The following is a 144,179-nucleotide window of genomic DNA, read 5'->3' as shown; positions in this document are numbered from 1 at the left end:
AAGTTTTTACCACCATTCTCAGTACACCCTGTTCCATTAACTTGTAGAAGACCAATTGGAGTTGGTTCACTCTCTATGAGTTAGGCATTAAGCTTTTGCCAGCTTCAAGTTGTACAACACACAAAAAGGAGGCTATGTTCATGCATCCTTAATTTTTTATATTCCTTTTTACTTGAGGGGTTTTATAATCACCCCAACCCTAGCACTAGGCAGAGAAACTTAGTGACATGTTGAGTGAAATGCTACACTGTGTTAATAGCGGTTTTGAAAGAAATCAGGAAAGTTAATCATGTGTGGACACAGGGTTAAGAAGCAATGTAACAGACTATTAAGCTTAATATAGATATGTGATATAAGCATATGCAGACAGCCATTAGCATAAATTCACGTTACAGAAGAGCAGCACGGCACACCACTTGGTGGATTTATAATGTACGTGAGGGGCAGGATGAAAATCAGTAGGGGAAGGAAGTGGGTCAGAGAATCCATATACAGGTCCTGGATCAGGCTGATGAAACCTCTGCAAATTATAACCACATTAGTTTTGAACAGTGTGTTGCTGGATAGCTTATTACATAGACATGTCAAGTGAAGGGACCTATAGCAGGGAAATTGCCCATAGTTTCCAGTGGGTTCAGCATTAGAAATGTCTACCTCTGTTAGCTGGAACTGACTTCCCTTATTTTTGATGACCATTATGCTAATGACAAATCACTTTCATAGACAGGAATACATAAGCTAAGCTTTTGGGGGGAGATTTTCATACCTCAATAATTCTAGAGACAGTTATATCTTGATATGCTTTCCTTTTCATGAAACATCATAACATCAAAATTACATATGGCCATCAAGCAAACTTATTCCAGACACTTAATATTTATAAATAAGTTCTTCTGAGGTTCTACCTCACAACTAATAAAAACAAATCAATTCTCCTCTCTCAGTTACAATCAAAGCCTCCTTATAAGATTTTCTGAATTACTTTGTAGATGTTTAGATTTTCCAGTGTACATGGCATAACAATTTTCTATTTTTAGGGAGGTTTTCATAGATCTGAAAAATGAAAACACCTTCAGTAGCAGAACAAAACAGTTATCCATTATTGTGGTAAAAAATTTTACTTCAATTATATCTCAGTCTTTTCCATTTCTTCTCATTTCTTCTCATTGGAAAACTTCTGAGAAATTACTTTCATTTGAAACTTTATTAGACTTAATAAGAATACAATGCTTGTAAGGTTTTTAACTAATTGTCTATTTTCCCATTTTCTTCCAGGAGAAAACAAAACTAGCAGTAGATTTAGTTAGTGTCTCCTTTCCCTCTCTTCTTTCTCCCTTTCTCTCTTCTCTCTTTTTTCTTTTTTCTTTCCTTCTTCCTTCATTTCCCTCCCTCCTTCCTTCCTTCTTTCTTTCCTCTCTCTCTCTCTCTTTCTCTCTCTCTCTTTCTCTCTCATCGTGATTGCTTAAGAAAACGATTGCAACAGGAAGAAATAGTACCAATGATACTAATATTCAGGATGATGACCATAGCTAGCAGAACTTTGCAATGGTATATACATGTGTTAAATCACTTAGTCATCATCACAATTCATTATCCCAATTTTATGGATGATAAAGACAAAAAAACAGAGGGTAAGAAACATTCCTCACTAAGACCTTATGCCTTTTCCTTGTTTTCACTTATTTCTAATCATGAGTAATGAAGTCCAAATTGCAATTCTAGACCACATTTAAATGTTTACCTCTCCAGCTGCAAGCAGAGAAGGATGATGGCAAAACAGAGGATAAGGTGTCAGAGAAGATAAAGGGGCAGCTGTACAGAGAAGGCAGGTTGGCTTCAAGGTGAGGGTAAAGTTCACTCATCTGGAGAGAGTTTTTAAGAAGTTTAAATATTCGCCAGGAGTTTTTCACCTGTTATGTGAAATAGCAGGTCTAGATTTTTGGCAAAAGAAGTCATAAAGGTAGCAGTCCTTGCTTAAAGACTTAGAGAGTAAAAAAATTGTCAGCCTTTGATTTGAACCTAAAGGGAAAATAAGCAGCAAAGACTTAAGCTGTGTATAATATGAGCTTTCAGTCCAAATGGCAGTGTGTGTGTGCATGCACTAGCCAGGTAGTTAATTAAAGGCTGAGAATGAGCTGGAATGAGTTTATTATGACTGCTCATGTCTACCTTTGCTAAAATTACAAACTAAATCGATTTAGCAGCCTCAAGATTTTTCCATAATCTTAGCTATTTCTGCAGTACTTTTTTCAAGTCTGAGAAGGGTAGACACAGTTAAAAAAGAGAATGGCTACCTCCATGGAAAATGGTATGGAGGTTCCTCAAACAGTTGCAGATAGAGCTACCACATGACCCAGCTATCCCACTGCTGGGAATATACCCAGAGGAATGGAAATCATCAAGTCGAAGGTATACCTGTTCCCCAATGTTCATTGCAGCACTCTTTACAATAGCCAAGAGTTGGAACCAGCCCAAATGTCCATCATCAGATGAGTGGATACAGAAATGTGGTACATCTACACAATGGAGTACTACTCAGCTATAAAAAAGAATGAAATACTACCATTTGCAACGACATGTATGGACCTAGAGAGAATTATATTAAGTGAAACAAGTCAGGCACAGGAAGAGAAATATCACATGTTGTCACTTATTTGTGGGAGCTAAAAATAAATAAATAAATACACACACACAATAAAAGAAAAAACCGGGGGGCTGGGGAGAAGACATAACAATTACAATTCCTTGAAGTTGATACAACAAGCAAACAGATATGAGGATGCTGGGAGGGAAGGGGGAGAGGGTGGAGGGAGGGAGGGAGGTTTGGGTAATGGGCCACAACAGTCAACCACATTGTGTATTGACAAAATAAAATAAAATTAAAAAAAAATTTTTAAAAAGAGAATGGCTAAGTTTTTATGAGAAATTAAAATTGCTAAAGATTTTGACTATTATGCATCAGTTGCAGCATTAAGATTGCTTAATAGCTTTCTCTCTTATTCAAGCATTTTTAATTTAAGGTTTTCAAATGGGCCTTTTCCTAACTCACAATTGTCAGGGCTGGAAATTGCATGGCTGAGACCCATTGACTTCATGGCGCTGCACCAGTTTCAAGGTAAGGTAGTAAGGAAAGGGTTAATTGAAAGTGGGTTTTCAGTGTTTGGCTGCCGGGCAATAAATGAGAAATAAACCCTGGCTACCTCTATCTGTGTTATTCTTGAAGTTCAGTCTTTCTTTGACTTTTCCAGCATTCTGGATTTTCTTAATGACTTTTACTGCTTCATGATGGTTTTCGTTTCCAAATAGTGCTCATATTTCATATCTACCTCTGGCCACCTCTAAGCAGCAAGAGAAGGAGAAACAATGAACATTTCCTTTAGCTAGTAATTTGAATGTATCTATTATCTTAAATGAGGCCTCCCTCAAGGTAAATTAAAAATGCTATGTAAATCTTAGGAGTCATCAAGAACTCTACAGATATCCTGCTAATCCTGGCAGTGAGAAGCTTTGATGAGAACTATCCGCCTGCCCTGGACCACATGGTGGGCTAGAGGCAAATTTTCAGGCGAGCACAGGAACTCAAAGGACCTCTGCTTCTGACATCCTTTTGCCAGGTTGTTCACCATAGTGATACAGGGCTGTATGGGCAATATAGGAACATCATTTGTGAGGTCTAGAAGAGACTCTGTTCATGCAGGATCACATACCACAATTTTCTATCAGACACCTGGCTACTTTAAATTTTCTTTTAAAAAGATATTCCTTAACTTCCTTGAAGAGGGAAGCCAGGACAGGGCTCATACATTCCTTGGTGGGATCACAGTGAAGAACACCGTCTGAAATCCCGAGGAAGAGCTGGAACGCGAACCTATTGACTACAGGCTGAACTATAGGGAGCAGCAACAAGCTTTCCTGAAGTTCCCAGCACCATGGTGCTGTATCCAATAGTGCATTTGCCCACTTGTTTATATAAGTTGTTCAGTTAGGGTGAAAGAAGAGAAGGAGGAAGAGCAGGAGGAGGAGGGAAGAGAAAGAGAGAAGGAGAAAATCTCCCCCATATCAAAATAGCAATCATCTGCGGAACAAATTGGGATTTTTGAAGCTTTTATTGTGATGTCATACAGCAATACATGTGACTTCCATTGCTTTCGCACACAGGACCAGCGTCCAGGGGACTGTAGGGACAGCCCCATAATGCCAAACAGAATGTAATATGCTGCAGACAGATCACAACCTGGGGATGCTTCTTTTCCAGTAATATGCTGAAATTTTTTGAGGGAGTCAGGGGTATATGAGAAGGGTCAGGTGTTGCTCAAACAAAAGTAGTGCTTTCAGTGACTATCCAATCACTGTACAATAGCTCTTACTACCGGTAACTATGGCCATAGTTAGATGAAAATTAAACAGGCTGCTTTATAGGACATATAGTAATTCCTGAAGAATATTGAACATAATCTACAGCTGTCTTATTGCCATCTCTTTCCCATTTTTTATGGGAATCGCAATTATTTTTTAAAAAGAACAAAAAATTTCCTCTGGTGCTGCTGGAAATTGTTTGCATGATACAATTTAGTCAAGTCCTGCCCTGGTCCTTTGTGGCCAGGCAATCAATGGGTTAAGTTAGATCACTAACGTGTATTTCCTGACCCTGGAATGCTTCATCAAATATACTCATTACTGATTGAGTAAGGGAATGAATAGTTGTGAGTTCCAGCTTAAGCGCTGATGGGGTTGTGTGTAAGCCCTAACGTGGTCGAGGTATTTAAATTTTGATTTTTGTAATGGGCTCTGACATGTTTCATTTCCTCCAAGGGAACACTTGAGACCTCTGAAAGTAAATGTTGCTAAAAAGTCATCAAGGCAGAATATTAAAATGCCATCAAATGAAAATTTCACTAATGCAATCCGGCTAGAGCTCCAGGTACTGGAGCGAAAAGGGGAGTGTCAAAGGTCCCGGTTCTTTTAGCGAAACATGATTTGTTCCTCTTCACTGACTGTTTCTCCAAATAAATTATTTAAAGTCTTATTTCTTCTTTCTCCTGGGCCCCTTAAAGTTCAGCTGTACTGAGAGGTGGTAGGAGAAGCAGTAGAAAGAGAAAGAGATCGTACAGCCAGACACGCAGGAAATAGCTGTATGGTGAAGAGCTCCACTCTGGCAGCCTGTTTCTTTCATTCAGCAAGAGCTGTCCAAGTGCACGATCAAATAAGAGGGCAGGGATTCTCCAGTACCCCCTTAGGGCTGAACCTGCCCTAGTAAGACATACTCAAAATTCTGATAACGTGCAGTGTGAGGAGTGTGTGGCATTATCAAAGAATGTTCATTCAGCAATGTGTAGAGAACATTTGGGTTTTAGAGAAGCCACTATTATTTTGCTCAATGATTTTATTCAAACATCTTTGCCATTTTCCATAATAATTTTTTGTTTTAGGTAACTTTTATACTCATGGATTTGCAAGAGAGAGAAATTGAAATTATACTCTCCTGATCCTTTCTACACAAAAGGTATTAAGTAGGAGATGAGTGGCCTTATGAGATTGGTAATTCTCCATTGGATTTAATCAACAATGTTTTCTTGATGAGCTTTGTGTTAAACAATAATATTTTATATTTATGGTTTATTTTACAATATGTATTTAGTAAATAGCATGTGTATGTAAATAGCATACTGAGATAACCACTTATATTAGCTATTTCCTGAAATGGAGAAATGTGGATTTCCCTCAACTTCATTTATGACAGAGGTTTCCCCAGGTGTAAGGGACTCTAATCATTTATCTTTGGGCTAATAGTCCTGTTGAACTCATAATTTCCTCATTTCTCTTGCTGGCTGGCAGAGTTGTGCCAACCAACATCTGGTCTTCTATTAACTCAGCTTGGCACCTACGATACATTCTGTCTAACCCATAAGGACAAATTACTTTTGTGAACCTGTTGTGTGAAATGGCAGGTCTACCTTTTGGGAATCAAATTTGTTCTCTGTATTGATGAACAGCATAATTTTAAGCTTCCAGAATCAGAATTATTGGCATTCCCAGGGCTAGAATCTTGAGTTGGTTTTCCAGTCCTGTTAGAAAAAAGGACTTTAGCAATGCATGTTTTGCATCAGAAGATGATACATTGTTATGGTTAAGAGTGTGATTACTGGCCTCAGATTCTCTGGGTTCAATTCTACTGAACTGGGTCAGGATTGGCTCAAAGCAACCTCTATACTTGGGTGATAAAATCTGGCCTAAAGTGGCCTTGATATATATCGTGAACTGCAACCAAGCTAGGTGTGCAGGCAAGTTAACCTAACCTAAGAACATACCCTTCGAATCGAGTAACTGAGTCTCAGCTAATCATAATAGCTGAACCCTCACCCAATCCCAGGCTGAAGTTTGCCAAATTATGCCCAAATAAGGCAAATGTGAAACTGCACCAATCAGGTAATCTCTGTAGTGCATTTCCTGTTTCTCTTGCTATAAAAACAGCTCACCACATTATAGGCTAGGGCATTGCAACCTGTCTTTGGTCAGGAGTGCTGCCCAGTTCTAGAACTTTTTCTAGCTCAAATAAACTCTTTAAAACTTAAATTATATTTTTTCTTTAACAATTCCCAGTTCCTCTATTTTTAACTGTGGGACCCTGAACAAGCTGAGGGTCACTAAGTCTCGTGTCCTGTGAAATGAGTAGCAATATCACTTATATTGCTGGTTTGTCGTGAGAATAAAATAAAATACATGTAAAATGCCTAGCTCAGTTGCAGATATGTAGTAAAACACCTAACACATGTTAATTGTTAATAGAATTCATTTCATAATGTCTGAAGACAAAAATACTACAAATAAAGTTTTGCATTTTGGGGAAGTTCTATTTAAAGTTCTAGGTAAAGATCTCAACTAAATATTTGAAATCTCATTGCAATGACTTTCACAGGAGAGAAAGAAGTGACTTCTGGTGAAGTCTTTAAGACATAATGACGTCAGAGGCACCATGGGAAAAAAGAAAAGAATTTACAAGGCACTGTGGTTAATATTTTTGAGATGGCACATTGCCAAGCTTGAGGATTATACCTAAGACAGAGATAATGGATCTCCTGATATGCACTTCTTGCTGTGTTTTCAGATAATAAGACTTTAGCTTTAGGATAATTGCTCAGAAAACTAAGTTATACCAATTATCTGTCTTACAATAGCTAGGTGACATTATCTTTTCACCTAACTTTTGAGAAAACTCTCTCAAAACTTCATTTGAAAGTAATTTGCAGATATCATGTGGTTTTAATAATCTCAGAAAATCTAAGATTATTATCGTGGTATAGAATCCACACATGTGCTGCTACTTTAGAAATGGCAGTTAACATAAAGCTGCCTATCTATCTATTATTCTAAAAGAAAACCAAGCATTTATTTAATTATATGTGGCCAAATAATTGTGTCAATTAGAAATCATTTCAGTGAGTACTTACTGAACACCGACCACATTCAAACAACATTGCATTTTCAAAGCTCAGGAGGATTTCTGCTTTGTGTTTTATTGTATGTGCCTGAGAGTAATTTGTGAAATTTTCTGAAAATGACCCCTAATGTACACACCTCAATAACTCTGACTAGTCATTGTCTGCTAATGAAGATTTGTTACACATATAGATCATTTGAGCATGTTTTAGAGAAATGTATCACTAACTCAATATCTTAACTCCCGGAGAGCAGGGAGTTAAGAATTTCATGGCACCCTTTTTAGCTATATGCCTTCTTATATGGCTTCAAGAGAACATTTTTTTATTTCTCTAATTAGATTCAAAATGGAAGAGAAACAAGAAAAAATTGAAGCAGTGGACATGGATTTTCCAGAACCTTTTGGTACCTGGTCAGAAAATATATAAATTACTAAATGCTGTCTTAGTTATGGGAAGGTTTTGAGGGATAAATGAGGTGCCATATAAGAATAGGTAGTGAGTAGTAAGCTCCAACTTAGTTACATTTAAAGAGTCAAAATATTTCACAAGTCAAGACTTGATGGGAACTTGACTATTGGTATTAACTTATCTAAAGAAAATCTGTCATTGAGGGTGTTCGTAGCCCTGAGAGCCACGGGGAAAGCAAGTTAGAGAAGCGTTCATTGGCTGTGATCTCTAGGCAGTACAGAAGTGAGAGTGCACGGGCTTTTGCACACTAGTGTCAAAACAGAGGCAACAGAATATCAAACTGTACGACACCAACCGTTATGGTCAAACAAATAGCTTCTCTTTTCTAACCTTGTGATTGCTAAGCAATAATCCTCCGATTAAAAGCTTTGTGTGTAAATTTGTCCACTACTTCTATTCGACGGTTATGAGTCTTTTTCGGAAATTAACAGATTGGCATTCTGGTTTTATTCATTAGTTTTTTTATGCATTTGTTTGCCATAGCTTAGTACCCTGGAGTCCAGTCACCCCAGAAGATACTAAGAAAATTGAATTGTCATGACTTCAAAGCTGATAACTAGACTTTGAGCTGGGTAGCCATGTTAAAGTACTGACTGATCGCAAACCAACCACTGTGTCTCCAAACCAAGAAAGAAAGTGAATTACCTGGTAAACTTCATTTGCAGTACACAGTATCAGCATTGCCAAACAGACACCATCTAACGGCAATGGGCACATAAATTATTATATAATGGATAACCTTTGACCTTAATAGTTATATCATTATTATTATTTTTATTGAGCATGGGAAGTTGGGGTAGTAAAATTATACATATGCGTGCATATATATTTATATACACACACACACACATACACACACTTATGTGTGTATATGTATATGAGCATTTATTTATTTAGCAATGAATCAAGTAACTTGAAAATTCATTCTGGTGTACTGACATCCCAACTTCTAAGAACTGAGAGAAACTGTTTGCAGAACAGTATTCTCCAAAGGAATATCTCAGATGGATACAGGACAATTTCTTCTCTACAAGGGTAGTTTTTCTTGCTGGGTTTAGCGGATTATTTTTCTTCAAATTTAATGATAACTGACTCTTCACCTCTAAGATAAAACTCCCAGAAAAAACAGGAATAAATAAAATAATACCTTTAGCTTGTAATAAATCATGTATTTTGTGACATGGAAATTTTACCATGCTCATTGTCTATAGCTATTTAGGATTTCATCAGATTTCTTGGAGCAAAAGGAGGTAAACTGAGTGAAGATACTTTTGTTTGATTAAATATCAAAATGTATAGGCATCTAATAGACTTTTCTTGGTAGAAAGAAGTATAGTCCTGAGTCAGCAATGGTTGAGCAAATGGAATTGCTGAAGAGAAAATTTTTTTCTGAATAGCAGAAAATAGAAACAATGTAGTAGCAGGTGAACTTCAGCAGTTCACAGGTTTGGTTTAGATAATCCCTCCAAAGTTCAAATTCTTATCTGAATTGCTTTAATTAGAAGTCTGGTGTGGGAAATTTTGTAAGGTTTTCTATATTTCCTTATTCTGAGAAAAATATTAAAGCAGCATTTCCTGTTATGTTCTATATTGCCAACCTATCTGAATCCAGGCAAACAAAATTCAATATATCAGCTACATTTTTAACAACATTTGTTTAACATGATTCCTATTTATATTGAACTTAAAATAGGGGCTTAGATTATATCAGACTAATTCTTCTTTCTTCCAAACTAACTTATTCATAAATGCACATTTTCTGTTTTTTTCTAATAGACAACAAATCATTAATCTTATGAAATATTTTAAAATCTTTAACTTTATCAAATATTCTAATGGACTTGGTTAAATTCCATAGCATATGTATTTACTCTTTCAAAATGTATTACTGATAGTTTTTATGAAAACTTGTTTATTGCAATATTTTTTTGCATAATTTACATGTGGTGTTTCCATCATTGTTAGAGTTAAATTACAAACCTGAAGCAAAAAATCTCTGCAAAAATCATGGAAGTCATTAATCAATTTCATAAATGTCAAATGCACTTTAATTATATTCAATATAGAAACATTAATGCTTAGGGATATTAACATTTTTTTACATCACATAACTTTATTAATCGAATGCTGCTTTCTATTCCTGTAATCTTAGTTAGGGGAAATCTGTGACCAGGATGCCATTAGAGTAGAGTGCCATTTTCTAGGTAATTTAAGCCATTGGTTCTTTTTTCTGTTATTCCCCCCTCTCAAACATGCACATATGATCCAAAAGTACAATTTACTTCTTCAGCTCCCAATTTGCCTTCTGGGATAATCTAACTTTATTTAAGTATTTTCAACATCAGTAACAGTTTTGTAAGGTTTTAGCTTCTGCTTTAAAAAAAAATTTCTATAGACAGGTTTAATGAAGTATATTTTATATACAACAAAATTCATCATTATAAAGTGTACAGTTCTGTGAACTCTGAAAAATGTATGCAGCCGTGTAACCACTGGAACAATCAAGACATAGACTATATCCATCATCCTGAGAAGTTCCCTCAGTCAATCCATTTCTAGTCGATCCCTTCCTTCCACCTCTAGCTCCTGGCAATCACTAATCTGATTTCTGTTTCTAAAGAATTTTTTTGTAAGAGAATATCATCTGGATAGACAGTCATGCATGAATCCTTGTGTGCACATGTATTTTCATTGTTCTTGAGTAGATACTTAAAAGTGGGATCATTGGGACCTTTGATAGGTGCATATTTAACTTCAAACAAAACTGCTGAACTGTTTTTCAAAGTGACTGTACCACTTCATATCCCACCTACTAATGTATGAGAGTTTCAGGTTTTTTACATCCCATCACCACTTATTATTGTCAGGTTATTTTTAAAGCCAATCCTATAAGTATCTAGAGGTATCTCATTGTGCTTTTAATTTGCATTTTCCTAATCCCCAGTGATACTGAGAACCTATCTGTGTGCTCATTTGCCATCTGTTTGGTGAAATCTTGATTCTACTCTCTCTCTATGTATGTATATATATACACACACATATGTACACAAAAATAATGTATATTATATAGATATATAATATCCGTGTAGTTTGGGGTATATTTATACACAAAAACATATATATACACACACATGTAAATATATATATACCTTTTATGAAATTTGTGTCTGCAAATATTTCACCTCGTTTTTCTTTCTTTGTTTCTTTGTTTGTTTGTTTGTTTGTTTGTTTGTTTGTTTGTTTCTTTCTTTCTTTCTATTACACTGTATGATTCCATTTATTTGTTTTTTTATTATAATCTATCCATGTACAATGTAGTTGATTTTTATGTTATTTTCTTAACAATGTCTTTCAAAGAGCGAGTTTTTAATTTAGGTGAAGTATATTTTATCAATTTTTACTTTTATGATTCATTTTTTTGGGGGGTGTGTTCTAAGAAATCTTTGCTTAGCCAAATGTCACAAAGATTATTCTATGTGTTCTAAAAGTTTTTAAGACTTTAAATTTTACATTTACTTTTAAGGAGAGTTGTTATCTTAACAAGATCATCAATTCTTATCCATGAACATGGCTCATCTTTTCATTTATTTGTCTTCTATGATTTCTCTCAGTGATTTGTGGTTATTATCAAAATAAATTGTTCACTTCTTTTATATTTATCCATGAATATTTTATAATTTTTGGTACCATTTTAAATGGTATTTTAAAAATTCCAATTTCTAATCGTCTATTGCTAGCATATAGAAATATAACTGATTTTTTTTGTATACTGACTGTGTATCCTGTGGCCTTGCAAAACCTCACACATTAGTTCTAGCAGCTTTTTTGGAGCTCCTTTAGGACTTTCTACATATGCAATAGCATCTGCAAATAAAAAACAATTTTGCTTCTTTCTTTCTGATCTGAATGTTTTTATTTCTTTTTCTTATCTTGTTGCACTGGCTAGGACCTCCAATATAATGCTGAGTAAAAGTGGTAATAGTGAATTTCCTTCTTTGCCTTACGAAAATGTATTTAGTCTTTGACCATTTAGTATAATAATGTATATTTTTTTGCGTGAGCAGGACTGAAACTATGTTGGGACCTAAAGCCACCTGGGCTGCAGGAAAATGTTAGAAGACAAAGTTTTCTTAGCATATGTTTCTCTGAGTTCCCTCCTTTTCCCATGGTTATTTTACATTTTGAACATTATTTATATAAAGTTGTTTTCCAGTCTAACTGAAGTCGCAAACTTGCCATGCGACATGTACTATCCAGACACTGAGAAACCAAGGAAGACATCAATAAAGCTATGCTGATTCCACTTTGAAGCAAATCAAAATCCAGCAGGACCCTAAGATAACATCAAGGATGAGAACAGAAACCAGATAGAGCCATGACAAGACCTTGCACCTGGCTCCTTGCACAGAGCCCCCACAGCTCATGTTCCCCTCCCTCCTGCTTTTCACTTCTGACATTCTATTCCCTCAATCCCCTCTTTAAAAAACTGTCAGTAGATTTGAGTGTTTGAAATGGTTTTAGTGTGGTCATTCTCCTTCATCTTTACCTGAGAGATGAGTTAGCCTAACATCTCTCCTCAGGTCACTGCTATTCCTGAATAAAAGCTGATTTCCATTTTTCACCAACATTTGACTTTTAAGTTGTTTGTTTTTTTGTTTGGGTGCAAGCAGCTGGACTTAGGTTCAGTAACATGATTTTGGTGAGCCAAAGCCAGGGGCTGAATGCCCTGGGGTAACAAGATTTTGGCAAGACTCAGCCAGGAGATATATGCCCTGTGTTCTGTAACAGATTTTGTTGAGCTAAGCCAAGGTTTTTGTTTGGAGCAGGCAGCTGGACTTGGGTTTGGTAATATTTTTATAATATAATAGTAAGTTTTTCATAGATGTTGTCAAAATGAAGAACTTTTCTTCTGCCAGTTTGCTGACAGGTTTTTTTGTTGTTGTTGTTCTTTTTGGCAGCTGGCTGGTGCAGGAATCTGAACCATGGACCTTGGTGTTATAACACCATGCTCTAACCAACTGAGCTAACCAGCCAGCTTGAACAGTTTGTATAATAAATTGTTGTTACATTTTTCAAATGTTTTTTCTACATCTGATGAGATTATTGGATTGTTTTTCTTTCTTACCATGTTAATCTGGTAATTTACAATGATTGATCTTCAAATGTTGAACCATTTGGTATTCCTGTAATAAACTCCATTCGGTCTTGGTGCATTATCATTTTTACATATTGAAGGATTTGATTTGCAAGTATTTTGTTTAGAATTTTTTATATATGTTAACAAAGGACATTGGTTTGTAATTTTCTAGTAATATATGTGTGGTTTTGGTTTTGGAGTAATTCTGGTCTCATACACTGAGTTGAGAAGTATTTCCTCCTCCTAAATTTTCTAGAATATTTTGTGTAGAATTGATGTTATTTCTTTCTTAAATGTTTGCCTGCACAGTCATTTCTTTGTTGGGAGAATTTTAATTGTGGATTCAATTTCTTATTAAATATGGTACTGTATAAGCTATGTCTTTGTTCTTAAGTAATCTTTGACAGTCTGTGTCTTTTTAAAAATTTACATATTTTCTTTGATATCAAATTTATTGCAGAGTTATTTATAATAGGCTATTATTATTATTTAAATATCTGTACATCGCTAATAATGTCTCTGTTTTATTGCTCAAATTGGCATATTGTGTCTTTTGCTTTTCTTGACCATGATGTCTAGAAGTTTATTATTTTATTTAACCTTTTCAGCTAACTTTTGGTTTCATTGATTTTCTCTATTGTTTTTCTACTTTCTACTTCATTAATTTCTGCTCTTATCTTTATTCTTTCCTTCTCATTTCTTTGGGTTTAATTTGCAATTCATTTTCTAGTTTCTTAAGGAGGAATCATTGTTTGAGAGTCATTTCTCATTTTCTAATATAAGCATTTAACACTATGATGTTTCCTCTAAGCACTGCCTTAGATGCCACCCACAAACTTTGATATATTGTGGTTTTATTTCATTTGATGTATAATATTTTCTGAATTTTTTTGGTAACTTCCTTTTTGATCCATAATTTATTTGTATATTTTTTTTACTTTTCAAATATTTGGAATTTGTCTAGATATCTTTCTGATATTAATTTCTAGCTTAATTTCATTGTGGTAATTGAACATATTTTGTTTGATTTCAATTTATTTAGAATTTTTGAGGCTTATTTTATGGCCAAGAATATGGTCTGTCTGTTCTGCTGAATATTTCATTCATACTTAAAAATAATTTTTAATTCTGCAATTGTTGTTCTATCAATGTCGATTAGGTCTAGTTGGAAATAGTGTTCTTCAGGTCTTCTATACACTTAATGATTTTCTGTGTACTGTTATATCAATTATTAAGAAAGACATGCCTATGCTTCCTACTACAATTGTGGATTTTGCCATTTCTCTTCAGTTCCATCCATTCATGCTTTATGTATTTGAAGCTCTTTTGTTAGGAGCATAAGAATTTATAATTGCAATACCTTTTTTATGAGCTGAATACTTTACTATTTTGCAAAGTCTCTATCTCTCTTAATATTCCTTCTTTTCAAAGTCTATATCATTTGGATTAATATAGCTACTCATCTTTCTTTTGATTAGTGTTTGCATGAAATATCTTTTTTTAAATTTTATTACTTTTAACCTATCTATGGTTTTATAATTAGAGTGGGTACTTGTACACTACACATATTTTGGTCTTGCATTTATATGTAATATAACAATCTCTGCTTTTTAATTGGGATGTTAAGGCTATATTTGATGGAATTATTGATATGGTTTGTTTTAATTTACCATCTTGCAAGTTTTTCAGTTATTCCATTTGTTCTTTATTTCTTCTTCTTTTTTCAGAATGCTTTGAAATTGAATTTTTAAAATTGTTATTATTCTATCATGTCTCTTCTATTGTCCTATTTGTTAAATTTGTTTAACAATTCTTTTAGTGGTTGCACTGTGGTTTTCAATAAACCAAACAAAGCATTGTTATTATTTTTGCTTTAAACAGTGAATTATCTTTTAAAGTGATTTAAAATAAGGAAAAAAAAAACTATTACCTTTCTTTTTACCTTTGCCAGAATTCTTCACTTTTTTTTTTTTTAATGTAAATTCAAGTTTTTTTCTGGTATCTTCTTTCTTCTGCCTTAGGAACTCTCTTTAATATTTTCTGCAACATATAAATTGGCAATAAATTCTCCAAGTTTATTTTTCTCTGACAATAGTCTTTATTTCACCTTCATATTAAAAGATATTATCAATGAGTATAGCACACTAAGTTGATAGGGTTTTTTCACTTAGTACTTTATTACTTTCTAGCTTCTGTTTATTAAAAATTACTTCCAATTTCTAATTTTAGCTCCAATATGCAAAGAGGTTGTACTATGAATTTAATTGTGTCCCCCAAAGTTTTATGTATTAGAAGCTTAATACCCACTGTGACAGCATTAAGAGGGTGGAAAATCCTATTATGGTAATTAAAAGGTGGGGCCTTTAAGAGATGATTAGATTGTGAAGACTGTACCCTTGTGAATGGCTTGGTTCACTCACGGAGTAATGGGAGTGGTTGTGATGGGTATATAAGAAGAGGTGGTGAGTAAGTTAGCTCTCTCTTGCTCAGCCATTCCGCCATGTGATATCCTGCCTTGATGCATAGATCCACCACCAAGAGCAAGGCCCTCACCAGATGTGTTCCCTGGACTTTGGACTTACAGTCCTCCAAAATTGTAAGCAATAAATAAGTTTTCTTTATAAATTACCCAGTTTTAGATATTCTTTTATAAGCAACAGAAAAGGACTAGTACAGGTTGGAAGTCATCACTCTCATCCTTATGCTAAAAAATAAAAAATAAAAAAATCTGAGAAAACCAAAACTCAGTGACTTTTCTTGGACCCATTGGTGAACTGAGCTTGCAGGGCAAACCATCATACTAAACTAGAAGGTGCACACACAGAAAGATACAGACAAGCTCTTCTTACCTCTCATAGAAGTCACTGGAGCCATAAACAACTAGGAGCATTTAAATGGTTATTTTGATGAACTGCTGGAGGCTTCTTGTGAACTAAGAGTGAGAAACTCAGGGGGGTTCAGCTTTAAGGGAGTGAGGAACAGGTTTTTCAGAGTGACAATTCAAGAAAAAGCCCCTTAGAGGCCTGGCACGAAGAGGAGAAGAATCTTTACTGTAAAGTATGCTAAAATGCCTTTAGGGGAAAATACATTGCCAGGGCTTTATCCCAGCTTGGGAAAGAAAATACCTCCCACTCCAACCCCTTTCTTATCATGTAGATTAAGAAACTGATGATCAGAGATCTGAACCCAGCTTTGATGCTCATAGTGGTAATTCAAGAAAATATATTTAAGCTGATAGCTATTATTATGATTACTATTGTTACTGCTGTACTTCAAAAATTAAGTTGTTTAGCTGCTAACCTCTGTGTTTTCCTCCAGTTGCTTCCTGGTCATACTGTTGTCCACTTTACCACTAATAATATGTAATTTAATTAAATTTGCAAGGCTGTACATGGAGAATGCATTAGTTAGGGTTCTCCAGAGAAACGGACCAAAGGAATATATATATATATATTACAATAATATCATATGATATATTCAAATAATATATCATATAATACATAATATATATATGTGATATATATCCTATTTATATACAGTAAGGAGTTATAGAGGTTGAGACTTCCAAAATCAGCAGTTGGCAAGCTGGATACTCAGGTGAGGTGACGGTGTACTTATAGACCAAATACATACATCTGGGGAGCAGGAGAGCTAATGGTGGAAATTTCAGTCCAAAATCAACAGGCTTGAGACCCAAGAAGAAGCAATTTTTTAGTTCAAATCTAAAGTCAGAAAAAGATCATTGTCCCAACTCAAAGCAGTCAGTTGGGAGAAGTTTCCTCTTAGACTTTTTGTTCTATTTAGTTCTTCAGTTGATTGAATGAGGCCCACCCACATGAGGGAGGGCAATCTACTTTACTCAATCTGCTGATTCAAATGTCATCTCATCCAGAAACATCCTCAAAGACATATCAAAATAATGCTTGACCAAATGTCTGGGCACCCAGTGGTTCAGTCAGGTTGGTGCATAAAATTACCATTACAGAGAATAACAATTACTGATTAAGTACACAAAAAATAATTATTTCAGAATTCATCTCAGTTCAATAGGGGTGGAAATTAAAATTTCTCTTTGGAATTATTCACTTCTGGATATGATAAAAGCAATAGCAAATGCTTCTCTATCCTGGCTAACAGAAATCTTGCCAGTAATTAGTTCTCCTCTATAATTTTTTATTGGTTTATACCCATTACTGTGACTCTGTACATGTTACATGTTCTTACATATTTTAACAAATTAGCCTTTCACAAAAACAAAAGTTTCATATCTACTGTGATCAATAAATAAAGTTTCAGATTATAAATGTTATTTTTCAATAACCAAGTAGATATAATACTGGGATTGCTCTAGATTGTCTACCTCAATTAAGATTCATTTCTTTTGACTTTGAGTGATTCTCTAGGTAATGTTTATTCAGTTTTTTATTCCCCATTTCATCACTGGAAAAATAGGAATTTAATAACTATATTGCAGGCTATTTTCCTAATTAATTAATTAATTTTAATTGACAAATAAAAATTGTATATATTGTGTACAACATGATGTTTTGAAATATGTATACATTGTGGAATTGCTAAATAGAGCTAATTACTATATGCATTGCTTCACATACTTATTATTTTTTTGTGGTGAGAAAACTTAAAATCTACTCCCTTAGTAATTTTCAAAAATACAATGCATTATTAACTGTAATCACTATATTGTACAATAGAGCTCTTGCACTTATTTCTCCTATCTGAAATTTTATATCTATTGACTAACCATCTTCCCAACTTCTCCCCATCTCTCCCAGCCCCTGGTGGCAACCAGCCTACTTTTATGAGTTTAACTATTGGGGATTCCACACATAAGTGAAATCATGGGGTATTGGTCTTTCTGTGTCTGGCTTATTTCACTTAATGTAGTGGCCTTCATATTCATCCATGTTTTCACAAATGACAGGATTATTTTCTCTTTTAAGGCTTAATAGTATTCCATTGCATACATATACTACATTGTCTCTATCCATTCATCCATTGATGGACACTTAGGTTTATCTTATATCTTGGCTACTGTGAATAATGCTGCAATGAACATGGGAGAACAGGTATCTCCTGAACATATTGATTTCATGTTCTTTGGATATGTAAACAGTAGTGAGATTGCTGATTCAGATGGTAATCCTATTTTTAATGTTCTGAGGAACCTTCATACTGTATTCCTTAATGGCTCTACTAATTTACCAACAGCGTGCAAGAATTCCCTTTTGTCCACACCTGAAGGCTTTTCTCGGTAATTTTAAAATAAAATAATGTGAAGCATCTATCATATTTCCAGCTTCAGTAGACACTCATTATTACCAAATATTTTAACTGCAAAAGTTTTTATTAAAAGGTTTCACATTTTGGCTCTGCTCTCTCTGCTTCTACCATCTTGCAGTGTGAGATCCCTGGGTCACTGTCGCCACCAGCAGATGGACTTTGGACTTCCCAATCTCAGAAACTACACTTTCATCTAATTTTAGCTGTCTAGAAGACCAGTCAAGATGGCAGAGTAGTCAGTTCCAGGTGTCACTCTCTCCCACAGAGCGACCAATTTGCAGATTTTGAGGAGCAGCAACAGAGGATGCTAAAGCTGTGCTGGAATGGACAGGAGCTGCCCGCCGAGGGACCCCAGTTCAGGTTGCTCCCCATTTCATAGAGAGACTTTAGAGCTTCTGGGCTCACATGCCCCGAACCTGCCAGAGAAGGCAGGCAGGGTTGAGATGGGATTTCCTGCACAGGCTGTCCCATCTCTGTGAGCGACCTGAGAGGCTCCGGGCTCCCAAGCCTCAAGCCAGATGAACCGGGGAAGCCATGAAGGTCAGGGCTTCCAGCGCAGGCCATCCATTTCCATGAGTAACCTGAGAGACTCTGGGCTCCCAAGCCCCAAACCAGATAAGCCAGTGAAGGCAGGCAGGGTGGGACTTCCAGCCCAGGCTGTCTGTCTCTGTGAGCAACTTGAGAGGCTCTGGATTCCCATGCCCTCCAACCAGCTGGTGAAGGCAGGTGGGGTGGGACTTCCAGTCCAGGCTAGTTTCTGCTTGTCCTTCAGGATCCAAGCCAGACATTAGGGTGAAATGAGTGAACTGTGATACCCCTGGCCACATGACAAAACACCAAAGGAAAGAAATCAGAAATATGAAAAATCAAGAAAGTACGTTACCACCAAAGGAAATTAATAACTTTCAACCACTAGATCCTATAGAACAGGAAGTATTTGAAATGAGAGACAAGGAATTTAGAATAAGTATTCTTAGGAAACTAAATGAGATACAAGAAAACTCAGTGAAACAACACAGTGAAATGAGAAAAAACATACAGGATCTGAAAGAAGAAATGTACAAAGAAATCAATGCTTTGAAAAAGAATGTAGCTGAGCTTGTGGAGCTGAAGGATTCATTCAATGAAATAAAAAGCACAACAGAGTCTAACCAGCAAATTTGAAGAAACAGAAGAGAGAATATCTGACCTTGAAGACAGGCTGTTTGAATTATCAGAGGCAAACCAGAAAAAAGAATCAAAAAATTTGAAGAAAATTTAAGAGAGACAACTGACAACCTTAAGCACTCAAATTCTGAATCATGGGTATTCCAGAAGGGGAGGAAAAAGGAAATGGCATCAAAAACATATTCAATGACATAATAGCAGAAAACTTCCCAGGAATAGGGAAAGTCACAGATCCCCAGATTCAGGAAGCCCAAAGATCACCATACACATTCAACCCAAAAAGGTCCTCTCCAAGACATGTGATAATCAAACTGACAAAACTCAAAGACAAAGAGAGAATCTTAAAAGCTGCAAGAGAGAAGTGGCAAGTCACCTATAAGGGAGCCCCAATCAGAATAACATCAGGCTTTTCATCAGAAACTCTAAAAACTAGAAAAAAGTGGGATGATATAGTCAAAACACTAAAGGACAAAAATTGCCAGCCAAGAATACTTTACCTAGCAAGGCTATCCTTCAGAAATGAAGGACACATAGTTTATTTCTAACACAAACAAAAACTGTGGGAGTTCACTACCAAATGACCAGCCCTACAAGAAATTCTCAAGGAAGTGCTGGGTTTGATACCAAAAAAACAACCATCACTACCATGAATACACAAGAACAATAACTACCAGCAAAACAAAAATGCTAACAAAAGAGGAAAAAAATAGTTTATCTGTCACCCTAAGAAACCAGCAAATACAGAAGACAAACAGAAAATTTGAAAGAAAGGAACAAAAGATACTTAAGACGTCTAAACAAAAATCAGTATAATGCTAGGAGTAAATCAACACCTTTCAATAATAACTCTGAATGTAGAGGGACTAAATTTCCCATTCAAAAGACACAGACTGACTGACTGACTGGATTAAAAAGATGGGGCCAACAATATGCTGTCTCCAAGAGACTCAATTGGCCTGTAAAGACACACGTATATGAAGAGTAAAATGATGGAAAAATATATATCATGTAAGTAGAAATGAAAAACTAGCTGGAGTAGCTATTCTTATATCAGATAAAATAGACTTTAAAGCAAAAACCATTAAAAGAGATAAAAATGGCCAATATATAATGATAAAAGGATCTATCCATCAAGAAGACATAACAATCATAAATATATACACACCTAATGTCGGAGCAGCCAGATTTACAAAGCAAACATTATTAGATCTTAAGAAAGAAATAGACACTAACACCATAATAGCAGGGGACCTTAACACCCCACTCTCATCATTGGACAGATCATCTAGGCAAAAAATCAACAGAGAAACACAAGATCTAAACAATACTTTAGACCAATTGGATTTGGCAGATATCTACAGAACATTCCACCCAACAACCTCAGAATATTCATTCTTCTCATCAGCACATGGAACATTCTCCAGGATAGACCACATGTTAGGTCACAAGCAAGTCTTAACAAATTCAAAAAATTGAAATTATTCCATGTATTTTTTCTGATCATAATGGATGAAAATTAGAAATCTAATAACGAAACTCTTAAAACTATACAAATTCATGGAAATTAAACAACATTCTATTTAATGACACGTAGGTCCAAGGAGAAATTAAACAGGAAATCAAAAAATTTCTTGAAACTAATGAAAATAATGACACATCATACATACCAAAACCTGTGGGATACTGCAAAAGCAGTTTTAAGTGGGAAATTTATTGCATTAAACGCTTACTTCAGAAGAATGGAAAGATGGCAAATAAATAACCTAACACTTCACCTTAAAGATCTAGAAAAGCAAGAGCAATCCAAACCTAAAGTTAGTCAATGGGAAGAAATAATTAAGATCAGAGCAGAACTAAATGAAATAGAAACACACAAAAAAAATACAAAAGATCAATGAAGCAAAAAGTTCGTTTTTTAAAAGATTAATAAAATCAACAAACCTTTAGCCAGACTAACTAAGAAAAGAAGAGAGAAGACCCAAATAACAAAAATTAGAAATGAAAAAGGTGATATTACAACTGACACCTCAGAAATACAAGGAATCATTAGAGACTACTATAAACATCTATATGCCAACAAATTTGATAATCTGGAGGAAATGGATAAATTTCTGGATGCATACAAGCTACCAAAACTGAGGCAAGACAATATAGAAAATCTGAACAGACCAATAACAATAAAAGAGACTGAAGCTGTTATGAAAAGGCTCCTAACAAAGAAAAAGCCCAGGCCCGGACGGGTTCACTGCAGAGTTCTATCAAATCTTCCAAGAGGAACTGAAACCAATTCTCTAAAAACTGTTCCAAAAGATGGAAACAGAGGTCATTCTCCCAAACTCATTCTATAAGGCAAACATCACCCTGATACCAAAACCAGACAAAGATGCATCAAAATAGAAAACTACAGGACAATATCCTTGATGAATATAGATGCAAAAATCCTCAATAAAATACTAGCTAACAGAATACAACAATACATTCAGAAAATTAAATACCAAGATCAAGTAAGGTTCATCCCAGGGATGCAAAGTTAGTTCAACATATGCAAATCAATCAGTGTCTACACCACATTAATAAAAGCAAAGACAAAAACCACATGATCATCTCTATTGATGATGAAAAAGCATTTGACAAAATTCAACATCCTTTCATGATAAAGACTCTCTATGAGTTAGGCACACATGGAAAGTATCTCAACATAATTAAAGCCATATACTATAAGCCCACTGCCAATATCATCCTGAATGGGAAAAGCTGAGAGCTTTTCCCTTAGAAACAGGAACTAGACAAGGATGCCCACTCTCACCACTCCTATTCAACATACTGTTGGAAGTACTAGCCAGAGCAATCAGAGAAGAGAAGGAAATAAAGGGCATCCAAATTGGAAAGTGTGAAGTCAAGCTGTCCCTTTTTGCAGATGATATGATCCTATATATTGAACAGCCTAAAGCTTCTATAAAAAAACTCCTAGAGTTGATAAATGATTTCAGCAAAGTTGCAGGTTACAAAATCAACACACAAAAATCAGTAGCATTTCTATACTCCACCAGTGAACATGCAGAAAAAGAGTCAAGAAAGCTAGCCCATTTACAATAGCTTCTGAAAAATAAAATATTTAGGAATAAAGCTGACCAAGTATGTGAAAATTCTCTACGAAGAGAGCTACAAACCACTGTCGAAAGAAATTAAAGAGGACACAAGAAGATAGATATCTTTCCAGATATCCCATGCTCTTGGATTGGAAGAATTAACATTGTGAAAATGTCCATATTACCCCAAAGTGATCTACAGATTCAATGCAATGCCCATCAAAATTCCTATGACATTTTTCTCTGAGGTGGAAATAGCTATCCAGACATTTATATGGAACAACAAAAGACCACACATAGACAAAGCAATCCTGAGCAAAAAAATAAAGCTTGAGGCATAACACCACCTATCTTTAAACTATATTGAAAAGCTGTAATAACTAAAACAGCATGGTACTGACATAAAAATTGACACACAGACCAATGGAATAGAACAGAGAACCCAGAAATCAAACTACACACCTACAGCCATCTGATCTTTGGCAAAGGCAGCAAAGCTACATACTGGGGAAGAGACTGCCTTTTCAACAAGTGTTGCTGAGAAAACTGGATGATCATATGTAGGAGAACAAAACTAGACCAATATCTTGGTATCTTTATTTTGGTATCTTTCACCACGTACCAAAATCAACTCAAAATGGATTAAAGAATTAAATATACATCCTGAAACAATAAAACTCCTTAAAGAAAACATAGGGGAAATACTCCAGGAAGTAGGAGTTGGTACGGAATTCATGAATAGAACCCAAAAAGCACAGGCAACGAAAGGCAAAATAAACAAATGGGATTATATCAAACTAAAAAGAAACAACAGAGTAAAAAAACAACCAACAGAGTGGGAGAAAATTTTTGCAAAATATACATCTGACAAAGGATTTATATCCAGAATGTACAAAGAACTCAAACCACTTTACAACAAAAAAACAAATAACCCAATTAAAAAATGGGCAAAGGGCTGAACAGGCATTTCTCAAAGGAAGATATACGAATGGCCAACAGACACATGAAAAAGTGTTCAATATCATTCAACATCTGGGAAATGCAAACCAAACCACACTGAGATACCATCTCACTCCAGTTAGGATAGCTAACATCCAAAAGACTGAGAATGATAAATGCTGGTGAGGTTGCAGAGAAAAAGAAACTCTCATCCACTGTTGGTGGGGCTGCAAAATGGTACAGCCTTTACGGAAAATGATATGGAGGTTCCTCAAACAATTACAGATAGATCTACCATATGACACAGCTATTCCACTGCTGGGAATATACCCAGAAGAATGGAAATCATCATGCCGAAGAGATACCTGTATTCCCATGTTTATTGCAGCACTATTTCCAATAGCCAAGAGTTGGAACCAGCCCAAATGTCCATCATCAGATGAGTGGATACAAAAAATGTGGTATATCTACACAATGGAATTCTACTCTGCTGTATAAAAGAATGAAATGCTACCATTCGCAACAACATGGATGGACTTAGAGAAAATTATATTAAGTGAAACAAGTCGGGCACAGAAAGAGAAATACCACATGTTCTCACTTATTTGTGGGAGCTAAAAATTAATAAATAAATAAACACCCAAACAAATAAAGGGTGGGGGGGAAGAAGACAGAATAACCACAAAAATTCCTTGAACTATTTAAGCCAAGTGCACAGATACGATGTGGTAGGGGGTGGGAGGGGGTGGAGAGGAACAGATAAAGGGGCATGAAAATCAAGTACAATGTATTTTGAGAAGTAAAATAAAATAAAATAAAAATTTTTTAAAGGTTTCACATTTTGTATCCACAAGATTTCATATAAGACTGCTAACAAGAGAGTTTTAATGGAGGCAGCAGTCTTCCACTTGGCACATTAGGGGAGACGTTCAGAGTCAAGAAGTATCTGACCTAACCTTTTTCCAAAAAAATCTAAATGTCGAATTTAACCTTGTTTGGTCCAAAATGATCTGTTTAAGACTATTAGTGTTTCTTTAGTTTGGGTCACAAATAGGACATCAATAAAGTATACTTCAGGCCAGTGAACTGTGTGAACTCCGTACTGAGGTCCATGCCCTTTAATGATTCTTTGAAACCAATAGAATTCACCCACTCATACAGGGTTTATGGTGTCAAGGAAAGTTGTAGGGGAAGGGAATAAAAATATTTTGTAATATTTTGTTACAGGGCTTAGGAATCTAATACAGTTGTTCCTTGACTTATGATGGGGTTCCATCCTGATAAACCCATCATTAAGATGAAAATATCGTTAAGTTGAAAATGCATTTAATACACATAACCTACTGAACATAGATTATTCTAGCCTATCTTAAACATTCTCAGAATACTTACATTAGCCTACAGTTGGGCAAAATTATCTAACAGAAAGCCTATTTTATAATAAAGTGCTGAATATCTCAGGTAGCACATACAGCTAACTTAGGAAAATATCAAAATTTGAAATTCAAAGTACGTCAACATTGTGATAGTTTTGCAGCATGGTAAAGTTGGAAAATTTTATGTCTAACAATCACAATTCGGGGCCATCTGTATTTTACAATAGCACTGACAACTTCAAATCTTTAAAGATAATTAGTCTCGTGTAATGAGGAGAGTTTGGCCATTCAGTGATTTTGATTATTATTTGATTATATTGTGAAGTATTTCATTGATATACAAGAACTTTTATAAGAATATATAAGTGTAATGATTAAAAAAATAAACACCTATTTACTTCCCAACTTACTCAAGAAATAAACCATTTTCAATGCTTTTAATGGCCTTTCACTCTTTTATGCCGCCTCTCCTTTCTCTGCCCTGTCACTCCCTGATTGTATCTCTCTCTCTGTCTCTCCCTCTCTCTTTCTTTTCCAGCTTTCTTACACCTTCAATCCATTGCCAAGAGCCGAGAGTGCTTTTATCAATCTTGTGTTTATCATTCTTTTGCATTTTTTTGAATTTGGATTTGTTTTTATAATAGCTATATTGATATATAAATAAATAAGCTGTACAGATTTAAAGTATGCAATTTAAATTTTGACATATATATAGGTATACACACACACACACACATAAGAAACTATCAACACAATCAATAAAATAAACATATCCATTACATCCCAATTTCCTCTTGTGCCCTTGTGATGATACTTAGCCCTTTTTCCCACCCTCATCCCCTGATAATAATTGACCTGCTTTCTGTAACTTTAGATTAGGCTGCATTTTCTAGAATTTTAAATAAATGAAATGATTCAGTATGTATTCTTGTTTTGTTGTCTCAATCAGTGTAATTATTTTGAAATTCATTCATGTTGTTATGTACGTCTCTTTTTATTGATGAGCAACATTCTATTATATGAATATACCACAATTTTGTTTATCCTTCATGGACTATGAGTCATTTCCCAATTGGGCTGTAATAAGTAAAGGTACTATGAACATTTGGGTAGAAATGTTGGAATGATTTTATACTATGCTGTGTTATCTTTGGGATAAATACCTAGCAGTCAAATTTGTGAGTTGTTTGGTAAATGTGTAGTTAATTTTTAGGAAACTGCTAATCTTTTGAAAAGCGGTTGCACATTTTTACATTCCCACTGGAAGGTTATGAGGATTCCATTTATCCTATAGACTTGACAAAACTACAGATGGTAAGTTTTTTAATTGTAGGCATTCTAACAGGGTGTGGAGGTATCCCATTGTGGCTTTAATTTGCATTTTTTAATGACTGGTGATGTTGAGAATCTGTAATGCACTCATTTGCCATCCAAATATTTTCACTGGTCAAGTGACTGTTCAAATCTTTTGTCTGTTAGGTATTGTGTAGTTTGTTTTCTCTTATTGAATTTTGAGGGATTTAAAAAATATATCTGAATATGAATACTTTTTCAGATATTGGAAATATTTTCTCCCAGTCTGTGACCTGTTTTTTGATTCTTTTAACAGTGCTTTTTAAAGATCAGAGGTTCTTAATTTTCATGAACTTCAAACTATCAATTTTGTTTTTTCTGGATTATGCTTTTTGCATTATGCCTAAGAAATCTCTATGTAATCTAATGTTGCAACAATTTTCTGTATGTTTTTCTCTAAGAGTTTTTATAGTTTTAGGTTTTACATTAGATCAATGATCTATTTTGAGTTAAATTTTTATCAGTTAGTTTTTATGCATATGAATATCTAATTTTTCCAACCTAAGTTTTTGAAACAATTATTTTCACCACCGAATGGTCATTACACTTTTATAAAAAAAATCAATTGACTTTATTTTGTCCCATTTATTTAGTTGTTTATATTTGTGCCAGTACCACACTGTCTTGATTACTGAAACTTCTAATAAATTTTGGACTCTGGATACTATTAATTCCCTGTTGGATGCATAGTTTGCAAAAATTTTCTCCCATTCTGTAGGTTGTTGTTTCACTCTGTTGGTTGTTTCCTTTTCTGTGCAAAAGCTTTGATAGAATCCCATTTATTTATTTTTTCTTTTGTTGCTTGTGCTTTGGGGCTCTTATCCATAAAGTCTTTGCCCAGTCCTACTTCCTGAAATGTTTTCCCTATATTTTCCCTTAGTAGCTTTACAGTTTTAGGTCTTATACATAAGTCTTTAATCCATTTTGAGCTGATTTTCATTTATGGTGAGGTACATGTCTAGTTTCATCCTTCTGCATATGGGTACCCAATCTAACTAACTACACAGTAAAAAAATAACCTAACTAAAAAATGGGCAAAGTTCTGGATAGACATTTGTCAAAGAAAAACATACAAATGGCCAACAGGCACTTTAAAAAATGTTCAATATCATTAATCATCAGGGAAATGCAAATTAAAACCTCATTGAGATATCGTCTAATCCTAGTTAAACTGGCTATAATCAAAAAAAACAGAGAATAACAATGCTGCCAAGGATGTGGAGAGAAGCGAATACTCCTACACTGTTGGTGGGACTGTAAGTTAGTACAGCCACTATGGAAATCAGTATAGAGGTTTCTCAAACAAGTGCAGATAGATCTTCCATATGATCCAGCAATCCCACTACTGGGTATATATATTCAAAGGAATGGAAATCATGTCAGAGGGATACCTGAACTCCCATGTTCATTGCAGCTCTATTTACATGGCTAAGATATGGAAACAACAAACATATCCATTGACAGATGACTAGTTAAGGAAAATGTAGTATATATACACCATGGAATATTACTCTGCCATAAAAATAAATGAAATTCTGTCATTCACAGCAACATGGATGAGTCTGGAGAAAATTATGTTGAGTGAAATAAGCCAGACACAGAGGGAAAAATACTGCATGTTCTCACTCATGAGAAGGAGCTAAGAGAGAAAGAGGGAAGGAAAGAAAGACCACATTCAAGGGTGTTGGACTTGCAGATGGAGAGAACAAACCTAGGGTTGTGGGGGCAGTGGGGGGTGGGGAGGAAAGTCAGGGATTAACTGGGTTGGAGCATGGGGAATAATCATAATTTGGGGTAATGGGCATGCTGATAGTATTGATCTGACCACCACATCTTGGGCACAGGTGGTGACAGTCATCTTTGTACCCCATGAATATGCATGATCGATAAAGAAAAAGAAGTAATGAAAGGAATGAACTTGGGAAATGGTCGTTGGACAGAGAAGAACAGTGGGACATGGAAGATATTTTAGGGTAATGTTGCTTTGTGTCACTTTGCCCCCCAAGGATTTGTCACCCCTCTTCTCCTGGGTGATGGAGACACAAAGGATTACTCAAAGCCCATCTCTTCTGAGCAGTGAGAGACCCCAAAGGGGTTAACTTACCTGGGACCCTCCAGCAAGAGGCAACCCTTCCTCGGGAAATTAACCCTGAATTGTGGTTCTCTTCCTGCATTTATTTTCCAGACCAGGAAGTTACAGGAAGAGTCATAAGTGGGATTATAGTTTAGCAATATAGGCAGGTAACTTTCAGTGAAACAAGCCAGATGACATTCCAGTAAGGCAATTAACAAAAGCTTGATCTTAGCAAACATTCCTTCTTACAGCAATTTTCAGTATCTTTACATAACAATCAGTAACTAGTCTGTCCTTGAGCCAGCAACCTTGCTGTGCCACAAATCTTTATCTTACACCAGAGACTTATAGTCTAAGGAAAATTTCCAGTCCTCTGCAAGGTCAATATTTGAAACTGCAAGACTGTGGAAAACCAGGCCCTATGAAGTACATTTGCTTTTTAGTATATTCCACAGGGTAAAATTAGGGTTGGATTAAGAAGTTTAGAGAACACAAGAACTGATAAGAAAATGGTGTCTCCTTTTTCCTATGCTGTTTAAAATAAAAATAGCACTGAACTGTAATTAATTGTAACAAAATGAAAAAAAGGAAAAAAAAATTTGAACTCAAGATATGTAGGTCCTCTAACTTTGTTCTTTTCCAAAGTTTTGTCTATTTTATATCATTTGCATTTTCATGTGAACTTCAGAATTAGCTCATTAATTTCTCCAAAAAAAAACTTTTAGAATTTTAATTGGGATTGGATTGAATCTGTAGATGAATTTGTGGAAAACAGACATCTTAACAAAATGGAGTCTTCCAATACATGGAATGTGGTATATCTCTTCATGTTTTTACATTTTCTTTAATTTTTCTCAACATTTTCTTGTGGTTTGCATTATATAAGTTTTGTTTATTGTTTGTCAGATGCACACTTGAGTATTTCATATTTTTATGTTACTTTAAAATATATTGTTTTTTTAATTCTATTTTTTGTTACTAACATATAAACATGCAATAGAGTTCTGTTTATTCATCTCTTGAAAACTTGATAATCTAATTTATTAGTGTAGTTGCTTTTCTGTAGGCTCATTGGATTTTCTAAGTAAGCCATCATGTTATCTATGAATAAAGAGAATTTTACTTTTTTCTTTTCAATGCAAATGCCTTTTATTTCTTTTTCTGTGTGACTTTCTGATTAGATTCTCCAGTGTAATGTAGAATGGAAATGATGAGAGAAGATATTCTTGATATTATGAGGAAATGATTCTGTACTTAACATTTAAATTTGATATTGAACTTTATAGATGTGTTTACTAGCTTGAAGAAGATCCCTTATTTTCTAAGTTTGTTGACATTTTTTCTTTTATTTAGAATGAATGTTTGATTTGCCAGTTTTTTAAAATTCTTTTCAGATGGTCATATATTTTTTTCTTTGATCTGTTATTATTTTAAATTACATTGATTGATCTCTAAATGTTAAACCTGACTTTCATTTCTGAGTTAAACACCACTTGGTCATGATGCATTATTCTTGTTGTATATTGTATTTGATTTATAAAAATTTTAGGAACTTTTGTATCTGTGTTCATGAGGAATATTTGTCTATAGTTTTCTTTCCTAGTAGTGTCTCTGTTGTTGGTATCAGATCAATGCCGGCCATGTAGAGTGAGTCAGTATGTAGTTCATCCTCTCCAATTTTTAAAATAGTTTGTCCAGTATTGGTATTATTTTTTTCCTTAAAGAGTTGGTAGAATTCTCAAGTGAAGCCATCTGGGCCTGGAATTTTCTTTGTGGAAATATTTTTACCATAAATAAATACCTATTTACTCATGAACTTTAATAGTTCAAGAAATTTGTCCATTACTTTTAAATTTTCAAATTTATTGGCATAAAGCGAGCCCTAATATTTACTTTTTATTGTTTTATTATTGGTAGAATCTGTAGTAATGTTACCTCTCTTATTCTTAACATGGGTTATTCTATGTTCCCTCTTTTTTTTATGTTTATTTTATCTGTGTTTTTTAAATTTTATTTTATTTTTAATAGACAAATAATAATTATATATATTTATGGGGTTCAATGTGATATTTCAATACATGTATATATGTATATAGGTAGAATAATCAAATCAGGCTAATTAACATATCCATCTCCTCACATACTTATCATTTCTTTGTGATGAGAACATTGCAAATTCACTCTTTTAGCAATGTAGAAACATACCATATATTATTAACAATAGTCACCAGAAGCTGTGTGTGAGGGGTGATGGGTGGGGAAAGGGCAGATGTTGGTCAAAGGGTACAAAGTTTCATTTAGGCAGGAAGAATAAGTTCTAGTGATCTGTCTTCTCTCCTTTTTGTCCTGATTGTTTTAGAAAGAGAATGATCTGTTTTATTGATTTTTCTCAAGGAATCTGTGGAGGATACCAACATTAATAAAGCAAATGTAGTTTTAGCAGGGCCAAAGCCCTGTAGTTTAAGGTATCACCTAACTTTTTAGAATTGCACATAGAAATGCTAAGCTTGGGAAAAACAGAAAACTTTCTCAGGACTAAAGTCTCTGCTACAGATGATAAAAAAATTCTAACACAGCAAAAATGCTGGCTCTAAGGGCAGATATCCTTGGTGCAGCTAAACCTAATGATGGGAAAGTATGTGAGCTAAAGGCTTCAAGGCTGCTGGTTGGGGTATGTTCCACATCTTGTCAGCTGTTTAAGTTTCTTAGGGAGCTGAGTGTTGCCATGACAATTATCTTTGTTCATTATGTAACCACCTGTGTTCCTTTTCTGTAACTTTCCTGACTGGACAATAAAAACAGAGAAAACCTCATTCCAGGTTATTTCCTAGGAATTCTTCTCTCTTGAAGGAATTGCCTGGAATTAACTCCTTCTGGGCCTCTCACTGCTCTGGAGAAATGGGCTTTGAGTAATCCTTTGTGTCTTCATCACCCTGGGAGAGGTGACAGAATCACCTTTGGTTTTGATTTTCTCTATTTTTTTTCCTGCTTTCTCTTTCTTGGACTTCCACTCTTAACTCTATTGTTTCCTTTCTTCTTTTTATACTCATTTAAATTTACTCTTTGTTTTCTATTTCTTTAAGGTAAAAAAAGAGGTCATTGATTTGAGACATTTATTATTTTCTAATATATGCATTTGGTACTATAACTTATACTCAGTACTGCATTAGCTGCATCCCACAATTTTTATATGTTGTGTTTTCATTTTTATGCAGTTTTAAATACTTATTTTCTTTTTGATTTCTTCATTAACCTATGTACTATTTATAAATGTGTTATTTAATTTCCAGATATATGCAGATTTTCCAGATTTCTTTCTGTTCTCAATTTCTAATTTAATTACATTATGATCAGAAAGCATTTTTTTTTTTGCATAATTTGCATCATTTTAGATTGTTGACTTGTTTTATTACCCTCAAAATGGTCTATTTTGGTAAATATTCTTCATGTAAACAAAAGGAGTGTATATTCTGCTTTTTTTGGTTGAAATGTTCTATGAAAGTCTATTAGATCAAATAGTTTGGCATTTTTGTTCAAGTTTTCTGTGTAATTGGTGATTATCTACCTGCTAATTTTATCAATTATTTTAAGAGGGGCAGTAGGATTTATTTATTCCTATTTATCTCTGCAGTTCTATCAGTTTATGCTTCTCGTATTTTGAAGCCATGTTGTTAGTCACATAAACATTTTGGATGTGAAGTCTGCTTAAAGAATTGATCATTTTATTGTTATGAAATAACTCTTTTATACTTGGCAATATTCTTTGCTTATGATCATATTTGATCTGGTATCAGTATAGTCATCCTAGACTTTCTAAATTAGCATTTGCATGATATATACTCATATTTTTAGTTCTTTTATTTTAACCTATTTGTGTCTTTATACTTAGTATAATTATATTAATATATTTAATATATATTTATATATTTTACAGACAGTATGTAATCTTTTATGTCCAATCTGAATATTTCTTCTTTTGAATTAGGTTGTTTTTGTCATATATATTTATTATTAATATGGTTGGGTTCAAATTGACCATATTGGTATTTGCTTTCTATTTTTTCTTCTGTTTCTTGTTTTTCTTTTCTCTTTTCTGCCTTCTTTTGGATTAACTGATTTTTTTTAAGATCCTATTTTATCTTTTTTATTGATTCATTAACTATAACTATATGTTTTGTTATTTAAATTGTTGCCTTAGAGTTTATTTCTTCAAATATTTTTCTGTCATTCTTTTTCTTCTTCAGGGACTCTAAATTGTATATCAGGCCTCTTCAAGGTGTTCTACAACTTAATGGTACTCAAGTTTTTAAAAACTTTTTTACCCTCTTCAATTTTATACAGTTTGTTTTTACATCTTAAAGTTCAATAATCTTTTCTTCCACAATGTATAATCTACCATCAATGTTGTCAGAGTATTCTTTATCTTGGACCTTGTTTTAATTTCTGAAATTTAATTTTAAAAAAAATTTTTCATCTCTACCCAACCTCTGTTTCACTCTAGCTTCTTGTACATTTAGAACACAGTCATAGGAACTATTTCATTCTCCTTTTTTACTAAATCCATTACCTGTGTCATTTTCTGGGGCACTTTCAGTTGATGGATCTTTCCTCTCATCATGGTTTGTATTTCTCTGCTTATTTGTTTGCCTGGTAATTTTAAATTTAATGGAAGACATTATAAATTCTGTTGTGTCTGGGATGGATTTTTAATCCTATAAATGTTGGTAAGCTTTGTTCTGGAAAGAGTTTGATGCTTTTGAGTCTTGCTTTTATCCTTTATTAAGAGGGACTAGAACAGTGGCTCATCTGTGGCTAATTTCTCCCCCCTACTAAAGCAAAACTTTACTGAGTACTCTCCCAAAGCCCTGAGGATTTTGAGTTTCTCTACTCTGGCTGGTGGAAATGGACCAATGTTAACTCCAGGGGTTGTTTCCTTTAATCCCTTTAGGTATTTTTTTTTTTTTTTACCCTGGCCTTGAGACATTTCCTCACATACATGTTCTGATTAGTGTTCAACCGAGGATTCCAGGAAGACTCTCCAGAGATCTCTGAAGTTCTCTCTCTGGACTATATCTCCAATCCAGTACTCTGTCCTGTGAATTACAAAACCCTTCTAAGGTCTCAACAAACTCCCACCTTCATTTCTTCAACTCAGGGGGACTATGTGGCTTTGTCTGTATTCCTCTTACCTGTGCCACAGCATAGACTCACCATAGGCTGCAAGTGGGAACATTTGAACAGCTCACTGTGTTTGGTTCCCTTCTTTTAGAGATACTGCCCTTTATGGCCTGGTGTGCAATGTCTTAAAAACTGTTGGTTCATATATATTTTCCAGTTTTTAGTTGTTTTAGGTAAGAGGGTAAACCAGTTCCTGTTATTCCATCTTGGCCCAGAAGTCCCTTTGTTTGTTGATTTTTTTACATAGATATTTATTGCTAAACAATATAACGTTAAATTATGTATTTTTTGGACTTTATATAAATGGTATCTTTAGTAAGCACTGGCTATATTATTCCAAAATAGCAGATTAACTCCCATATCTCAACTTTAACATTACAAGGGTTTGTGCTATGTGATCAACTAGGAAGGTGACAGAGTTCTCAGATTATCAGAGATTTCATCATTGGGAACATCACTGTCAAGTGGCAGGAAAAGGAGCACATGAAGAACTTCTTCCCATGCTGCTGTGTTTTGGGCCATAAGTGCTACCCATTATTTCTTCTCGTGCTCCTAACCAGAACCACTGCATTTTCTAAATGCAAATACAGGGAAGCAGGTGCAATATTTGGAGGCCATTAATCTCCTGCATGTTGAGATTCATTAATTTTGATGTCAGAAGTTGTATTTCATGAATTCATACTACTGCACATTATTCTCTTTAGTGACTATACCACAGTGTATTTATTCATTCTTCTGTTTATGGGCATTTGGGTTATTTCCAGTATATTGCTATCAAATAATGCTACTAAAACTATGCTCAAATATGGTCCAGAATGTACATGTTTAAGACTTCTTCTGGGATATGTTGAGTTATAAGGTATAATACACATCATCAGCATTATAAAGTAATAATAAATTCTTTACCAGTTCCGATTTTACCAATTCACAACCCCCCAGCAATGTGTAATAGTTCCTACTGTTTTGCATTCTTATCAACATGAGCCAATTATAAAAATTTTTTTATATAAATAATAGCATTAATTTGCATTTCTCTTTCTAGTTGAGCATCAGTTTACATAATTTTTTTCTTTCCATGTGTTATTTATTTTTATTGCCCATGAAAAATTAAGTTGTTGTTCTTTTTCATATTAGATTTTTTGCTACTTGAAATAATTCTTTGTCGTTTGCATATGTTTCAAATATCATCTCCCAGTCTGTGGCTTGTGTCCCCTCTCACCACCACCCCCCTTTTTGGTTTACTTTAGTATTTTGATATTAGAAATGGACATTTTACATTTTAAAATAATGGAATTTGTCAATAGTTTTCTTTATAAATAGTGCTTTTTGTGTGTTGTTTAAAAAAATCTCTCCTTCGAGTTCATGAAGATATTTTCTTATATTATCGCCTAGAATTTTAAGATTTTTCACAGTCAGATTTTGAGTGCATTTGGGATTTATTTATTTATTTTTTAATTTTAACCTAAGAATGGGATCCTATTTTATTTTTTCCCATTATTTATAAATTTATACCAAATCTTGTAATGAACAGTCTTGTAAGTGAAAGTCTCATCTGTTATTTTAGATCACTATTGTTGTTTTTAACCTCCACAATTTCTTTATTGGAATATTGCTTTGTTTTCATACATTTATGCAAATAGTAATGTTTTACGTTTGATTTAATATTTGTTTAAATTCACTCATGCATTTTCCTATTTCTTATTTCATCTCAGGCCTCTGTCTAGAATAATTCTCACTCTTCCTGATGTTCATCTTCCAGAATATTTTTTAGAAAGGGTCGGTTGATGGCCATCCTCTGTTTTATTTTAGTTCCCAAGGACTTTATATTACCCTGTTCTTGAAATACACTTTTGTTGGATCCATAATTCCAGTTTGAGCATCACTGCCTCTGAGTATTTGAAGTACTTTTTCAGCTTTTTCTTATTTTCATTGTTTACTGTTGAAATATCAGCTGTCGGTGTATACATGAAGTGTTTTTCCTTGCTGCCTTCAAGAACTTTCAATGTTATTGTTCTGCATTTTAAAAAGAATTGTTCAGTCCAGGTCTGAATTTCTTTTTCTGTTTCCTTTTTATGTTGTATAAATATATTTTGCTTCCCTTTTTCTCCAATCTGCATTTTTCATCTATTCTGGAAATTTCCTAGCCATTACATTTTCCCAATTCACTCCCCATTGTCCTCTTTTTTAGAAACTGTAATTAAACATATGACACAGTTTCTCTTATATTCTTTGTATTTTAACTAATTTCTTATAACTTTCATATCCTTATTCTATGAGGTACATTTCAGTTTAGTTTTGTCCCTATTTTCCAGTCCACTAGTTTTCTCTTCATCTGTGCCTAATTTTTGTTCATCTCATCTATTTTTTTTGATTTTTAGCAATTAAATTTTTATTTTCAGAAGTTCTATTTTGCTTCTTAAAATCTGTCTGATCATTTTGATATTTTTATTTAGCTCTTTGCTAAGTTTTGAACAAAATTCTATTATTTTAAAATTACAGAATTTTTTTCAATCTGTATCTGATCATTTAAAAGTACAAAGTCTTTTTAGCTATCCTAAATCTGTTGTTTTTCTAAATGTGTAATAAAAAAAAAAAGTTTGCTAATTGTTGCATATGGTGATTTGTTTCATTGTGTAATGGGCAATTTCTTATTATTATAATTTCTTCATATTTTACTGAATTTAATATATGGGTCATTTCAGGGTACTGGCTTGAAGATGTTTTGCTCATTTCTCTATGAAGAATTAGCATCTCTTTCCTGTTAGGTGCCATGTTGACATAAAACAGTCCCACTTTAGTTTCTTGGCCTTGAGATTTAGTAAAGCTTGGCGATGGTGAAAATTAGTGCTGGAACCTTTCTTGTAAAAACCAGCTTTTTTTTTTTTTTTTTTTTTTTCTCCACAGCCCCTTCTCCATTGCCTAACAAAAAAAATTTCCCTCATCTCATTATTAATCAGAATACTTTTCATCCTATCTCTTCTAGGTGACAAGAATGTTACTGCACTTTCTACTGTCTCAGTGATTTGCTTTAGGTTACACATTTTCAGAGGATACAATTTTATTTCCCACCTGAAGCACAGACAAAATTTTTTACTGCTTCACATTTCACTGATGGTTTAACCCTATTAGGTGTCCTTTCTTTAAGAATAGGTCTCTGATTCCAATCTTCCACTTCATGTAGATCCAAGTTATAGACCTTTAGTTTTTGAGCAACGATTAAACACCAAACTTTGTTTCCCAGGTATTGCTCTTCAACAGAGTATCATCCTTTTCTGTGTTACATTTGCCAACATCTGTGCTTTCCGGTTACCCTGCAGTTGTTTAATTTTTCTTATCAGTTCAGAAATGCATTTAAAATCATGTCTGTTAAAATTCATTTGCCATCTTGGAGGTGAAGGTCTAATCATAATGACCACCTTACCATGTTGCAGGAGACACAGGTCCTGTGACTAATTTATTCTCTCAAAAATATTTCTTGGAAACTAACTGTGCCTGTTCCTGTCTGGGGGGCTATCAACACAGTGGATTTAAAGGGAATCTATCTTGCTCGTATGAAGCTTTCTAGTGGGGCCAAAGAGAGCATATTTGTGGGTCTATGTTTAAAGTAGTGCTTAATATTATGAAGGCAAATAAACAGAGTCAAGATACGGTAACGATCAACAATCACAAAAATTCCTTGAACTTGTTAAGATAAGTGAACAGATGTGATGTTGACAGTGGGGAGAGGGAAGGAGGGGGGGAAGGAGGAATTGGTAAAGGGACGCAAAAATCAACTACATTGCATATTGATAAATTAAAATAAAAAATTTTTAAAAAGATTAATCCATTATACATGTATCCCTCCACCCATTTTTTCCTCCCTGTATACACCCAATAGAGTTAAACAAAATTTTAGATAAAATCAGTAGTTTGTGGAGGTCCTATTGTCTCAATATGAAGAAAGCAAGGTTGTCAGCTGTGGGTGAAAAAAGAGGAGGAGATTTTTGAGGTATGAGGAGAGAAGAGAACATGAGAAAGTGTGGTCTAGGAAAGTAGGAGAATAAATCGGGTTATCTTTCATTTCATTGTGTTCTTGAGAAGGTAAGGGAGAGGAGATAAATACAAGGGTACTTCAAAAAGATCATGGAAAAATCGAATTTAAAAAATACAAATCTTTGTATGAATTTTTTGAAGTACTCTCATATATGTGGTCAATCTTTCTTGGATCCTTAAAGAACAGGTAAATTATTTTTAAATGAAAATAAATTATCTACAAAACATACATCTGACTCTATGCTATGAGTTTTTATTTAGCTTGAATGTTATAGTCAATTGTATACCTTAGTTAAAAATAAATATGTAAATACATCTTAAATTTCAAAAAAAAAAGAAAGATATGGTGACGATGATGGTAAGTGGGTATGTGGTAAAGAGGAGATATTTTAGGTGTGATAGTCAACAAAGACCTGTCTGAACAGATAGCATGTAATCAGAGACCCAGATAAAGCTAAGAAAGAGCCATGCGAAAACCTGTGAAAAAGATGTTCTGTTTTTTCTTTTAATATGAACCAGCAGTGCAAAGTCTTAGCCTATGAGAGGACAAGTTGGAATGTTCCAAGGGGAGATAAAAAGCCATGTGACTGAAGCAAAGAGAATAAAAGTGAGAATGATAGCAAATGAGTGTCTGGTTGACCATGATAAGCAGTTTGGCTTTTGTTTTGGTTATGATTGGAATTTTGCACAACTCAGTGACATTATATGAATTTTATCTCATAAAAAATCATTTCTTCTGGTAAATTGAGATTTGTAGGGTACCAGTTAGATAGCTTTTGCAATAATTCAGGCAAGAGATAGTGATGGCTTGCAGCGGGATAGAATAGTGGAGGTGGAGAGTAGAGGCAGGATTTGGGATGTCTTGAAACTGGAGCCTACAGGATTTGTTTATTATTTGGATATGGGTTTGAGAGAAAGAAAGGATTTAGTGATGATTTGTGGGTTTTTGGCTCGAGTAACTTTGTTTATGGTGAAAGCATGGAGCCCTTTTAGGGTGACTGAGAGTACAAGTTTTGCTTCTGACTTAAGTGTGAGGCTCCTATTAGGCCTCCAGCAGGAGGTTGAGAGCAGCAGTAGAATTCCTGAGTTAGAAACTTCAGGGTGCTGGATGCAGCAGATTTTCTGTGTATCTAGTGGTACTGCTGTCGTAGATTATAATGAAGTAATGAAAGCGAAGGTACATTAAAATCTACAAATAATTATGCAAATAGTGATTTTAAAAACTTTAACTATCACTTGACATTTTTTGCCTATTGAGTTTATAAAAGTTAAAAATAATTCAGTATAACTGAGGTTAAGGGATTAAAAAATACTCTTTTACACAACCTGTGGGAGTCTAACTTTCTGAAATATACTTAGATGCTACATATCTAAAGCCTTAAAATATACATTATAAAGACATGATAATTTTATTTATGGACAGTTATCCTAAGAAAATAATTATGGATATGCACAAAGATTTAGTTCCTGGTTAACCACACACACACACACACACACACACACACACACACACACATTACAAAAAAAGTGAAGAGGTCAAAAATTACTATGAAATGGAATACTGTACCACTGTGAAAAATGATTCTAAAGATTTGGCTATTTTCAGCTTTCAAACGCCAGGCATGTAGAAGGATTACAGTTGATAATTGAATGGACCTGTATGACGAGTTCTGTCCAGTGAGGTGTGAGGCACAGTGATATATTTCATTTCCAGAATGGAATATTTAATTGCAAATGTAAGAACCTGAAGAACTCTCTTTTCCATCTGGTACACCCTTGAGTCTTAAAATAGCTACAAAGAGCTTCCTCCCCCATTATGATCATGAAACATGAACCAGAAATAGAGTTTTGTTGTTTTTTTATTTCTAATATTTTAGCATTGGTTGCTGCCACAGATTAATCTAGTTTATCTTGGCTGATACCCATATTGATTGATATGAAAAGATGTTCTTGTCATATTGCTCCACTGAAGAGCAGTTTAGAGAATATGTACAGTATGATTTCATTTCTGTGTTCTTTCTAGACCTCATCTTTCTTATTCAGAAGATAAAAAAAAAAGCAAAACAAAACCTAAATTAAAAATTTGCTTAAGCTGTTAACCTTCCAATTGCACTTGGAAGCAGATTGTTGGCAGCTTTAGAATCCACAGTCCCAATTGAAAGTTAAAGAGAAAATCAACGCTATTATGTATAAAGTCAAAACCACTTTATATATTTCACTATTGACTCCAACTGTCTGGTGATTTCAGGTGGCTGAAGTTTGTTTACTCTACCTGAATATGACTTACTTTTCTCAAGTGTCACAAAGGTATTGTCAGTGTATTTCACTTGGTAAAATGTGAAGGGTAATCGTTCATAGAAGCAAGATCTAAGACCAAATCCTGGAGCATGTGTATTTCCACAGAGTATTTTTCAATTTAGAGGTGAAGCAAAGCTTTCAATTTACCAATTAAAGTCATTTACATCTGGTATTAGAGTGGTAGTCTTCTGCGTCTCTTGGTTATTTATTAAAATCTCCTCTTTTCACCAAAATTTTCTTCTGATATTTTCCTTTCTGATTTCATTCATTTACAAAGTAATGGGGAAAAGTGTCACTCCCTCCCCTTTCTAACACTTTTTAACTCCTCCAGTGTTTTATCTGCTTGTACTAGCAGTAAAGCAGTCAAGCTCCTGTTTATAAAGTTTTATTAACAAATTTATTGAACAAATATTTATTGAGCACCTACTAAGTGCCAGCACACTGCGCCATTGCTGAGGACTTAATGATAATATGGAGAATGACGTGGTCCCCTTCCTCTGCCCCCATGAAATTTACAGTCCAGCCCTCCTAAAGAGCCTGAAAGTGCAGTTCATTTTGTAATTGACATAGCTGAATGATCAGTAGTCAGGAAACGGAAGGAAAGCTGTATGTACCATTTGTCCCCAAAACTGCAGGGGAATTTTAGAGAAATCAAACATAATCACGGATTATATTTGGGGTAGTATTGAGCAGATAATGTTTAAAGTTCTTAACATACCTTGTAGGCATTTTTTCATTGCTGTAACATGACTTTGTAAAAGTACTTAGAATAACTGACAATATTTAATCTTAGCTTTATAGGATTACAAATTGAGTAGAGAAACAAATGTAAGTTGGTATGGTATTTCTCAGCACAGAGTTGCTGAGAATTTTCATTTTATAAAAATGCCATCAAATAAAGGGTTTATTCAGGGTAAAGTTATAATCCAACACTGGTATGATATTCCAGATCAGTTTGAACAAAACTGGACATCTAATAAATATTAATAAAATGTCCAAAGCAAATTCATTCTGTCTACCCTTTACTTACTCCTCTGGACATGGCTGTATTCATGAACCTTATGAAAAATTTTATTTTTGCTTAATTTATTATATCAAATACATCATGGCTTTTGAAAGTAGTGATGGTGAAATGTTATGTTTTAATTATTAAAAGGTATATTATCAGGGGATTATTGACCTCCATTTTATTGTAATAGGCTGAATAAGAATTATTCTAAATCTTAATTTTTCCGCAAAGGACTCCGTCATTCATTTTATTGTTATTATTAAGAAAAGGAAAAGAAAAACACTAAACTTCCCTGAAAATAAATGAAAATAGTTAAGTCTGTTAACACTAAGTAATTAGGCAACTTTAGATTTTCCAGATGAGTAAATGACAATGTACAAATTTAATCATATCTGGGACGAGGCGAGGAGAGGGAGCTGAGCCTTAGGGACTGGATGGTTCATATTTATCGTAGAAGTTTCTGAGGAAGATTGCAGATGTGATCTCTGTTCATCCCAATATTTTATTTTATACCTGAATTTACAATTCGGTCTTAAAATCAAATGAGATATCATTGCATCACCATCTGCTGTTTCAAAAATAAGAAGCACATTCGAATGTGTTGATGGCCACTTTAAACAGATGAATCCTTTTTTAGAGATCCAGAGCTGTTTTTGAAGCATTTTCAGAATATTTTCTACATTAATAGAAAGAAAAATTATAAAGGTAGGTGGAAAAGTTCTCAACAGTCTTGTATCTACTGTTTGGAATAAAGAAACAGCAAGGTGTGTTTAATTTCCTAGTGCTTGTCCTCCCCTACTCACCACCCCCATGGCGATGCTTGCGTGGATTGACTTTAGAAGGCAGAATGGCTACAGTCTTCCATGGTCAGGATTACTGGTCTGGAAGGAGACACTATGGTAGAGAGAGGGTGCCATTTTTCCCAGAGGTGACCCTTTCTAGGTGACATATCAGGCAGCGGACTGGGATGAGAGACTCACATCAGATATGCACCGTGTGGTTGGCAGGATGTCTAGTAAAATTTACACAGTCTCATTTTCCAGATCTGCCAATCTGACAACTGGCTAAAACATGAGAAGAAAGAGGCAAGAATGTTTTTAGCCTTGGTGTGATTTTCTTTAACACAGAGCAATTGATTTTATAGCAATGATTTTATTTTGTCCTCTGAATTGTACTCCAGTAGCTTCTGAGCTGTTTATCAAATTACACATACATATGCGCATATAGGTTTTTTTTTTTTTTTTTTGGTTTATGGCTACATAAAAAATTATGCATGTATATACATACCATGTATTTTTGTATTACGCATGTATACCTATGTGATATATGTATGTGCATGTGCATACATGCAATCTGTTCAATATCATGAGAGCAATAATCCAAAATAAAAATACAGTCTTGAAGTGTGAGTTGTTATTTTTTATTTATTTGTGATCTTTACTCAAATTCGAATTCAGTTTTCTAAAACCAAAAGGCTCAGTACAGGAACCCAGTATATAATGGGCTCGGGTGAGGGTAGGGGAATGTTCTGGCCTTTCTGACCTAGAGGCTGGTTGCACCTGTCAGAAGACCTCAATTTTAACAGAGCTAAAATCCATGGCAAGCATGTAGCTTTCAAATCCCAAAGCCTGTATGTTCCTGAAGTACACCATTAAATTCTGCAGAAAAGATCCCCTTGGATAGACTTCTGCTTCAATAAAGGAAATTTCTGCCTATCAACAAGAAGTTTCAGGGGTAACCATTTTCTCCTTGTTTTCCACCTTTTCTACCTTCTTTTATCCATCTGTCATCCAAGGTTAGGCCATTCTAAGTCTGAATATCTAAACAAAGAACAGAGGAAAAACATTCGAAGAAATAAAAATAAGGGTAATAATTCCAGCAGTTTTTCACCAGAACTTTAATGGTATATCTTTGAAAAAGTAATAAATGAGCTATAGTTCATTAGGTGAGAACAAATTTTCCCCCATAATTTTATCTTTGTTTAATTGAATATTTAATTAGTATAAATATAAAGCTAATTTTCGAATGCGTTCAGTACATTTAGCAGGAAGGCTGGATGCTGGGCTGTCTTGAGAAGTGCTTCTGCAGATGCAGACAGCCCCCGTGCCCTTGTCCTCCTCGCGGCACTGATAGAAGTGAGTGGGTCATTTGGCATTAGCAAAGGAGTAAGTTAGCATTTGCACTGAGCTGGATCTTGCCAGACTGTGCATATTGGAACCCGCAGACAGAGGCTGCTTTCACGTTGATGAATGGGTTTTTTCAAGCGTTCTGCTCCCTAGTTATGAGAAGGGTGACCCGGTCAGGAGACGACTTTATGAAGCTATAAAAAATGTATGTCACTTCGGACTCTCTAATGTCACGGGGAAAGAAAGAAAAAAAAAAAAAAAACCTGTGCACAAATGGCAGGGTAATAAGGCTGTTTTCAATGCTCAAAATAGCTTTCTGTCTATGGTCATATGTAGCCCTGAAATGGTGGCCGAGGAGGGGGCCCACAATACAGTGTTGGGCCGATTGGAAGCAAAAAAATAATAATAATAAAAAAAATTGTTTCGGCTTTGTTTGTCTTTGCTTGCCTTCACAGAAATGCTTATGGTGATGACAATAAGACATTTCAAAATGCTGGTCCGGTAATTCTATGCCAGATCTGGGGAAGGTTCAATGTCTTTAAAAAAGCAGGCAATCTGCTCAAGGTGGTGATGACTTTTACATATGCAGAAGAGCCAGGAAGGGAGTCACTACAAAGCAAACACATCTGAAAGGGATCTTTTCATCTAATATTTTATAACGTCTTTCCTCTGTATTACAAAGAATTTAGGTTTTCCAGGTACACTTGCCCCTATGCTTTCTGTTGAATACTCTGGAGTTTACAGATAGTGACATGTAGATTTTAACAAAGGTGGCCCTCTGTAGACCCATAATTTAGCATTCATTGAGTTTTCTCATGGCTCTCATCAATATGCATATTTCACAGTATCAAGTGCTTTCTTTTTTTTATTGATATGTCACACATTTCATAACTCATGTTCAAATGTTAATTTACACAAGCTGGGAAACCCAGAGGACCAAGGCCAGAGGTTTTTGCCTTTATTAGGGCTTCAGTTAGTCACAGGTGAACTTTGGATTGTCTCAACTGGATTCAAACACTCGCTTTGCGTGGTTTAGTTGTACAGCAGTGGAGCTTTACCTTCCAAACCCAGTTATAATTTGTTATTGTTTGTTCTGGGACTTGTAAACCTCCCCCATCAACACGCCTGAACAGGGGAGAAATTATGTGAAATGCTGTGAGCTCGATACTCCAGTTATAACACATGTGAGGCTCATAGATAGTCCTGAAGAGAAAAGAAGAGAACTGAATTTTTCACCCATGGAACACTAGTAGGACATTTTTTCCCCCTTTTCTCATGAAGATGTCTATACACATCGGGTAGCTTCTTAGCCCCATTCTGAATAAAGTTGGCCATAGCTGATTTTGTTTTCACTGGTCACTATTCTTTGTACCTTGTGTTCCCTCCATCGTGGCCAAAACCGATCACAAGCCCATGGAATGCCTTGACGTAAGAATTTTCCCCAGGGTAGGGGCTATTTTGTGGAGCAAATGAAATGCTCAACAAAGTCTACCTTCTTGAAAAAAATATGAATATTAGACACGTAAAAAGAGCTGACAGTCAGCAGAAGTGGATAGAAAAGGAGAGACAGGAAGATACTGAATCAGAGGGAGGAGAGTCTACCGAGATGTTGCTGTGGGCCAAAGAAGCTATGTCATCAGAGCGCATTGCAGGACTCCCCAAGACCTAATGGACTGCTCATGCTGACCCCCCCGGGAGTTATATAAAACCCTGTCACCTGTGAAGTCCTGAGCTGCCTTCTCTTTGCAGCCTGATGAGCCAACCTAATACAACAGAAATATGAAATACATTCGTATTTCAGAAAGAGGACTGATCATACTAAAGAGCATTTTTAAACAAGTGCTTCTCTTGAAAGCATTTTAAAGAGAACAGTAGTTATATGTATTCTCACTGGAGGCTTCAGATATGTCAATTCTTGAAAATGGTTCTTTCCTTTTATAACCTGGGAACCAAAAATAATTTAAGGGAGTTGGCTTTCCTACTTAAGGTTTTTTGTTTTTCCTTCAGTAAAAGCAGAATCAGTTTTCTTGTTTGGATGAGTAAGTTTGGTTTAAGGTAGCCCCCCCAAATTAAGATAGGAGACCCAAGATATGACGGAAAATAGAAGCAGGTTCTCAAAAATTGTAATGAGCACTGAGTGTAAGAGGGAGAACCCGTGATGGTTGTTGTCCCTGATCTTGCTGCTCATCATATTTGCATCAGGTAATGTCATAGACAGGGTGGCTGAGCACTGGGCAAAATCTGTCCTAGGAACAGGCAGAGGGGGAATGCATTGTCTGTGAAGAATTTTAATAGGACTGAATGAAGTAGATCTTTTATTCTCACTTTCATTCCCTTCCCATCCCCAATCCCTGGAACAACACTGCTTTCTGGTAGACTAATGAATGTGTGTCTTCACAATGCAAAACTGAGAAGCTGGGCCGGCCCGTGGCTCACTCGGGAGAGTGTGGTGCTGATAACACCAAGGCCCCGGGTTCGGATCCCATATAGGGATGGCCGGTTAGCTCATTGGGTGAGTGTGGTGCTGACAAAACTGAGAAGCTTTATTTATTTTTATTTTTTAACATTTATTTGTACCTGTTTGTGGGGTACAGTGTGTAGTCTCAATACACACATATATATACTGCACAGTGATTCACTTGGGGTAGAGAGCAGAGGACCTCTTGAGTAGAAACCGTGGTCCTTTCTGTCCTCAAGTGATCAGAAGGCCTAACTTTGCCAGAACGAGTGCTCCCAAGAGAACTAGCATACAGATATTTAGGGCCACGTTTCATTTTTCTCTGAGTATCCATACTCTCCAAGTATTTAAGTCCAATAGCATAAAATAGATATTTTCTCAAGGAAAATTCCACATCACTTAAGAATTTATTAACAATTTACATAATTGCTTAAGTAATCTGCATAATTGACAGAAAGTTTAATTTGACCTTAGTTCAACTGTAACACTTATGATTTTAAATTGAAATTGGTATAATTCATTTATGAGAGTAATTAAGCCATGGTGTCTAACAAATACATCGTATGCTGCCTGAGGCCTCCAAGGCCGGAACATGCTATTAGAATGTTTTATTTAAATACGTCAAATCTGTTCATCTCCACAGCCACCCATGTTAAACTAGAGCAAATGGCTTATTTGACCTTCAACATTACGCTTTTGAGGAGAGGATTATTTGAAGCACACAATTCAACTATCTCTCTAGAGGAATCCACGAGCTAAAGTATCTAAAGAAAGGCTAAACTTTACTTAGTTATTACTTCCAGAAAGTGTCCATATCTGAAACTGTGATAATCACAAGTTATTAAACATCATTTTTTGTAATAACAATACTGAGAAAAGCCCCAGAATAATAAATTGTTAGGTTATGACAAGATAACTAATATTCACAAGAGTGAGAGAAGTAGAGAATCTGTCCACCTTCCCTGAAATGCATACTTTTTATATTTAAATGTATAATTAATCCATCTAACTGAAGGGTAGTCATCCCAAACAGAAAATAATAATACTGAAAAGGGCCACTGTATATATCTAGGGAAGAGTAGAGGTTAATTTGGTTAAGAGGTAGTGGCATGCAACATTTCTTCACTTGGAAAATATCAAATCTTGTGGCTTTACTTAAGGACCTCAAAATATGGACAAAGGTCAGCTGCAAGTGGCATGGTTGTGTGGACAAAGTCTCTCATGAGAACACTCAAGATCCATTCCTTTGCCACACTTTCAAAAATATGCCAAAGAAACTCCTATAGTGCATCATTATGCATGATACCAGGCTCCAACACTCAAGACATTTACATTCTCTACCACATTCTGCTCTTAGTGGGATATGAGGTGCTCAGTCTCCCCAGGACTGGGTTTCAGGCCACTCCCCTGTAGCTCAAACCATTCCCTTAGGACTCAAGCCCTGCCTCTGGGTCCTAAACTACAGTGGCCTGCAGCACCTATTTTCAGTACCAACATGCAGAGATTGAGACTACAGGAGGCAGATTTGTGTAATCTTGTTGGCTGAGCATGCTCAGTAAAAAGGAGTTTACCCCTTAAATGACCTCCACTGGAGGCACTAAAGAGCACTGAATATATTTGAATATGTTTGATGAATGTGGTGGAATATGACCAATGAGCATGCTCTAAAAGAGACTAACTGAGCATGTGCAAGACTGGATTACATTACTGGGAACTACACCCTTAGTTGAATATTCATTAGATAACATGAATATGTTTAGGTAGTCAAACTATAAAAGTTGAATCCAGGAAAAAGGTGGGGCTGTTGCTCACTCCTAGAGCCAGCCCACACATTGCCTGGGAGAAGTGTATATCTTACCTTCTTTGCTGAACTTGCCTCTAGCAGGCTGCTGTTCACCCTGGGACCAGTCTGCATTTTGTTCGTAAAGTGTGTATTTCTTACTTTTATATTTAACTTGCCAAGGCTGCCACTCATTCTCTGGAGCTAGGCTGCACTTTCCCCGTGAAGTCTGGGTTTCTTATTCTTTACATATTTCATTTCCTACTGTGACTCTGCCCTTGAATTCTTTTCCTGTGGCAGAGTCAAGAACCTGGTAGAGGATAGGGTGAGTTGAGGTCAGCTATCTGACCTCCCCAGACCCTCTCTTCTGGTATTATTAGGATTTACTTTGATGTTCCTTTCTTTTACTGATACTTCACTCTCCTGCTCACTTTGTCTATGGCCCTCAATTCTCATTTTCTCTCATGTTATTGGCTTCTTTCAGAATCCAGAGTCTTGACCCTGCCCTTGAGTTGTGCCAATGAGTTGATAGTAACAGTTACTGTTCAACAACGTCTTCTCCAATGCCAAACACCATGCCAGGTATTGGACATAATTTATCTCATTTAATCATCATTACAGTTCTACAAAGTATCATTATTGTGAAGATGAGGAAATTTAGACTGTAGAGAAGTTAAATGACATGCCCTATGTCCCCAAACATAGCCTGAATTGTACCATAATCATGTGACCATATATACACTTGGAGAGTTCCACTCTATTACAAAACCTCTGAGATTATGAAATAATTCCCCTTTTATTGTAAAATAAAATAACAATGATTATTATTGTTACAATAAGTGTAACAAATACAAAAAATAGGGAGAAACACACACACAAAAAACTTACAGTTTTATAAACTGTGTAAAAATCAATATCATCATTGAATTGTAATTACCATTCTAGTCAACAGATAGAAATTTGGTCAGTTACACCAGACCCCCCTTCTGTGTATCTGATCCCAATCACAGCCTTCTTTCCACACACACCTCCTCATCCCTCTGATGGGCAAAAATTGCTCACTTCCTTGGATTTCTTCCATTTTTTTTAGTCTATGCATTCTCTATCCCTTTCTCATTCTTGTTCTATAACTACTGAAGACTTACACATCTTCCCACAGTCTGGGTTTTGCATATTGCATGCTCACAGTGCAGTTTCTATGCTTCCATGTCCTCTGAATTTCCTGAAAATTGGCAGATGGACAAGGAGGTTAGATGAGACTCAGATATGATCTCTTGTGGCACTCTGTTCTTTTGACAAAAGGAAAATAGTGCCTGCTCGTCTTTCTGTGAAGTTACCAATCATTGATGCTTGATGCCTAGATCCATTCATTCACTGGGAAATTACAACATAGGAACTATTCTAATTCTTTCATTTATTTTTCATGTGCTATTTAGAGTACTTTTAAAGAATGTTTTTCCTCTTTGGGCATGTAGTAGAACCATTCATATAGAAAAACAGGATAAAGACCTGATTCTTTCTCTATCACTTTTTGTGATAATGAATATGTTCTTACCATTCTCTTGAAGCAACCAATTATTTTGTTACCATTCTCTTGAAGCAACTAATTATTTTGTTTTTAATATCAACATAAACTATGTATTCAAAAATATTTGATGAATTTCAAATAGTACTTACTTAATGATACTATGGACTTTGGCAGTGGGAGCTTTTTAAAAATTGGCTCCTAAATCCATTTGACACAATCCTAGTAATATGTAGTATTTTTTGATAACTTCCATGCTATTTGATATAAGAAAATATGTAAGGCTCATATTCTACATGTCCTGTCCCAAATCTGGAATCAGCTGTCTCTCCTTTAGTAGGTGTTATGAACTGAACTGTGTTTACTCAAAATTCATATATTGAAGTCTTAATCCCACTGTGACTTTATTTGGAGATAGGGCTTTTATTGAGGTAATTAAGGTTAAATTAGATCATAAAGGTAGGATCCTGATATGATACTATTAGTGTCCTTACAAGAAAAACGAAGACATGCCAGAAATCTTTCTCTTTCTGAAAGGCCATATAAGGACATGTGAGAAGGTGGCTGTCTGCAAACAAGGAAATGAGCCCTCACCAGAAATCAAATCTGCTGACACTTTGATCTGAGATTTCTATCCTCCACAATTGTAAAAAATATATACTTTGGTTGTTTAAGCCACCCAGTCTGTGGTATTTTGTCATGGCAACCCAAGCAGACAAATATAGTGGGAGAAAATATATCAATATATGCTTCATGTATTAGATATGATTACTGCTACCAAGATCCACTGTTTCTAGACCTTTTCAGTAGACAGAACTAGGCAATCTAGACAGGTAGGTGGGTAGCTGGCTAGCTACATAGATATAGATAAAATATCTCAATTCATGTTTACAACTCTAACTAAAATCCAGCATACAAAGTTTTTACTTACCCTATTATATCTGTGCCGTCTTTCTTCCACACCAAGAAGTCTGGCTCTCAAGGACACAGGGAATGATAAAATTGGAATTTCTCGTATTTACTCATTTATTTTTTCTTATGCAATGCAAATATTTCTCTCAGAATAATAATTCAAATACTACCAACACTCAGATGATTACTGAAAACAGTTAATATTTTTGTTTATGCTCTCCCCATGTTCTCTGTTTTTTACTTTTTATAGTGTCACTACTTTTATAATATCAGAGAATATATTTATTGCATACCACACTTTTTGCTTTTTGACTCTCATTTAGTCATGGTTATCAATTAACTGCATATTTAACCCACACTGCCAGTACTATGTCAGTGTCTCTTGAGACATTTTAGATATTTCAAGCTCATTTTCTAGTATATTCATCAGGAAGGTCTCATGGAAACAACATTTACTGAGTTCTTGAAATAGGTTGTCCATTCATACCCTTTATATGCAAAAGTTAATTTTGCAGGATTAAAAAAAAAAAGAAGTTCCACAACTTTCCTTTCCATCTTTTGAATAATTTGCTTCATTTTCTTTTGCAATAAACATTGATTTAGAAAAAAAGCTAACAAGAATTGAATCATATTTGCCATGTAAATGACTTGCTTTTTTTTTTTTTTCAATCTAGGTGCTCCAGTTTAAGTCCAGTAATTTTATTAACGTATATCTCGGTGTTAGTCATTCCACATAAGTATTCTCAGCTATATGAAATACTCTTTTAATATATAGTTTCAAATATTTTTCTTGTATTCCATAAACATTGTACTTGAATTGTAAGTTACAGTATTTGTTCTGTTCTATTTATTGCTATAGTTTTCTTTTTCAGGAACTCCTATTTCCCATTCTGTTTTATCTTGTTTGCCTGTATGCAACATTTCTCACTTTCTATTGAATTCTTTTAGTCTTTTTTTCATTTTCTTTTTGAAAAAACATCCTGATTCATGTATTTCTATTAAGACATTATTGCTGTGTTCATTCATTTGCTTTTTTGTTCCTTGTGGTTTATGTCTAGTAGACCACAAGGAACAAAATGATTTCAGGTCTGAAATGATTTGTTTTTTGCTTGTGCCCAATATTTTTCTGAATTCTGTCACTACAATTTCTTCCTTTTAAAAAAAATTTGATTTCTCTTTTTCATCTATGTCTCATATTATTCGAAAATAATTTTTTTATATTCTTTTGAAATAGTGGGATATAAACTGAATCTCTTCTGTAAGCTTGTATTTCTGGTAAGCTTTCACTCCTGTGATTCCCTTTCTTGTTATTATTTTTTTTCCTCTAAACTTTGCAAGGTATTCAAACTAGATGTTTTTGTGCTTTTCATTTTTATGTGAAATTGGTTTAACTGAATATTCAGAAAGAGACATGGAACTATATATCTTCTAAGAGTCTAGTACCTAAAATATGTTAACCCTTACAACTTAATGACAAAAAGATAAACAACCCAATTAGAAATGGCAGAAGAATTGAATCAACATTTTTCCAAAGATAATTTAGAAATCAACAGCATTCACATGAAAAGACGTTCAACATCATTGTTCATTAGTGAAATGCGAATCAAAACTACAATGGAATAACACTTCACACAGATTAGAATGGCTATAATAATAATAATAATAAATGGAAAATAATAAGTGTTGAGAAAGTAGAACCCTGATGTTGCAGGTGGGGATGCAGAATGATGCCATTGCTGTGGAAAATAGTTTGGCAGTTCCTCAAAAGTTTTCTCATAAGGGTTCTTCATACAGTTTGCTACCTAGCTGCTTTGTTTTTATGAAGGAATTAGGGGAGTTCAAAAACTATGCCTCTTAAAAGGATAATCTCTCTTCACTCTTTTAATTTAATGGTATCCTTTCTCTCCAAGTTCTTCTCAAGCATTTTCACTGAATTTTCCTCTCCTCTCATCTTAAACGATGATGTTCACCAGTACACAGTAATCATGTATATACATTTAATACATGCATTTTTCTTTATTCTGTATATTCTCACATTTACCTTCCCCTTGTTTCCTCACATACACATAGACATGAAGTTTTCTGAGTATACGATTCTCCTTAATTATACATGAATGGGTTGAGCTATGACCTCAAGTTTAATACTTTATCCCTCAAAACTTTTTAAAAGAGAAGTAAAAACTGACAGCTAATAGAGCAATTGAATTCCACCTCCAATTCCAGTTTTGACACTTCTTTCTGGTTACCTTGATCTAGTTGCTTAAATTTTATTGTCTCTATTTAATATGTAAAATGAGAACAATCATTCTCTATAAGCAAAGTCTATATGAATATTTAATGTGATAAAATAGAATTTTCTCTGTTTTTCCACTGGCTGTTTGTAAGTCCATTGCTTCAAAAACCAGATGTGCCAGATTATATATTGGCAAGTTTACACCATTTTCTGTCTTCTATGCTCTCTCCTGTATTATTGCAACTGAAAACATGCAAATGACACTTCCCAGAATCTTTGAAAGCAGATATGGTTTTAGAGTCTGTCAAAAATAAAATAAAATAAAGTAAAAATGCCTCTTAGAAGAGTGAAGCAGAAACATACAGTTCTTCAGTGGTAGCTGGGATTTAGTAGGATGAATCAGGTCTCAGAAATTGCTTGTGTCTTACAGGAATTCTCTTGATAATCACCCACTTTAGTGAAACAGGGTGCTGAGATCATTGGTGGCTGTCTCCTACAATTTTCACTACCTGCAAAACCTAAAATCAAGCAGTGTTTCCCCTGAGGTTTGTTTCCTTCTAATGGTTTTGTAAGTATCTACTTCTATCTATTTAATCCCTTCCTGCTTGGGCACTTTCTGTTTCTGAAAGAACTCCAACTGTTTCATTGGGCATGCTGTTTTTCTTCTGCTGGTACATTTTTATCAGCCTACATTTTACAAAGCAGCCCAGTCTCATCAACACTGGAAATCAATTGAAGCATGCATCCCTTTCTTTGTTTGAATGCCACAAACTTTATCAGAAATGCTTTAACAGCTACAAGCTATTGCTTCCGCTATTGGTGATTTTATCAATGCATTTTCACATTTAAAAGGGCTTTGAACCTGTCAAACTTTCATAATGATAATCTTCAAGTTTTCAAATAAATTCCCAACTTTCTCCAAAATTTTCTTTATACCAGCAGACATCCAGGGTTGAAAATAATCATCTAGTCATGCCTTTAGAAAATTTTCTTTTTCTCTTTTTGACAATGTTGTTTATTTATTGTTGATTATCATCAATTGCACAGACTAACCTTTCTACTGTTTTACGCTTTGTTTTATGTCCTTTACAATATTTATCACCATTTTTCAATTTCAAATTATGTCCATAAGTGGAGATTCCCACTTAAGGGAAAATGAAATAGATGTATTTTATCTTATTCATCTCACTGGATGAATTAATTAAAGGGCCTGAGCATTATATATAAAATAAATATAAGAAGACCCTGAAATGTAAGAGAAGAAAGAGTAAATAGACTAGGAACCCCAGGACTTAAGGAATAGCACAAGGGTGAGTTCCCTGAGTTTTCTTTTTGCTTCATTAGCACAGAGTAGGAGCTAAAAAGGCCAGCAACACAGAAATGCTAAAGGAATAGAAAAGAAATTCCCCTGAAGGGACTTATTCCTCTCTAAGCAAAGAACCAAATAGGGGGAGCCTAGCAAGAAATAAAAATTGCAGACAATAACCACTCTATTTCAGCAGAACACCACAGAAAAATTGTGGTTTTCTTCCTATCCATGCTAGCAAAGTTCAACTGGGAATCCTAGACTTACACCTTCATGATATTCTAATAAGGTGTCCATCAGCTGGTAACAACACTCCCTCACAAGGTATTAGTGAGACCTCATAGGGAACCTGCAGTTTCACTATCACCTGACAATAATGAGGCACCCTTTCCTCTCCCTGCTAGGGTGGTGTCAGAGGAGGCCTACTGAAGAGTCAAGATTTCCACAAACACCCAGAAATAATGAGTCCACCATCATTCTGCATCAGTGAAGACCATGTGGGGAGCCAGACCTCCTAACTCCACCAAACAGTAACAAGAACTGCTCCCTTAGAATGTCTATGGAAATTGAGGGGTGAACCTTGACTTCTACCTCTTCCTGGCAGTAATGACAGTAGTACATCCCTTTCCTGTGCCAGTGCACTCTCAGAGAAAGTCATCTGAAGCAGATTTTTAAAATAAGATCCAGGCTTTCATAGCATAAAACCAAGTGTCAATGTTTCATGCTGTGACGTAAAGGATTAACCTTGCCCAAAGAAAGCTTTGGCCTTTGCCCCGGACTCCTAGGAGCTAACCTCTAAGCCTTTGGAATGTTCTGCCTGCTAAGAGTATCTTTGCTTATTTGGGGACTTTGGCCCATGCAGGACAGTCTATGATAACAGTGTGATTTATGGTGGACGGTAGGACCACGTGGTCTCATCTATGAGGGGGCTAAACACTAAAGTTAGTAATTTGAGCAGTCAACCATATCTATGTGACCAATATCCAGTGAAAACTCTGAACACCTAAGCTCAGGTGAGATTCCCTGATTGGCAAAACTTAATGTAATGCCACAGATTACTGCTAGAAGAAATAAGCCCAGTATGCACAACACCACTAGGAGAAGACAATTAGAAACTCTGTGACTTGTCTTCTGAGCCCTGCCCCATATATAACTTCTCCTGTTGCTGATATCAACCTGTGTCCTTTCTCTGTAACAAATCATAACTGTGAGTTGCTTAGTCACCATGAAAATGGTCTTTGTTGAGTTCTGAGTTCTGTGAATTCTTCTAGAGAATTATTGACCTGAAAGTGATTTGGGGGACCTCCCAAATCTCTCACCTCTAAAAACCAAGATATCTCGAACTGGATGAAAAAAGACAATCAATAGATGCCAACGTTGAGATCACAGAGACATTAGAATTATCTAAGAAAATTTTTAAACCAGCCATAATAAAAATACTTTAAAAAGCAAATGTCTAAGCATATTTTAAACAAATTTAAAAGTAGATGGCCTCAGCAAAGAATTAGGAAGTATCAGCAAAGAAATAGAAGATATAAACAAGAACAAGTTTCAGAAGTTCTAGATTTTAGAAATTTTAGAACTGAAAAATACAATTAACACAATAAAAAAAGCTCTGTGGATAGGCTCATCTTCAGAATGGAAGGGTCAGAGGAAAGAATCAATGAATTGGAAAACAGAATAATAGAAATCACCATATCCGAACAAAAGATAGAAAATAGACTGAAAAAAATAAACAAACAATGCCTGCGGAATGTGAGACCATAACAAAATATCTAGCATTGATGTCATTGGAGTCCCAGAAGAAGAGGAAAAAGAGAGCAAAACTGAATTAAAAAAAAAAAACTGATATAAATAATGGCTAAAAACTTCCCAAATTTGTTGTCAATTAAAAAAAAAATGAAAACACCATTAAATATTTTTTTTAAAAAACTATCCAAATTTTGTAAGAGCCATAAACCTACAGACTTAAAAAACTGAAGGAACTCAAAATAGCATAAACCCAAAGAAATTTATGCCAAGACTGATCATAATTAAAATTTTGAAAGTAAATAAAGTGAAAAGAAATTGAAAGCAATGACAGAAAAACAATATTTCACCTATATGGGAAAAGAATTCAAATGGTAATGGAATTCTTATCCAAAACCATGGAGATCAGAAGTTAATATAGCACGATATTTTTTAAGTGCCAAAAGCAGAGAACAGCCAATCCAGAATTATATACTGAACAAAAGTATACTCCAGTAATGAAGAGAAAATTAAGACATTCTCAGATAAAAGGGAACTAAGAGAATATGTTGCCAGAAGATCTATCACAAGAAATAGCCATTTTTTTTTTAACAGAAAGGAAAGAATAATGAGGGAACTTTAAATGTCAGAAAGGAAGAAAGGACAATGTGAGCAAAAATATGGTTAAATTCAATATGGTTTTCTTTTCCTTTGGAGTTTTCTAAATTATTTTTACCACACTGATGTGATTCTAAATGTATGCAGAGGAAATATTCAAGATAATTATATTTTAAATGGGGGATGGTAAAGGAATAACAAAGTAGGTAAGATTTCTACACTTCACTCATAAGCTGATAAAATAACTGTACTAGTAACCTGATATGTTATGTATGTATAATGTAATATCTGAAGCAAACACTGAAAAAAAAAAAGCTGTGAAACAGACACACTCAAAACTCTGTAAATAAATTTAAAAGGAATTCTAGTATTTGTCCAAATAACCCCACCAAAAGTTAGGAAAGATAAAACAGAGAAAAAAAATCATAGAGAACAAACAGAATACAAAAAAAAAAAAAAAAGTCTGACTTAATCCCAATATATACATATATATCAATAATTGCATTAAAGGTAAATGGTCTAAGTGCACCCATTAAAATACAGAAATTGGCAAAATGGATTAAAATATATAAACTAATTTTATGCTGCCTCCAAGAAACTCACTATATATAACAGAACTCATAGGTTGAATTAAAAGAAAGAAAAAATATAGATCATGCAAACCTTAACTAAAGTAAAGCAGTAGTGGTAATGTTAATATCAGATGCTGTCAATTTCAGAACGAAACAAAATACCACATACAAAGTCAGACATTATATAACAATAAAAGTGTCACTATGTGAAGACATAACAATACTAAATGTTTATGCACCAAATGGCAAAGCTGCAAAATATGTGATGCAAAAACCAACAGAACTAAAATGACAAATAGACAAACTCACCACTATAGTTGGAAAGTTCAACATCCATCTTTCAACAACTGATGAATACCTAAACAGGACATCAGCAATGATACAGAAGAACTCAACAATATCAAAAACCAACAGGATCCAATGGGTATTTATAGAATACTCCATGAACAACATAATACATATTATTTTTAAGTGTCCACAGAACATATACCAAATACTCCATGAACAACATAATACATATTATTTTTAAGTGTCCACAGAACATATACCAAGATAAACTATATCCTTGACCATGAAACAAGTCTCAACAAATTTAAAAGTATTGAAATCATACACCATGTGATGTCAGAACACAATGAAATTAAACTACAAGTCAATAAAAGAAAGATAACAGGAAATTTTCTAAACACTTGAAAACTAAATAACACACTTCTAAATAATGAGATAAAGAGGAGGTCTCAGGAGAAACAAAAAACTACACTGAACTAAATAAAATGAAAAGCAAAATATCAAAACTAGTGGGATAAAACTAAAATAATGTTGATAGGGAAATCTATAACTTTAAATGAATACATTAGAAAAGAGGAAAAGTCTCAAACTAAAACTGTAATCTTCCACCCAAAGGACTTGAAAAAAGAAGAGCTAAATAAACACAAACAAAGGAAAAAGGAAGAAAATAATGAACATAAAAGCAAAGATCAATAAAAAACTGAAGTCAGAAAAACAATAGAGAAAATCACTAAAACAAAGAAGTGGTTCTTTGAAAAATTAGTAAAATTGCCAAACCTCTTGCATGACTGACAATGATAAAAGAAAGAATATACAAATTACCAATATTAGGAATGAAACAGTAGATATCACTACAGATCCTGCAAACATACAAAGAATAATAAAGAACTATTAGCAACAATTTTACGCACATAAATTGGGCTATTTGGATGAAATGGACCAATTACTGGAAAGACACAAACTATCACAACTTACCCAGTAAATAATAGATAATTTGAATTACCTTATAAATATTAATAAAATCAAATTTATAATTAATAAACTCCAGAAAAGAAATATCCGGGCATGGATAGTTTCTTTAAAAAATTCTACCAAATGTTTAAAGAATTTATATTAATTATATAGTCTCTTCCAGAATACAGAAGAGGATAGGACATTTTCCAATTACTTTTATGAAGTTAGTATTACTCTGATACCAAAACCAGAAAAATAAAGTAAAAAAAGAAAAGAAAACTATAGATAAATGCCCTCATGACTATAGACAAAAATAATCTGAACAAAATATTAGCAAATATAATCCAGCAATACAAAAAATGAATTACACACCATGACCAAGTGAGGTTTATTCCAGAGATGCAGAATAGTTCAATATTTTGATATCAATCAGTGTATTCTACCATTTTAACAATCTAAAGAAGAAAACAATGCATGACCATATCAATCAACACAGAAGAAAGCATTTGACAAAATTCAACACCCTCTTATGATTAAAACAAACAGATAACTCATAGATAAATAGAGAAAAAAATTCTAGACTTAATAAAGATCAGCTACCAAAACATTTGCAGCTAACATTATAGTTCATGATAAAAGACTATATGCTTTCTCCCTAAAGTCAGGAACAAAGTAAATATGTCCACTCTCATCATCCTTATACAGCATATACTGGAAGTTCTAGCCAGTTCTGTAAGGCAAGAAAAAGTTATGAAATGTGTACAGATTGTGAAGTAAAAATAAAATGGTTCCTATTTGCAAATCGCATGTTTCTCTATGTATAAAATTTTGAGGAATCTACCAAAAACAACAACAAAAAACTTCCTACGAATATAAGTATGCTCAGCAAGGTTGCAAGACACAGGACAAACATACAAAAATGCATTGTATTTATACATTCTAGCAATGAACATGTAGACACCAAAATTAAAAGTACAATACCATTTATAATACATCAAAAATGCAATAATTTAGTGCAAATCTAACAAAACATGCACAAGATTTACATGCTGAAAACTACCAATACTGTAGAAAGAAATTTAAAAAGATCTAAACAAATGGGAAGACATAATGCATCCATGGATTAGAAAATTTAGCATAATAAACATGTCAATTCTCCAAAGTTGATATACAGATTTAACAGAATTCATATCAACATCAAGCCAGATTTTTTGTAGACAAAGATAAAATCATTCTAAAATTTATGTGAAAATTAAGGGAACTTACATAGCCAAAATAATTTTGAAAAATATAAATAAAGTGGGAGGAGTCAGTCTGCTCAATTTCAAGGTATATTTTATATCTATAGAAATTGAGACTGTGTGATACTGATGGAGGGTATATAGATCAATGACACAGAACAAAGAACCTAGAAATAGACCCACACAATTATGCCCAATTAATTTTTGTCAAGGGTACAAAGCAATTCAATGGAGAAAAGATAGCCTTTTCAAGAAATGGCAGTGGAACAATTAGCATACAGAGGCAAAAGAAAAATAAAAAATAAAGTTTTATCTAATTCTCACATCTTATACAAAAATTAACACAAATGGATCAAGAATTTAAATGTAAAATGTGAAACTATGAAATTTTAAGGGGAAAAAAAAGAAGGCCTGTGGGATCTAGGGCTAGGTAAAGAGTTCTTAGACTTTACACTAAAAGGATGTTTCATTTAAAAAAAAAAGATAAATTGGACTTTACCAAAATTAAAAACTTTTGTTCTGGAAAACACCTTATTAAGAGAATAAAAAACAAGCTTCAAACTGGGAGAAAATATTTACAAACCGACAAATGACTGATATCTAAAATGTATTAAGTATTCTCAAAACTCAACAGTAAATCATAATGAGAATCCTTTGAGAAAATGGAAAAAACCATGAAAAGACATTCAACTCAAGAGGATATACAGATGGCAAATAAGCATATGAAAAAACGTTCAACATCATTAGTCTTTAGGGAAATGCAAAATAAAATCACAAGATTATCACTACACATATAATGAATGGTTAAAATTATATATATACACATGTGTATATATGATATATATGTACACCTATATACACACACATATACATATATTGTAAATATAGTAATACACACACACACACACACACACACACACACACACACACACACACACAGAGCCAGTATTTATATTTATACATTGCCAGTAATAACTATCAATAATGCAGAGAAACTTGATCACCCATACATTGCTGGTGAAAAGGTTAAGATTATACAGCCACTGTATTAGTCAGGGTTCTACAGAGAGACAGAATCAATAGGATATGTTATAATTATACGAGAGGGATTTATTAGGGGAATTAGCTCACGTGGCTATGAAGACAAGTCCCACGATAGGCCGTGTATAAACTGGATTCTGGTAGCGTGGCTCAGTCCAAGTCCAAAGGCCTCAGAACCAGGGAAGTTGATGGTGTTCTTGGTGTAAGTTCTGGAACCCAAAAGCTGAAGAGTCTTAAGCTCTGATGTCCATGGACAGGAGAGCAGAGTGTATCCCAACTCCTATGGATCAAGAGAGTGAGCTTCACCTCTTTCCTCTGTCTTTTGTTCTCTCCGGACCCCCAGTGGATTGGATGGTTCCCACCCACACTGAGGGTGGGTCTTTCCCACCCAATACTAATCTCTGCTGGAAACACCCTCATAGACACACCTGAAAAGATTGCTTTACCAGGTTTCTCAGTATTCTTTCATCTAACCAAGTTGACATCTAGAATTAACCTTCACAGCCACTCTGGAAAACAGTTTGTCAGTTTCTTAAATAACTAAACATGCTATTAACATGTAATATTCTTAGGCATTTATAACAGAGATAGGAAGAATTATGTTCTCACAAAAACCTGTACACAAATATTTGTGGCAGCTTTATTTGCAATAATCAAAAATTGGAAACAACCCAGATTATTCTTCAATAGGTGAATGGTTAAACTAATGTGGTACATCCATGCAATGGAATATTACTGAGCAACAAAAAGGAATGAATTATTGATATACTCAACAATCCGGATTAATCTCCATTATGTTGAGTTGAAAAAACAAAATCCCAAAAGATTACATATTGCATAATTCCATTTATATAGCATTCTTGAAATGTCAAAATTGTAGAAATGTAGAACAGATCAGTAAATTCCAGGGATTAAGGAGGGGGTCAAGAGGAGGCAACTAAGCATGACTATAAAAGGGCACCATTGGAGACCCTCGTTGTGATGGAAATGTTCCATATTTTGACTATATTAAAGCCATTATCATGGTTGCATTATTGTACTGTAGTTTTACAATGTGTTACCATTGAGGGGAAACTGGATAAAGGGTACGAGAGATCTCTCTATATCACTTCTTACAACTGCATATAGGTCTAGTTTTAGGTTAAAATTTTAAAAATATTTTCATTAAAAAAATTAAAAACTACTCTTTTTGTTTCCGTCATAATAGAATGTGGTTCTTCTTATGAGAAGTTCAATTACTAACAGTGCTTTGGCACTTATCACACACAATAAAGTTAACAATGCTGACTAAATGCTTCAAATCTGAGCACAAATACAATGAATGTGCTGTAAACTAGAAAGCACAATGGTTCCAAATACAATTGCTCATGCTACATGTGAGTGGTAGCCAGAGATGGCAAGCTGTTCCTCTGAGGTAGGGCTTCATGTTTATAACTGAATGATTTCACAGTTTTTAAGTACATGATTTTCTGTATATGCAAAGTGTTATTATGTCTGGTCCAGAGCAAATTTCAAAAATAGGAGTGTTACTACTACTATTCTTATTTGATCATCAGGAGTTTCTTAAAAGAAGCAAAAAAATATACAATATACTTGCAGATCCCATCACCTTGCTTAGGAATACCTCTCTATATGCACATTCAAAAATTAGCTTTACACACACTCCTTTGGGTCTCCCACCTGTCTCTGGTAGAGCCATGTCCCATTTTTCTGGCAGGTCTTTTAAGTCTTAGATGTTCTTTTCAATTCTCTTATCTTTGGTGAACTCCTTTTGGTTCTTATAGTATTGTGCTTCCCTTTAATCTGCTTTGCTTAAAATCACACCCTAGACACCCATCCAATACACACACACTCACGAACACACATTCACATATCACCACCACTCCACACTCACAAACACACATACACATTTCACAACCCTCCTTTAAGTGACTATCCCTGTCTCATATCTCAGGGTTCAGGTGTATGTCTTCAAAATATCCACGTCTTCTCTATTAGACCAAGTGTTCCTTACTCTATTTTAATTATTGGTTTAATTATCGGACTCCTCTGGTAGAGTGTAAGCTCTTGGTGGGTAGGTTTCATGACTGTCTTCTTCATTGCTGTATCCTACATGCCTAGGTCAATGCCTTCCTTGGAAAAGGCGGTCAACCAGAGGGCTCCCAGTGATTTATAATGCAGTGCTGCAGAGGATGAGGATGATATACTGTGGAGGTGCCAGGGGTTGAGACTGGTCCATGGACACTTTAGATGTTTAAAATTTCCCATGTTCATCACAACACTATTCACAATAGTCAAGAGGCAGAGTCAACCTAAATGCTCATCAATGGAGGAATGGATAAAAAAAAATCTGCAGGTTATGTACACAATGGAATACCACTCACTTACAAAAAGAAATGACATCCTATTATTTGCAGCAACATGGATGGAACTGGAAAACATCACTGAAGTGAAGTAAGTCAGGCACAGAAAGACAAATACGGCATGGTGTCAGTCATACGTGGAATCTTTAAAAAAAAAATTAAAAAGTGGTTCACAGAGAAGTAGAGAGTAGAATAATGGTTACCAGAGGCTGGGAGGGGTGGGGACAGGTGGGAGAAGTGGTGGACTAACCAACAGGTACAAAACTATGCTGTCTACCCCAAATTAATCATTGTGCAGTATATGCATGGATTGAAACAACACATTGTACCCCCCCAAAAAGTACAAGTTAATGTTAAAATTTAAAAAATAACAAAATAACTTTGTTAACATATATTTAAAATTTCAAAATGTAAGCTTTATTGTTATTTTTATAAAAATCATGTTGCCTTACTAATAATGGTCAGTTTCTTAAAGATGATCCCATATCAAACAAGGACTGAATTTGTCAGATGGTTTTTACTAATGTTAATTTAAAAGGGTACAGCTCAACCCTCCTCACGTTTTTCAGATCATTTGGGGTTTTATTTTTTATGTTTGATAGTTTTTAATTTTTATCATCACCACTATGTTGCCTTATATATTCAACTCACCAAAACAGATAATTCGCTAATTCATTAAGATGTAAAAAGCAGTGAACTATTACAACCTAGAATGTCATTATAAATGGAAACAATGCCCAGGTCTCTGGTGTGAATACATATTGTGAGCCCATAAGTGGTGTAACAAGTGACTCTGTTGTGGTAACCGAAAAGAAGAAGTATAATTAGAAGTATGACAATGAATACATGAAAATTGAATTTTATTGCACCAATTAGCCCTGATTTGTCCCCAGTGTGTAGACTGGGACCTCAGTTCAATCAAAGAGTGACAAGAAACATACAAGCTTTTTACTCTTGTAAAACATAATCTATCACCTTTCTGATAAGCCAATTTAGGTTTTTTTCTCTCCCGAACAAGCACATAGTAATGTTTTTTAGTATAGCTGGAGAACAGACTGGAATTACTGAGGGGTCTTTCAAAGTTGCACAGCTTTTACCTTAAATAGCTAGTCACACAGGAGGCTTGTAAAATTAGTCCCATGTAAAAAATATTTTTCTTGGAGGAAAAGCACACTACTATCAATTGACAAAACGTTTTTTATCAAATGATATTATGTTCTGTGTTAGGTAATGCCAGTAGCAATGTGGGAACTGCAGGTATATGTCGTGGGTACTCCTGTGGCTTTGGCATATACATGTAATTTACAGGGGCCAATAAAAAAACAACTTTATTCTCTCACACCCTGCCCCAATCACCTGTACAAATCCATTTTGTGGGGCTTTCTATTTCTTGCCTCCTGAATTAAAAGCTAGTTTGAGTCCTAAGATTTTCAGCTTTGAAAAACATCTTCTAATCTTTAAGGTTCAAGTAATCTTTATTCAGGAATGAATGTGCCTAGTCTAGTCAATAAGCAAAAACATTTCTACCAAGCCACTTCTCTCCCTTGGATTGAGCCACCTTTGGTAGGCTGATGTAGAGCTGGTGATGAGTGACCACTACCTTCTTTATTCCCCTGTCTTGAGATTTTACTCCTCTCCTTTTTTGGCCCTCATAGCTGTGGGTCAAAGTTGTGTTTTCCTCTTGACTGGTGCCAATATGACTTGGCTTTGGTTGGCTCAGGCCATGGTGGATATTTTGAGCAAACTCTTTTTGGTCTTTGAGGGTAGTCAAGCCTGACTCTTTGTTGGGGGCCTAGTTAGGCTTGTTCTATTATCCCCCACTAGACATTAGACTCCACATCAAATGACAGGGACAATTTATTTTCACCCAAATAATCACTTAGGTATCTATCAGCTATCCAATTTCATCCCATGTTGGTCTAATATTTCCTCTAGGCAGTTCATCTGGAAAAAACGAAAATGTCTCCAGGCTGGCTTCCTCCGTCTCCCCGACCCCTGTTTAGTCTATGAGAAACCCTCACTCAGCCTTGTACCTTCAAGGGTGTAAGTGCAGCAGACTCCTAACACGGGCCACTGTCCCTCCTTTCTCCTTTGGCCAGTAATTACAGACATTCTCTTTTAAATATTCGCCTTGTTTAATCCTCTACTTAGCCTCATATTTTAAAATCTAGTCCACATGTCCTATCCCAACCCCCAAATGCTAAGAATCATATACCAAACTCTGTAAGTTATCTCTTTGAAGACTATTTCACCAGGCTTAAGATAAAGGATAAACACATTCCATCCTCCTGTCATTTAGAAAGAGGAATGAAAAAACAAGGCAATAGAATATTTAAAAATTTCTCCTAGGAAATTCTCCTATTTACATTTTGGATTTTATATTCTGGGAGTGGATGATGGGAGGGGTGACAAACCAAGTTTTTATACAGGGCCTTTGAAAATCCTGAAAAGATAACCTTTTTTTGGAAGGTAGGTTTTGTCGATGCTATTGTTGGGGTAGGTAGTAGAGGGATCCAGCAAAAACTGAGATGAAAATAACCTTATTTTAATACCCTGTTACATATACATGTATGAAAGAAGAGTGCCTGAAGAAATTGCTTTTATCATTGAAAACGTGTGCTACAGAAGATGTGTGTTTAATTAATTATTGATCATTTTGCAAGAGGTGAAGTAAGACTACAAAAGTCACATTGGAACCAGAAACAGCAGACTAATTGTGCAGCAAGAAAGATCATCACTGTGAGAATAAAGTAGGTTGCAGAAGAACAACAGAGAGCAGTTGGCCAACAATTTTACCCCAATCTGGATTCAGTGTTAAAGGTGCTACAGAAAGTTGTTACTATGATGATATTGAGGCTAATCTCTTCAACATCCAGAAAGAAGAGATTTTTAGTAAGCCCAAGAATCGATTTTCCAAAGGAAAAAATTCTCTATCTGTGCAAATGAAACTTTCACTTGGGTTTATGAATTGAGAAGTTATGTAAAAATACTTTTTCATGACACTTGATGAAGCTAGAATAGACTCTGTATGATTTCAAGTGGTGTGTTCAAGTGACACATCTTAGTTATTCATTATTTTGAATAGCCTAAACCTTATTTTAGGATATTCATATCATGATTATTAATTTTGAAAATAAAAAATAAAATATTAGAATTTCTTAAGGAAACCTGATATTCCTCACTTTTGAGAAAAATGAACTGAGGCATATTACTGGGGATCTGAAAAGAAAATACTTTTGAATTCTGCAGCATACATGAAGAAATATTTTTCAGAGTTGACTCCACAACCAAGAGAGGATTAAGAACCCAGTGTAGCCATCTCCCAGTCAGCTACTGAATGTCAGGTGAGATTGGACATGACATCTGACAATGTGCTAAAAGGAGTCTTCAGTGAGAAAGGTCTTCATATCTCAGGGCATATATGAGATCAAAATATCCATCATCAGCCAACAGATGCCACCAAAACATTGCTGCCATTACCAAGTACCTATAATTGTGACAATGTTTTCTAATTTAGTAAAAAGGAAAAGGAAAACAAAGTGATAAGCAAACAAACGATAACTGAGCCAGCTGTAGTTTATAAACCAAAATCTTTTCCATAGCTGTGAGGCAATTCTCTTTCCCTTTCTTTGTTATATGTAAGAGTAATATATTAAATCTTCTTTTAAATTTTTTTTGCTAGATGGATTATTATATATTTTATTTATTATAGTTGCCTAAAGTATGGTCACTACCAAATACCCATTATATGACATGAGCAGTCAAAAGCCAATGGTATCTTTCTCCATCTGTGTACATCAATCACCTAGCACTGTGTAACTTTTAATTATTACAAAACGTGTCAAATCTGCAAGGATTACAAACAATGACTTGCTCTCCAGCTGCTAAACATAACAATGCTTTTTGCAAAGACCTCCTCAATTATTTTCAGTCAATTGTCAGCTATGAGTGCAGTTATTTCTTTAAAAGTCTATGTGCGTGTATGTGTTTTTCTCTCAACACTGTGTGAGATCACAGTGAGAAGTTGGTTGTCTGCAAGCCAAGAAGAGAGCCTTCACCAGAAATGGAATTGGTCAGTACCTTGATCTTGAACTTCCAGCTTATAGAACTGCGAGAAAATAAATTTCTGTTTGATCCATCCATCCAGTCTTTGGAATTTGTTACGGCAGCCTAATCTGATTGATACAGTGGGAATGTAAAATTGTTCAGTTACTCTGGGAAACAGTACGGCAGTTCCTCGAAAAAATTAAGAAGAGAATTACCATATGACCCAGCAATCCTGCTTCTGGATATATGCCCAAAAGAATTGAATGCAGGATACCAAATAGATATTTTTATAACCGTGTTCATAGCAGTTGTATTCAAAATAACCAAAGATGGGAACAACCCAAGTGTCCATTGACATATGAATGGATAAACAAAATGTGGTATATCCATACAGTCAGAATATTATTCTGCCTTACAAATGAAGGAAATTCTGAAACATGCCACAACATGGATGAAACTTGAGGACATTATGCTAAGTGAAATAAGCAAGTGACAAAAAGACAAATACTATATAATTCCAGTTTTACTGTATGGGATACGTATAGTAGTCAAATTTATAGAAATAGAAGGCAGAATGGTGGTTTCCAGGAACTGGCAGAAGAGGGAAGTTATGTTTAAGAGTGTTATATTAGTTCATTTCTGTTGCTTGTAACAGATTACCCAAAACTGGGTAATTTATAAAGAAATAAAATTTATCTCTTAATGTTTTAGAGGCTGGGAAGTCCAAAGTCCAGGGAACACCTCTGGTGAAGGCCTTCTTCTTAGAAGGAACTCTCTACAGGGTCCTGTAGCAACCAGGGTGTCACATTAAGGCACTCACAGTTATCCAGCTGTGTCCCACCCAGCTGTGTCCCGCCCTGCTGTGGCCATTAGGCATCCATGCTTTAGCCAGGACCCCTGGCTGTATGTCATGCAGCCCCACCTTCTCTCACCCTGTGGTTATCACAGACTTCCTAACACCCCACTGCAGCAGTAGGTCCCCTGGGTTTCATCCTGTGGTTTCACAGACTGTTGTTACTGAATGTCTCAAACTCTCTTTTGTTTTTTTCTTCTGCTTTCTTTTGCCAGTACTTTTCCACTCTAAGATAAAGCATCTCCCTTACCATGCTGTAAAACCCAGAAATGCTATGATATAAAAATAACAGCCCTGCGGCATCAGGCGATCAACTCTTGGACATTAGCCCTCCGGGCCATGGCCAGACGGTCAATAAATTCTGCTTCCTGTAGAAGCCTTGGTGTCTCACCTGTCTGTAAGAGTTCACTGAAATGCTGCAACAACATGGTGAGAATGTGCTGAGCAAAAGAGCTAACCTTCTCACTTTCTCTCCTTATAAAGCCATCAGAACCGTGCCCATTACTCCATGACTGGATCAATCCATTCAGGAGGGCACAATCCTCACAATCTAATCACCTCATAAGGCTCCACTTTTCTGTCACCATAATAGGATTTCCCATCCTCTTAACACTGTTACAAAGATCAAGTTTCCAATACATGAACTTTTGGGGGACACATTTGACCCATAGCAAGTATGAAGATAAAAATACCTTAGAGATTGACTGCACAACAATGTGAACACACTTAACACTCTTGAACTGTACACTAAAAAATGGTTAACATGATAAATTTTACATTGTGTGTATTTTACTAAATTTAATTTTTTTTTTCTTTTAACTTGACCAGATTTACTATAGATACCTGCCATGAGCTTGGCCCTTTATACTGATCATTTTTCTGACAGTCAGAAACATCAGTCCTTAACTATAGTTAGCCATTGTTCAACAGGTCCTATAAGTTTATATATTTATTTGCATTGAAATGGTCTTCAGTAATGGTTTTAGTTCTTTATACATCTCTTGTCTGGGAAAATTGTGTTTATTCTTTATTTTGATGGAACCGGGAATTTGTGAAAGAAAATAATGGAAAACCTTTCTACTAGGAAATTAAATGCAGCCTTCTGCATTATTTGTGGGTCTGAGATTTGGGGTTTATGTTATCCATATGTTTTCAATATGGGTACATCAGCAGACACATAACTTGGTATCCTTTGTGCTGAAGATTTCAAAGCACTTTATGAATAACAATTTCCTGAGATGTAAGTTTCTGGAAGCTAAAACTGTTTTTTCTAAGAAGACAGCTTAAGCTTCATCTTGAAAGGTGTCAGGGAAAGTTGAAAAGAAACCTTATCCATGTGTAGGGTTAGGTGGTGGGGCATGGGGTGTGAGGAAGAGACAAGAGGAAGAGAAGGTATTCTTTGGGGCTCTTGAGGTGAAGTTTATAAAAACAATACAAACAATACCATAATGTGGATAATGCTATTTATAAGGGCATTTACAAATGATAAATTGCTATTACCTTCCTTGAATAAATTAAAGATTTAAAGAGCATATAAACAAGCAAGCCTTGAGTACCTGTTGTGTATTGGGAGTTGTGAATGAGGCTGAGGTACAAAAATGAGAAAAAATGTAGTTTCTGACATTGAAGAGCTTCCCATATGTACTGGTTTTCTACTTCTGTGTAATAAATCACAACAAATATAGCAGCTTAAAACAATGCAAGTTCATTATCTCACAGTTGTGTAGGTCATAATCTCAGAGTCTCACAAAGGTGTTGGCTGGAGTTGTAGTTCTAATCCCAGGCTTGGGGTCCTCTTCTGAGCTCACTGGTTCTTGGCAGAATTCGTCTCCTTGTGGCTGTTGGACAGAAGTCCTGTTTCTTGACCAAGAGGCGTCTCTTAGCTCCTACAGGCTGTTTTCAAGTCTTTGCCATGTGGATTCTCCATTCTCAAAGACAGAAACAAAGGATCTCCATCACTCCTGTGAAATCTCTCTCACTTCAAGAAGGCTCTGGCCCTTTTCAGGGCTCATGGGATTAAGTCAGGCCCAGCAGATACCCCCTCTACTGATTAACTCAAATACAACTGATTAGTGATCTTAATGATATTTGCTACATCCCTTTTGTCATGTAAGATAACATCATCACAGGAGTGATGCCCCATCACATTCAAAGGTTACACCCATGCTTAAAGGGAGGAAATAAGACAAGGCATGAACATGAGGGGGTAGGGATCCTGGGCCTGTCTTAGAATTCTGCCTACCACACCATCTATTCAGGGATAGGGATACCTATGTAGATAAGATATCAATTCAAAAGTGTAAATGCTGGGAGCTGTGTGCTCAGGATGTTAGGAGGCTCAGAGGAGTCTGAGGATATGAGGAATCATGGAGAATATGAGGCCACTGGAGTCTTGGAAGATAAGCAAGGCTAATGTGGGCAAAGAAAGTAGAGGTTGTAGAGAGAAAGAGCAGCAGTGGGCAAAGGCAAGGGACCTGGGAAAAACTACTTGAAAGGCATCAGCAGAGAAGGAGAATAAGGTGAATGATCAGAGAGGCAGGAGGAGAAGAAAGATCCCATAGCAACACATAAGCCAATGAGATCAAGAATGGCAAAGAGGCGTGAGTGATTGTATCAGTTTCCTACGGCTGTTCTAACAAAATTCCATAAGTTGCATGGCTTTGACCAACAAAAACGTCTTCTTCCACAGTTCTGGAGGCTAGAAATCTGAAATCAAAGTGTTGGCTTGGCCAGGCCCTCTGTGAAGGTTCTAGGGGAGGATTCATTCTTGCTGCTGCTTGGCTTCTAGTAGTTGCCTGCAGTCCCCGGCTTCTCTTGGCTTGTAGATACATCACTCCATTCCCTGCCTGTGTTGTCGCCTGGTCTTTCCCCTGTGTGTCTGTCAGAATTTCCCTTTTCTACTGAGGACACCAGTCTTTGGATTTAGGGCCCACCCTAATCCTATATGACCTCACCTTAACTGTTTCCAAATAAGGTCATATTCACAGGTTCTGGGGGCAAGAACTTCAACATATCTTTTTGGGGGTGAGAGGGCACAATTAAACACGTAACAGTTGTCAAAGGGGAATAGAGAGTACAGGAAAGATCAGAATTGGAAGGTGACCCTGGCTTTACCAAATAGGACTCAATGGTAAACTCTGCCTAAGAGATGGGGTCAGAAGGCAGATTTTCATGGTTGGTGGGGGAATGGGTAGTGCAGTAATACAGACATAGAAGGCAAGGAGAGCAAATGGGAGACCTAGAGGCATGGGGGTCAGGGGAAGGTTGGCAATGCTTAGATGAGCAAGGAGCAGAGAAAGATTGATATAGCAATGGTCACACCTTGGAGAATGCCTGGTCATTGCACTAACTCAATGTTCTTGGTGTCAATATTCTTCATCAGTTAGGATGTGAGGCTGAGAAAGAGAACATCAGTGAGGGGTTAGGCTCTTGAAGGGGGTGGTATTGTTTTAAAGTGTTTGCTGAGGGCAATGCAAAAGAGAACTAAGAAATGACACTGAGGCCAGCCGAACTGGAGACTAACACGTGTGAGGCGTTCCTGGCTGACACCAGAAGCCAGAAGGTTCAGAGTAAAGACTGTGAGATTAAACCACACTGGCCCTCTGCTGGAAGGCTGCGGCCAGGGCCAGCTACCTAATTTCTGAGACCCCATGCAAAATGAAAACAAGGGATTCCTTGTTTAAAAAGTAGGAGAAAAAAAGTCTTTTTCCTTTCTTCCATGGTCTCTCTCTTGACCTGTCATGGCATGTTTTTTATTGCTTCTTTAATATTGTCATGCTCCCTCTGGTTCCAGGATACTCATGGGGTTGGTGTAGACACAGCCCCTCAAGTCTCCACCTCATGACTAGGGTGCAGATGCCCAACCTTGACCCTCCCCATGCCCTTGTCCAGCACTCACTGGGGGCTGGAGGGTAGCAGTGGTTGCTGGGCAGAGGTGAAAGAACACACAGGTAAAGAGCTTATCCCAGGGCAGTGAGCAGGTGGTGGCAGGCAAGTCCATGCATTAACAGAGGCTCTGACACATGCTTCATTGACCCACTGGACTTCACCTATAAAACACAAATGCAAAGGTAAAGTTATAAAGAATTTCAAGATGGCAACTGGAGAACAATAAACCCCAGATGAGGGGCAACCTTTTGAGCATGTGGCCCTGGGTGGCTGTCCTGGTCTCACACCCATGAAGCTGGCCCCAACTGAAGGTGGAGGATGTGAGACAGTGGATAATAATGTTGATTTGATGGTGAATATCAGCCGCCTTAGGTTTCTAAGTTGAGCACAGAAGGAAGAAATGCCAGAAAGCCTCTGATAGAAGGAATGCAGGGATGAGGCACTTTACGAGACGTCCTAGCTAAGTGGAATGTGGAGTGTGGAATATGGAGTGACAAAGAGCTGGACAGATAGAAAAGGGTGATCTACGATTGAAATGTGAAAGTCTGACATTTTTGTGGCAGTGGGAAAGGAGGTCAAAGTGGAATAAAAAACCAAATAACTGTGGCAGTGGAGCAGCCATGGGGATGCGGGCCAGTGGAAGTTTCTGTGGACCACGTCCTTGGTCTCCTCCCAGACCACATCCTCCTCCCCCTAGATTGCCGTAGAAAGTCAGGGGCAAAATGGAGTCATGATGTTTTAACTTAATAGCATTGCTTTTTCCAAGCATATCACACAGCTCCCAAAATGTGCATACACAAATCATCAATGTGTGTGAGTTGAACACATGAAAACTTCCCCTGGAGCTAAAACATCAAGGGACTGCTTCATTTTATTCTGAAAAAAAAAAAAAAATCACAAATGTAGTGGAGACACATCAATGCAACAATTTGTGACTTGTGTGACCTTTTTTTTTTTTATCTCTAAAGGCGAAATGGAAATTTAAACATGCATAGTCAATATAGCCTGTGTATTTAAGAAAATAGAAAAATGCTTTTAAAGTATTTAAACTGTGTTATAAATATCATGCATTCGTATAAATACCTTTAGTATGGAAAAGATGAGAGCATAGAGCAATGTTATTTTCTCTGGTTAGGTTTTGTATTAAATTTGTTTTAGGCATAATTGATTAGTGTCACTTATAACAAATGTTTCTAACTAGAGAACAGGCCATCAAGAAGTTGTTCCTAATATGATTCTTTCAGGATGTTTTCTTATTGTCTAAGTCACTAAAATTAACAAAATACTGGGAAGAATTATCTGAGAAAAAGTATTAAATGTAATGCAGAGTGCTCTATTACTCTAAGAAAAAATGAATATTATAAAACTAGAATTTCCCTATAGTTTTACATTTTTAAAAACAATGACTCCTATCAAGCTGCGATAAAAGTTTAAACTTGACAGTACATCTTCATCTGTAGACAAAAACATTTTATTTAAAGAGAAGCCAGAAACCCCACTAAAAATCCAAATATATACAAGCTTAAAGTTGAAAAGCATTTTTCTCAGCCAGAACAGAACCTTTTTGAAGAACAACTAACCGAGAAGGAAGAGCACAGGGTGTTCAGAAAGTACCACTAACAATGTCCTTTTTTATTGCATAATACGTGAGTTGCACCTGGCTGGACTCTCTCCCAGTAGCTTCCTGTGAAACACAGACATTTGACAGGAAGAAGATAGTGGAGGAGAGAAAATTGTGACAGGGGCCCTGGGGCATCTGAACGCCATCTGTATTCCTAAGTGCAATCTTGTCATTAAACTTTTCTGATTATGTAAGAAACCAGTAGGGATCCACTACAATCTCTGGTCTACTCGAGGATTATTTTTACAGCCTCTCCTAATACCCTGGCTGAATTCCTGGTAAGTTCTAAGTATCAAATTGTTTCTGGGATTTCAAAATAGATGTAGTAATGCACAACTCAGATTAAAAAAAAATTTTTTTTTAAAACCTGTTTACATGTTTTATGGGATATTCTCAATGCTAAAGTTTTCTGGGTGTCAGTTCTGCCAAATGATAGGGTAGCTATATAGAGAGGAAAATAAAATCCCATTCAAATTTTTAATCAAAATTCAATTCCTTATACTTGAATGATGTAAAATTTGATTCAGGGAAAATGTGCATTTATATATTTACATCAACAAACCATATTTCAGAAACAGTTTTAAAAAGTGTGTGTCCTAAAGAGTTGGTATGTTCTTAAAAGAAGCACAAGACTTTTTCAAAGTGTAGCCTTTCAGCCTGCAGCAGTATGCTTGCTGTTCGCCTAAGAGGAGTGTAAAAGATCCATCAAATCATCTGACATTAGGGGTTTAAGTGCAAGTGAATCCTTTCCAGCTTGTTCCAGTGGCTCCAACCAGGCAATGAATTTGCATCTCGGCAACATTAGATAGCCTGGAGTTCTTAATTACCAAACAAATGGAAAGTTGCTGCCTGGTGCTGACAGCTCCTTTGTGTATCATTCTTCTCAGAACATGAATGATTAATGGAATTTTCCCAAAGCAGTCAAAGTTGTTTACCGATGGAATTAAAGCTGAAACTGGCAAGGTCCTGGTGGGAAGACTTTTGCTATAATGTCACGGACCTGCCAAGCTCTCCAGATGAAAAATAGAAACAATTAGTGATGTCTCTGAGCAGTTCTGGATATTCTTGGGGTTTGGTCCCAAATGAAAGTCATCTTTAGTTCGATGTTGTATTTGGGAAAGGTACTGGCATTCGGTCTCTCCTTGTGGATTATAAACATCAGTGACAGGTTCTGTGTCCTGATAAAAGCACTGTATATCCAGGAAAGTAGTAGAGGGGCACCATTCCAAATCCTGAGTTAGAGAGAATGATGGAGGTCCAGATCTATCCATTTCAGCTCCATTGCTCTAGAGGTCCCAACACATTCCTGCAGAAGCTCAAGGCTGGTGGGCAGTGTATCAGGGGAGGAAATGGTCCTGGAAGGGGACAATTACTAATGACTTGCTCTATGAAGTGTTGTGGCTCTGGAGACAGAATTTCTTAGTGATTTAGATAAGGAAATTTTAAAAATAGGTTCAGTCTAAAAGCATAAATAGCCTGGCATAATTAAGGAGAATCTTCCATCTAGCCCAAGGTTTTCTTTCAAATTCTGTCTGACACATAGGGTTACATACTTTTAATTCTGTATCTTAGCCATTCCAGAGTACTGCAAAACCAACACTCACTCTGAGTCAGCTCTGTTACACCTCCCCCCACATATCTGTCCCACCTTTCTAATAAAGATCATTGCCAGCTTTCTTTTTCTCTGCCAAGAATAGCTTGCAAACAATCTTCCTTCTTTAATTATTTCCAAAATTGAGAGTGACCTCTGCAGCATGGTGGTAAAGAAGTGATTTTGAGTCCAGTGTTCCTTGGCTGTGACCATGCAGATGGCATTGATGCCTGGACATTAGGAGCAGGAATTCACCTCATTATTAAGAAGTGACTTGTGAATTTGTGGCCATTGTTTTTGTGATGTAAAACTAATCACACTAAATACACCTAGAGCTTTTACTTTGGGGTAATTAATCAAGGCTGCCATTTTGCTATGGAGGAGGCTAGCTTTGGCAGAGCATGCAGACACTTAATCACTGTGCAGATAAACACTGCAGATGCCTCTGTTATCAGTTTTGATTAGATATCATTGGCCTTCTGACTTATAATTTTTGGCTTCCTTTAGCCAAACCATTGTGTAGTGCTACGTACAGAATTTATAGATTGGTATTGATTTTGTTGTATATTCTACCCAGTGATACACAGTTTAAACTGTACTGTTTGAAGGTGAGTTTTCTCACTATCTACCAGAGTGAATTCTGGTTTGTGAATATTACATAAGAGTCATCATGGAAAATGCTGAGTTAGTGTAGATTCAGGCCTCTGGATTAGTTATCCCGCTTAGTTTTCCCAAAGAGTTTCTGAGAAAACAACCGTTGTACATTAGTGTCTTTGCTTGTGAGATAGAATGAGCTTATTTGTGGACATAAATAATACATCACCTTCCACATATTAAACGATCTGGCATTGTTGAGTTGAGCCTTGGATAAGAAAGCAAATAAACTCTCAGAAAATAATGGCTAATTTGTATGTGATAACACCAACCAAGTGCCAGGTAAGATTCGTGCGTGGTGAACATTACTGATGTTGGTGGTGGTGTGAATAACAGGATATAGATACGGTTCTTTAATTTCAATTGGCAATGAACTCTGCCAAGTATACTGGATATCGTTCTGTGCTGTCTTCCTGTTGCCTGTTCAAATCAGCTCCAAGTGAATAAAGCAAAGGGCATGCTTTGAGTTTTTCAAGAGCTCTGTCTGGTAATTCTACTGTCCGTGCTTTGCAGACATTTCTATCTCTGAGCGAGCCGGTGTATTTTCACAGCTTTGCCTATTCCACCAAAAGTGCCAGGTGCCATGCAAGCAGGTAGATGCCAGGGTGATTAGCTAAAAAGCCATGTAGGTTAACCTCCTCTATTAGAAAGTGGTTCCAGTTTGGCAAGGGATGTGTGAGTTTTCTCAGTATATTTCCAACACCATCAGAGACATATAATTTTCTCCATGGAGAGAAAAAGGAACAACAGTTCCCAAGTGTCTGAACTCACAGGGGAAGGAGTTATTTCATAATAACCACATCCTCACGTTGCATTATCCTATTGGTTCATAACAAGAAATGACTTGGGCAAACCAGAGTGTGGAACACAAAACATTTCATAGAGAAAAGATTTTACATTTTTTTTTCTAACTCAAAATTCAATTGTTTTAATATAATTTTTAAAATGTGGCTCCCAGCTGTGTGTAAATGAGGTGTGTATATACAACAAATCAGGCATAAATTGGGGGAGTATGAGAACATGATTTCTTTCCTTTGGATTTGTGGATTCTGGTGAGTAATAGTTTGTAGAGATGAAGGTAAGAATCAGAGAATGTCCAGCAGAAGACAAACAAATGATGATCCAGTGATTCCTAAAGTGAGGTCCTGAGACAATGTTTGCACTTCCTTTGAAGTTCATATTGTCAGAGAACCTTTATATAGCACAGAAGAACTTGGTGTCCGAGAGAACTGAACATAGCTCTACCACTTGGCAAAGTACATTTAACTCTTTGATCTTTGATTGCTTCATTACTTAAATGCAATCATAATACTTGATGCACAATTATGGTAGGAAATAAAGGAGACAGTCTATGTAACTTCAGGACACATCTCCTGGAACGTAGTAAACACTTAGTAAACTGGCAATATGATTACCATTCTGATACCATTACCATGATTAACATGAAAGCTCTGGGTGTTCAGTTAATATTCCATACTGAATGGCCTGGAGGTTTCCTGGTGGAAGTGATGGAGTTGACCTAATATTACCTTTAAAGATGTGTGGGTTTGTGAGTGGGAGTGTGCCAGCTTTGAGACCAGAGTTTTGCACTCTCCGTGGTTCAGCTACTCTTTTGATCATTGAAAGTGGAAGCCTCTAGAATTAAAAGCCAGAGCCACTGCATTCAGTGATTCCGTAAAATGTATGAGTCAGAAGAGAGAGGAACGAGCCATTCCTTGAACTTGTTACTCTCTGAGATACTTGCTGACAATTAACTCTTCTGTTTTACTTTTTTCTTTCTGCCACAACCAAGCTTTTCAGATGTTCTGCAACTGTGAGTTTCTTTTTTGTTTATTATCAAAACTGGAAAACCTGTGAGACTATCTACAATGAGGAATCAAGCCTACACATTAAATGCAAACATTTAGAAACTACCCATCTATCAGGATGAAGGAAGCCTGACAGAAAGTGCCATCTTTTTCCCCGGGCCTAAGTGGAGGAAGTTGACATAAGAAGTTATATTGGCAGATACAACAAGGTGAAGAGAAGGAATTGAGGAATTTTCCTCTGTGTCAAATATTGACAAAACTCTCTTAGAAAATACTATTACTAACGCTGCAAACTTAGGCAGGTTTTGCAACCTGTCTGTGACTTAGCTTCCCATGTCTAAAATAGGGGTAATAATAGTATCTAACTTTTTAAGGTGTTGTGAGGACTATGAGTCAAGTTTTGCAAAATACAAGAGTCAGCGTCCAGCAGCAAGCTAGTTAAGTATTTATAAAACACATAAGTTAATGAATAAAAGAATTGTTTTATATGCTATTGCTTTTCTTCTTACAAGAATATATGCTATGTAATATATATATAGATGTACATGCACACGTACACACACATGCAGCTATATAATACAAGTATTAGAAGCTACTGAAGAAATACACATTAGAGAAGGAGTCAACTGGATTTTTTTAGTCAGAAGTCTAAGGCATAATTTAATTGATTTTGTTTTTTAAATCAGACCTAAATGTTTTAATGTACTAGTAAACATTTCCAAAATTCTCTTTAGAGCCTTGGGAATGTTGTATCTCCTGTCTGACCTAACTTTACTCATCTCTGTATCTCTCTAGGCCTCTTAGAATTCTAAAGGTCCTTGGCGATTACAACCTTTCGTATTACACAGAAGGCAACTCTTACTTTATTTTCAGGTAGTATTATACAGTGATTGGTGACGCCTCCTGTTCAATTAATGAGGGTGAGATTCATCTCTGTTTTAACTCTTTTAGCTTCTTCAGAACTTGGGCTCGTGGAGCTCACCCGTCCAAAATGACATGAGAGCTCTTACGTTATCTCTTATAAAGAAACTAATCAGAAAAAAAAACCCCAGTCAATCAATCAAGGAATCAAAGCTAGTCTCATCTCCTTTCCTTGGCTTCTCTATCTTAGACAATTCCACCATGGGCTTAAAGAGCTGTTTCTTAGGCGTGCTTCTCACAGTCTTATTCTAATAACAGCACCTATGACTCCATCTGCATGAATATCAGAAAGGGAGCCACATAGAACCTCGCTGATTTGAGCCACCAGCCGCTAGGAGCTCACCCTGGTGGGTACAAGTCAGGGCAAGGGCCAGAGTGAGGGAAAGAAGGAAAAGAGGCAGAGAGCACACAACATTACCATCTTTCAGATTGTTCTACAGCCCATCAGAAAATCTCAATCTAAGATCTTTTATAACAGACATGTGATCCCATTCCCAGACATTGTCATACTATTTTAAACATTTAGAAAAATGGATCAACAGACACTATTGAAAAAATAAACCAACGGCACATTCAAACAGGAACCATGGTAAAAGTGCCTAACCCATTGTTTTTTAGTTTTAGTTTTAGTTTTTTGCATAAAAAATTGAGGGAAAAGGGAGACAATTGCTTAGAGGGAAAATGCAAACAAACAAAGCCCTAGTAGAACCCAGACTTTCCATCAGGGCAGGAAAGCCTTCCAAAAGAGAATCTCCTGCTGGGTCGAGAGTCCAGAAGTGAGCCAATGGTTTCATCTCACAATAATGCTTGACCTGCTATTCATTTTTAACTCACAGTGGTAAGAGTATAGTGCAATCTTACAACAGCTGTCAAATCCTCCTTGTTACCCCCCAGTAACTGCTTTGGTACCGTTCTGGAGATGTAAGACACAGTATCACCTGACCCAGACATTGCTACTGCACTATTAACACTCTGCTCTTGGGATGTTGGTGAGTGAGGCTGGTGGTGGAAAATTTCCCCATAGGTACTTAAGAGAAAGACCTACTAATGCACCCACAGACAACACAATGTATGCATTCCACAGTAGTGACAAAATGTGTTTCTTTCCAGATCATTGCAGGCTAGCACTTTAGAGGAATGCTCTTAGGAGTGTATCCCTAGCTTGACTCTATTTTTGAAATGTAGCTGCTAAGTCTCCATTTAGGACTCTGCTGTGCTTTCTAACAACTCAGTGTACTTAAGCTCTTCACATGTGATGAGTACACATTACATGAGGAGAATTCACTGTACTCAACAGAATTCTGTCCAATGGTTACAGTTGAACTAAGAATGGGAGAAAATTGAACTAACATTTTAGATTATTGGATTCGTTACTCAAAGACTTACAACAAAATGTGATGGTGCCCATTTTTTGAGCTACACATTACTGTAGACTTTAGAAATCTGTGCCTTCACACGTATTACCCATCAAAACTTGTACCATAGTGAAAAATAACTTTCGATCAGTGCATAGGAAACCAAAGTTCTAGATGTCACTCTGCCTCTAAGTGTTTGACCTTGGATCAGTCTTTTCACTTCTGTGTTTAGCAGTCTTAACCTCTAAACTGAAAGTATTAAATTAGATGATTTCAAAGGTATCTTCCAGCTCTGACAATCAATGATTATCACTCTAATCTATGTGTTAATGAAATAAAATAATTGAACTACTTTCATGATCTTCTAATAATAATTAGGCAGTATAGATTCAATTCTTCTTAAAAGTCAATGCCAGGAACAGGAGTTTCAAGATGGCGGCGGCTGCGGCGGCTGGCGCGGAGTAGCTGAGGTGGAAAAGGTGGCCACTGGGCCTCAGGCAGCCGGGAAACTTGTGGACCTTCCTCTGGCCATCTCTTAAGGGAGGACTGCTGCTGCTGGCCGGTCGTGAGGGCTCAACGCCACTTTGCCCCGGCAGGAGAGGCTGCCTCATTTACAGGCAACAGCTTTGAAGTGTGGAGCAGGAAAAGAACTGATTCTTAGCTGCAAAAGCGAGTCTTGAAACAGGGAACACGGCGCCAGGGCTGCTGTGGATGCAGCAGGACCCCGGAGGCCAGGGCCGCGCTGAAGGCAGCCAGCTGCCCTATTCAGGATTCGAGGTTTCAGGCCGGCATTAAAGAAGATTCCTGGGAGCGCCCGAGCGGCGCCGCGACTGAACAGCCCGAGGCGGCAGCGCCGAGAACACGGAAGGCAACAAACCAGAGACAGAGCGAGCGCCCGACCTGGCACAGCACTGTGAGTGATCCCTGGCACAGCTCTGTTCGGGGGGTGGATGCCCACGCGGCGCCCGCCTGCACCACCAGGCCACTCACTGCCCCGGTGCTGCCTCCATTTTCCAAGGTGCGGGCAGCTCCGCCCTGCTCGGCCATCACTGAGCCCATTTGCTTGGCCTGGCGCGGGGCTTTCCGGACCCTGCGGGCCGGCCTCCTCTCCCACTCCCTCCGCGGTTCTCTGGCGGGGCTGGGGGTGTGGGGCGTCCCGACCAGTGTTGGGAGGGCTAGGAAGTACGGGCGGGCCGACTGTCAGTCCACCACACCCTGGACTCCGGCCCCGGTAAACTTCCTGTTACTGGGAGGCAGATACCATCTCTGCGACCACCAGTTTGGAAAAAAGCCTAACGAATTTCTGGTTGGGAATAGTGTGGTAGGAGAGTTCCCAGGTCCGCTTGAACCTGCCGGAGAGCAGGCTGCAGGCGGGCACTAGACTCGGTTTATACCGGGGGGATACAAAGGTGAACAAGACCCGAGAAAGATCTACACAGTGCTACAAAGGCACCCAGAGAGACCGGTCGTCTGTGCCTAGCAGAAACCTGGTAGACTTCGTGGGCGAGGCGGTGCTGAGCAGGGTCTTGAAGGCCCAGCTGATAGACGAGGGGTGCAGAAGACACACCCCAGCCCAGCACAGTGTGCACAGAGGGGGGAGACGTGCGGCCAGGGAGGCGGAGACTGGACAGAAACCACACACCCGGTGGGGTCACCACTGCACGATCTAACAGCCTGGGCCAGAGCACACGGAACGGGGAGAAGTCCTGTACAGAAAGTGAAAGCTCAACAGAGATCACACACCCTGTGGTACGTGATCCACCAGCCCAGCAGAGTCCAAGCTGACCAGAAAGGTGTATCCCCGGAGAAGCCCAAGACCCGAGGCAACCACACACACAAGACACTAGAGGCCAACTGAGCAGTCACGGCGGGAGCCATACCAAATTGGCAACCACAGCAACATCCTAGTTAGTCATTAGTCTCAAACCGGTGGACTGTGAAACCCCCTGCCACAATGAATAAACACCAAAAAAAAGACACCAGAAATACAAAAAATCAAGAAAGTACACCACCAAAAGTTAATAAATCTCATACTCTAGATCCTATAGAACAAGAAGCCCTTGAAATAACTGACAAGGAATTTCGAGTGATAATTCTAAGGAAACTGAATGAGATACAAGAAAACTCAGTTAGACATCATGATGAAATGAGGAAAAGTATACAGGATCTGAAAGAGGAAATATACAAGGAAATCAATGTCCTGAAAAAAAATGTAGCAGAACTTGCTGAACTGAAGAAGTTATTCAGCGAAATAAAAAACACAACGGAGAGTTTAACCAGCAGGCTTGTCGAAGTTGAAGAGAGAACCTCTGAACTTGAAGATGGGCTGTTTGAAATAACACAAGCAGACAAAAAGAAAGAAAAAAGAATCAAGGACATGGAAGAAAATCTGAGAGAGATATCAGAAAACCTCAAGCGCTCAAATATCCGAGTCATGGGTATTCCAGAAGGGGAGGAAAATGGAGATTCCATTGAAAACATATTCAACAAAATAGTGGCAGAAAACTTCCCAGGTATAGGAAAAATCACAGATCTTCAGATCCAGGAAGCTCAACGATCTCCAAACGTATTCAACCCAAAAAGGCCTTCTCCAAGACATGTCATAGTCAAATTGACAAAACTCAGAGACAAAGAGAGAATCTTAAAAGCTGCAAGAGAGAAGCGTCAAATCACCTATAAGGGAGCCCCAATCAGGTTAACATCAGACTTTTCATCACAAACCCTAAAAGCTAGAAAGGAATGGGATGATATTTTCAAAATACTAAAAGACAAAGATTGCCAGCCAAGAATACTCTACCCTGCAAGGCTATCCTTCCGAAATGAGGGGCAAATAGTATATTTCTCAGACAAACAAAAACTGCGGGATTTCACTACCACAAGACCACCCTTACAAGAAATCCTCAAGAGAGTACTGGGTTTGGTTCCTGAAAAATAACTACCACTGCCATAAAAACCTAAGAAAAATCTAAACCTGCTAGTACAATAAAAATGGCATTCATGAAGAGAAAACAAGCTAACAAAAACACTATCTACAACCTAAGGAACCAACAAACAAAGAAACCAAACAGTAAATCAGAAAGCAAGGAACAAAAGACACCTATGACAACCAAACAACCAATGAAATGCTAGGAATAAATCAACACCTTTCAATAACAACTCTTAATGTTAAAGGCTTAAATTCCCCAATTAAAAGACACAGACTGGCTGACTGGATCAAAAAGCAGGAACCAACTATATGCTGCCTACAAGAGACCCACCTCACCCATAAAGATTCACACAGACTAAGAGTGAAAGGATGGAAAAAGATTTACCATGCAAACAGAAAAGAAAAACGAGCTGGAGTGGCTATTCTTATATCTGACAAAATAGACTTTAAACTAAAAACCATAAAAAGAGACAATGAGGGACACTACTTAATGATAAAAGGACTGATCCATCAAGAAGACATAACAATCATAAATATGTACGCACCCAATGTTGGAGCAGCCAGATTTATAAAACAAACTCTATTAGACCTAAAGAAGGAAATAGACACTAATACCATAATAGCAGGGGACCTGAACACCCCACTGTCAATATTAGACAGATCATCTAGGCAAAGAATCAGTAGAGAAACACAAGATCTAAACAAGACTCTAGACCAATTGGAATTGGCAGATATCTACAGAACATTCCACCCAACAACCTCAGAATATTCATTCTTCTCATCAGCACATGGATCATTCTCCAGGATAGATCACATATTAGGTCACAAATCAAGTCTCAATAAATTCAAAAAAATTGGAATTATCCCATGTATCTTCTCAGACCACAATGGATTAAAACTAGAAATTAATAACAAACAAAACTCTGGAAACTATACAAACACATGGAAATTAAACAGCATTCTACTTAATGACATATGGGTCCAAGAAGAAATCAAGCAGGAAATCAAAAAGTTTATTGAAACTAATGAAAACAATGATATATCATACCAAAACCTGTGGGATACTGCAAAAGCAGTATTGAGGGGAAAATTTATTGCATTAAATGCTCACTTCAGAAGAATAGAAAGATGGCAAGTGAACAACCTAACACTTCACCTTAAAGAACTAGAAAAACAAGAACAATCCAAACCTAAAGTTAGCAGACGGAAAGAAATCATTAAGATCAGAGCAGAACTGAATGAAATTGAAAACCAAAAAACAATTCAAAAGATCAACGAATCAAAAAGTTGGTTTTTTGAAAAGATAAATAAAATTGACAAACCATTAGCATGGCTAACAAAAAAAAGAAGAGAGAAGACTCAAATAACAAAAATTAGAAATGAAAAAGGCGATATTACAACTGATTCATCTGAAATACAAGGAATCATTCGAGACTACTATAAACAACTATACGCCAACAAATTTGAAAATCTGGAGGAAATGGATAAATTTCTGGACACACACAAGCTCCCAAAACTGAACCGTGAAGACGTAGAAAATTTGAACAGACCAATAACAATAAAGGAGATTGAAGCTGTTATCAGAAGGCTCCCAACAAAGAAAAGCCCAGGACCAGATGGATTCACAGCAGAATTTTACCAAACATTCAAAGAGGAATTGACACCGATTCTTTACAAACTATTCCAAAAGATTGAAACGGACGCAAATCTCCCAAACTCATTCTATGAAGCAAACATCATCCTGATACCAAAACCAGGTAAAGATATAACCAAAAAAGAAAACTACAGGCCGATATCCTTGATGAATATAGATGCAAAAATCCTCACTAAAATACTAGCAAACAGAATACAGCAACACATACGAAAAATTATTCATCATGATCAAGTGGGATTCATCCCAGGGATGCAAGGTTGGTTCAACATACGCAAATCAATAAATGTGATACACCATATTAATAAACTCAAACACAAGGACCATATGATCATCTCTATAGATGCTGAAAAAGCATTTGATAAAGTTCAGCACTCATTCATGACAAAGACCCTCTATAAGTTAGGTATAGAGGGAAAGTATCTCAACATAATTAAAGCCATATATGCCAAACCCACTGCCAATATCATCCTGAATGGGGAAAAGCTGAAAGCTTTTCCTTTAAGAACAGGCACTAGACAAGGATGCCCACTCTCACCACTCCTATTCAACATAGTGTTGGAAGTACTAGCCAGAGCAATCAGAGAAGAGAAGGAAATAAAGGGCATCCAGATTGGAAAAGATGAAGTCAAACTGTCCCTGTTTGCAGATGACATGATCCTATATATCGAACAGCCTAAAACCTCTACAAAAAAACTCTTGGAATTGATAAATGATTTCAGCACAGTAGCAGGATACAAAATCAACACACAAAAATCAGTAGCATTTCTTTTCTCCAATAGTGAACATGCAGAAGGAGAAATCAAGAAAGCCTGCCCATTTACAATAGCCACCAAAAAAATAAAATACTTAGGAATTGAGTTAACCAAGGAGGTGAAAAATCTCTATAATGAGAACTACAAACCACTGCTGAGAGAAATTAGAGAGGATACAAGAAGATGGAAAGATATTCCATGCTCTTGGATTGGAAGAATCAACATAGTGAAAATGTCCATACTACCCAAAGTGATATACAAATTCAATGCAATCCCCATCAAAATTCCAAAGACATTTTTCTCAGAAATGGAAAAAAACTATTCAGACATTTATATGGAACAATAAAAGACCACGAATAGCCAAAGCAATGCTCAGCAAAAAAAATAAAGCTGGAGGCATAACACTACCTGACTTTAAGCTATACTACAAAGCTATAATAACCAAAACAGTATGGTACTGGCATAAAAACAGACACACTGACCAATGGAATAGAATAGAGAATCCAGAAATCAACCCACACACTTACTGCCATCTGATCTTTGACAAAGGCACCAAGCCTATTCACTGGGGAAGGCACTGCCTCTTCAGCAAGTGGTGCTGTGATAACTGGATATCGATATGCAGGAGAATGAAACTAGATCCATACCTCTCACCGTATACTAAAATCAACTCAAAATGGATTAAGGATTTAAATATACACCCTGAGACAATAAAACTTCTTAAAGAAAACATAGGAGAAACACTTCAGGAAATAGGACTGGGCACAGACTTCATGAATACAACCCCAAAAGCACGGGCAACCAAAGGAAAAATAAACAAATGGGATTATATCAAACTAAAAAGCTTCTGCACAGCAAAAGAAACAATTAAAAGAGTTAAAAGACAACCAACAGAGTGGGAGAAAATATTTGCAAAATATACATCTGACAAAGGATTAATATCCAGAATATATAAAGAACTCAAACAACTTTACAAGAAGAAAACAAGCAACCCAATTAAAAAATGGGCAAAAGAGCTAAGTAGGCATTTCTCTAAGGAAGATATACAAATGGCCAACAGACATATGAAAAAATGCTCAACATCACTCAGCATCCGGGAAATGCAAATCAAAACCACATTGAGATACCATCTAACCCCAGTTAGGATGGCTAAAATCCAAAAGACTATGAACGATAAATGCTGGCGAGGCTGCGGAGAAAAAGGAACTCTCATACATTGTTGGTGGGACTGCAAAATGGTGCAGACTCTATGGAAAATGGTATGGAGGTTCCTTAAACAATTGCAAATAGATCTACCATACGACCCAGCTATCCCACTGTTGGGAATATACCCAGACGAATGGAAATCATCAAGTCGAAGGTATACCTGTTCCCCAGTGTTCATCGCAGCACTCTTTACAATAGCCAAGAGTTGGAACCAGCCCAAATGCCCATCATCAGATGAGTGGATACGGAAAATGTGGTACATCTACACAATGGAATACTACTCAGCTATAAAAACGAATGAAATACTGCCATTTGCAACAACATGGATGGACCTCGAGAGAATTATATTAAGTGAAACAAGTCAGGCACAGAAAGAGAAATACCACATGTTCTCACTTATTGGTGGGAGCTAAAAATTAATATATAAATTCACACACACACATACACACACACACACACAAACCGGGGGGGGGGGGGGAAGAAGATATAACAACCACAATTATTTGAAGTTGATACAACAAGCAAACAGAAAGGACATTGTTGGGGGGGAGGGAGGGAGGGAGAAGGGAGGGAGGTTTTGGTGATGGGGAGCAATAATCAGCTACAATGTATATCGACAAAATAAAATTAAAAAAAAAAAAAAAAGTCAATGCCAGAACAATCTGAAAGAAAGACAGAAAGAAAGAGGAATGAAAAGGAAAGAAAAGAGAAGAAAAGGAAAGGAAAGGGGAGAAGAGGAAAGAAAAAAGAAAAAAAAAAAGAAAGCTTGCCAGCATCACTAACATTGCTGCAGGGGAAGATAAAGGAAGTATATATGTGCCTGGAGGTCTGTAGAGTGTGGTTAAAAGAACGGACTCTGAAAGCAGACTACTTAGGTCCACATGCTCTCTGCCTTCAAACTGAATGACTTTCAGCAAGTTACTCATTGCCTATGTGCTTCAGTTCCCTTATCTGCAAAATTCTCATAGTAATAATAAAAATTCTGATGTAATTCCCATATGAATTACATCATCTGTGTCTGTCCAAGACCAAGAAATCCACTCTATGATTTCTAGAATATATTTTTAGATGAGAAAAATCAAAGTATATAACAGTAGTATGCCACTTTTAATATAAGAAATAAAAGAAGATATATGTGTGTACTTATTTTTCTAAAGAGAAGCATTTGAGGGATCATCAGCAACTAAATATAAAGGTTCTCAGTAGGGAGTGTGTGGGGAACAGCACAGAAGTGAAAGAGATGAGGGAGAAATTTGACTGAGGACACCTTTCCTATGGGTTTGACTTTTGAATGATATAAATTTTTCACGTATGCACAAATATAACACTAAATTGAAAAACAGAGACACCCTAAAGTTGAATAAAACAGGAAGAAATAAACCTAACTTTTTATAAAATTGATGAATTAACAATGCAGAGGATATAATTATTTCAAGTAATTTTTGAACACTACATTGACTATAGAGTTTTAGTGGGATGGGTTCTGAGAACAGAAAGAACTTAAATATATCTTAAGATTATATGGAAGTATTATTGTTGATAATAATATTGATTGTAATATCAAATATCTTTCTTTCTGTGTGATTGGATTAGGAATCAAGAATTTCAGTGTCAGGCAAAAGTTAGAAATTTAAGGAAAATTAAGTAAAAGACTGCACTGTTAAATTTGAATTGGAAATATCTATATACACTAAGGACTTATATTGTGACTGTTTTTGACTTTATATGTCATCTATCTATCTATCTGTTTCCTGGCCTTGAAACAATAATACCTATGAGTACAGGGGTAAGGGAGAGTCTCCTTAAAGACAGCTGATTACAGATCTTGTTTGGAGATAGTACAAGTTGAGCCTGGGGTGTGTGGTTGCGACAGAAAACAAAGACATATGTCAATAGGACACATGTCATTAGGATCCAGATTTTAGGGCCTTGCATTGGCCAAATTTGGTACATTAAAAACAAAAATTATGACAATGTATTACAATTTATTACAATACATTTAAAATCCAAGAGCCCGTGATGATATTGAAAATGAATAAACAAATATATGAAGAGGATAATGTAGTTTTTCTTTAGAGAACAATGCTAGCTAACAACTATAGAAAGGATAGTACAATTAGAAGATCACCAATTTGTGTCCCTCAATGTTTGCATTCCCTGATTACTGATACAACCAAGGATTGTCAATGGAGTTTAAAACAATTGAGTGGTATGTTGTTGACAAACAGGTTATTTGCACAGCACCAAAGTATCACTGTTGTAGGTAGAATAATGGCTTTCCAAAAGATGTTCATGTTGTAATCCATGGAACCAGTAAATATGTTAGGTTACATGGCAAAAAGGAGTTCAGTTTGCAGATGGAATTAAGATTGCTAATCATTTTACTTTAAGATAAAGATAGTATACTGGTTCATCTGCATAGGGACCAGTTCAATCTCAAGAGTTCTTAAAGTGGAGGAAGGAGGCAGAGAGATAGTAAGAGTGATGTGATTTGAGAAGGACTTGATCAGGTGCTGCTGCCTATTAAGATGGGGGAAGGGGCCATGAGCCAAGAAATGTGGGTGGCCTCTAGAGGCTGGAAAATGCAAAGAAACAGATTCTACCCTACAGACTAGAGAAAGGCACACAGCCTGCCAACACTTTGATTTTAGCCTAGGAAGATGTATTGGACTTCCAATCTACAGAACTGTAAGATAATAATTTGTGTTGTTTTATGCTTCTATGTTTGTGGTAATTTGTTATAGCAACAATAGAAAACTATCACCCTTCAGAGCAGTTATTAATTCCAAAAGGAAAGATATATTGTTCCAATGGATAGATGCCACAGTTATCACATGAACAAAATTAACAAATCAAACATCTTCACCAATAAAAGGAGAACTTGACATTACATAGTTCCTGGTGTGATGCAGCAGAAAATACACATTACCAATGGGTTAATCTTGCAGAAATGTTGGCCATAAATGTTCTCCATCTAATTTATCATTATAGTTTATAAGAAATATATACACCTGTGTGCCATATGGTTTGTCAGGCCAGTAAGGGGTTCCTAAGACATTTGGGCAAACAGTCCCCAAGAAATAGCAATCAAGATGGTAAAGCAAAGCAATTACACAAGTACATAACAAACAAAAGTAAAATATTTATACAAATTCAGTAGCAATTAAAAACCAAGGACTACTCAATAAGGCACTAATGATGCACTGATAACAAAGCTTACTTCCTGGAAACTGTGGGAATTCCAACAATCTGCTTGCCAATCTAAATGGCCAGAGCTTCACAGTATTGCTAAGCTTTTTGTAGCAGCCAGACTTCCTGGCACCATACTGGATTAAGGTCTACAGTAAACTCCCTCAGCATGCTAATTTTAGCTTATCAATATCATATGCTAGTAACTCTTCATAACTCATTTAATATCTACCAACATCCAGTGGAATTTCATATCATGTACACATAAACAGTGCAAAACAAATTCCAAACTTTGGTGTAAGTTCTTGAACATTCCAGAGGACCTCAACAGCCCATCACTGGACTAAAGAGTTAACTTTGAGAAATATGTCTTTAGACCCAAATATTGCAACGAAATATGTTTTACTCCTAACATGTATTTAACCCACGTTTGAGATCAACTTGTTAAATAGTAAAATATAGCATTACATGTATTTGAGAGATGCAGAGATACCATTGACGTGTTCTCCTTCCTTCTCTTTTCTGAAAGTTTCTTTCAAGGGACTATTCTTCCCCATGAATTATAACTCTAAACAGACTGAACACCATCAGATCAGAGTAAATATAGAAAGCAGCAAAACTGAAGAGTTTGCCTAGAAACAGAAGCCTGCTTATTTTAACCTTCTCCCAAGCAAGAGGCAACTAGATGTAACTGGTATCAACTTCTTTGACCCGTTTTAATAAACACTTTGGGACTGTTTTAATGATCTTAATGAGCTCCCTAAGGGCCTAAGTTTTCCAAGACTGGGAATTCTGCCTTGAAGAAAACAACCTCCCTTTTAAAGTCCAGCATTGCTACACTTGGGTGATTATAACAGACTGGAGGCCTCTGAAACTAGTGGGATCACTCTGGCATCACAGTTCACTGGCTAGTCTCATTTTGGAAAATTCATCTCTCTTAATGTTCCAGTGAGGGGAGGCAGCCCTAGCCCATAAGAAGTGAGTTCTGGTATGTTGCAAAGGAGTGGCATATAGTAACCCAAGAAATGCACGAGCAGGTTTGGGGAAGCAACTGAGCAAAATAATCTAAAATTTCCCACTGGGTTCCAAAGAGTCAGATTTTTCGATTATTTGTCATAGTCACTGAAGACACATAATTCAGACATTCACACCTGCCCACTCTTTTCTTAGAACACTCTTTTCTTTAGACCTGTTTGATTCAGCAACCATTCATTTCACATCTACTATGCAGTAATCCCTGCACCAGATCAAGGAAGGTGTCATGAGCTCTACTCCTGGGTTCATTGATGAGCTGGAAAGGAAGTTCAAGCAAACGTCCAAAAATTGTGATCGAGTGTAGTAGTATCAGGTCAGATTGTGTATGGACTAGGGGTTGGGGAGGAGAAGGGGAAAGAGACATACAAACTCCTAGGGGAGAGGAGATACCAGGTAAACGTTTCTGTGAAGCTGTGATGCTTAAGTGGAGTTTTGAAGGATTGATACCCAGGCAGAGGGAGCAGCCTGAGCAAGGGTGCTGCTGTCAGGCGGCGGTAGGGATAGGGATGTGCTCTAGCCTGGGGAAGGGGCCTTGGAAGCTGGTGCTGAAGCTCCTAAAGAGCTCTGTGTGTGTCTGGGAGGTGGCGCCATGCTGACATGGGCAGACTGGCATTTTAGGTACATAGCTGGGGCATCACTGTGATGGCAAGTGGAAAGGGGGAAGGTGGTAGAGGATGGAATAAGGATTATTTGGCTATTATGATAAACCTCATGAAAGAATGAACTAAAAACAAGAGTTGTGCTAAAGCTCATGGAGAAGAGGATACAGATAGAAGTCAAAAAGTTGGACCACATACTCAAGAGTCTTTTGTCTTGGACTGGATGAAGGGAGTCAGGCATAGAGCTGAGCACTCTGCTGGTATTTAACTGTCTCAAGCAAGAGGGTGCCATTCACACTATAGATGTCTCGAATTTGTATATTTATTAGGACAATATTCTTTCAGGGTGTCTTCTATCAAACACCAGGGTGTGTACAGCAATTTTCTGATAGAATAAGTTGATTCCCAGTAGAGGCACCTTTTTTTATCATTTTTGCAAAGGGCCGTATGGTTTAGGGGTCACATGCTTTGGGGGACCTTAGGTAATTAGTGAGCTACTAAACTTTTAGGTCACTAGTATGGAGGGACATAAGCAATCCACACCCACTTTCGAGATAGTACTGTAGCATTTGTCTATAGGATCTGCTTCTCAGTGTATCCAAATATATGCTATGCGAGGCCAAGCCATAGCTTGCTTCCACTGAATAATTACAATTAAATATTGTGTCTCCATGATACGGATACACTTTTAGCTCCCACTGAAAGTCAAGAGACATTCTGATGGCAATTATCTAGGAAAAGATGACAGATATTTTAAGGTATTGATTCTATCGTCAAAACATCCCGGATAGAGTGCACAAAGGAGAAAAGAGAGAGGACAATTGAGAGATTTTAAAAAGTCCCACCTGCAGGAATCTTTTTTAAAGAAAACATATTTTCACAGATACCTGAACAAAGATATTAATTTTATCATTGATGAAATAGTGTAAAAGTAAAAGCAGGCTAAATACTCATCAAGAGAGGAATGCTTAAATAAAACATGATATATCTGTGTCATGGAATAGCACACAGCTGTTTAAAAGAATGCCATGAAACTACACGATATATTGTTCAGTGAACAGGGCAAGGCACTTACTGAAATGTACAGTATGATAAAATATGGCATTTTTGTAAATGCATGGGAACACATTTGAAGAATCTATACCAAACCTTGACCAGTTTCAAGTTGAGGGTAAAAGTAGATTTTCATTCTAGACCAGCGCTGTCAATCCAATTCTAATAGAAGTGATGGTCACTTGAAAAGTGACTAGTAAAACTGAAGAACTGAGTTTTTAATTTTACTTAATTTTAATTCCTTTAAAAACTAAAATGTATGTCTTTTATAATTACTGTATAAACAATCAAAACAATAAAAAGTAAGTGGGGGCGGGGGAGCAGAAAGACCTGATGTGATTTTTAAATCTCTGGGTTCAGATTCTTGTATTTCTGATCATATAAAACATGTAATATTGCTTGGAAAGTGCATAAACAGATTGAGATATTGAGGATATATATAAATGAATTAGAGGCACTCATAGAAATTCCCATATGGAGAAAAAAATGACTGAAGCCCTGCAATGTGATGCTTTCCTAATGACTATCACTGGGCCACATTGTTTTTCTGATGTGGCAACATAATGTCTAAGACTTTTGCCTGATTTACTAACTAAGGTACCCAATGGATGGAACTTAGAATTGGGATGATCTGATGTTAGACTGTAAGGGAAGGATTTCTCTGGCAACTGATGAGGCCACCTTGGCATCTAGATCCTAGAAACCTGAATCCTTCAGTTTTGAATCTCAAGGAGAAGTTGAATCTTGGGTTTTTCCCTTATCTTTATGTACATTACATTTGGCTCAATAGCATAACCATCCATCTTCAGCTTTCAGTCTCTTTGATGGTGGCACGCTCTTCATTTATTGATATACATTCTAAAAGGCAACAGTGGTTTCTTCGTGATCAGTGTACTGCTCAGAAAGGAAAAGGACAGGGATAGCCGGGATCTTTTTGGCAGAAACTTGCTCTAGGTGATGTCACAGTCCAGGCTGTGCTAAGTGGGTGCCTGTGAAGCCCTGATTCAGAAAAATGGAACTTTTGAAGTTCAGAGATGCTTCATAAAGCCATCAGATGATCCACTACTTGCTAGTAAAATTGCAAAAATGAATGTACATTGCAGGTTATTATAGGAAGGAGCCCCTGAATATTAAAATGTGATAGGATTTAAAAGTTTCATAGTTGAAGTGAGAAATACAAGCTGCATTTTATTCTGGAAAGTGTTGGAGTATGTCAAGCCAGGTTCACTGTTTATAGGAGCAGGATGTGTACATGTTACTTATAAACACAAAAAAGACACAATTGTGACTTTATAGTATAACTGCAAAGATTTTGTTATTTCTAAGCAAAATGATTCAACAAAAAACAAGTTGCTTTGTAAAGAACTAGCTACATGATACATTTTAAGAAACAAATAATCTCACCTAAAAAAGTTTGCTGTGATAATAAATTTTAGAATTGTTTGACATATTGTGCTGCAATATTTGAAATTGCTAATAAGTCTCCAAAGCTGCTTTGTACATGAAAACAAATTAAATCTGCCTATTGTAAAGAAATTGCACCAATACATGAGATGTTAAAACATACAATATTTCTTTTTAAGTACCTTTTTTAAGGCAGTCCTTTAGGGATATATGAAAAAGGATGTGAAGTTCGTTGCTTTTTTTAGCCTTCGCAAAGCCATTTATATTTGCAAATGCCATTCTAAGTAGGCTCTGGAGTAGACATGGCATCTTCATAATGTATTTAAAAAGCAGCTGCATTCATGGATAGGAATGGGTCATAATGCTGAAAACTTCTGATCTAACATAGCAGTTACTGGGGAAAATAAACCTTTTCCCATATTAGGCCTCTGAGAACATGCACATTAAAAATTACATTCAGGGGAAATCACCATTTGTACATTGATCAATTTAGCACATTTGAAATGTCTGTCATATTAAAAAGGAAAATACTTGTAAACCTGGAATTGTAAATGTTTTTTAAAAATCTCATGTTTAATCATTCATTGAAATGATGCATTAAATTTGAATCTCCTTTAATGTGCATGACATCATGGCCCATGCAAGAGAGCTGAAATTAATCAAGGTAAATTCTGTTGTATGACCTACTTTGGCATTTTCATCTGAGGAAGCCAGGAAATGGGCTGGCTAATAGTCCATTTTGGAGTATTCTGAGATCTTAGCAATTCCATATTTAAGGAGGTTAATAGGATACTAATTGGGGCCTAGGTGAAAAGTTCACAAGAAAAATGAACTCACCTGGATATGAGGAATGTGCACAACCCAGTACTCTCCCCTTTACAACTGCTTTTCCAAGTGGCTTCACCTTGTAACTCAGAGGGGAAGAAATCTCGCACCTTGGGAAATGTGCACAGCCAGCATTCTGTCTCCTGGTCCCCGGGTAACAATGGCTGGCCAAATGCCAGGGTCAAAGTCCACTAGCAAGATCAGCATTCTGCTTCTTATGAAACGGAAGTAAAGAAAAATCCCAAAGGAGGAAAATATATATAGAAAATCAAGCCCATTTCAGAACTGTTAGGAACTTTCAGAAGAAGCACATGTTTTGTTAAGACCTAAAAATTTTCAATACAAAAAAGAAATTAACTTCTATTTATCTCCTCTGCAACATATGAATATCCTGGGCTTGGGTCATTATTACTGACCAGCTTGTGGCTCTATTTATCAAGACCAATATGGAAGAGATGATAATATTCTTTCTCAATTTTCTCCATGTAAATATTTGCAGAAACTCCTGAGTGGCTTGGAAAATTTAGCAATATAAAAGGCAGTTCTCCAAAATATTTTAGGATCTCTCTACTCCCTTGTGGCCTCCCTGGTAATGTTAAACTGTCCTAACAATGTCTCAGAATTGTCATTTCTCACCCATTCTCATTACAGTGTATTTGGAGATAGTAAGTTGTCCTTTCCCTAATATTTCTTTAGCCGTTTATGTACAGAAAGAGTTAAGAATTTTTCTACCATAAAGGCTCATGGCATGTCTTTCCATCTCCCTCGTAATGTGCAATTCATCTTCCAAACTTCCAGAAGCAGCTGAGATTTTTAAAAACAGCTGTAATCTGCGGTCATTGATGGTGGAGTAGATTGTTTGCCAAACTATTACCATAACTGTCAACCGAAATCAGAAAAATAATCTCATTGTGCTGGACAGATGCATTTCCTACATTATTGATATAGTCACTCCAGAGTAATAGAGAAATATAAAGCATTGTTCTATTTACAAAAGGAGATTGGCCAAGTCCTTGAAAGTGAGCATGAGGGACAGGCACTTACAGGAAGTGAGATATAGTCAACTCAGTAAAAGTTATGTGTCAGGGTCACGTGACCTCTATACTCAGCAGTAGAATCTCAGCCCTCTCCCTTCCCCCAGTCCCTCACTTTCAAGCCAGTTTTGTGATTTGCTTTCAGTTTGAAGGAGTTCTCAGAATTCTCAGGTAGAGCCATGTGGAATTTGTTACACTTTCTTTATCCCTCACCCCAACATTTTCCCCCAATATGCAAACTGCTCTAATGGGCGCGCTATGCCCCTCTGGGTAGCAAGTGAATCACTCCAGACCTCCACATTACAGAATAATTGCATTTTTTTTATTTCAAGCAGATGATCCCCAACATCCCTCCAGAGCAACGAGTTGAATATACCTTACGATGAGTGGCTTTGCAAGAAGGGTCGGTCGTCTTGTCCGCTCAGCAACTGCTCTGTCATAATTTGAGCTGTGAATAACATTGAATGGCTCTACTTGCTGAGCACACATGCCATGAAATACCAGGCATTTCATATTTATTATCTCTAACCCACAGAACACATGGTCCAAAGTAGGAATCTCTTTAAATCTCCAATTTTACTGCATTTTATTTATCAAGAAATAGATGCTCAAAGAGGTTCCGTAGACTGCCTGAGGTGACAGAGCTCTTAAGTAGTTGATCTGAAATTTGAACCCAGGTCTACGTCTAGAGCCCATTTCTACTAGATCATGCTCCCTTCCATTTTATTGAGATACAGGCAAAAATATATCATGCATTGGAATATTTATCTCTTTCTAATGCACCTTCCTCAAATATTTATAATAGCACAAACAAAAAAAGGCCATTTTCTTTACAGAAACAGAGGGCAGTGCCATTGTTACCCTATGCCTACACTGAAGGGCATTCAATGAGACTGGGGGTCGGTAGCAGAGGCAGGGATAGAATCTCAGCATAAGTTCCTAAATAAATGCATCACAAGCACTCAGCCTCTGTCCTTAGTAAGATGTTTCCAGATATTTCTGGACATAAGTTTGTGAATTCTGAAGGCTCCTTTCTGAGTACAAGGCAGGAAGCCAGAAATTCTCAATTCTAATCCGGGCAAGTCAAAGCCTCTGTGGCTTAGTTTCCTACCTGTTTACGCAGATGCATAATAATCCTGACATAGTTCTTAGAAATAGTGCAGTTAATTTCTAACAACCAGAAATATATTATAAGCAGAAATTCTTGTGAAATGTTGTTTAGTATCCTTAGTGGAAAGATAATCTTAAAATAAAAGGCCATCAAACAAATTAATTCACCCCCAAAGGTCTGCTATTGTTGGTATTTTTCTTTTGTTAATGAGTATTTCCAGGGCAATGGGTCAGCACTGTGAGCTTCTGAGAAACAAGCCACAGTGAGTACTGAAGTGGCTGGAAGGTGCAGCTCTTGCTGGAAGGATTACTGCCTTGTTGCTGTCCTTTTTGTCTGGGGAAGAGGAAGTGGGAGCCAGGAGGTAGCTGAAACTACTGCTGGGGAGGGGGACTGTGGCATAGGAGAAAAACCTTGCAAAACTTCTTTTAGGGTCTAGACTACAATCTATACCACTGGTTCAGGTGTTCTGCACCCCACCTCTCTGCTGCCCCCTTTCTCATAGAGGGAGCACAGCTCAGTGTCCCATGGTGGGGAGGAATGGAGAAATAGGCAAAACCCAGCCCACCTGGGTTCTTAAACAGGATCATCTCTAAACCCACAGTGAAAATTTGAACACATCACTCCCCATTTTATTTTATTTTATTTTATTTATTTTATTTATTTTTATTTTATTTTATTTTATTTTTTAAAATTTTATTTTGGCGATATACATTTTGGCTGATTATTGCTCCCCATCACCAAAACCTCCCTCCCTTCTCCCTCCCCCCCCTCCCAACAATGTCCTTTCTGTTTGCTTGTCGTATCAACTTCAAGTAATTGTGGTTGTTATATCTTCTTCCCCCCCCCCCCGGTTTTTTTTTCTCTCTGTGTGTGTGTGTGTGTGTGTGTGTGTGTGTGTGTGTGAATTTATATATTAATTTTTAGCTCCCACCAATAAGTGAGAACATGTGGTATTTCTCTTTCTGTGCCTGACTTGTTTCACTTAATATAATTCTCTCGAGGTCCATCCATGTTGTTGCAAATGGCAGTATTTCATTCGTTTTTATAGCCGAGTAGTATTCCATTGTGTAGATGTACCACATTTTCCGTATCCACTCATCTGATGATGGACATTTGGGCTGGTTCCAACTCTTGGCTATTGTAAAGAGTGCTGCGATGAACATTGGGGAACAGGTATACCTTCGACTTGATGATTTCCATTCGTCTGGGTATATTCCCAACAGTGGGATAGCTGGGTCGTATGGTAGATCTATCTTCAATTGTTTGAGGAACCTCCATACCATTTTCCATAGAGGCTGCACCATTTTGCAGTCTCACCAACAATGTTTGAGAGTTCCTTTTTCTCCGCAACCTCGCCAGCATTTATCGTTCAGAGTCTTTTGGATTTTAGCCATCCTAACTGATCACTCCCCATTTTGGATTGAAGTTTGTCACCTTTAAAATCTTAGCTCAGCTTAGCTCAGCTCCAAGACCTCCTCTAGACCTGAGATACAGTGCTGCCTCCACTCACTGCTGTATAACTCTTCTTGGATAGGGGTGGATTTCATCTAGACAACAGTCTTGCTTGACTCATACCTTTGTCTTGCCATCAGCAGTCCCCAGGGTATAGGTCACCCTGATTGGTCCTCATGCATGGAGTCTCACACTTGTGGCCAGAAGCAGCTGGGGGAATTAGCCACTGTGATGGAGTAGGACCACAGACACCACTTTGGAATGGACCACCTCCAGAAACAAAAGTGCAGGCATGAGTCTCTGGGGAATGGCGTCAGGTGAAGTTCTGCCTGATCTGACTGCTTTCTTCTTGGCACATCTGTTTCTTCTCAGTATGAAAGTTGGTTATTTTCAGGTAGAAAATAAATCACATCCTACAAATATGAATGGCAGAGCATGAGGACAGAGGAACCATAAGCAGGGAAGACTACAGGAGCAAAAATAAATGTTGCATTAAAAAAATAAAGCTTTTAAAAAGGATGTTCCCGGGCCGAGCCCGTGGTGCACTCTGGAGAGTGCAGCGCTGGGAGCGCGGCGACACTCCCGCCGCAGGCTCGGATCCTATATAGGAATGGCCGGTGCACTCACTGGCTGAGAGCCGGTCAGGAAAAAGACAAAAAAAAAAAAAAAAAAAAAAAAGGATGTTCCCCACATACACACACACTTTTCTCATTTTCACACCATGGTATCTTGCCCCTTTTTTCAAAGCAACTTCTTAAAAGATAACATATATGAGAAGGACCAATTATTTAACATAGCTCATTTCCAAATGGTAAATTTTCCCTTTAAATACACACAAAAAATGAAAAATTATACAACCAGACAATGAAATGATAGTCTGCTCTTTTAAAAATTTCTTCTGTCAATTATGTAGACAGAACTTAATTTAACAACTATGTTAAAATCTCCAAGTCTTTGTCTATTTTTTCTTTAAGATCTGTTTTAATTTTTGTTTCATATGTTTTGAAGCAATTATTATGAGAATATGCATCTGGAACTGTTAGGTTTACTTGATGAATTTATTCTTTCACACTACAAAATATCTCTCTGTATCTCTCTTTTTCTGATATAAATATAGCTGCTTTTACTTTCTTACACTTATTGATTAAATGGAGTATCTTTTACCTGCACTCTTTTGTCTTCAACCTGCCTGTATTTTTATATGTAAAATATATTTCTTGTAAACAGCATATAGTTGAGCCTTGTTTTTTTCTTTTTAGTCCAGCCAATCTTTGCCCTTTAATTGATGTAATTAGTCCATTTTCACTTAATGTAATAACTAATATGGTTTTAAAGTTGTCCTTCTTTTTATTTGTTTGTTTTTTTAAATCCCATTTGGTTTTTATTTCTTGGTTTGTCCTTTTCTTCCTTGTTTGTGTGGATACCATATTTTTTAATATTCCATTTTTTCTTCTGTGTTCACTTTTCAGCTATTTCTCTCTTTCTAGTGTTTGCCCTACAGATCACATTCATCAGCTGCAAGTTGCTGTGGTATACATTCAAATCATATTATGCTTCCTCAGACACAGTGTCAGTGTCTCATAGTATCATTTGGCCTCGCTTTTTTTTTTTTAAATGTATTTTTCTAGGATTTCGTATACAAATCCTATAGAGCAGCAAATCACAAATTTTATTTTGGGTCATGGAAAATTTGAGAAGTGGAAGAAAGCTCTGGATCTCCATCTATACACATGAACACACACAACTTTACACACAACTGCAGAAGGTTTACACCATTTGGAGGCACCAGTTTGCGGGCTCCTTGTATAGGACAAAGTCTACCTTTTCAGCCAGCATTAGGCTGGAATTTGAAGCAGAAGCAGAATGGAAATGTCATCAGAGGATGAGAGTTAAAAGATAGTTTGGGTCAGGGGAAGAGAAGGAAAAGTATAAATTAAGAATTATTCCAAAATTCCTTTATTGGAATTTTTTATAGTACCCAATTAATATGCTTTTACCATCAGTCATACATAGTACCAGTGTTTTACTGGGCCCTTTATAAAGTTATCTCAAAATCTCCTAACAGCCTATATTAGTCCATTTTGTGTTACTATAACAGAATACCTGAGACTGGGTAATTTATAAAGAAGAGAAGTTTATTTAGCTTATGATTCTGGGACTGCTGCATCTGCAGTGGGCTGCAGGCTGCTCCTACTCACAGTGGAAAGCAGCAGGCAGCCGGAGGGTACAGCAGATCACATGGCAAGAGGAAGCAAGAGAGAGAGAGAGAGAGAGGAGAGGTGCCAAGGTCTTTTAAACAGCCAGCTCTTGTGGGAACTAATTGATTGAGATCTCACTCAGGACCCCCCTCCCCCAGGGAGAGCAATAATCCATTCATGAGGGATCCGCCCCCATGACTCAAATAGCTCCCAACACTGCCACATTGGGAGAGAGAGCGCCGAATCCTAACCACTAGACTACCAGGGAACTTCCAACACTGCCACATTGGGGATCAGATTTCTCCATGAGTTCTGGGAGGACAACAATCCAAACTCTATCACAGCCCATGAGATTTTTAATTTATACACATTTATAACTTATAAGACACATATTTTAGAATTTATAAGTTAAATGAACCAACTGGCTTCCAGATAGTTGAACTCACCTATCCACAATTAAACAGCACAAACACAGATCCAGAACTCATATTGCCCTCTTTCTGATTCCAAGCTGTCAGTCTTTCTAATACTCCAGACAGTCAGATGAATTTTCTGTCATCTTGTTGCCTAAAAGCATGTATTTTAGTTCAGGATAAATAGATTATAATGGTGCAAATATTTCAGAGCATCTTTGGTGTGGTAAAAATGGTGAAATGAGTCCTCCTAAAGCAGGACTGGAAGTGTGTTTTACTGTAAGCTGGTTTCCAGGACTTATCTCCTATCCTGAGTATATGGAATCCTGATATCACCCAGGTAATATTAGCACAGCAATTGCTGAATGGAATGAAGACAAAGGACTCATCCTTCAGGTGAGGAGGGAATTAACTGCTGTGCTTCTAGACACTATAAATTATTGCTTAGTATGTTTTCTGATAACTTGTGGCCCAGGAAAAGATGTCCATCTCATTGAATTTGGCTGATTCATCCAGAGACATGGAATTTTGTTTATATGCATACATATCTGAGCACTGGGGTATGGGGGTTCTCTACTGACTTGCTAGAAGGATTTCAGAAAAAAATGTGCACCTCAAAATGTCTTCTTCATTTAAACTGATAAATAATACATTCTCAAAAAGTAGCTAACATTTACAAAACAGCTAAAAAGAAGTCCTTAAAGTAATTGTGATAGGAAAGTCCTTTTGTCTATACACAACTATTTCTGAAACATGTGTAGAGACTCAAGGAAGTTACCAAAACAATTAAGAATTGATTTAATTAACCTGTGTGTCTTAGTTTTGACCCAGCCTCTGTAATAGCCTCTTAAACTCTGGAATACCCCATGCCCAGCGTGTAGGCGTGTTTGTTTGCATACACACATATACACGCACGCACTCCCACATTCACAAACACACCCAAACACATATACTCTTGTGCAGATACACCAACTGCAATAGCATTTTTAATTGAAAAGCATAAATTTGGACTGCTAAATCTATTAACGATTTGTTTTAATTAGGAACCCAGCTGCTTCCTGAGATTTTGCAGTCTGGGTTTCAGAAGTTTTGCCATACTGAAAATGAGTCTCCTGCGGGTTGCTTCAGTCTTTCAGATCAGCATTTTTAAAGACTTGTTGGAAGGGGAAACTGTGAATGCTTCTGTGCTGTAAAATCACAGCTGCGTTTGTCCTTGGGTGAGGACGGAGATGCTTTGTTAGTGTAGCCAGCGCCCTGCCCCTGACCTCTGGGGGCATGTTAAGTCTAGCAGGCTGCCTGATCTGCGGATTACCTAGCTTTAGACTTTGCCAACCGGGCTCACAGAGATGCAGAATCATAGTTGATTTCGAGGTCCCTACTTATCCCACCATCAGTAGGGGGTGCTATTACTTAATTGTAGTCGGAACCATCAAATACACCTATTTATTTTAATATTTGACAAGCTGAGAACATAGGCCTGTGCAAGTGAAGTGGAATCTGAGGAGCAGCAACATTTTTTGTACTTCTTTCCTGATGTTCAGCTAATCCAGCAGTATAACTTGTTATCTCGGTAACATTAAATGTAGTACAGCACATTCTGCTCATGAGTGAGTATGGAAGCCATTTATAAGTCTACTTAGTCACTTACTTATTTGCTCGTTCAATCTTTATTGATTGCCTAGTATGTAAAATGCATGGTGTTTGGAATATGAACATACTTAGGCACTACTTCTGCTCTTCAGGAGTTTAGAGTATATTGGATGAAACAAGAAGCAGAAAAAAAATTACTGTAGTGTATGATACACACTAATAGAGGTATGTACAAAATGCATTGGGGGTAACAGGGCTAGAGTAACCATGATTGGGATGGAGGGAAGGGGGTCAGAAGACACTTTGTGTCCGTGGAACTGGGAATGTGCTCACTAAATGTTTATTAAGTATTGATAAATAGATGGTGGATGGATGAAGAGAAAAATGACTTGATTGGAAAGTGAGGTAAGGAAGAGCAGGCAGTTTAGGAAAAGTGGTGTGTAGCAAGGCTTAATAAAAGGACATGGTGAAATTGCAAACCAGAAGAAACTTGATATGGGGGGCCACGGAAAGAGGCTTAGATGGTGCCAAGATGTGAGGCTTGCAAGAGGAGAAGGACACTGATCACAAAAGTCTTCTTGCACCATGCTAAGGAGCTTGGACTTCATCATCAAGAAGCTGCTGGACTAGGGGAGAGAAGAAGTAACGTGTGTATTGTAGAGAGGTCATTTGGACAATGATTTACATGATGGTGTGGAAATGTAAGAACAGAGGCAGAACAGAAAAATGAACCTGAAGATATTTTCAATAATATGTAATTTACCTGGGAATGAACTAAAAACTGTGACGAATTGGAAAGATATTTAGAAAACACATCAGCAGGATTTGACAGCTTGTTAAATGTAGAACATTGGCAGTGTTTAAGAAAAATAAGGTACATTGTACTTTTTGGGGTACTATAGACATGCTGCTCTGCGGAGAAGCATTTTCCTAGACATTGATGTATATGAATGAATTGTAACAGATTGCTTGCTGTCTATTTGAAAAAGTCATACAGCACTTTCATAAAATGATAACAACGGAGTATAAAGTTTGGGCTAGCCAGTGTCAATATTTGTATGCATTCAATTATGGATGGAATATTATAAATATTATATTTGTTTTCAAATAGATATTTATCAATTTATTCAAGTGTATTTATCTCAATTTATCAAGAAATATAGCTCAGCATTCATATAATAGGAAATAACTATAAAATAGGAGTCGGTAAACAGCAGTCAGTGGGGCAAATCTAGTACCCACATTTCCTTACCTGTTTTTGTAAATATAGTTTATAAAGAAAGTCTTATTGGAATACAGCTATGCGCATTCGTTTACATATTGTCTATAGCTGCTTTCATGCTACCATGACAGGGCTGAGTAGTCATGACAAAGATCCTATATGGCTCTTCATAGCAAGAGTTTGCTGATTCCCTCAATAGAACATCAGAAATTCTTACCCTAAACATAACTGAAAACTGGAAAATCAAAGGAAAAGTGTATCACTTATTTGGAAAAGTGTGTGTTATTGTCCCATTTTTTCTGGGCTCTTGGGCCAAATAGGAGCAGAAATGCTCAGAACTTCTTTGTGGAACATTTCTTCATTCATTCCTTTGGTTGGTGTAAGATGGGCGGTAGGTCGTGCGCTTGTGGCCAAGGATACTCAGTATAGGAGTGTGGGGTGACCTAGTAAAGGGTCACTGGAACCCAAAGGCATAAACCGAGACCTGGGCACCCCAAGGAGCAGCCACAGGAGGGCAGCAAAGTCACATGACATTAAACTATCTATCTGAGAGCAATAGTGGCCAGCAGTGTGTAGATTAAAAACCATTCTGCATTTAGTGTGATGGGCACCAATGTTCAATAAAAAGTTTTTCAGCATGCATGTATGTGCTCAATAGCTTCTGGTGAATCGAAATTAAGAAGTATTCAGAAGTAAAATATGCTTATGAGAGAAGCCAAATGTGTAAAAACAAGAATGAGTTTTCATTAGGATGAGATGTGTCAGTACAAGATACTGACAATGTTTACTTCGTGGAGAACATGGATGTGTGTTATTTAAATAACTAGTGTTCCCATTTTAGCTGATTTCTTCACAGAAATAAAGAGATGAACTCATTGCAGCACATAGTCCCCCCATGGAAAAATGTAGTGTCCTTTTTAAAAAAAAATAAATAATAATGAGCACGGAAAACTAGCCTTTCTTTCTTTTTCTCTGTGTTTTTTCCCCCCACATTTATGTATTTTGTAGCGTACTTGAGCTAAACATTGCACTGGAGAAGGGAGATATAGCATAAGAATAAAAAGAGAATGATGTAGTTATTTATAATTTTGAAATTACACCCTCAGGAAGAATAATAAACAACTCTGAAAAAAGCTTAATTTGAAATTATAAAGTTTTTTTTATTTTCCATTTTCTTGCCGTAATTTTGGCCACATATTAAACCACATTTCGATTTCAAAGTGTAGACAGACATTTCAATTTGGCTTGGTGAACAGAAGTTCTTAATTTGAATGTGGATAGGGTTACCCATTTTTTTCTGTCATGGTTTGTAATTTTTATTTTTAAAAATGTTTAAACAATTGAGTTTACAACAAATTTGTATTACATGATTCACTAAATTTTTAAGTCATCAGAATACCAATATCTATATTACGGCTAACAAGTTGTTTCCCGACAGTAGTAACCTGATCATTGTTGACTCTTCCCTCGTTGACTCTCAATACTGTTCCTTGTTTGCATATAAGTCATCTATCTACAGTAGATGTTTGCTGAAATAATTATTTTTTAAATCCTTGATATTTGGGGGGACAAGTTAATAATTATTTACAATTTCTTTATCAGAGTCTATTTTGAACAGGTCTTTTCTATTGAAGAGAATTTATTACTAGCTAATTATAACAATTAAAAATGTAAACTTTTTTTTTCTTTGATTATCCCAATAGTTAAAGCTTTAGACTTTGGGAAGTGGAGGAAACTTTAGTAAAAATAATTTACTTAGTAAAGCTTTGTAAGGGTGTGTGTGCGTGTGCGTGTGTGTGTGTGTATCTCAGCTTTGGGATAACAACAGAAAGATGTGTACATGTATTTATAGCTCTTATTGGTTGACTATAATCCATATAATCTTTATAAAAAAAAAAAGTTTGCAAGAAAGTAGCACATTTGAATGCTAAATACAACTCTCCTTTGCCCTACTTCACTTTAAAGAATTTCTCCAGGGTAGCATGGCTTTTTCATCTTCAAGCCTCTGAGATTCTCTTACAGAATGTTTTGTCAGCCTGTTAATGGTGAAGGACTCTTAATTTAGGTTTCTACAACCACATATTTAGATTCCCCTAACTGAGTAAAATTTAGCAAAAGGATCCTTAAGCCTTAGCAAGCAGACAGAAACCTCAGTAAACAAGTAAAAGATCTAAGATTTCAGTAGACAGCCCCAGATTTCAAAGAAACATGTTCACAGTAGAGAACACCTTATAGAATGGTCTACAAAGTCAGTATATCAACATGTGGCACAATATATAATAGTCCTGATTCCTTGCAATCTCAATGTTTTCTCAAATTTATTCCTCTGTTAGAGATACAGAAAGAAAAGTATTTTTCAGACACATGTGCAAGCTTTGCACTTAGATCACTGTCTACATGTTTTGTAAACCTCTTCAAATGGGAATGTGCTTTAGAGTAAAAGTTAAGGATTTTGCCTTTGAGAAGTTCAGATTTTAAATAAAACATGTAGAGTGGCATTTTATTGCATGGTGATATGTGGCATTTAGATTTAAAAGAAAGAAAAATGTCCTGGGCTCTCAATCAGGAAGAAGCTATAGCAATTAGGGAAAGAGAGAAAATTCTGTTTTCTTAGCAGCTGGTTAACATATATGTATATATTTACATCGAAGAAAAAGATACAATTTCAGTGATTCCACATATCTGGAAGAATAAAATCACACTTCCAAAAACTGGGATGCAAAAACAGACCTTATCCTTAATTCAAAAGCTTCAGCCAGTTGTAGGTATTGTCAAGGGAATGATTAATAAGAGGTTCACAGCTTTTAAAGATGAATTTTAGTAGCATTTATTTAAATTAAAAAGAAAATTTCTGTTGATATTTTGATTGAAATTAAATTGTAATTATATAATAAATAGGAATATTTGACAAATTTACAATATCATCTTTGCAGCTGAGGACAAACTATGTCTTCCCATTTATCCATGTCTTCTGTGGTTCTTAAAAGAAGTGTAAAGTTTTCTTAAAATATGACATGTATGTATATAAAATTTGGACTATATATGTATAAATTTTAGTTTTATTTTCAAATAGTTTGTTTTTATGGTTGCTATTATTGACTTTTTTCATTATACTTTTTAGCTGGTTATTTTTCTAAAGTTTATAATAAAAATACATTTGAAAATAAAGCAGATATTTCTGAAAAGAGAAAATAATGAAGCTTGACTAAACTTAGCATATAATAAAATATTTTACATAGGTATAATAATTAAAGCAGTTTGGCAGTGGGGCTAAAGAATATACAGATCAAAAGAATAGATAGTCTAAAAATGGATCTAATTGCATATTGGAATTAAATAGTTTCATAAAACTATCATTTCAAATTAGTGGGAAGAAATGTATTTCTCCTTTAAATGCATTGGACCAATTCAATTGACATTTAGGTAAAATGATAAAATTAGATTTTTACCTCATTCTCTGTACCACAAAAAATTTTAAAAAGATTCAAAAATTGAAATCTAGAAATAAGGAAAATATTGTTGTGTTTTATTATAAACTAATAGACATGGCCTTTCTTAGCATGACCCATGAGTGAAAGAGGAGAAGATAAATAAATCTAAGCACATAAAATTTAGAATTTTTTGATGGCAAAAAAATACCACAAATAAAGTAAAAATACAAATAGCAAACTGAAAACAATTATGACAGATGGAAGACTAATTTCATCAATATACAAAGAGCTTCTTAAACATCAGTGTAAAAGACAATCAAATGTAAAAATGGGTGAAAGATTCAATAAGGCAATTCTCAGTAAAATAAAAACAAATGGTTAATCAAAGGGAAACATGCCAAACTTGTTCATTTTAAACAAATAAAAAATATAACAAAATATATAGCACTTTTTTCCCATTAGAATGTTTCAAAAGTATTTACTATACTCATTGTTAATGAATGCTTGGAAAGAAAGGCACTCCATTCTTGTAGAAGTACAAATTGGGGTAAAATTTGGACAATAACTTGGCATCATATATTAAAATAGCAAATTCACATACCTTCTGACACAGAAATTTCAATTTTCCTACAGATATATTAGCATGAGTTTTGAATGACCTATATGTGTGTGTGTGTATATTTATATATATTACATGTATATGAATGACCTGTATAAATATATATATATAAAATATATATTTCATATATATTTATTGCAGAACCATTTGAATTTTATATATATTTATATATATATGTATATTGCAATGCCATTTGAAAATTCCAGAAAACTATTTTGTACATGTATATAAGGCCAGTTAAACAAATGATGATGAAAATCTATGCTTTTATTAAAACATTAAGTAAATGTATACGTGTATTGATTTATAATGGTGTCCAGGAAATACAGATAAATGAAAATGGTAAGTTGCAGAGTAGTAGGTACAGTATGATTCTATTTGTGTCTAACACACATCTGGCATAGTTGCCAGGACCTAGGGGCAGGATCAGGAACGTGATTGCGAAGGGGTAACATGAGGGAATTTTCTGGGGTGATGAGATTGTTCTGAATCCTGTTTTGTATCCTGATTGTGGTGGTGATTACACAAATCTACAGATACGTTAAAATCCATAGAACTAAGAGTAACTTTAGCAAGATGGTTGACTTGGAAGCTCAGCCCTTGTTCCTACATGTAAACAATAAATAAGCAATTAGAAACTAATTAAAATAACTTTACAGAAACTCTGGAAATCAGTCAGAGATTCACAGCAAGCAAACAAACATACAATGAATAAAAAGTCACATTTGAAATAGTAGGAAGTTTTATTGCATTTCTACTCACCCTTGCCCCACTTCCTCCCTGGTGTGGCATGACATGGTTTAGGGGTAGCAGCAGCCCAATCTCCAGTTCCCTTCCATGGACCACAGAGAGCAGAGCAAACCAAATTTGCAATGTTATGACCTATCTGCAGGCTGCCTGAAAGATTGGTCTATGTGTTGCCTAACTTGAAACTCAGACAGCCAAAAGTGCCTCAGATCTCAGGCTAAGAAACTATGAAAAGGAGCAGGCATGATTTGTAAAAACCTGCAAGTAGTTGCCAGAAAGCCAGAAATTATAAGCAGAGTAATATTATAGAACAACTAAGCCCCCCAAAATAACTAAGTGTGAGACACTCAGAAAAACTAAGACATTAAAAAGTAGCTATGCATACTGGAGAATTGGGGGTGGGAAGCACCTAATACAACCACAGGGAAGGCACATGCCCAGAAAAGGGCTAAGAAGACCTTATGCTTTCAAGATGGGCTGATTAGTGAAGATTTTCTCCTGAATAGAGCCAGTCTGCAAAGACTGAGAATGTGGCTGTTTTTCAAATGTCCAGTTGCCAACAAAAGGTCAGAAGGCATACAAAGACAGAATAACACAGCCCATTTAAAAGAACAAAATAAATCAACAAAAACTGTCCCTGAAGAAACATAGTCTTCAGACTTACCAGACAAAAACTTTAAAACAACTGTCTTAAGTATGCTCAAAGAGCTAAAGGAGAACAATAAGAAAGAATTAAAGTAAATCAGAAATGTGATATATGAACAAAATGAGAATATCAACAAAGTGATAGAAATTTTTAAAAAGAACCAAACAGAAATTCTGGAGCTGAAAAATACAATAACTGGATTGAAAAAATTCACTAGAGACATTCAAAAGCAGACTGAAACTGGCAGAAGAAAGAATCAGTAGTCTTAAATACAGGTTATTTGAAAGTCTTGAGTCTGAGGAGAAAAAAGAAAAAAAAAAGAGTGAAGAGAACAGAGACTAAGGGAATATGGGACACCATCAAGTGGACCACTTTATATAATATTAGAGTTGGAGAAGGAAAAGAGAGAGACAGACATGGAGACAGAGATGGAGACAGAGAGAGAGAGAGAGAAAAGAGTAGAGAGCTTATTTGAAGAAATAATGCCTAAAATTTTCCAAAATATGATGAATGACATGGATATACAAATATAAGATGCCCAATGAACTTCACATAGTATACATCCAACAAGACTGATATGAAGACATATAATAATTAAACTGTCAAAAAACAAAGAGAGAATTTTTAAAGCAGCAAGAAAAAAGCAACTTGTTACGTACAAGGGATCCTCAATGAGATTATTAGCAGATTTCTCAACAGTAATCTTGCAGGCTAGAAGACTGTGGGATAATACATTTAAAGTGCTGAAAGAAAACAAACAAACAAACAACTGTCAACTAAGAATTTTACATCGGCCAAAACTGTCCATCAAAGATAAAGGAGAAATAAACATATTTCCAGGTAAATAAAAACTGAGGGAGTCCATTACCTATAGACTTTCCTTACAAAAAATGCTAAAGGGGGCCCTTCAAGTCCAAATAAAAGAATGCTAGATAGTAACTCAAAAGCATATGAAAATATGCAGTTCTCCAGTAAAAGTAAATACATGGACAAATTAAAAACTTATATTATTATAATTTCGATTCCTAACTCCACTTTTATTCTTTTATAAGATTTAAAAAATAAAAGCATTAAAAATAATTATAACTCTATATTAATGAGTATACCATACATAAAGATGTAACTTGTGACATCAGTAACACACAGTGGGTTCGAACAGAGCTGTATATGAGGACAGTTTTGTACGCAATTGGAATTGGGTTGATAAGAGTTCAAAGTAAATTGTTATAACTTTAGGATGTTATATGTAATTCTCATGGTAACTACAAGGAAAAAACTATAAGATATACACACAAGAAAATGAAAAGGGAATTACAATGTGTCAATAAAAAAAATTCACTAAACACAAAGGAAGGCAGTAATGAAGGAAATGCATGACAAAAACGCTATAAGACATACATAAAACAAATAACTAAATGTGTGAAAGTTAATTTTAGGTCTCAATTTGATTAAATTAAGGAATGTCAAGAAATCTGGTAAAGGTATCTTTGTAGGTGTGTCCATGAGGGTGTTCCCAGAAGACATTATCATGATAGCCTGAGTGGACTGGGTGGGAAATATCTGTCATCAATATGGTTGGGAACCATCCAACCCACTGGGATCCCAGAGAGAACAAAAAATGGAGAAAAAAGGTGAATCTCTCTCTCTCAATCCACTGGAAATTGAATACATTCTTCTCTCCTGTTCATGGACATCAGAGCTCAAGACTCTTCAGCTTTTGTGTTCCAGGACTTACACAAGGACACCATTGGCTTCCCTGGTTTTGAGGCCTTTGGACTTGGACTTAGCCACACTACTTGCATCCAGTTTTCAGATGGCTTATTGTGGAACTTTTCTTCACAATCACTTGAGTTAATTTCCCTAATAAATCCCCTCTCATATATTCATAACATATCCTATTGATTCTGTCTCTCTGGAGAACGTGGAATAATACAAAATGTCAATAGTAAGCCTTTTCCTATCACTGATTACTTTAAATGTAAATCAATTAAATTCCCCAAACAAAAGACATAGATTGGCAAAATACATTAAAAGAAAAAAAAAAAAAAAAGAATTCAACAGGATACTTGCTTTAGATCTAAGAGCACACATAAGTTGAAAGTGAAAGGATGGGAAAAGATATTTCATGCAAGTGGTAACCAAAAGAGAGCAGGGGTGACTATACTAATCTCAGACAAAACAGACTTTAAGTTAAAAACTGTTGCAAGACACAGAGAACATTAAATAATGATTAAAATATCAATTCACTAAGAAGATATAGTAATTATAAACACATATGCACCAAATGTCAGAGCTCCTGAGTATATAAAGCACACATTTACTTCATTGGAGTTAGAAATAGACATACCTTCAATAATAGTAGACGTCTTCAGTATCTTACTTTCAGTAATGGCTACAAGAACCAGACAGAGATTAATAAGGAAATAGAAAACTCAAACACTGTAGACTGTATAGACCCAACAGGCACATATGGAACACTCTACCCAATCACAGCAGAATACACGTTTTTCTCAAGTGCACATGGCAAGGATGTGGAAAAACTAAAGCCCTTTTGCACTGTTGATAAGGATGTAAAATGGTGCAGCCACTATGGAAAAGAGTATGTAATATCATTCAGCCTTCAATAGAGAGAAAATTCTGACACATGCTGCAACATGAATAAACCTTGAAAAAAAATAGAATAAAATAAAAAGGCAAATATTGTATGATTCTACTTATTGTATGTAGAGTAGTCAAGTTTCTCAAGACAGATGTAGAATGGTGGTTGCCCGGGGCTGGGGTGAGGAGGAAAGAGTGAGTTACTTTTTAATGGGCATAGAGTTTCAGTTTAGCACAATTAAAAATGTTTTGGAGACAGATAATTGTGATAATTGCACAACATTGTGAATGTGGTTTATGACACAGAGCTATACTCTTAAAAATGGTTAAAACGGTAAATTTTATATGTGTATTTTATCACAACAAAAAAAACTAAAAAAGAAATCATAGTTTGTAGATTAAAAAAGAAACAGTCCTCTATTCTATGATAATTAAAAACAAAAAAGCATATTTATATGTACATTTTAAAAAATACAAAAATAAACTGTCTTGTATATTTGGAGTAGGAATGTAGGCTTGGACATTTTTATTATTCATTATTAAGCTTTTTCTTTGTTTTAAAAATTATGAGCACATTTTATTTTAAAATAAAAAACATACTTATTAAAATATCCATCCCTCACTCACAGAGAAAAAAAAAAGAGAGTGGTATATATCTTAGCAATGTGTGTTATTCTTATTTGCATTGTGTCAGAAGGGGCTCACTGTGAGCTTCATTATGAGTGGCTGCCTTGCAAATGATGGAGGATTTAACAAAATATTTCTTTTCTTTCTTATGCATTTAGGGTAGAAGCAATGTTTTCCTTGGGAGATAAATGGGATTGTGAGGTGTATGCGTGTGTGTGTGTGTGTGTGTGTGTGCGCTTGCATCAATGAAAGCCAAAAGTTATCAACTACAAATTGGAACACTAACCAGGTTGTCTGCCACTAACCATGCAGGGACACTTCAGAGAGGACAGGATATAGATTGCCTACTCTGGTTCCTTCTGCAGGACTTTTAAGGACTTTTAATTCATTTTAATGAATTCCTCTGTACCTTTAACAACTTTTCATGGCATTGACCATAGTCTACTCTGTTGGAGTCCCCCAAGGCAATGTTCTAGACTAAAAAAATATAGACTTGGGTAGATATAAAGGTGGGAAAAAAGTAGTAGATCTTGAGGTGAGGTCAGTTCTTGCTGGATAGGGTTTCCTGAAAGGCAAATGGATATTTGCATTGCAGAGTACATAATAGGAGTTCCCAGGACAATCTGTTTAGGGATAAATTTATGGCAAAATGTGATAATAGTGCTGCAGTTTAAATTTAAGTGTGCAGTCTATGTTGGAGCAATATCTTTAAAAAATATTGGTGATTTTCTTGCATAGGCGGACCAGCCATTGACAGTTTGGCCAAATTCAATGAGAAACAAAGCTGCAACAATGATGGACTGGAATGACAGGATTTGTGTTTTATGCTATGCCTTTGCTCTTTCACCTGCTGGACTTCTGGACTGCTGCTCCTCATTCCTCCCATCAGACAAGGCAGACCCAATTCCTTGGGGGACTACAGGCTGCTTGGACATAGCCCATGACACAGTGCCCATCATCAATGGGCCACATGCCCAGGCTGCAGTGGCAAGAGCTGTGACTCATTCTTCTGTAGGCTTGGATTCCTTCTTCCTTTTTCTCCCTACTGGCCTAAAGGCAGCTAGGATGTGTCGATAAAGCTTTCTTTTGTTTTATTCATACTTTGAGAGCTTTTGATCTGTGTAATTAGGAAGGAGGAACTTCTCCCAATTCTACCTTCGGAATGAGGAAATTCATTTTTAACCAGTATAAAACTCAGAGGTTAAAAGGTCACTGCACTATCACAGAAAAAGGATTTTTATGGCCAAGACAGCAACCATAAGAACTAGAGTATGGCATACAACTCTGTTCTGTTGTTGCTGTTGTTGTTTTTGTCTCTTCGGGCGACTGTGCTTTTCCTGTGAACCACTTGACTCTATACATGCTCTTAGGCCAGGAGTGGGCTCATGACCCAATCTGGACAATCATTGCACCCTTTTCCTCTGAACACAGAGTTATGATTATACATGACTATTTTTAATGATTTAAACAACATAAAGAGAGCTTATTATACGTCAGGCTCTTTTGTAAGCATTTTACAAATTTTAACTAATTTCATACTAAAAACAGCAGGAAGTCGAATCCAATCCAGACAGTACAGGAAACAGTAAGGAAGAAACAACTCACTTACTGAGTTGTGAACAGGGCTGAAGGAACAAAGTAGGGATATGAGGTACTCAAAGACCAGCAAGAACAGGGAGTCTTTGCCACCCCAGGCCTAAGAAACACAAAAGGAAATGTTATCAGAGTACCGTGAGGGCTAGAACCATGGAGATGGGCACCTTATTGGAAACTATTCCTGGTAGACATAGCCAATCTGGACCGTGGCCCACAGCAGGGAGGAAGCTAGAAAGAAATACCACAATCTTTTTCTCCTCCTGACCTCCAGTCTTCTCCCAGGACCTCCCATTGGTCAAGCCCAGCTGGAAGCCAGTTGACCAGGTAGCCACGGTGATATAGTCCATAGGGGCCAGTTTCCCTGGGCACAAAACTGAGCAGAGAATGGATCTGCAGGGAGTGGCCAATGGAAAATAACCAGCACACACCTCAAATCATTTTAGGAATGAAGCAGAGAACAAATAACAAAATAATAAAATAAATACTAAATAATTTTATCCTACCCCTGCCTTTACAAACCACACATTTCTCTTGACCCTTATGAAAAATTGAAGTCATAAACTGTAGATAAGTGTCTAGATTCCAGCTGTTAGGACTCAGCAGACCATCCCAACACCCTAGAAACAAACCCAGGCAGCCTGCTGATGGGGCAAAGATTTTACATTTACCAAACTACCCTTTGCCAGATAATTCTAGGGTTAATCTGCAGTTCTTCCTCACAATATCCCAGCCTGTGATATTCACACTTAAGAAACACAGGGCTGTTTATACTTTGGTGGAGAGCTCATACTATCAATTTGCACATTAGTGAGCCCGTCTATTGCTCTGTTCTTTGGGATCTATTGAGTGGTGGCTAGAGAGATATCTGCTGTTCAAAAAAAAAAAAAAAGTTCTTAGCTGTCTGATGAAATGTTTTAAATGCATAGGGTTCACCTTGGGGTTGGCTGCTGTTCAGATTTTATCCATTAATAACACACAGGGCTGCCTCTGTACTCTCCAGGGCTGATAGGAGAAATAGTACTACTTACAGGTCCTTGCTATGCCTGAGGGAGGATATTCTAAATGCAGGTTGTGGTTCATGTACACACATATGTATGTGTGCAAATCTAGTTCCCATGCATGCAGTAGTACTTCCTGATTTTTTTTTTAATCAAATGACACATAGAGGATTTTTCCATTACAGAATATTTTGTTTTGAAACATTTTAAGAAAGAAGACAATGTCTTTATCGATGTGGATGGCTGAGCCTATATGTTACCCTGACACGTAGAGCTGTGAAGTGTCTTTACTCATTCAAAGCCATTTGATACCATGTTTGGAAATGAAAGGGGAAGGGAAACTTTCAAACTGTAATCCTCTTTCAGTTTTTGCCCTGTTCAACCTTAAGTTGACATTTGACCCAAAATGGGGAGAATTAGAATTGCTACACGAAGCCAATATAAACCTATGACCTTGAACTGTTGGCTAGCGTTTATATTTTTTACAAACTACGCTCTTTATTCCCTCTCACTCTTTCTTTCAGATACTTAAAGAAAAAGACGACTAAATGAGAGCCACAAATGATTAGGTTTCTGCCACAGGTTAGTCTTCCAATGCAATCTGCTATGAGGAATATGGCATTATTTTGCTAAGAAAAGATTCTATGCACAATTCCCTGAATATTGATGATGGAGATATCTGAATTGCATAAACCAAATAGGCATTTGCCATGGAAAAAGAGTTAGTTAAGTGTTATTTAAGATAATGAGTTTTTAGTGTATGAAAACATGTAAATGGAGAGGAATACTTAGATGAAGGAATAGATGATCATGGAATTGTTTCCTGAAGTGTTTTGCTACACAATTACATTTAAAACAAGAAGGGGACAACTTTAGCACTTGACAGGTGAGAAGTAATATGCTAATTTTTACTTATGTCCAAAATTCAACTGCTTCAAGTTGATTAAAAACTATTCAAATGAGTCATTCTGTACCGAATATTCACTAAACTTCTCTTAGCTCCACAGGAATTCAGGGATGAAGTTAAGCAAGTAGGTTTCTCCTCTTCCATCTGCCGAGATAAAATTGGTCATCTCAGAGAAGTTACATGAAACACTAAAGCAATTGTTAACCTTTGTTAATCTGTGTTAATTTAAGTATTTTATCTACTTGAAAAGATTAGTCTTAAGCTAAATTGCCTCATTTTTACCACGGTGCAGTGAATTAGCATGCGCTAGCTAGAGTTGACTCTACAACCAAAATTCTGCTGAGTCAAGGCTTAATAAATATGTATTTTCTAATTAGCTAAACCTTGCAAAGATGCTAAACCACCGTAACAAGTGTAGCAATTGTTTCTACACTTATGGCATGTTTATTTTAAGATGTCACTTGTATTTTTTCTCATAACTTGCCACAGAAATAACATTGAATTACTGGCTTTGACATTAACTGCATGACCTTAGGCAAAACACTTAGGCTTTTTAGGTATCTAGTTTGTTGTTGTTGTTGTTGTTGTTTTAATCTGTGTAGTGAAGGCAGTAAACACCTTATAGTGGTGATGTGAGTCAAGTGAATTAAAATATATTTATTCTTTTTTAAAAGATTTTGGTTAAATGGCATAGAATAATATGTTTATAACATGAAAGAAGATGATCACACTGAAAACAGAATAGCTTGAGGACAAAATTTTATTTCCCTATCTAGTCTTTTTTCTACATAACTAGTAATTCCTACCATTCAAAAAGTCATAAAAGGCACTGGTGCAACAAAAACATCATCAGAATCACGGTAAAGGAACAGGAACCAAATGGTAAAATGATGAAAATTCAATCTAACTCAAAGACCATCAGACTATGGATAGCTTCAGACAACAGTGATGGTCTAGCTACATGCCTCCTTATTCTAGTACAAAACAAGACAAACAACAGGAAAAAAAAAAATAGAGCCTATATGAAAATCACACCCTACACACAATTTGAACAATTTTCAAATTACTATTATTAAAAAAATAAAATTTCACAAGTTCCAGCTTAAGATCACTCACACTACTGCCACAATCCTAGTGAATGTAAGGCCCCACTGTGGAGAAAGACAGAAGATGAAAGTTGGTGAAGAAGCCTAAGTTTGATCTTAAACCACCCTGGAAAAACAAAGCCTATCCAAAGTCTGAAAAGTATCCAAGTGAACACAAGCATGGACCACAGGAAGGAGTTTTGAAAATAGATGCAAAGTAAACTGGCAGGCCAAATTTAACAGGGCAGGTGTAATTTAACAGAGCAGATGGATGTGATTTAAAAGAACAAGTGCGATTTAAAGTGGCATAGATTGTAGGAAAGAAAAAAAAAACAAAAAGAAGAGAGAAGCACTATATGGCAATGAGTAGTGGAGAATTAAAGGACTAAGGTCCTGAAAGTCAAAAGAGAACCAGAAAACTGAATAGCTTACAATCTCCTACCCCAACCACAAAAACAAACAAAAGGCCAGCCAAAATATCTGGACTTTGCTATGTTGATACATTAGGGTGCTATTAAACTAGGAATCTTATGTAGTACCTAAATATCATAAAAATGGACAAATGGAAAGTCGAATTCATACAGAGCTATTGCTGAAAAACAGGAAACAAAATCTCAAACACATTAACTAAGGACCATTCCCTTGGGGCAGGGTGTGAGTGTGTGTGTGGACAATCAGACAGAAGAAACCTGTAAGTTAACACCTCAAACAGTATATTAAGTATACTCTGACAAGCAATAAGTATATGGAAATCTACCTTGAGTCAGAACATTTAAAAGTGAAAACAAAAATAGACTGAAAAAAAAGGGCAGGAAGAAATGAAAAGATAGTTGATATAATTTAGGAAAGAAATGGAAGAAAAAGAGAAAAAGACAAAATTGTCTCACAAATGAATAAAACATTGCAGGGGGCCCAAGAAAGAATAAACTCAAATAATAATTTGATAAGGGACATTGAAGAAAGGTATGGAAATAACTGAGAGAATGAAAATGGAAGAGTTAGAAAGGAAGCAGTGGCAATGAAAGAAAAAAAATGAAGGAATAATGCTTATTTTATTGGAGCCCCTGAAGAAGAGAAACAGAATAATGGAATTGGGCTAATGTTTAAAACTATAATCTAGAAACATTTTTCCAAAATAGAAAGAGTTGAAAATTACTAACAGGTCTCACTGGGTATCTGAAAAAATTAATATAAAACTCATTTTTATAGCCTTGATATTTGAAGGACCAATTGATGATATATGAAATCCTTGGCTGTCACCTCTTTTCACTGAGCTTTTTTTTTTTTTTTTAACATTGCTCCATTATTGCCTTACTTTGTATGACACTTTAGAAGAATCTGATGCTCATCTATTTCTTTTGCCTATGTAACTTATTTATCTTTTTGTCAGGAGGCCTGGGAGATTTTTCTCTTTATCTTTGAAGTTTAATAGTTTTACTAGAAATTTATCATTTTTAGATTTAACTAATTCATTACTCTTGAATGAAAGAAACATAAACTGAAATTGCACATATGAAATAATTATATGTTTTTTAAAATAGCAAATGCATTACATATATCAGAATATATGGAATATATTTAAAACAGTGATCAGAGGAAAATTCCCAACATTAAACATGTTTTTCAGTAAAAATGAAAGAAGAAAAATAAAAAATTAAACATCCAGCTCAAAAACTAGAACAAAATAAAACAAAAAATACATAAGAATGGAAATAATAAAGCAGAAATCAATAAAATAAAGAATAGAAAAACAGTAGTATAATTTAAAATCCTAAATTCTAGTTCATAGAAAAAATAACAAAATGGACAAACCACTAGCTAAATTTATTAATTAAAGAGAGATACAAAATAAGAAATAACAAGGAGGAAAAAACATTAGAAAGGAAGAAATTTTCAAATCGTAAGAGACTACCTTACTTATTTCTATACAAACAAATGTTAAAATCTAAATAAAAAGAATAATTTCCTAAGGAAATGCATTTAACTGGAATTGGACCCATTACAAATAGAAAGCTTAAAAAGACCAATTTCTATTGAAGTAGTAGAAAATGTTATTAGGAAACTGTGCCATAAAAAGCACCAGGTCCAGATGGCTTCACAGGGTATTCTACCATATCTTCAAAGACCAGAGAGTAGCTCTATAAATTACTTCAGAACATTGAAAATTCCCTAATCATTCATTTTTTGAAGCCAGTATAACACTCATATTTAAACCTCATAAAGGCAATACAAAAAGAATACTAAGATCAGTATTTCCCCTGGGTATGAAAGCAAAAATGCTGAATAAAATATTAGCACTTAGAATTAAATACTAATTAAGCAAATAATACACCATGGACCAAGTGAGATTGATCCTAGGAACCTGGTCAGCTGTCCTGGGCCACCACCTCACTACCATGATCCTTGCCCTCTTCCTGGCTGAGTCTCCCAGCATGCCCCAAACATCACACTTGCTTACCACGGCATTCAGCCACTGTGGTCATGAGTCCCTGTGGAGAATCATATGAATTCATTGGCCATTAAAGAGAAAAATTGGAAGTTTAGAGCATTTGGAGTGAGAGCAAGGCTGAGTGGGCTCAATTTGATATTTCATCCTCACAATAAAAACAAAATACCTAATAACATGGTTCACTTGGCAAAACTGCAAAATCTTGAGTGTTCTGACCTGATTGGTCAATATGATAATTTCATTGTTTATGCAGACTTGAGAATTTAACGTGGAGATTAAAAATGCTTCAAACAACCCTGTAGAAAACTCCTATAATAGTCATTTGCCCCAGGCTCTCTTTCATCCTTTTCCTAGCTGCTATTTCTCAGAAACATTTTCTGTGAGGAGCTGCCCGAAATCGCCATTACAAGATGGCGCTGATTTCCGGTGGAGGGCAGGGCTGCTCGGTAACACGCCTGGGCCGATTAGGCAGCCACCAATAAGGTAGGAGCACGTCCTAGGCGAGGAGCAGTCTCTATATAAAGGGCGCGGGTTCCCTCGCTCGGGGTCTCCATTTTTGGCAAGCTTATGCTCTCCCTCTCAAGATGCATTAAAGCTGATCTGCAGAAGGATCCTTTGTGTGCCGCGTCGTTCTTGCTGGCGAGACGGTAGCGCGGGACATTTGGTGCCGAAACCCGGGAACTTGTGTCATCGTCAGCACCTTCGGAGACCCCCTGGAGACAGGGAGGATTCAGAACTGCAGGAGGGTAAGTTCGGAGAGGTATGCCTGTTCTTGGTCTGGGGTTAATCCGGTTGGTTTAAAAGGTTTTGAAATCGCCTGTTGGTGTGGTCAGACTGACGTAGATAAGCAGCTGCACCAGAGACCTGTGTGAGCCTCTAGTATGTAAGGGAACGGCGCGTCTCACAGCGCCTCCCACGGAGTGGGGCGCGTTATGGGTTCCACTCAGTCCATGGTTACCGCGTTAGAGGCCGTGCTGAGACAACGTGATATAAAGGTAGGGGGCCGTGTGCTCAAAAATTTTGTAAAAGAGGTAGATCGTGTAGCGCCGTGGTTTGCTTGTTCCGGCTCCTTGACCTTGAGCTCTTGGAACAAACTAGGCAGAGACCTTGACCGCAAGTACGCGGAGGGAGACCTCCGTCAGGGCACCAAGACCATTTGGAAGTTTATTAAAAATTGCTTAGAAGATGAGGGCTGTAAACCGGTAGTGATAGTAGGGCAAAATACATTAGAGGAGGTCCAAGACAGCATGTCAGAAACTGAACGGAGTGAGAGGATGGGTACCCGCAGGAGGAGAGACGTCTCCCATAAGAAAAAGGGCCCTCCCGGTAAGTCTACGGACGAGGGAGAGATTCTAAAACAACAAAGTGACACTCCCGGCACATCTGCCGGTAAAGGAGGGATTTCAAAACCCAGACAAAAGTTGGAAGGGAAAGAAGGAGGCCTCTACCCTATGCAAGAGCTGGGGGCCTTAAAACAAGAATTAGAAGATTTAAATCTGGATGAGTCCGACTCCGATCCCCTCAGCCCTAGTGAGGAATCCGATTTGGAGGAGGAAGCTGCCAGGTACGAGGAGGAGAGATATCATCCCGACAGGCGGCGGAGACCACTCGGGGAGTGGAAATGCCGGCCGCCCCCAGTGGCCCCCGCACGGCCTGCGCCTTCGGCGCCTCCTCCTTACGTGCAGTCTTCTAATCCCTTCTCATTCCTCTCTGATAAAGTGAGGAAAAAGGTTCAAGCTGCCTTCCCAGTTTTTGAGGTTGAGGGCGGAGGGAGAGTTCATGCCCCCGTCGAGTACACCCAAATTAAGGATCTAGCAGAGGCGGTTAGAAAATATGGTGTAAATGCCAATTTTACTCTAGTAATGCTAGAAAGGTTTGCTGGTGTGGCTATGACACCCGCTGACTGGCAAATGTTGGCTAAGGCAGCGCTCCCTACCATGGGTCAATACATGGAATGGAAGGCGCTATGGCATGAGGCTGCACAAGCTCAAGCCAGGGCAAACGCTGCTGCACTGACCCCCGAGCAGCGAGATTGGACCTTTGATATGTTAACAGGCCAGGGCCCATTTGCCGCTGATCAGACGGCTTTCCCATGGGGTGCTTATGTTCAAGTTTCTAGCACTGCCATTAAGGCTTGGAAGGCACTCCCCAAAAAAGGGGAAGCTTCTGGACAACTTACTAAGATCATTCAGGGACCTCAGGAACCATTCTCAGATTTTGTGGCTCGAATGACAGAAGCAGCGGGGCGCATCTTTGGGGACCCTGATCAGGCTGCGCCTCTTGTTGAACAACTGATTTTTGAGCAGGCGACCCAGGAATGCCGCGCGGCCATAGCGCCCAGAAAAGGTAAAGGTGTACAGGATTGGCTCAGAGTTTGTCGAGAACTCGGGGGACCCCTGACCAATGCAGGGCTGGCAGCTGCCATCCTCCAGTCGCAGAGACTGCCTAGACAGGGACAGCCAAGACAGGGGCGGAACCAGAGAGTTTGTTTTAAATGCGGTCAACCGGGACATTTAAAAAAGGATTGCCTGAGCCCCAGAAGGGAGGGAGATACCCCGCCCTGGACGGGCTGCCAGTCTAAAAAGGCGGGGTGGGCACTAAAAAATTAATTTACCTTTTCGCCTTATATGGGAACCCAGTATAATTCCTCTTTTGCCGGCCATAATTGGACATATCAAAACCCCGCGATGGCGGGCCGTTCTAACCCTTTTGATGTTTGGCTGTTGTGTGGGGTAAATGGCAGCTGCACGGACCTTTCACCGTTTGCTTTTTTAAAAGGCGGTAGTTGGGGAAATGCCAGTTTTCAGTGGAGCTCTTCCGACATCTTTGAATCCTCCGTGTCCTTGAAGCAGCCAGGACATAATATGTCTGTCTTGCCAACACCAGTGTGCCCGTACCCTCCTTTTATGTTTATTTTAAGTAATGCCAGTCACGAGGGGAGTCACCTTTCTTGTACCAATGATACTTGCTTTTATGCGCAGTGCTGGAATGCTACGCTGTCTGATTTGGCGATAGTTGCTCGGATGCCTAGATGGGTTCCTTTCCCAGTAGAAGCTCCCAATACTATGACCTTGTTCAGACAAAAGAGAGATTTTGGTCTCACTGCGGCAATAGTCGCCGCCGTATCCCTGGCGGCGGGTGCAGCCACAGCTGCTGCCGTCTCCTTGACTACCACGGTACAGACTGCCACCACGTTGAATAATTTGTCCTCCGCGGTAACACAGGCCCTAGAAACACAGACTGCGCTAAACGCTCAGCTGAAGGGAGGATTAATGGTGGTTAACCAGCGGGTGGATCTTGTGCAGGAACAAATAGACGTTTTATGGCAAATTGCTCAATTGGGGTGTCAATGGAAATATTCAGGGTTATGTGTCACCAGTATCCAATATAAAAAGTATACCAAAGCTGCAAATTTGTCTAAACAATTATCCCAGCATCTTTCAACAGGTTGGACGAGAGAATTTGACAACCTGATAAACCAGCTGCGCATGGCCATTGTGTCCGTGAATTCAACAAGAGTGGATGTCTCCTTCGCAGCCGGACTGTCCTCATGGATTAAAACGGCCGTGTCCCACTTCAAGGAGTGGGCAGGAGTGATTGGGGTTGGCATGTTCTTACGTGGGGGAACTGTGCTCCTACTATGGTTGGTCTGCAGATTAAAAGCCCAGACCCAGAGAGACAGGGTAGTCATCGCCCAGGCATTTCTAGCCCTGGAACAGGGGGCCAACCCTGACGTTTGGCTGTCCATGCTTAAGGATTAGCCTGCTCTGACTCCCCTTCCCCCTTCCTGTTGGCTGGCCTCCCTGAAGCTTGTTCAGAGGAGTTCGCCCTTGCTCAAACAGGTCTATGTGTAACAACAGGCTCCAGTGTGTCCAGAGACGGGCAACTTCCCCCAGACTTGAACCAACCTAAGACATGGTGCCCGGTGGCGATAGGGTCAACCTATGACGGGTAAGGTCAAAGTCTGTGGAGGGACGACCTAGGACAGGAACGCTGGCTAATTTGTCCGCGACCGCCGAGCTTGTACCAGCCGCTTTAAATGATAAAAAAGGGGGAGATGTGAGGAGCTGCCCGAAATCGCCATTACAAGATGGCGCTGATTTCCGGTGGAGGGCAGGGCTGCTCGGTAACACACCTGGGCCGATTAGGCAGCCACCAATAAGGTAGGAGCACGTCCTAGGCGAGGAGCAGTCTCTATATAAAGGGCGCGGGTTCCCTCGCTCGGGGTCTCCATTTTTGGCAAGCTTATGCTCTCCCTCTCAAGATGCATTAAAGCTGATCTGCAGAAGGATCCTTTGTGTGCCGCGTCGTTCTTGCTGGCGAGACGGTAGCGCGGGACAATTTTCTGTTGTTTTTTAAGAAAAATGTATTTTAACCTATTTAGAGAGATGAGATTTAAATGAGATTGGTTGTTAGTAAGTCCTTCTTTTATGTAATTTTCCCTATAAGTGTGTTCAATTCAATTGGCTCAATATTGAGCACCAGTTTTGTACAACCCAAGAAACTAAACTCTAGGCCAAGTCCATTTTTTTCCTTGATGAAATTATTTTAAACATTTCTGTTTTCTTCATCTTATATTTTTGTCTGGATTTCAAACTGGTATTAAATTTAGTAATAATAATTATTATTATTATTTAACAAAAAATTTCTGTATTAAATTCATTATTCTTACTTAGTCTTTTCCTCCACTGAGGACATAACATTTGATTAAAAGGCTCTGATTTTGTGATGAGATGATTTCCAGTTGAGGAGTAAAAATGCTCCTCTTTATTTATAGCTGGTCTGAAGTGAGAAATTTCTTTGAGAATGTCTTGCCAGGAAAATATTTGTTTCCCTAAGGATTCCAGTGTGCTTTTCTTCACTCAGATGGTGAGAGCAATGTAAATTCCTATGTCACACATTTTTTTCCTTACCCCTGAGAAAATCAGATTCTTATTTGATATTTATTTATGGCAGAAGTATTAATCCATAGGGTGGGAATATTTCTTTTCTTTCTCTCTTTTCTCTTTTTATTTATTTATACATTTTTAAATATGACTTTTAATATATGCTGCATCATGTCTTTGTAAAACCTTAGTAAAACAGTTAATAAATGTTATTTAAAATTAAAATATTTAATATTTGAATATAACTTAGAATTTGAACAGTATATTCCTATGCATTTTAGTTATGTTACTTATTCCTCTTTTGTAAGTTGTGCAGTTTTACAGACTTTAACACATCTACTTTATACTTACTATGATCTGGAAAAGTGATCTCTTCCTTGGTCATGTTGTGACACTTGCGAGGGTATGAGGAAAGTGAGTTGAAACCAGACAGGGCATGGGAGGCCATGGCCACAGAATTGGCCCTGATGCAACGCTTCCCTTTCTCTTTAAAACTCCAACAAGGTGTGTAGCTATAACAGCTATAGAGGCCCCAGGACCTTCTTTTGTTGTTGAAATATGCTTTGGTTCATTTGTTGTTGTTCTTATGCATACTGCAACAGGGTCTTTGGAGCCAGAGAAGCAGGGAGACCTGATGCTGGCAGGGGTGGCTGCATTGCTTACAGAGGAGAGAAAAGAAGTTAGCTTCATCTCAAATATTCCAATCAATTACCCCGATGGTGATGAATCAAGAGAGCCAGGGTTCCAGCTCATGAATTCTTTTCTTCATGCGAGGTGTTTCAGAGGATGAGGGAGATACTCTTGCCTTGAAACATTAAAGAGAACATCCAGACTTCTTTGGAGCATTTGTTGGGTGGAATGAGGTATCAGTAGGACTTGCTGTTTACATGCAATATGTGGAATCTGAAAAAGTTAAACACATAGAAGGAGAGAATAGAATGGTGGTTACCAGAGGCTGGGGAGAGGTGAGGTGAATGACTGCAAAAAGAGGAGATATAAATTAAAGAGCACAAAGTTTCATTTAGACAGGAGGAATAAGTTCTAGGCATCTATTGCACAGTGTGGTAACTATCATTAATAACAATGTATTGTAAATTTCAACCTGGCTAAAGCTAGATTTTTAAATGCTCTCACCACAAAGAGATGGTGAGGGTGTGAGGTAATAGGTATGTTAATTAGATGGTTTTAATAATTCCACAATGTATACATGTATCATAGTATCACATTTTACCTCATAAATATATACTACTATTATTTGTCAATTAAAATAACTCACATCCAGTCAAGATGGAGGAATAGGTGGTCCCCAGCCTCACTCTCTTCGACAAATCAACCAATTTACAACTATAAAAATGTAACATCAGCCAAGCTGGGGCCATTAGAGCTCAGGGAAGACTAGGGGAGACCTAAAGAGTTCATGAAGGTGGGAGAAACCACGATGAGAGAAAGAAAAAACCACTCTGAGCGTTTCAGGCCATGGCTGCTTTAAGGCTCCGGCTGCTGAGCATATGGAACAGGAGCTGGCAGAAGCCACAGCTTTGCCCTTCAGATGGAGTTACTTGGAGGCAGCAGGGGAAAAGAGGGCCTGGGTGGCCCCCAGGGCAGCAAGACCACTGAGAGGGTTCCCATGGACCCATGCAAGAGTGAAGAGCCAGAACAACTGAAAAAGGGGAACCATTCAGAGGCCAGTGAGTCATCACAACGGACCAGCACAGGGCCTGTCCCATGGAAAGTGTTTGGACCATGGGTGGTGGGGGAGACGGGCCCACTGGGAGAACAGTGGGACACAGCAAGGACAGCCGATCTTCCCCCCTATCAGCGCAGGACCACTCAGCACAGGAATGTAGAATTGAATGGGGTGTAGTTTGATAAAAAAACTCAGGCCCAGATCAGAGTTTCTACACAACCCAGGTGCACCGAGTCTCTGGAGAGCCGGAAGTACCTATAAGGTCAACCATTAAACCCTGAACTGCACAAAAAGCCTTCCCTAGGGAAAAAGCAGCAAAGCAGCAATTTGACTCAACCACTCAGCTCAGGTACTGGTTCCCACAGGAAGTTCCCCTGTTTTAGGAATAAGCAAAGGACAAAAAATTAGTTCTAGCCCAGGCACACCACCCAGGCCTTGGGGCCTGCTAGGGGACATGAGGCATGGAGAAGGGGACTGGACCCCCCCCTCCCACAACCAGGCACACTGCCAGTGCCTTGGAGCCCCACCCAGGGACTCGAGGCTTGGAGCTGGGGACCACACCCCCCTCCTACAACCAGGCACACTGTGCCAGTGCCTCGGGGCCCACCCTGGAACCCAAGGCATGGAGTGGGGACTGGGCACTCCCCACAACCAGGTACACTGCCAGCACAAAGGAGCATGCCAAAAACATCACCTCCATGTGGGCAGCCCACCACAGCCACCACAATAATCATGGCTGCTGTGAAAGCGGCTAGACACCTCAAACACCATGCAGATGGTCTGCCAGTCACTGTAGTGCATTGACACAAGGAGAGTTACCAGAAGAGATAAGAAAAGAAGAGGGCGTTTCTTCCCACAGAGCCCATTTCAGAGTGATAGAGGATGGACCTGGTCTGTGATAATATTGGGGGACCTGATCACACCTCTCAGCATTGGACAGATCATCTGGGCAACAGAACAACAAAGTAACCATTATTCTTTCAGAGAGAGAGAAGAAATCTAGGGTAATTAGCGGGAATATTTATAGACAACCCGCCAGAGGGGACTTGTGATGACAAGATTATAAATCCTCAGAGGTAATGGCAAAGAAGACCAGTAACTGCAGACTGAGACTGGGAAGTCAGAGACTAGAGATTAGGTACAAGAACAGGCGGAGAGAATGTGTCAGCCACCAGGACCATGGAGTTTGAGCTACCTGTGACTCTATCTTACTGGACCCTAGAGTCCAGTATGGTATTATCATTGCAATGTAAGGCCCAGCATATATTCCTAGCTGATTAGTAGAAAGGATGCATGGTAGTGGGTTTAGAGAGCTTTGGAGAAACTGGAATGGACTGAGAGGAAAAATATCTGAATGACATGGCATTGCATCTCTTAGCAAACATGCTAGATAAAGAGAGAAAATAAAATACTGAACAACATGAGAGAAACTTTGAGAAAGACAGACCCCCCCTCTCTTCTAATCTTCACTCACATTTGATGACTCGTTAAAAATGGTAGCAAGTTTAATAACTATTTTAGTTAGAAAAACATACTAACATTTTATGGGACAAGAGAATCCTGAATCAGCCCATAGCAACACCATGATAATTTGAGCAAAGCAAGTATTGACAAATGCAGAATGGCTATAATCATGTCTTCATTAGTTTTGCTCAGTGTTTAGAATGTCCGTAGAGTGCTATTTTTTAAGAATAAAAAGCTAAATTTCTTTGGCAGGAAAATTATTGTGAAGTGTTTAAGTAAATGAAATGATCTCTCTTTGCATTGAAATGTAAAACTCCTATTTCCTCTCTTTAAATGTTTAAAAGATTTTTATGGTCAGTTTTAGCATGAGAAAACATTAAAGTTTATCTCACCTGAAACCTATAGTGGATTTGAGGGGGGAAAAAGATGTTAAATATCAGCAAATGGATCTGATAATTTACAGAGTATTTCTGCTGTCAAAAAAAAGGACCATGGGATAAAAAAACACACGTTTCCGATTTGACATCCCTTGGCATCTTGTAAATAGACTACACGAATCCATACCTTAAAACTGCTAACACCAGCAAAATTGTGCCCAAGTTTCTAGTAAGTTAAGCAAGCAAAGCATAGAGAGGAAATGTGGCTACATTGCATATAAAAACCTAAGGACCCCGAAAATTGACCTCAGACTCATTTTACCAAAAGATATTCTCTGCACTTTGCAGAATTGTCCTTTTATTTATAGATCAAAGAGCATTTTGTGATAGGTATGTGTGTATGAATTAATAAGAATATAGAGAATAAACATGTTAGGCAGGGCAGGGAAGATGATAAAATAGGTGTGAAGAATTTTCCATGTGAAAACAAAACAAAACAAAACTGATGAGTAACACAAAATAGACTTTTCTCATTGTTAAAGGTTTCTGCCTCAAGAGAATATTGAAGCAATCCTTTGGCCTGGATTTCTAACATTTCAACACCACCTTCCTCAAAGGGAAAAAAAAATGCATTTATCAGTGTGTTTTCAGATTTAAAACTCAAAAAGGCATGTTTGTCCCCTAGAGTTGAGAAGTGCTTTCTTGCTTCCTGTGCAAATTGATAACACATAGGCCTCAGGACACTGAACGAGGGCCCCACAATGCATCCTGTTGAGCAAAGCTTATGGTGACCGTCATCACAAACTTATGTCCTTGTCTCCTCCCAATATTCAAAAGTTTTGAGAAATTTGTTCCACTAATCATTTCTATTATATAATAGTCCACTTCTTTTTCTAAATTATTAACCAAGGATATTGGCAATTAGAGCTTCGAACTGTATTCTACTATCGTATGTTGATGTTCCCTACCTTGAGTATTTATTCTAACCAAAAGCAAAAAAAAAAAAAAAAAAAAAACTTCTTATTGCTCTATGAATTTTGTTGAGGTAAATATGCTAATCCACACACCAAAAATGATGATGGCATTTATTGAGAGCACATCATATAATAGATGATTTATGAATATGATTTTACTTAGCTTTTATGGTTAATCTGCAAGTTATGAATTAGGGAAAACTGAGGTCCATAAGGTAAAGTTGTCCAAATCCCTTATTACTAGGGAGTTGCAAAGTTGAATTTTGAACTCTGATCTGCAGGGTGCAAAAATCCATGCCTTTTTCATCATTCCCTGATGCCTTTTTGACAAATAGCTCAGTCACCCATACATAATGGACCACAAAGCTTCTGAGGACCTCAGCTGGGACACATCTGTTTTTCTGACCCTTCCTTACAGCAGAGCACTCTGATAAAAACACCCATAAACATATTCCACTACCACTTCCAGTAAACACAAATAAACACGCCATGTTTAAAAATAAAATTACAGTAAAACTATTTTGCAACTTACATATCTGTTAGTACATATAGACCAAACTCTTTCTTTTAAATGATTGCTTATAATTACACTATTATAATTTATTAAATATTTCTATATGGATAAACATTGATATTCTTTTATTATGGCTATGCAACAATTCTGCAATAAATACATATTTTTTTCTGTGTGTGTGTGTGGATTTGTACTAATATTTCTCATCCCTAACATTCAGACTTAGGGGCAGATAAAAATGCATATATTAAAATTTGAAAAACACTGCTAAATAGCCATTCAAAGAGTCACAATGATTTTTATTCATACTGATTTTATTCATACTGTTAAGGATAGTGATGGATTTTGGACATGACTGGCGTCATTGTGCACACAATAAGCACAAAATAGCCGCCAGCATCGTCTTCCACTCCAGCAACAAGCCCCTCCCCACTTCTCTTTATGAGAAGCCTCATGACTTAAACAGAAATCCCTTTTGCTTCTGCAAGGATGCAGTGCTCCACCCCAATCCACATTAGCCTAATGACCCTCCTTGATGGTATCAGCCAGCCCTTGGCACTATATAAGCTCTACCACCCCCACACCTGGTGCTGTCCACCATTTTCAGGGCGGCCCCGGGCTGCCCCTCCCACCCCCGACGTTGGGTGCAACACAGCAGATTCTTTTCCTTTAATAAAGCTTGAATGGCATCTGGTATCTCAGCTCACTTTCTTTCAGATAATCTGTGTACTAACCCACTGGTCAACCTGGGTAACATCAAACTTTTAAAGTTTTATCAGTTTTATAGGAAAAACGGTGATTATGTTTTAATTGCACTTTTCAAGTTTTTTAATGTTTAGTGTCATTTCAGAGATATTGGGACTATTTACATAAGTTTTCTGAGAATTGTCTGTTCATATCCTTTAAATAATTTCTTACCCACTTGTAGGAACCAACTATATGATATGAATACTAATAGTTGTTAAACGCTGTTTAAATGCCTCTTGCTACATCATTAGACCAAACAATGTGTAGTCAAATCACAGGTAATTCTCTTCTAAGCACATTGTCTTTTGAGTGGTGCTTTATTATTTTCCTTGTATGGGTGAGGAAACTGAAGCACACGGAGACACCCAGTTAGCGAGCTGCTAAGCCAGGATTGGAACTTAAGGAGTCTGTCTACGGCCATACCACCCTGAACGCGCCCGATCTCGTCTGATCTCGGAAGCTAAGCAGGGTCGGGCCTGGTTAGTACTTGGATGGGAACTTAAGGAGTCTGACACCAGGGATGCTAGATGTACAGACTTTTCTGTTGATTCTTTTCTCTCTTAATAACTTCTGAGGTTTCAAAGATAGGTTAGTAGAATTATTAAGTCCTAAGCTTCCCAGAATAAGAGAGGTGGTTTGGGAATATTTCACACTTCCCACAAAGAGTTAGAACGAAAAGTTCTAGAGTTTGTTGCTTTTGACTATAGTTCAGTTTTGGCCTTCCTATGACAATGGCGAAATAACCAAGGAACACATCAATAGGAGCCTTAAAGTAAATTTTAAGAGCAAAAACTTATTAGTGATATATTTTAATAATTACTGTCAGTGTGTTTTCTGATGCGTATAGAAGAATACCTGAAACTGGGTAATTCATAAAGAAATAAAATTTATTTCATACAATTTTGGAGGCTGGGAAGTCTGGTATCCAGGAGGTACATCTGGTGAGGGCCTTCTTGGTGGGGACTCTGTGTAGTCCTGAGGTGATGTAGTATATCACGTGGTGAGAAGGCTGGGTGTTAACATGCTCACTTGATCTCATACAGCCACCAATGCCACTCCCGTGATAACCTGTTTATCTATTAACCTATTAATCTGTGAATGGATTAATCCGTTTATGAGGGCAGAGATTTCACCTCCCAAAGGCCCCACTTTTTGAACACCATAGTCAGATTTAGCACCCTCTTAGCACTGTTACAACAGGGATCAAGCTTCAATATGAGTTTTGGAGGCACATTCAAGCTGTAGCATACAGAATAGACAAGCACATCCTCCCCCACACTTACACACTCTCTTATAAAAGGTTGGCGAGAATGAGCATGGCCAGGTGGAAAGACAAGGCAAATAGAACTTCAGGCTGCTACAGAAGATCTGGTGAAGCTGCTTTAAGTGAAAATGGGGTTTGGCTGTTGTGCTGCAGCCCGCAGAGTCCACAGGCATGTTTAAGCAGCTTAGCCTGCCCCGGGAGCACTTGCTCAAGAGCACTGGAATAAACGCCCTGACTCATGCCCTCGACTTGCTTCTGAGCTGCCTGACACTGTCCAGCTCTGGCATCTGCCTTTGCTGTCTGCCCATGTGACACACTCTTGCATCCTACACCTTGGTCCCTTGAATTTGTGTGTCACTCTCTTAGCACCTCCCAGCTGGGTTCTTCCCCTCCATTCTGACAATGTCCCCAAGCTTAGCTCTGGGGTCTGGCCAGCTTGAGCTGCCCCCAAACTGTACCAGAGTAGTGCTCCTATTTCTTCTTTGACAGGACTCGTTTCTCACTTCTGAGTCCCTCTTTGGAGCTCTCCCCTCAGAACCACAGGCCTGTGTCCTTGCCTTGTTCCCTAATTGCGAAGAAGTCTCTACCCCAAATATTTCCAGATTCTGTGTGATTCCATTAAAACATACCTATCTACTGTATTTAGTCAGATGATCTGCACAAATATGATAACTGGAGACAATGGTTTAATGTCTGTCCTCCCAAGGAAAAGACAGGGATTCAACAGGACCCTTCAGCAGATAATGCCTTAACCCCCAAGAATGACTCAAATGGTGAGAAATGCAGCTTCCACCCCAGTGGGCATTCCAGTGTTCATTAACTTATACTGGACAGGTGGCCCCCTCACTCTGTCTCTGCCTGGGGCTAGGTCTAAACCTAATATCTATGTAGATCAGATTTTTTTCCCTCTCTCATTTCACAGATGAGAACTGCTCATCTTTTCTGTGTTCAGCATGTTGACGCCAGGAAAATGTTCATAATTCTTTGCTCTGCCTAGCTTGTTATACAACTCTTTAACACAAAATTTGATATGTAAAATTGGTTCTTTTAAAATTTTTATTTGTATTTTTTTTGGCAGGCTTTGGGAAAGGCCTGTTTCCTGGCACTAAAAGTAGCCAGTCTTGGCATGAACAGCCCCTGACAATTCCCAGCATATGGTAAGAGAAGACGCTTCTGCCCACCCATCAGGTAAGTGCCATCTTTCTGACTGGAGCAATGATCGATGTCGTGCTTGGAGAGCAATGACTGCTGGGAAGGATGCCAAGCAGCCAACTGGTCAACATGAGGGAGCAGGTCAGAATGTACCAGGCTTCTGGGTAAGGCAGGCATGCTCACGCCAACCCCACAAAGGCCATACGCTCGAAAAAAGTGCACACAGACAGGTCCTGACTTTGGCTGGAGAGTTGAATATTAGTATTTTTTTGCCTAAGTAGCTGTAGAGTTTTCGAGGAGAATGGTAGTCTTGCAGGCTCCATATACATGCAGAGAGCATTGACTTCAGATTTCGGCCAGAAGCCCATGAGTCAGCTCTCTCGTGTATGAAATGGACTCAGCTGTCTTGAAGAGGAGGAACCGAACACGCAAGTTTCTGCTGTCTGGTTTATCAAAGCATTTTACCCTCAGCACTGTCAGTGTCAGTCTTCTGGCTATTTTGATTCTTTTGGAAATCACTTTGGTGTTGTATCAAAAAAAAATATGTGCTCAGTGTAGAAAAGTCAAATGATCCAAGAAGGACAAAGAAGAATGCAAAGATTATGCAAATACCGTTACCTTGAGATAATCATAGGTAGTACATTTTTTAATTGTCTTATAGAAATCTCTCTATTCTTCCATATAGTACTTTATGAATGAGATTACATCATGCAAGCTTATTCATAACCTGTGTTTTTCATTCAGTAATATACTATGAATATATATATACACACACACATGCACACACTTTAATGTGGCACCTCAGATCATTGCACATATGCACAATTATTTGCTTAAGTGGTCCCCTAGGGAGGACATTTAGGTTGTTTTCAATTTTCTAATATTAGAGCAATGCTGCTAATTACGTCTTTTTGTACTTGTGCAATTATGACTTTAGGAAAAATTCCTAGAAACTGGATTGTTGAAGCAATGTCAGGAACATTCTTCCCTTTGATATATATTGCTAAACTTTCCAAAATAAATATGTAATTAATTTATATATTCCTAACAACATTAAGTTTTATAAAACTTTATAATATTTATAAATTAACTTTTATTTGCAGTCTGGGGAAAAATAGCAGCTGGTAATTTTAACATAATTGGAATAAAGTTGCATGCTAAGGAGAGGGATTAGGAGACCATTTGGGTGTTACTGGTGAGCCATTGGTAAGAAGCTGGCCAAAATCTCTGCTGAAGTCTTTAGGAAATAAAAATATGGAGGCTTAATGATCAGCAAGTTTGACCAGGACTAATATAACCCATAATCATGCTATCTTGTCCAGCTAGCAAGCTCTCTCATCTCCCTAAGACCCATTTCATGTTATTCTCTCTCTTCAGACTTCCCATTTTTGCTTTTCCTTCCTCCTTTACTTCAGTGAATGACTTCTCTTTAAACTTTCCCAAGATAAAATAGAAGCCATCAGAAAGAAACATTTTCTTTGCCAACAAATTTACAGCTACAGATAGTGGCAAGTTTGTATATGTTTTATGTCTTTTTCTTATTTTATCGTATTGACTAGGCCATCTATAACAATGGTGAATCATAAAAGTCAGAGTGCATAGATATTAAAGAGACTAGTTTTAATATTCCACCGAAGCATAATGCTTGCTCTAGGTTTCTGGTGGGTATCCTTGCCCAGTGGTTATCACCCAAGGCATTGTTCCCACTCCCACTCTGGAGACATTTGGCAATTTCTGGAGAGGGTTGCTACCGGCATCTAGTGGGTAGAGGGCAGTAATGTTGTTAAACATCCTACAATGTACAGGACAGACCCCTACAACAATTATCTGGCCAAAATGTCAATAGTGCTGTGGTTGAAAAACCCTGCCTTAGCCCATGGTACAGCTTAGTCTTTACAGGAGTGGACTCTGGAGACAGACTGCCTCGGTTTGAATCCCAACTGTACTACTTACAGACAGTGAAATTTGTCCCAAATGGGTTAAGATGTCAAAAAAAAAAAAAAAAAAGCCTGAATTGTATGTACATGGCCTTCCATTGCCTTAGAAGATCACTCTATATGCTAATGACATTCTAATTAGAAGATAGCATATGTAAAATAAGTAAAAATTAAAGATGAAGCCATTTGTTGTCTGTCTTGATGCATGTTGGGAAATACTTTTGGAAGGACTATGGAATGGTTTTGTTCCACAGGCAACAAATAAAGTCATGAGGAAAACATCTGACTCATGAGGAAACAGTTACATTGCACCTGAGTGGAGAACTTCTTGGTGTATACCTCCTGCACTTTCTTTCTCTTCCTGACTCTAGTCAAAGCTAGTGTTGATAATTAATCATGTGGGTCAATGTACATGTTTCTGTGTTTCTTCCATACACTAGCAACTGTCTGGAGGGCACTCAGAAATGACAAAAATAAGAATGATAAAATTCTCTTATTGACTGGTTGAGTTGTCTTGGGATAGGAGCAATGCCCCAGCCTGTTGCCAGCTCTTTCTCACTACACTTAATATAACCCAGGAGGGTTAAAGTGATCCCTCCTGGAGAAGGAGGTAAGAAGAGCGCCACTGACATCGTCCGTGTTATTTCCTTTCCTTTCCTTTTTCTTACATCCTTTGATTTGTGTTCTGGAAGAGTCCTTTTGGTTTTCTGCACAATGGCAAGTAGTCTTCAGCTGTGTCCAGTCTGTTTATCCCAACCATTCAGCTTCTCTGATTAGGTTTAATTTCTTTATTTTGACCATCGTATTTTTCTTTTGCAAGATCTGCAGCTATATAAAGTTATATACATAACCTCTTCTCATTTCAAGTGTGTGATCCTCTCTCTTATCTTTCTAAAAATATTTTCTTTCAACCTGTATCCACACAGTGTGTGTGTGTGTGTTGTGTGCATCCTGCACTCCTAGTGCTCATCAATGTCTTCCTTGATTATTTCAATAGCCTTATTCTGATGCCCTAATTTCTCTTTTGCCAACTTCTAATTTCCATAGAGTAGCCCAGGGTAATTTTAAAAATGTTAATCAGATCATGTCATCAAACTACTTTAAATATTTCTAAATATTTCAGTGGGTCCTTTTTGTACATGGGGCAAAACTCTTGCTCTTTGCCCAGTGACAACCACAGTCTTGTCAGCCTTTGTCCTACTCTGAAGTCTTAAGTCAAAGTGAGTTTTCCTCAGATTTGCAGATCCACGAGTCTCTTTCGCACCTCAAGGATATATTCTCTTTGCTTCCTCTGCCATTCTCAGCCTGACTACCTCGTTTCCTCTTCATGCCTAAGGATTAAATGGCCCTTCCTCTGAAAAAACTTCCTTAAATCTTCACTTTAAAGCATTCCCTCATTATCATATCAATAGCACCCTCTGTTTTTCCTCCTTACAACTTACAGTAAATGAAAAAATACCATACCATACTTACTAGGCGATTATGTTTAATGTCTATCTTGTCCTGTTCTATCTGGGCGATTGTGCTGGTCAGTTCCACTGCTTTATCTTGAGTGCATAGCTCAGGCCTGGCCTCTCAAATGCCACAAGGAAGTCTATGATAAATGTATAAATAATGATACAGTCATGTTGACTGTTCCACCACAGAGCCTGGTTGTGGGATTCATTCAATCTCCCTAGAAACACGTTCCTGACTCCTCTCCTCTTCAGATTTCCCAGAGTGGCATTTTTACATTTTTATATTGCACAGAGTATGTCTGCTTGCATTTTGCTACCAAATCCAAAAGAATTAATAAAGAAGAGTTCACTTTTGCTCTTTGTCATCTTTAGGTGAGGGATCATTTCAGGAAACCCCACTGAGGCAATAGAAGACACTGCAGTTTTTGTCTGCAGGAGTCAGCACATATGGGCAACTGGAATGCAAGGTGTCCCCAGGTACCAGCGCTTACTGCCACTTTGGGGAACTGCAGTCAGCAGGAAAAAGGAATCTGTTCTCTAAGGGCCCTTCCAAACTTGGCCTTTCTGCAGATCTCATCAGTAGTGGCACCAATTAGTGCTCATTAGAAAGGTGTTTGGGGTTTTTAATTTATTTCATTTTCCTGATGTAGATACCAGGCCTGGAAAGAGTGGACTGAAAAACTAATGTGTTTCATGACAGGACACATTGCTATGGAGACAGCTGCTTTCCAGACACTGCAAAGCAAGGCTACTGTGGGCCTTAATGAGGACTATACCTTGCAAACACTCTCCACAAAAGAAGGGGCTGTGAGCGGGCAGAGCTGAAACTGCCTTTCTACCTGGGGGTCCTGGTGCACTCTGGCAATGCAGACCATCCTGCCACAGATCACTGTCACTTCATAGGGACTCCAGATTCTACCACAGCCTGTGGTAAGAAGCAATTGATGGATTTTTGTAAAGCTGGGATAGTTATAAATTGTAAAACTACTTATCCTTTTTGGGCACTGGAGAATGGGGTGGTCTGAATAGTTTCCTGAATGAGGTCCCATCTGTGTTATGAGGGAAAGTGAGAAGCACTGTTCTAGAACAAAGAACAATTGTTCTTTCTTTAATGCATGTCGTCTCACCAACTTCTCCCATCTATAGTCTTTGCAGAATAAGTCCCACTTTTTCTTGTATAATTTCTGTTCTGCCTGTGTATGCAGAAGAGGGGCCTGGAGGTATAGCTGGAGAGAAGTAGAGAGGGAGGAACCAGGTACAGGGAAATAGCCCCAGAAAAGAAAATCTAGCTACGGGCTAGCTATGTGCAGTTTTGTTCCAGTAGATCCTGATGTTAGTTATTTAATTATTCAATTTGGAATTATTAACTATATCTGAATTATAGCATTTCCTCATTCATTTACATACTCGTACAAGGGTACTTCAAAAAGTTTGTGGAAAAATGGAATTAAAAATAATAAGAAATGTTCCATGAACTTTTGAAGATTCTTTGTACACCAGAAAGTTTCATTAAATATGTTTTAACATATAAAATTTATATTTATTGTGGTAGATGATCCAGAAGATACAGAAATATGTAAACCAACCTCCTGCTTTCAAATCGTTTGTTATCTAATAAGGAAGAAAATAGAAGTTAGAAAAATAAGTGTAATACAGGGTAGTGACAGAGAGGGGCAATCCCTTACATTGTGATTCAGAGGCAGGAGCTCCCAAGCTATGCCTTGAAGGCTGGGTTTGGTTTTGGTAAATGGGGGTAGATGGTTAAAGGTATTCCAAGTAGAGGGAACAACGTGCTCGAGAGATTATGTGGTCCCCCTTCCAGATGAGACTCTCAGTGAGAAACTTAACTCTGCTCAAAGAGTTTTCTCAACTCGCCTGAGAAAACCTGCCTTCTTGCTCCTTTCTCATCTTCTTCTGCTTCGGAAAAGCCTGGACTGCACCCAAAGGACAGCTTCTTCAGCCTTGCTCAGAAAGCAAGATTGTCACCTTCCTTCTCTCCTTTCACTAGTGAGGGGTAACTAACATCCAGGTGTTTTCACTTCAGAGACTCCAATGGCCACAATACGCTCAGCACTTGGAAGGTAACAAATTTGCTATGTCACAATTGATAATCAACTCTAGTAAAAGAATGTCCGAATCAATTGAGCTTTAGCAAGGGCAAACTGGCTAGACGCAGGCGGGGTCCCTGCTAGAGCTGGCCGGGCTTGATAAATTTGCCCTTATTATGGCTATTGATGTTTAAATTTCTTCAGGGATGTTGTTACATGGGTGCCTGGTGGTGACAGAGGTACGGTGACCTCCTTCGATCCTTAATCTACACCTGTTAGTTGGCTCCCTGGTTGCCTCTGAGTATACTCAGGCTTAAAGGTTAACAAAAGAAAAAACAGGCCAAGTTTACGCGACGGCAGCAGCAGATCAATGCAAGTAAATAACCTTCTCTGTCTTATTTCCCCAAGCATTATTGATCCAAGTTCTTTGTTCTTTGTCATGTTTCTGTCTTCTTTTCCCAGGGGATACTCAACGATCAACTTGTACTGGACATGTTAACTGGTGCATTATGACAGCTACCATTTTGTCACTCAATGTGGTGGGATAAAATATAAAATTCCATGTACGTATGAAAGTTTACTTTGGTGTTTTTTCAGCTGTAGACTGGGAAGTGAATCTCAGAAATAAACTTCCTTTGTTTGAATTTCTTTCTTCTGTAGCAATCTCGATCACATTAACAGGTTTATTTTGTTTTAAATACCTATTAAAATGGACAGTGATCTGACAGTTTAAAGAAAAGACTGAGCTGCTGAAGTTGGGGCATATTCCAGGTGAGGCTGATGTCTGGTCTGACCAAAGGACTTACTTTTTTTTTTTTTTTTCTTCCAGAAATTGGGTCTTTTTCTTTCATTTCCCTGGCAGTTTTTAACTGCAATTGCCATCTTTTCTTAGTTTTCTCTGTGGAACAATAAGGGATGTTAGTGTTTGCAGTAGCTGTCCTGAACTCCTTCTTTTCCCTAGACAGGTCCTTCCAGTGCCCTAGCGGGATTTGTGCTCAGAGTGATGAGTGCTAATTTAAGCATATCTAGCTTTCTTACCAAATTCATTGTATTCTATCCATATGTATATGATGTATGTATATTAACTGCAAAATAGAACTTTCTACATGATTCTAAAATTTGAAAAATGTTCTATTAAGGCAAGAAAGCTGTTTTTGCTAAAACTTATGCCTTAAGGTACATTTGTCTAGTTAAAAAAAAAGAAAACTTCCTCTCTGAGTTACAAAATAAATAAAGCCAGGTGAATGATAAAATCATAACAGTAAGTGTTGCACCTCTTTCTGCAGATCTTCTCAATTGTGATATATGGTTTAGTTCTGAAAAAATACTTGGGAGAATTTAAGGATAACATGAGGTGCTTCTGTGCTTGGTGTCCTGGGAAACAAGACTGCTATTTTTAAGCTAAAAACTAACTTAAATGGAAAAAAAAAAAAAAAAATAGAGCCCATGTCTGTAATTGTTGCCCTTAAACCAAACATATATTATCTCAATAAAGCCAATACTAGTTACTTTGTAAAAGAAGTAGTCTATTAATAATTAGATAGTACTAATATTTCCTCTGTAGACAACTTAAAAAAAAATTAAGCCAATATTGGTGGTCTAGTGTGGTGAAACAGTGATTATCCAACATCTTTAGAGTCTAATAGCATAAGATCTTATTTCTTTAATTGTTTGACTAAACAAACTTCACTCACTCAGAGATGTGTGTAAATTGTGTGCTTCTCTCTTTTATATGTCAATCATGAAAATGCTCCATGTATGCAGTGAATACCATTGCAAACTCCCTTATCTCCCAGTTCCCAATTTCATATTCTGTTTAATACACTGAAGAGTCACCTTTTAAGTGATGTGTTGATTCAGTATGAAAACTTATTTCTATGATTTCTCTAGATGCAGAAATCATTGCAGACATTGCTAGAGATTGTGAAATTGGTTATCATTAGTGGAGCTTTCCAAACCTGGTGTACTTTGTAAACACTAATTAATGAATCTTCATATGCTACCCATACCAAATAGAATTGTTAATGTTCTATTCAACAGATAAGAATCCTTGGCCTTTGGCATCTTACTTAACCTACCTACCTATTTCTGAATTAGCAGGACAGGTAATAGCCCCAGGAATGTATGGTCCTGGTTCTATGAGTGGTATGATGGGGTGCTTTCTAAAATGGCAAATATGTTTTCTTATCAGACACCCTTTCCTCTTGTCACTTTTGTTTTAAATTGTGACATCTCCCTTTCATATAACTATGGCACTAAAACACCATTAAGAACATTTTGTTTACATGTATTTTTCAAGAGATTACACTATACATAATTATTGTAGACATAATTTTGAAATTTTATTCTTTATTTTTATTTTTAAATTTTTTTTCCAACCTGTGGCCCACCCATAAAGATCAGTGCAGTTTTAAGAAAACATGTTCAAACTTTGAGCAGAAATAAAAATGAAGTCAGGTGAAAATATTTCAAACTTTGGATTTCTGCCAAAAATATTTCTTCTTTTCTATTTCCCAAGCCATCGTTGGAAGTTAAAGAAGACTAAAGAATTATTTTTGAAGCTTTAAAAGCACTTGGTTTCATAGAAAGAGTCTGTTTGGAAATTTTTATGTCCCAAATGAGAATTTTGGCAGTTCATGCCATACTTTAAAGACCAGAGAATTTCCCAGAAATGGTATTTAAAGACACCTTTTGTGTAGAGAATGAAAACACAGTCATTACCACTTTTACAATTGCTACAAGGAGTCTTTTTATTTATTTTTTGTCCATGTCAAGATATACCTTTCTTGTAGAAATTTTCAGTGTCAAGAATATCTAAATCCTTAAGGTGCTTAGATTTTCCCAGGGTCTATCCCAGATAAGAAACAGACCCATAGCAGCTTTGCTTGGGGACCATGCCAGCATAAGAAATTATTGAACCTTATACAGCACATTTCAGCTTCACTTATTCAAAGGAATTGGAATAATTTTAATATATAAAAATTTTAATTTCCCAAGATAGCTCAGTCCTTTTTTCATGTACTTCCATACACTTCAATAGGATATGCATGCTAAATAAATCTTTCCAACACATTGAACATGGATAGGCCCCTCTGGATGCTATCAGTTGTCCCATGGGAGTTCAGGCTGCAGAATCCCAGAGAATAGCTGTTCTTCTGCCTGCAAGTAGAGCACATATAACTTTGATAACTGTGCTCCCACAGAAAAAGTCTACAAAAACCAGACACTTTGTTCACTAGAGTCACATAAACATGGTACCGTATTTCATCTGTGTAAGATTCATATTAGATGATAGTTATCATGAACACGTTCACTGAGTACGACCTTACTATCAATGTATGTCATTTAGTGCCCTTCTCTTCTGTAAGTGAAAAGCCACTATGAGCCTACTTACTTATTTGTTTATATCAATCAATACATCCAAAATGATTGTGAACTTCCTGAGAACTGTGTCTTGATCAGTTTTATATCTCCAGTGCCTTGCCCAGTGTCTGCATATAGAAGGTGCTAAATAAAATTGTACTGAATAAAGACTGATACACAAAGCCATCCATATTTATTGTAATGCTTTACCACTTGTTTACAGTTATTGCAAATGGTATCTAGAACATTAGGTATGTACTAAGCCATTAGGCCAGATTAAAAAGGGCCTTGAATCATATTCCCAAGGGCTTGGGGCAGCTCAAAGCATGACTGAGGCACAGGACAGATCTTTAAGGCCATGGTCGAAATTTGCCTCACTCCCCGGCAAGATTTCAGATTGGCCATGACCAGGACTGAATCCCATGCATGCTCTCAGTTCTGCTTCATGTTGCAGTAGTCCTTCTACACTGTTTGAGCGTGGATGCTACCTTTGAGCTCTGTGGCAAATAAGCAACTTCCTCCAAGTCTTGGAGAAAAATAGCAGAAGAGGAAACAATTGTTCCCTGGGATATATTCCCTGGTTGGCTTTGAACAAATATCAAGGAATAATTGGCCCACACAAGCTTACAGAGAGGCTATGTGGCGTAGTGCACTGTTTCCCAAACTTCAGTGTACACACAAATCACCCAGAAACCTCATTAAAATATAGATTCTAAGTCAGTAGATATGAGGCTAGACTTGAGATTTTGAATTTCTAATAAGCTCTTGGACTATGTCAATGCCGGTGGTCCAAGGTATATAATTTGAGTAGCAAGGTAGAGCAGATAGCAGTATACTTTGGAGCTAGAAAGACCTGGGGTTCCTTCCTAGCTGTGCTACTTACCAGAAATGAGATTTTTTACAAAATTAAAGCTGTTCCATGATCTCAATTTTCTCAACTGTCAAACAGCAATAACAATTTTTATCCCACAGATTTGACTTTAGGATGAAATTAATTGTGGCATAGAGTAGGCCTTCCTAGTTCTCTTCCCTGGAGGGTTAAAAATACAACTCTTGTGGTTCTTTGAGGACTTAAAAATCTCTGACTTAGGAACATTTTTGTAACCTCTCTAGGCTTAGGTATTCGCATCTGTAAAATGAGAACAAAATGAGAATGATTCTGAAAATGAGAATCATGTTCCATTTTGTAAATAACTGAAGTCACCAATGAAAAATTGCCTATCAATTCCTAGAGTAGAATAGGTGTGAAATAAATATTATTATCTTTCCCACTGCGTAAGCATAGTCTAATAAATCCATTACATACCTGGCCTTGTATCACAGTAAAACAACTATTGGAACACTGTCCTCATTTTGAACATAGAAAAGTCTAGACCCAAATTAGGCGTCCTAAAATGTATATGCATTATATCAAAACCAAAATTAGTTTGAAAATCTTCCTTTTAATACTTTGACTACGTATGCTATTAGAAGAGCTGCCATGTTCATAATAAATTGAATCACCCCATTATACATTGTATTTTATTTTGCAACTGGGAAATGGACATGCTTAAAAAAGTTGAAGTCATTTGTGATACCTTAAGAAGTCCCTATTCTTTGCTCCAGGATGACGGTCATGTAGCTTAGTTTAACTGTTGTTCTCTATTGAAGACTTATACAGCAAATATGATCAGTTAGAATAGGTTAGTTATTGCAGCAGTAAACAAATAACTCTGAGATACCCATAGTTAAAAAAACAAGATTCTATGACTTGTTTGTGCTACATGCCCATTCCGGGTCAGGGTGGTGAGTGATGGGACTTTTTTCTGCAGTCATGAAGGGACCCAGGCTGCAGGAGCAGCCACCACTTTGAATGTTGAAGTTGCCATCCCTAAGTGAAAGACAGAACTTTGAAGGTCTTACACTGGTAATGAAATGCTCTAGCACGTGTGACTTCCTCTCACAACTCAGTGGTCAGAACTAGACCCATGACCCTATCTAACCAACACAGTGGGCAAGAACTATGACCCCACCATGTTCCTGAAAGGGAAATAATTGGCAAACAGTTCAAATGAACACCCTACTTAGTCTATCAGATAAATACCTTTAAGCTAAATATATTTCCTGAGTCATCCTGCCCATAGGACTATGCTGACCCCTCTGGGGAACTAACCACTTACTTGCTCTGGGAGTGTCATTCACACTTAGATGAAATGCAAGGTCAGGTGCCTGGCATCCTTAAAGCTGTAGAAATGAAGAGATGATACTGATCAGAAATACATTTGGGGGTTAGAATGCCCATGGGGTAAACTCTGACCAATGGCAAAGAGGAAACAACCCTCTTTGTTTTCTTACAAACACGACTCTGAGGTTTTGCTTTGCAGCATTTAAAGGAAAGTCTGTGATGTTTTAGCAGACAAGCCTGCTGAGTAAACTACTGTACCTCACTGTGGTGCTTCATGAAGCAGCAACCAGTGTCATAATGAAATGCATCATTTGGGACTGCTTCACATCTTCCCTTGCCTTGAGTTCTCTTTTCTTCATTTTGACCATCCTGGGCTTGCACCTCCCAGACAAAGCATAGGTACTTTGATCTTTGCTTCAGGCTCTGATTTCTCAACAACTTGTGTTGGGCCACCAAAGAAGTCCACTTTGGGTACACAGAATCATCATGGAAGTCTGGCCAACTTTAATATTCCTGATTCCACTCCAAATCAAAGCAGGTCATATTTATTTGTTGCGTGACTTCCAGTGGATCTCAATATTGCCAAACTAACATTTTTTGGTCAATTACATGTTTGACATCTTGGACTTGGGCCGTAAATTTATTCAATTATATCAATAACTTATTTAGTCATTATTAAAATTAAAATATTACCTTGGAACTATTGACATTTTGGGGTGAGTAATTTTTTGTTGTGAGAGGATGTACTGCACTTTGTTAGATATTTAGCAGCATCCCCGACCTCCACCCACTAGATGCCAGTAACATCCCCAGTAGTGGGGAAAAAAAAAAAAAAAAGTCTCTAGATCTTGTCAAATATTCCCTAAAGGGCAAAAATCAGTTTTGGTTGGGAAACACCAATATAATATTTTAGTAGCTTAAACTTTTGGGGGTAATTACTCTTTAAGCCATGATTTAAAGATATTGAAATGATCATCCATATTGTTACATTTAACATGAGATACTATTTATATAAATATGCATTGTTACAACAACTTTTATAACATATTTTCTCCAATAAATTAAATGCCATTAATATGAAAAAGACATGTAAAGATGGCGTTATAAATTAGTGAAGTTGTAAATTCTGAGTTAAGTAAATGAGTTAGATAGATTGATAAACAGATAGATAGATGGATAACACAAAACACTAAGAGTATTTCAAAATAGAAGATGTGCTGAATATAGTTTAAGAGCAGATATCATCTCTTCATTGCAGTTGCTACGTTTGTGTACATATGAATAACACTAAATTTTTGAAAATTATTTGTTCTATTCAGTAATTTACATTGTATGCTAAGATCTCATTGGGGTTATTTTTTCCCTAATAGGTACTTTTCTTTTCAGCATAATGGAGAACAGTGTACCTTGTTCAAATTTTCATGAAATTCAAATGAAGTCTAAATTAATGAGTTTTTACTGCACTTGAACATATGCTGAGGACTGATATCAGATAATCTCCAGATTCTGAACCAATAGCAATTATGCATGTATCTTCAGTGATGTCAACCTGAATTAAAAATTGGCCATCTTTATTAAGAATACCCCTCACAGACTTCTTAATTAATTTGGAGTTACTATCAAATAATATAGCCCACTGCAGTACCTAAAATGATAACATAAAAACACCTTTCTCTCTTCTACTTACTTTATTATAAGTTCAAGTTATCTTAAAGCAGAACATAATCATTGCTTAACATAAAATAAATCCAGTAGAAAAAACTCACGTTACAGTTTCTTTGTTTAAACATATTGCTAAGTCCTTTATTCCATAATAATTGTTTCTTTACTACTAAATTTAATTACACTAATCAATTGCATAATCTGTGTGTTCTACCTAGTTTTTTCAATATTGAGACTGAAATTATGGGGCTCTATTAAATTGATTCATTTGCTTGACTCATGCTTTGCATGTAAATGGTCCCTAGTTAAAAATGGCTTCAAAATAAAACATATTATAAATGTATGTAAACGTATAGTGAGATGTCTGAAACGAT

Source organism: Cynocephalus volans, chromosome 3, assembly GCF_027409185.1.
Source record: "Cynocephalus volans isolate mCynVol1 chromosome 3, mCynVol1.pri, whole genome shotgun sequence".
NCBI lineage: Eukaryota > Metazoa > Chordata > Mammalia > Dermoptera > Cynocephalidae > Cynocephalus > Cynocephalus volans.
This window is presented reverse-complemented; position numbering follows the sequence as displayed.